Here is a 144,179-nt window from a genome sequence, read left to right on the forward strand (position 1 = left end):
TGCCCTCTTGGCTCACCAGGAGGAGGAAGCTTAATTCTGGTGTGCCCCCAGCCCAGGTAGTACCCAAGGTCCCAGGTTCTTCTTCAGCCTGGGACGCTGGGGATCCCCTGGGATCTCATCTTCCCAGAAAAATCAGGGAATGTGCATTGGATGGCTACTATGTGGACATCTTCACTGTACTGAGACTGGAGGGGCATCCAGGTTTGTCTGGTTTCCATTCAGGAAATAAAAAGGGACAAGTCAGGAGGGTGGACCATATATTCAACAACCGGTCCAGGCTGAACACATGGCACTATCAGCTAAGGGCAGCGTATCTGCTAAGGGCAGCATATCTGCTAAGGGCATGGCATTTAGCAGCACATTGGGCCAATGTACTCATAGCCCATTCGCTGGCTGGGGACTCAGCCGCATTAGATTACGAGGCATTCCGGAAGATTGCATCCCATCATCCTGGGCTGCAGTGGGATTTAATACATGATCAGCCCTGGATGACTTCAGTTTATCAGCTTACTAGGACCCAAAAGGAAGGTCAGTGCAGGAAAGGAGTCTCATAGCAAGAACCCTCAGGTTCCCAGGCTGGGGCTTCAATCAAGGGTCCTGCAAGCGGTAAAAATGTAAATTTGAACGTGTGTGCTCGAGATGCCATGGCTCTCACACCAAAATACAGTGTCCACAGGGTCCTGCTTGGCAATCCTTTTGGCCTGGCCAGAACCCGACAGCACTCCGATTTCTGGCTCTCACCCTGGTGCATTTGGGTCCTCTCTGCCAGCTACTGGCTAGGTATCCTCAGAGGCAGGAGGCTGATTACCTTCAGGAGGGCTTTGAATAGAACAGATATACTAGACTGCAAATAGGAAGCAGGACTAGTGTATTCAGTCCTGTTCTGCCCAATGTACATTGACTTGTACAGCAATGTATCGCATGTACTGAGCTGCAAAGGAACTGTATTAAGGTTCTGTGCTGGGACCAGTGCAGTTTAAGCTTTCAGTGTTCAGTCTGGAAATGAGAAGCAATGATTAGCTAAGTTTGTGAATGGAAGCCAATTAGCAAGGTGACAACTGAAGCGAAATGTTAAAATGCTCAAAAAAGGAGCACCTCCAAACTGGGTTAATGGGCAACAAAATAGCAAATGAATTCAATCTATATTATTTTCAGTATGTTATGTGCTTTATGTACATAGCACAACTACTTGGGGCATCCTTATGTTAATGTTGTATATAACTCGCACATAAACTGGTTATGAATTCTGATTTATTGTTATGAACTGAACAGCTATCATGTGCTGGTAGAATTATCCCATAAACTAGAATATAGACCTATAAAAGCTAATGATTTTTTATTTGACATGAGTGACAATTAATAAGAGCCTGTATTGATTCTTCAAAGTGTTCAAGAAGTACAGTTATTTCCTATGTGACATGGCTATATGCTTTCATTCTATGGAGATAAACTCAATTATTCATACACCATAGAGCTATTGCGGTAGGGTCCTCTGCACTTGTTGCTGATAATCAACTTTACAAACTCATTAATATAATGTTGCCACCTGGTCTAAGCAGAACAAAAGAGCTCAACCTATATCTTTAATGGTGGTTTAATCTATGGAAGTCAACAAGTGTCACTTTTAGTGGCATTGAGCTAAGCATGATTATCCACTAAAATCTGTAGATCAAATGCTGTTAAATGTACAGGATCAGCAATCCTAGGCAATCTTATGTAAAAACATCCTAAACCTGTACACCTACAAGTGATTACTTCTGAACTCTATGAGATGACAACACAGTCTTCTGCATATTGTATCTGTAGGGATGTAATTTGAAGCCATGTAGGGGGAAGAGGCACATTTAATTCCTTCTCACTGAAAATTAGCCCTCTTCACATGTTACAGTAATTGAGTGACTACTCTGTCTATATCCATATATATCTGTTTGTAAGGAATAGTCAATGAGCATTCACTTTTCAAATGAAACAGGGACCAGTGCCTCATAAATGTGGAATTTCAATCACATGTTCAGCTATTCATGTATTGATTGTAGCATGAGAATTACTCAGTCCACCTACAAAGAACAATTAAGTATACACTGTACACAGGCTGTAGGTGTGCTCATTCTAGTCTGGGAACCTGGATATTGTCATCCTCAATTGTGGAGCTTTAACTGTGAGCAGTTGTACTCCTCCTCCGATTAAGGGGCTTCATGGACACCAAAACTCGCACCAGAGCAGGGCACTGCTTCCACAAAATGGATGCTTTTGTTGTGTTCAAACCAGGGCAGGAAGAAGGTTGTCAGCTGACCTTTTCCCCTTGCCTTAAGGCATGCCTGGCTTAATAATGGAGCTAAACTCCATTGTGTCGTTGTAGTGTGATTTAATCAATCCTCTGAGCAGACCATAAATCACCTTATTTGCACTTCCTAATCAATCAGTACTCAAAGGAAGAGCCCAGGCATCATCTTGGGATCCAACAACCCATTAAAACTCTCCTACCTTTTTGTTGGAACATTGAAAAAGCAGTCAATTCTTTGTTCTCTGACTTTTCTGTCAAAATACTTCATAGCACCTCAAGACCCATTCAAGACTGGTAACTATCACACTTTCTAAATGCTATCCATCCTCCTCCATTTTTCCAAATTAGCTCTTGTATGCCTTATGTGTGCATGTTTGTTACTTGAAATACATTTCTTATTTTATTCTTCTCTAATAAAATCTGTTTCAGTTATAACTTCTCCCTGCTCATTTAAGAGTTCTCAAACAAAATAATCCTGGAATACATAGGTTATTGATCCTCATTATCCTCTCTTTACTCGGTCACCAGTAGGTTTGGTAAATACCCTAAAATTCAGTAAAATTCGGATTCGGATTTATTTGGGCATAAAATTATCTGTATGTCTGAATAAGACAAATAACATATCTGGATATACCCAAAAATTTGGGTATATCTGAAAATTTCAGATCTGTTTGCATTTTTTTGTATTTTTTGAGTGCTTTTTTGCATTTTGGCCTGCAGGGAGCACATTTTTAAAGGTAGCAACACCAACATTTCAGGGTGTCCCCTGGAGCTGTCCTGATGATACCACCCAAGTTTGCTGAAGTTTGGTTCAGGAGGGCCAACGTTATGGACCACCAAAGGGGTGCCCCATCCCCCATTGTTTCCAATGGGAGCTAACAGGAGATGGGGGCTACCCATTTGAGGATCCATAACTTTGACCCCCCCCCCCCGAATCTAACTTCACCAAACTCGGCTGGTATCATAAGAACAGTCTCTGGATGATACCATGAAATGTTGGTACCACTAGCTTTAAAAATACTCCCCTGACAGGCACACACACCCCAAATTGCCCAAGATACTCTGTTCTGAAGATACTTGGCTCCATTGTAGCCAATGGGGAATTTCTGAGTGTGTAAGCAGGCTGCACATTTTTGAAGATAGAAGCACCAGACTTTCAAGGTAGCTCCAGGAGACCCTCCTGGTAAAAGCATCCAGGTTTGGTCAACTTTGCTTCTTGGGGTTCAATTTTATGGACCCCCAAAAGGCTTATTTTGTTTCCCCACTCCTGCACATGAAGCCTGCTGGCTGAGTTCTCTCAGAACTCTCTCAACTTGCACCCCCCATCAACCCCCAGAAGCAAAGCTCACCTAGCTTGGATGCTATTACCAGAAGGCCTCTTGGAGCCACCTTGAAAGACTGGCCCCTCTATCTTCAAAAATGTGCAGCCAGTGCTTACACACTTAGAAATTCCCCAATCTGCCAGGCTCTTCAGCAAGTTCTATGGTGGGAAAAAGTAACTTTCCCCACCACAGACTTCAATGGGGCTTTCTGTTATGTCCAGCTGACTCTGTGGTAGAGGTTTCAATGGGAGGCACTCTGGTGGGTGTCTTGCTCTGGGTAGGGGTATTTCCTGCAGGGCTGATGGTGTGAGTCTCCTGAAAGGAACTAGCCAAGTTTGCTAAAGTTTGTGTGGGAGAGGAAAATGCTGTGGGCACCCAGTTGAAGGTGAACCGGATGCCCACAGCATTTGCCCCTCCCAAGCAAACTTTAGCAAAGTTGGCTGGTTTCTAAAATAGGCATAAAATGGGTGCTATCCCTTCAACATGCCTTTTACTGGCAGAGCCATGCCTGGAATCTGTGGCTGACTAACAACGGCCACTGAGAAAATCCATTGCTTAAAGCTACAGACACTCCTCTTATCATTTAGGTTTAAAAAAAAAAAAAACTAATGGGGCTTTTCAGGTTTTGGAAAGAGATGACTTGCCTGTTCAAAGTTCTAGTCACCAGATTTAAGTATCTTCAGATTTGGCCAACTTGACTATTTGTATATAGATTGTTATCAGACATGTATACACAGACACATACTCACAGCCTGACAATGCACATAGCTGGGTAACAGGAGCAATCAAAAGAAGTGAGAAACTGAAAAATAAAAATTCAGTTATCATAGGGAAGATTGCAAATTAGGTTAGATCTGACAGCAAGCTGTGACCTATAATGGTAAATCTATTTTGTTAGATACTTTCAAAAAAGGCCAGTCCCTTAGCATCAATACTGGCAAAGTGGAAGTGGCAGTACATGTATGAGAACATTCAAGAAGCCATTCTAGATCAAATTAGTGGTATAGTCTACTAGTATAGTCCCTAGAAGACTTACATGCAGGGCACTGAGGTCAAATCTTCCTTTTGTTATTGCTACCCAGCACTGGTATTCACAGGGGGTTTTTTGCTTCTGAATGTGGAGATTCCATATAGTCATTGTGGACCTGCCCTCCATGAAGTTGTCTTTTAATCTAATTAAACTAATAGCTATTACAACAGCAAATTCCACCAGTGAATAGCTATTTAAATGAAGAAATACTATAGACTGCTATAGATTACATTTTCCATTTAATATAAATCATGAGTGAGGTTGTAAATGGCTTAGATTGTTCCATTTAACATTTTCATATATTGCAGTTTTCATGATGGATGGGGCTAGGCTGCTGCATAGGTCAATAAAGAGTCTCTCCCATGGCCATGATCACCTTCTTGGTAGATAAATTCCTAAGATGCAATTTTATAAGGGAAAATAAAAATGAAGGAGCTCATAGAATTGCTACCCCTGCAAATTCTCCTTTCCCAGATTTGCCTTTGCATTTTGCATGCAGTAGTGGATGGTCTTCTTTCCCATCCAGAATACATAGTAACCTTTTGTTTTCCTCCTCTGGTAAAGTTGCTTTTTCATGTTAAGAACTATTGTATCGTCTGAGCTAGGAACTTTGAGAAGATGAAATGAAAAATTTAAGGGAAATCTTTGAATGTAGGGGGGGATTTGTCTTTGCATTTTTCCCTTGGGCTTGTTGGAACTGTAACCATAGACACTGTGCAGAAGGCATGTTCTTAAATTGAGCAGCTTGTATGATCACACTGATCATTCTTTCCCAATACAGAACAAGCAGCACATTCCAATATGGAATAGGTAAAATCCAGCATGGTAGCAAGCCAGTTGTGATCACTGTTTATTTATTGGCTTAGATTCTATATGATGAACATAGTGAACGGGATGTGCATTGTATGCGTAAGTACCCTTTGAGTGCATGTACTACTTTTTCACACACGGAGGTGATGCTGCTTGTCGGTGGCACTTATCATTTGGGGGACATTTTTGTAACTTCTTGGACTGTGCTGCAAATCTCATGTAGTAACTAGGTAGTAACTAGGTATTTAGAAGTAACTAGGTATTTAAGTATCTGATTTAGAAACTCAGCATTGGGAGTCAGACTGGCAAATGGGCAAGGCTACAATACAGCCCAGACTAGCCCCATCTCATCAGAGCTTAGAAGCTAAGAAGGGTTGGTTCTTGGATGGGAATCCACAATGGAAGACTGAGGCTGCTATGCAGAGATGAAGGCAATAGCAAAACACCTCTGTTCATCTCTTGCCTTGAAACTCCACAAGGTGGAACTTCATGTGGTTTCCATGACTAGAAAGACATATCTTGTTAATATTTTTCCCTTTCAAATTTAGCAGGCAGGAGAAGGGGATAGGGAAAACATGCACAAAATTCTTGCAATACAAGGGCAGGGATAGAGTGGGTTGCTTATTTAGCACCCTGAACCATCAGGCATGATGGAGGGAGTGTTCTCCACAGACCATCATTTGCTTGACGGTGGAATGGGGCATGTGAAGGAGTGCCTTTGGTGATCAGAAACATCTTTCCAAAGCTGGTAGTGGCTTCATGGTGCATCAGGGAAGGGGGATAGGGCTGGACACCTCTTCACACAGTATGTGCAGGCAATGACAAACAAGGCCAGCATTAGGCACTGGCCAAGTTTGGAACCAGGGTGGATTTGCCAAAACAAAAGGCAGCCATGACTAGCTTGTCAAGCACAGTCCACCCTCAATTAAATATGAGATGTTATGGCCAGCTGTTTCAAATAAACTAGTTAAACTCATGTTATAATCTTGTGTTTTTATTGGGTATTGGGGCAAAATGTTTATTATTCCAAAGAGCTGCTCACCATTTGTAAAAAAAATTGCTTTTTGATCAGAGGCATGTTCACTTATCAGAGGCTGAAGGCTTTAAAGGCAGAATAATCACTGTGTTTCTGTACTGGAATTTTCTCAAGGGAGGGAGACACATGCGCTGATCAAAGGTATACTGATGGTGTAGGGGAAAGTGTAAGTTTGGTAACCAGAACTTTAGAGAAAGAACTTTAGAGAATGGGATGATTTGGTGAGAAGAGACATCAGAACCACTCTCTTTTCAAGACTCTTCAATGTCTGCCTGCTGGAGGATGGAAAGTAAATCTACATATTCACTTCCCCCACATGTGTTCGTTTCACTCTACATAACATCTTGGCTGAGTTATTCCTTTGCTCATTTCCATTTACCAACACTACCTGCATCTTGTTTACAACATAAATCTTTGTCAGGTGATGATGACACTTGCAGAAGATCAATCTGATAAACAGTTCTTTAGTTCAAAATGAAGATCTTTAAAGGGATCTGAATTCAGGTGCACAACACACTGCCTGTATTTTTAAAGAAGCCAGGCACATAGACATTTAAGACTGAGTGCAGCAATTTTATTGAAAAAATCTATGAGTGTGTGCATTTCCTCTGTTAAAATACATTACACAAGAAGCAATCAATGATCAGGAATTAGTTATACCTTTCTATACATGTTTATTTCCAAAACTATACAGACATTGGAAAACTGTCCTTACTTCTCTGTATTGGCTATCATTAATTCTGCAATGATAATATGCATATAGGTATTTTCAGCTGCAAACCTATTTGACATGAACTGATGTTTTCAGTTTGGGACAATAAAAAGTCAGTAATATTTACATGTGCTTAGGTTGCATAACTGAGCATTTTACAGGTGTTTTAAAACTAGTAGCTAAATAGGTTTCAGTGGAGCTTGATGTTTGTAACACGCAAACTACACAGGTATGGTTAGCAAAGACATTCTCTGTTCCCTTTTTAAAAACTGTGTTTTTCTATGTTGCCTCTAGCTAAAGAGAGAGTCTATATACTAATCAAAGAGTACAGAACGGGGGGGAAAGCACTGATATTGCATGGATGTATGGTGAACAGCAGATCTGTGTATTGGCACAACTTAAAATACCTAACACCATCCCAGAAAAAAAATGCTTGCTGTATTTGTTAAAAGCAAAAGCTATATTCAGCCTCAGTTTCATTCAGACAGGTAGTGCACATCAGCAAAAGCATTCTAAGCGCAAATGATGATCTATGATCAGAGTGGAGAAAGTCTGATTGCTGCAAACAAATGCTTCCAAAGACTGTAGCCAGTCTTGCAAGGGATCCCATTTGCAGTTTTAATTGTTTCAGAAGTGGGAAATAAAACAGCAGCAACACTCCTGGAACCAATTTATAGCCTAAGGTATTATTTATTGCCCTGTTTTGTTCTACAGATGCTGTTTTGCGCAATTTCTTAAGGCATGTCTTACAGTAGGTGCTGTCATCCATGCATGAGTCAGAGTTCTGCCAGAAAAAAAACTGGATAGTTTTTAATCCACATTTTTTTCTGTTACAACAACAAATCCAGGTGTTACAAAATAAAAGACAATACTGTATATGGTACGTTTGCTTCATTTATCCCCCCCTCTGCAATCTTCGTGCACTAGACCCAAATACGACAAGGTAGTGAAATATTTACAAGCATTTGTACATGTGCTCTTCAAGGGAGGGCACCCAAAAGGTTTATTTTTCGCTTGGTGTGGAGAAAAGCTACTTTTTCTAGGCTAGATACATTGCTCTTAAGGGAGACTGACTCTTCCAAAAAGAAAAGCCCATAGAAGACAAATTTATCACATATTTAAAATTAATACTAACAAATAACATAATATTTTAGCAGCCATCATTCACAGTTGAAATGATAATACCCAAATCTTTGTGGGTCCTCTCCTTGTCATATATCTCTGTTTCACTGGTAATTTTCTACATTATACTGATTTTCTTTCATCTGCTTTAAATATAAAATGGTAGCATTCAAATCACAATAATTTTACAATAGTCTTGTACAAATGATATGATGGTTGATATTTAGTGGGTTATGGCACTGAAGAATCCAGACCGTGTTGATGTGTGTTGTAAAGACCAAAGTTCCATAAAGCTCTGATCCTCAAGGAAGCTTAGATAAGCAAGAGTTGGCCCACTACCCCCACATTTGAGGGAATGCTCTGTGTGCATAATGGTACCTATGCAGAACATTACCTAACACTGAATAGAATGGGAGGGAGGATCTTGTTTTCAGGAACTGCATGTGCATGTTGGGGCTTCCTCATGGGCACTCCAGCCACTGGATCACAGAGTTTGAGTGGATATACAGGAAACCATCTTTCTAATAAATTCCAAAAATAAGGCTCATATCACCTATTTCTGTTCTGTCTGCTTAAAGATAAAGATATGACACCCAGTAGACCAAGTTGAACAAACAAAAGGCTGTTGGAAAGAATATGCGCGCATATGAGTCCATTTTGGCAACGCGGATATGTATTCTTCCATGCCGCCATGCTCCTGTTCGGCAATCCTCAAAGCAGCAGAAAAAACTTGCACAGTCCTTGCCATCAAGACATTCATATCCATATTCTTCATCCCTTTCTTGAAGGTGCGTAGCATTGTTCATTTGAATAGTAGCAGATCTTGGGCGAATATCAATTGTAGGCGCCTAGGACAAATGAGTGGCAAGAAGGAGAAGAAGAAAAAATAAATAGTTTGCTGTCTGTAAAAACTTTCATTTCAGCTAACATTTGGTTTATGGAAATCTGTGGGTCAGTGATTCCCCCATCATTAAATGGAGGAATCCCTAAAGTCTTGAAGTATAATCCTAAATTAATGTAGTAATACACTTATTCAAAGCAACGAATCAACATTTTCACTTACACTTTATATTTAGAGGTAAGTACAACTACCATGTTTTATTTAATAGCACAAGCTGAATAGGATTTAATTCCAGACAGTTCATTCAGGTATGCAAACTAATGGGTACTTTAATTGATTTATCTTTGTTAGTTGTTAAATGAGTGCTTGATAAATTAAGACAATCATATTTTTTCTTCAAATCATTATAAGTGAAAATGGAATTATAAATGTGGTATTGAAAAGGGTTAGCTTATACTTTTTTGGGGGTGACACCTAACATTTTTAAGGATAAAAGGATATAGGATGAATTACTTAAATGTAGGTTTGGTAGAGTTTTACAATGATCTCAAATATTAGCCTTTCATGGCAACATGCAGTTCTGGACTTACAATGATTTGCTATCTAAAGGCTTTGTAATGTCAACACTGTACACAGTAGTTGTACATGTATAATCATTTGAAATGTTTTTACCAAAGAACTATTTTGACCCTTTGGTGAATACACTGCTTTTGATAGCAGCCGGAACACTGAAGGAAGTGGATTCAAGATTCAGTCTGGAAATAGAAAACTGTTTTAAAATTAATTAAAATAATCATTTTAATTAATTGTTGTAGACATTTTTCCCACCCAGAATTGTTTTCTAGAATGAGAAATATGGAAGGGTTCTATACAGCTACCTGTATTTTACCATTTTGGATAACAAGTATCAGAGAGATAGTGATAACATTAAAATGTAAGCGCATACCCTTTCAAAACTCGGATAGTTTGTGTAACAACAAATATTTAGATCATTCCAATGGCACCTAACTGTTTAGTACAGATTTTTGTCAGATTTGCAGTTTGTTATTTTTTTCAAATGAGAACACCTAGAAGATCAGAACTGAGTTCTAAAAGGGTTCATTGTGGGCTCTTGGTGTAGCTAGTGGCACTGAACTGGATCCCATGGATAAATGAATGAAGAGAGCAACACAGATGTTGTAGGGATACTACTAAGCTCTCTTCATGCATGCGATCCAAGCACGTTACTACCATTTGAACTTATGGTAAGTTCAAAACAGTTGTGAATTGGTGTTTGGGCTGCTGAATCAATTTTGCAAGTTAATTTCTAATTCTTAACCATTCTACGTCACAAGACTTGAAGCTCTAATTGTTCAATTCAGCAGTCACATGCAGTGGATTTCCATACCAAAAATATTATACCTTGAATGAAAACATCCGAAGAAGCTTTTGTTTTGTAGACAGAGAAAAAGAATCAAAGATTTTTTTTAATTAAAGAAAGGAAGAAAAGGGAAGGAGACAAAAGTAGCATGAATTAAAGATACTTTTCCAAACGATATCAAGTAAGAAAATCAAATAGGAAAAAGAGCAGAGAATTTAAATGAGAACTTTAAAAGAGATTAGCAAGTAGAGAAAGATCATGAGTAGATATCGCACTAGAATTTCAGAGGTTGGAATGTACATAAAGCTCTTCTACTAATTTATCTTCTTTGGAAGTTCCTAGAGCAAGTAGTACATGTTTATGCAGATAGAAAAATCTGTTATTAACTCATTAATAAATATGAACTGTAATGCAGTTGCATTGTGTCAATGCAAACTTATAAATGAAAACAGAAAAAAGGAGATTGTATTCAGAAAATACAGGAGAAAGGAATTACAGGTAAAAAAGGCACTCAAGAGCATATATTTCATATTAAATAAAGGCTACAATCTTGTGTTTTCTCATGTTCTGCCATTCCTGAATTGTTAATCCTGTTCTTCTAGGCTTCCAAAGGTTTGTAGCCATTGCAAAGGGGTCTCAGTGTGACTGGGTGCTCCAGATTATAGGTAGCCACTGAAGTTGTCTCCCTACTTCTCTCTTTTAGATAGATGTGTGAGGAAAACCCCTGAAGGACTTTTGCTCACTACCTCATGTGAAAGATCCATCTTGTGTAAAACAAGAGTTCTAACAGAGCAGAACCTGGGGAGAATGTGGGAGGAAGGAGTCAGTGATAGCATGATTTAGCTGCTAATTCCAAATGTTGTCCCCTTCCACATTTACATATTACTTAAAGTAGAGCTGGCAGTGTAATGAACACACACCAGTGCTCTTGACTGAACCCATTTAGTCCAACCAACTAGAAATAATATCTTTGTTTGGGAGCAGTATCACATCTGTCACACAGTTTAAGTGCTGATCATGTCAGCTAGTTGTAACAAATGGGTTTGGGGAGACTATAAATCCAGTTTTAAATATTCCCTAGTTAATTGCTACAGGATTAAACACAGTAGTAGTAATTAAACACAGTAGAACATTCTACATGAACAGGATATGGACCACAGGAAAACTGACTATTTTCTTGTTAGTAATAACACATCATTTTGTTTAAAAAATTTAAATTTGTGGGGCTTGTTTAGAGAATGGAGACAGATGCTTTGTTCAGATGGAAAAGCCTATGCAATTCAACTAAATTACTATTGGTAGCATTTCATGTCACTATTGCTATATGATAACATTTATTATGGCTGGCATCCAAAGAGGAACTTGCTCATACTTAAGGCACTTCCACATGCACTTATGGGTCAATTTTCTCTGTTTTATGCTCCACTGAAGTTCTGGCAACTTGAGGAGTGGCTGGACATAGTGCTGAAAAGCCACAGCATGTACACTGGAACATCATGCAAAGTTGAATCCTGCTGTACTAATGTATCCATAATTATACAGATGCAACATAAATTTGCTGTACTGCAATGGTGGTGCATAATCAGAATAGTGAACTCTACATGAATCACGTTATGAAGTTCCCTTAACTAACTCTATGATAAAAAGGCAATAGAACTTTTTAATTCACCAGGAATATAAGGACAGAAAAGATACCCGCACTTCTCCCTCTCAGAGCCCAATGATGGATGAGGGAAAAACACATTTCTCTAAACATTTCCTCACCCTTGGCAGCTGTGAGCACATAGGAAATGATAAGCATTTCTGTTCCCTTACATGTTCACCACGCAAACTTCCCACAGTTTCAATCTACTGCACAGCTAAGAGACACACAAACACACATACAAAGTTTCCTTCAGAACAGCATGATTCAATGAGGGTTTCAACTTGCATAGTAACGAAATACATACAGGGTTTTTCTTCTTTTTGTCTTTATCCTTGCTTGGCTTTCTGTTACTGACAAAATAATGAAGAGTCCCATACTCCACTAGGGCCGAAAAAACAAAAATGAAGCAAACTGATACAAAGAGATCCATTGCAGTCACATAAGAGACCTTGGGAAGAGACTTGCGTGCAATTGTACTGAGAGTGGTCATTGTCAAGACAGTTGTAATGCCTAGGAAGGAGACAGAAATTTAAAGAAAATATTACTTGTTTAATGTGAACATTCTCATTCTACCCTTTGAGGGGTCAACTTCTTATCTGATTTAGATCTAAGCAGGGCCTATGAGTATAAATATAAATATATATGTTTCAACAGCATGTATTTTTTCTTAATAAATTCACATATGTACATTTTATCCATGTCATCATGCAGCCCAATCCTATGCAACAGGGAATATAGTCATTTGGGATCAGTGAGAATTACTTCTATGTAAATGTTCCCCTAATTGAAGTGCCCAAAGATTAATTACCATAATAATATTGCTGGAAGATTTAACTCCTTTTGCAATAGGTGACTGTCCTCTGCAAATTGGAATAGGTGACTGTCCTCTGCAAATGGTCCCCCAAACTGTCCTAATACATTCTACTGCTTAATCAGTTTTTTTTAATGAAAGTATGCTGGGATGTTGGGTCAGGGCAAAAATATTTAGAATGGTTCAAAGACTTTACAGGGAAAAATGAGTAAGTGGGGAAACACCACACTGGAAATGCGCCCATCTTTTCCCTAATCATAGAATTGAAATGGGTCATAGAAGCCAGTCTAACCCCTGCTCAGTACTGCCTAGAGCAGCAGTTCTCAACATGTGTATCATGACCCCTTTGGGGGTCGAACGATCCTTTCACAGGGGTCGTCTAAGACCATCAGAAAACACATATTTCCGATGGTCTTAGGAACCGAGACACAAATAATTTTATGGTTGGGGGTCACCCCAACATGAGGAACTGTATCAAAGGGTTGTGGCATTAGGAAGGTTGAGAACCACTGGCCTAGAATATCCCTGACTAGCATTCATCTAACCATTGATGGCAGACTTCCAGAAAGGGGGAGCTGTCCACCTCCCTAGGCAGCCAATTCCACTGCTGAACTATTCTTACTGTGATCCCCCCCCCACAAACACACACACATTTCATCTTAACATTCTTTTTTATTTACCAATTGGCAAATATGAACATACAATAATTATTCAAGACACACATGTACAGCAATACAAAATCAGTTACCAAGTTGTAATGCATAAGAACTAATGGCATTATTTCAATGGAATGTGCTTGAGAAGTGTGGGAGTCAAAATGAAGAATAATACAGTCAAGCTAACTAAAGCTGGCAGAGGTGCCCTTATATAAACCATGATATATCTATGAAATTCCTGTAAGAATCACACACATGGGTCTCAGTGCTTATGAAGAAGGTAAAGCAATGTATCTTAATAATGCCCTTGGGTATTTCAGAGAGCTACCTCTTTTCCCTTGCTCCTAGCCTCTCCAAAGCATTTACAATTATTGATTAACTGAGCTTCTAAATAGGTCTCTTTCAGTTAAGATCTATGTGTGACCACTGGCCCATGTAAACATCTCACTCAAGTTAGATTCAATGTATAAGGAATGTCACAATATTGTAAATGGTGATGTTGATATACACAAGGTAACATTTACACCCTGTGATGTCTGGAGTAAAAGAGCCAATTATTCCATTCCAGCTAAAAATAAACTTGTAGTATATAATCCTCCATTGTTCCATTGCCATGCCAAGTGTTGCCTCCTCCCCTCCCCCTTCATGCCACAGAATTAATGTACCAGCAGGCAAAGAGACATAGTTTAATGAGTAAGTAAATCTAGGCAAAAAGATGTTAAGGGATATTCCAAAGCTCATTTAAATTCTATTGAAACATCATGATAATGTCAAGGACTACAAGTGGGCTACCACTATTCTGTAACAGGGACTCCTGAAAATTTACATGCAAAAGTAGGTGCTAACCAGTGTTTTAAAAGACTTTCCCAGATTCTGAGGGGTGGTGGTGATTTTCCTTACACACAGATCATGGCCACAGTTTAATGCAAACTTAAGCACACTGCACATGGGAACTTCTGACATTATAACAAAAAGAAGCACAAACGCTCTGGCAAGCACAGAGATTACCTGTAGCTTTGGTTCTGAGTATCATCAATATGCACATGACACCCGGTTCTATAATTCATTATCCAAGCCTCCAGATTCAGCTATCTTGGCTCCAAGCCACTGATGTGAGGCTTTGGCAAAGGCGAACTAAACTGAATCTGAATCCAGATACGATACAGATGTTGCTAGTTTGACAGGCTGATGTTTTACAGAAACTGGATCCACTTGGAGTACTCCATGGATCGAGTATAGCTGGCTTTCTCAGAGCAGACTAAAAAATTGGGGATGCTCATTAACCCAGCCGTTCTATTTCAAAAACATGTTGGTATAGTGGTTAAGAGTGCCTTCTATGAGCTGCATATAGCTTTCTCTCCATGAGACAGCTAATCTCACAGCTGGATAATGAAACAAACTCTGCACTTGGCTGCCCTTGAAGACAATATGAAAACCATGGGTGGTTCAGAATTTGGCTTCCTGATTATTGTCAGGATCTAGCTGATGGGAACATACCTTGTTCATCTTGTAACAGCTACACTAGCTGCAATTTGTTTCTAACTCAAGTTCAGTATCCTGGTTGTAATTTTTAAAGCCATATATCTAAAGGACCATCTCCTTCCATATATCCACCTGCACCCCACATGCACCAATTACAATTTTCAGGCTACTACCTACTGGCTGTTTTTTCCACTTAAGGTAACCCAGTTGGCATCAAATAGAATCTATTCCTTTTTCTCTAAAGCTGCCACTCTGTGAAACAGTCTTACTGAGGTGAGGGGAATGCTGTTGTTAGATATCTTCAGGAAGTGATGCAAGGACATTTTGTTCTTCAAGGCTGTTGATGAGATGTAAGGGGTGTCTTGCAGGTGTTTTGCAAGGAGAGTCTAGCTGTGATAAAATTATATTGGTTTCAAATTGTCATATTTTAACTGTGGAGTATAAACCACCTGGAGCTACAAGGAAGACAGGATAGAAATATATTAATAAAATAAATTAACCTACCCAAAGATGTCCTAGCTGGAACAGCATCCTTATTAATCCAGAATGAGACCCAGGACAGCACTACAATGAGTGTGCAAGGGATATAAGTCTGAATTGTGAAGTAGCCCATTCTTCTACTCAGCTGGAAGTAGACTGCCATGACCACATAATCTCCTGAAAAACATATTTTATAAAAGGTAACATAATAATACAAGGCAACATGATAATCCTGTGTGCTCACCATTTATTATTGTAATTGCAAGAATTAAAGATTGTGGATTTGAGAAACGTTAACCTTTTTGGTCAGAAGAAATTTTGTTTCCTTTCATCCTGTTTCACTAGAGCTTCGCTAGCTAATTTCATCCCCCATAAGTGATATGCATAAATACAAGTGTTTTGGCCCATTAACTGTAATAATCCAAGTTAGTTTGTATACAATTAACCTTTTCTCTACCACAGGCTACAAAGGAACAACAGTGAATTTGATTGACTCTGATTGAATTTTATCACCATCTGCAGCCTCATTTTGTTTTTAGGTTTATTAATGTTATTAGGTTTATTATTATTAATCCCCTTTGGGGATGAGGCGGCCTATAAGTTTAATAAATAAATAAATAAATAGTTTGTTGTGATTTTAATGTTTGATTATCCTGTACACCACGCAGAGTCCTTTGGGGGTAGTTGGTATAATAAATAAATAAATAGATTAGATAGATAGATTAGATAGATAGATAGATAGATAGATAGATAGATAGATAGATAGATAGATAGATAGATAGATAGATAGATAGATAGATAGATAGATAGATAGATAGATAGATAGATAGATAGATAGATAGAAGAGATAGATAGAAGAGATAGATAGAAGAGATAGAGAGATACTATAGCTGCCCAGTTCCTGCTATTTTTCCCTGACAGGCACACTACTCTTCAATGTCAGATTAGCGGTCTAACTAGGCCTAATTTGGTATGGCAGATCTTATTTTCTTACGGTACTGCCAGAAGGCTCAGATGAACTGCAGTTTGTCACATCTTGCTTATAGTTTGATGCCTGGTGCATCAAAGAAGGTGTTTACATCAGTAATTTTAGATGAAAGATAAGTAAAAAAGTCACCCACTGGATATTCTCTTAGGCTGTGTTGGAAACCACTGCCTAATATAGTGACTATAACCTAACAGATGAATCTCACAAGTAAGTCAGCTGGACAAATTATGGAACAATTAGTATTTGCATTATGATATAGGAGATCACTTGCTGGATCTTGCAATGTATTGTGGTTAAAACCATCCATGTCATAATTTCACAAGACTTTTTTTAATGTAAAATTATTTTGTTAGATATCACAGCTGCCAGTTCTTTAGCTGGTTGTTGGCCTTTCATTACAATTTGAGTCTCACCCAAAGGACTAGGTCAGAGGTGTAGCTAGGGAAAATGGAGCCCAGGGCAAAATCTGAGTTTTGTCCCTCCCCCCCCCACCCGTATGGACGGCCTCCTCATGACCAAAGGCTGCCCTCCCCCACTACGACCAAAGAACAATTTTTTTGCACCATGTCATCTCAAAGTCACAATCACATTATAGAACATGCCCCAACTCACAAATCTGAACACATGCCGCCCCAACTCACACATCTGGGTTCCCTAGTTGAAACAACATTGAAAGTGATGTTGTTTGAGGGGGTGGGGGAATCCACCCTGAAACAGCATCAATTTCAATGTTGTTTAAACTAAGCCTAGATTCTTCTTTTAAATCCACCTCAAAGGGAAAATCTGGGCTCTCTAGTTTAAACAAAATTGAAAATGATGCTGTTTCAGGGTAGATCCCCCTCCCAAAAAAACTGCATCACTTTCAATGTTGGTTGTTGTGTGTTTTCCAGGCTGCGTGACTGATCATGGTTCAGATCTTGTTCCTAGATTGATGAGCAGCATTTGTGGGAGTTGGCATCTTCAGAGGTGTATCACAGAGAGAAGTCTGTTATACACTGTGTCCAGACTTCTCTTATTACAGACTTATCTCTGAGATACACCTCTGAAGATGCCAGCCACAGATGCAGGCGAAACATTAGGAACAAGATCTACCAGACCATGGCCACATGGCTGGAAAACCCACAACAACCAGTTGAATCCATCTGTAAAAGCCTTTGACAATCCTTTCAATGTTTTTTTTAATCTAGGGAGCCCAGATTCTCCCTTTAAATCCACTCAGAAGGGACCAGAAGGGACCAGAATTTGAGGGTGCCAGTTAGGGGAGCAATATTTAAGTTAGAAGTATCAAAATTTCAGACTACTTTCAGGATACTATCCTGATGATACCACCCAGGTTGAGTGAAGTTTGGTTCAGGGGGTCCAAAGTTATGGACCCTCAAAGGGAAGCCCCATCTACTATTAGCTCCCATTGGAAACAATGGGGGATGGGGAACCCCCTTTGGAGGTCCATAACTTTGGACCCCCTAAAACCAAACTTCACCAAACCTGGCTAGTATCAGCAAGAGACTATCCTGGTGATACCACCCAGGTTTAGTGAAGTTTGGTTCAGGGGGTCCAAAGTTATGGATCCGCAAGGGGAAGCCACATCTACTATTAGCTCCGACTGGAAACAATGGGGGATGGGGGAACCCCCTTTGGGGGTTCATAACTTTGGACCCCCTAAACTAAGCCTCACCAAACCTGGATGATATCATCAGGAGTGTCACCTGATGATAAACTGAAATTTTGGTCCTGCTAGTCTAAAAAGTGTGCCTCCTGCCAGCCGACAAAGTAAAAACAGTACAATATTTTTAAAAAAACATTTTTGAGTTTTGGCGCCCCCTGCAGGCATGCGCCCAGTGCAACGCGCACCCCCTCCCCCAGTGGCTATGCCTCTGGCCTAAGTCGGATGCTGTAATGTATCGGCATAGTATTTATGTGGATCCCAGGAAGGCTGCCTTCTGAATCTGACAGATGTTGATTTTGTCAAGATGTTTCAAGTGCTGCCCTAGTGATTTTGGAATGACACTCAGGGTGCTGGTTACTACTGGTACAACCTCAGCTGGTTTGTGCCACAGTTGCTGAATTTCGATTTTCAAATCGTGGTATTTAGTGACCTTCTCATGTTCTTTTTCAATGACCCTGCTTTGACCAGGAATTGCTATGTTGAAGACAGTCACTTTCTTCCCCTCAATCACTGTGATATCCAGCGTATTATGTGCCAACATTTGTCTATTTGGAGTTGAAAGTCCCACAAGATTTTGACTTTCTTATTTTCTGTTACTATTCTTGGACAATGTTTCCACCAGCTTTTAGCTGTTCTAATGTTGTAGTTCTTGCATTAGTTTCAGTGGATCATCTTGGCCACTGAGTTGTGCCTCTGTCTGGATGATCTTTTTTCAGCAGCAGAGTACATGATCTACAGTTTCATTGGCTTCCTTGTTATTATTATTGTAGATTTCACAGCTGCCAGATCTTTAGCTGGTTGTTGGCCTTCATTACAATTCAAGCCTCACCCAGACGCCTAGGAAGTTGTAATGTATCAGCATAGTATTCGTGCAGATCCCAGCAGGGCTGCCTTCTGAATTTGACAGATGTTAATTTTGTCAATTCGAAGATGTTTTAAGTGCTGCCCTAGTGTTTTCAGAATGGCGCCCAGCGTGCGATTACCACTGGGAAGACCTCAGCTAGTTTGTGACATAGACGCTGAAGCTCAATTTTCAAATTGTGGTATCTAGTGACCTTCTCGTGTTCTTTTTCAATGACCCTGCTGTCACCGGGGACTGCTATGTCGATGATGCTCACTTTCTCGTCCTTGATCACGGTGATGTCTGGTGTATTGTGTTTCAACACTTTGTCCATTTGGATTCGAAAGTCCCACAGGATCTTGACCTTCTCATTTTCCATTACTTTCTCTGGACAATGTTCCCACCAGTTCTTAGCTGTTCTTATGTTGTAATTCTTGCATGAATTTCAATGGCTATTATTATTATTATTATTATTATTATTATTATTATTATTATTATTATTATTATTATTATTATTATTATTATTATTATTATTATTATTATTATTATTATTATTATTATTACTGCTACTGCTACTGCTACTGCTACTTCTATTCTGCTTTTCCTAACCAAAGTCAGGCTCAAGACGACTAACAACCAATAAAGTACAATTTAAATAAATACATTAAACAGCATAAAACAAATTTAAAATAATTTTCAATAGTACATTAAAAATTCTAAGCAGTTGCCCTTGCTAATAATGGGACAACAACAAATGAACAAGAGGAGGAAGAAACAGGAACAAGAAAGGGAGGGTGCACAGGGAAAGGGAACGAGAGAAAGGTCAGCACAGGGCAGGGAGGCCAGCTAGAGTGGAATCATAGCTGTCCTCAACCATAGGCCTAGCAGAACATCTCAGCCTTGCAGGTTTTGTGAAACTGAATTAGGACCCACAGGGCCTTGGTCTAATTTGATAGAGTTTCACCAGGCCTGAGCAAGAGCCAAAAAGACTTTGGCCTTGATTAAGGACAGATAGTTTGAAGGGCTCCTGAAATTATTATATTGATAGAGAAACAGCCCTGGAGAAGGGATTCTAGCACTTCCATAAACCACCAGATCCTGAATAGAGATGAGATGGCAGCAAGAGGGGCAGAGCAGGATGGCAGCAGATACTGTCAAGCTCCAAAATTGCTGCCCCAGGCCACTGCCTTGCCTACTTATAGATCCAATGCCACAAGGGAGGGAATATCATCTACTTTGGAAATTTAATCCTGGCCCATAGGGGACAAGCCCCAATTTCTTACCTACTTTAGTATCACAAGGAACAGGCCAAAGGGAAGGAAATTTGTAGATACTTCAAACCAGCCAGTACTTCTCCTTGGTATACTGGGGGATTACTCCACAGAACTTCACATGTTCTAAAGAATTTGTCAACTGAGTTAGACATGTAAAACCTTCTTACAAAACTGCCCCAGGATCGAAATAATCCTGCACCTTCAGACACTGCTTTTCAAAAAGCGTGTTTTGAACAAAGCGTTTTTGTGCCTTGGGGGTGATCACAGTGCTGCTGTGCTGCAGCAGCTGTGTGAACAGCACCCCAGGGACAGTGTTTTTACCATCCCTTGGGTGCTGTTTTGGGGCCGTGCAGAAGCAGCCTTAGATTCCACATAGGGATGATTCTTCTTTGTGCTCTACATCTGCAGAAGCAACATCGTCACCAAGTTTGGGTGTGGGATTCTCCATGTTCTCTCTCGACAAGAATGCTACAGTTGTTACATGACAGGCATTTGCCACAAGTGAATTGAATGAAATTTATGTGTGGCAAATTCTCAGATGAGTATATGGGGGGGGGATTTTACTGCTGTTGTATTGAACATATAAAAGGAGAGGAAACTGAAAAGATCTTGAAAATCACACTGGTTTAACAGAAAATCGCAATGTCCCAGTACAAAGCTTAAAAAACACTGCCTCCTAGACCTGATGGAAAGAGCTCCTTTTTGTTTAATTTGCTTTTCTGCAACTGGATTTGGAACTAGCAGCGCTTGCAAATATCTCGTTCTTGTCAACATATTCACTGGGATCACATGCTGATCCAACCAGCTTGGATTTTATGTCCTTTTTACAAACATCTTTGTAGTTTCCTGTGCTCAAAGCCCTTTTTTGAGAACAAAGAAAGACTTGTTCGAAGTTTATCACCAAAGCAGCATAATTTCACATCTATCACATCCAGACCTGTGAGCATCTTTAGTTCAACAGCTGCCAAAATGTATAATACAATACAGAGAGAAAGAAAAAGACCAAATAGAACAAACAGCTCTGGAAACTAAAATCTGACATTAGTAGGAGTTTCTTTAGTATTTTAATGGTGTGGTGGATGGGAAATTGTACTATTCTAAAGGCATGAATCCTGTTCTAAAATGGTTGCCCAAGTGGGTCTTCCCACTAAAGCACCCAGTATTCTAACTACTGCCCTAGCAAGCAGAAATCAGCAAGTAATAACTGAAGTCTCCTGACTCATGCAACTATTAGATCACATAAGCAGTGGTGGGATTCAAAAATTTTAACAACAGGTTCCGATGGTGGTGGGATTCAAACAGTCGCGTAGTGCCAACGGAGCAGGGTGGGGCACAACATGGCAGGGGCATGGTCTGGGCATTCTGGGTGAAGGGATTTCCAGAGCAGGGTGGGCGGTACTGCAGCAGGGGCACTGGGCAAAATCTCCCCACTCCGCCCCAATGCCACCTGGGCAGACAGTTTTGCAAAACGGAGCCAAGCACTGAGCAAAATCTCCCCTCCCCATCCCTATGCCACCAGGGTAGAAAGATTTGCCAACAGAAACCAGGCATTGGCCAAACTCTGCCCTCCCCAACGCCTTGGCACCAGGGGAGAAAGATTTGCCAGCAGAAACCAGGCACTGGCCAAACTCTGCCCTCCCATCCCCAGGGCACCAGGGGAGAAAGAGTTGCCAGCAGAAACCAGGCACTGGCCAAACTCTGCCCTCCCGTCCCCAGGGCACCAGGGGAGAAAGAGTTGCCAGCAGAAACCAGGCACTGGCCAAACTCTGCCCTCCCGTCCCCAGGGCACCAGGGGAGAAAGAGTTGCCAGCAGAAACCAGGCACTGGCCAAACTCTGCTCTCCCATCCCCAGGGAACCAGGGGAGAACGTTTAACAAAACGCAGTTCCTTACTTTAATAGCCAGGAGGAACAAGCTCAATTATCTCCTCCTGTTCCTGCCGGTGACCCACTCCTTTCCTACTGAGGCTTTGTATGCCCCTCCTCCAAGGGATTTCATTGGATACTTTTTAAAACAGAGCCTCACACCACTAACTCCCATGGAGGGGAGGGAAATTAATCATTAACAGACTTGCTGGGTCAGTTGAAGTTGAAGTTAATCATTAACCAGCAGTTTGCAGAACTGAGGAAGATTTATCAAAGGAGTTCAAGTTAATCTTTAACAACCGGTTTGCCGAACTGAAGAAAATTTAACAAGCGGTTCCATCTAACCGGTGCGAACCGGCTGCATCCCACCTCTGCACATAAGTCCTATAATCCTAGGAACAAACTTTTCCAGGACTAGAAAGAACTACTGGAGGTGAGAGGAATGAAAGAAACATATGCTGTATGTTTGTGGCAATTGCAGTAATTTATTGGCCACATTTCCATTAGTATCGTCTGTAAAAGATAATGGGTTTACCCACAAATTTGGACAAAGAAGGATATAGGAAATGGGAGAAAGACAGACAGAAAATCTAAAAATAGCAGTCATTACTTGCTTGAAAATTATTAGCTTTGTAGCTTGGCACCTGAGAAATAATAAACCAAGGAGAGATGTTAAACACTGGACCTTAAGATATAGTATTCTAAAGTGTATCATTTATTGATTTAGAATATAAATGTGTATTATTTTAGTGGGAAATGGCAGAACTTCTGCAACATGAGTTGTCCACAGGTTTGCAGAAAAAAAATTTGGGGAGAAATTAGAGAGGGTCAACAGGATAAAACGATGTATTGTCGAAGGCTTTCATGACTGGAATCACTGGAATGTTGTGGGGTTTCTGGGCTGTATGACCCAGGGACGGAGTGAGGGAAAACTGCACCCGGGACGTGCGTGCGCCCTGCAGCCCTGCCACGCCCATCCACCCCACCCTACCCCTGCTCCACCCCTGCCATTCTTCTGCACGGGCACATGCCCAGGGCATCGCACCCCCCCGGCCCCGTTTGTGCTATGCCATGTTCCAGTAGCATTTTCTCCTAAATGAAACTAATTAGCCACTCCAAGTTAGAAGACAGAAACAGGTCTCTTTATATTGTCTTACAATCAGTGGCCATTATCACAATTCAGACATTAAGTGCCTTCTGATAACCTAGAACCTCCAATTCAAATATTCCCATTGTATCCAAAGTTCCTGCCAATATATAAAACAGTGTCATTTTTCCATTGTTGTCATTCCGAATCATAGTTCAATCCAAAACTTCCCTTCCTGCTGCCTTTTCTTTGTGCCATTTAGTCACTTCTATCATTTTCTCCTAAGTTGCCCACTTCCAAAATATGCCTTTATCCTTGGTTGCAATCTTTTGTTTCCTGAAAAGAGCTAATTCTATCCTAAGGCTAGGAACAAGCATAACTGGCTTGGCTTTAGGAAGTAACTCGAATCTGATCCAAACTACGGTGGGTTCCGCATGGGTCAAAAACAGTGGTGTGGAAATGGTTTGAAAATGGTGTACACCATTTTCATACCACTGTTTTTGGCCCATGCGGAATCTGCCTACAACATGGACATATTCACATATGCTACATCCAGTCCACAGGCTCTCAACCAGAGGCGTAGTTGGGCCAGAGTGCGCCTGGTGCACACTCTGGTTTTTTCATGCCCCCCCTGCGGCGCCCCCCCTTAGTTTAACAAACTGAGCAGGCTGGAGAAGAGACCTGTCTGTTCCCTTCCAGGCTGCAAACAACCTGGTGGGAACTACACAGCCAAAATCTTATGGGGGGAAAAAACCAGAAACAGAACACACTAAATACAGACAGACAGACAGACAGACAGACAGACAGACAGACAGACAGACAGACAGACAGACAGACAGACAGAGAATGGAGCACAGCCTCCAAGCAGCACCTTGCTCAACCAAAACAGTCAAGATACTAGTGGACTGTTAATTAGTCTGAGATGATATGGGTAAGACAGAGACTTTGGTCCAAATTCAGAGAAAGTTCATCACACTCAACATTCAGTAAATTAATCTGCAGTGAATGACCCTTTGGACACAGTATGATCAACCAACACAGTTTAACCTTTGTTTAACATGACGGCTTTTTGTTGAACTTAATCATGCCCTATGGACATAGAGCAGCTATGAGGGGAAAACAACAAAGGACTGCACTCAAGTTCCTTTGACTGAGGTCACGCTGCCAACATATACCACACAATAGATTTGTGGAGAAAGTATTCCTCTTCCATTCCTTTTCCATTTTTTTGTGAGGAAAGTATTCCTCTTCCATTTTTCCTCTTCCACTGAGGATGATAACAACCGTATACAAAGACCTGTAGTAGCCTTCTGTTTATCAGGGCACCCTGTGTGCTGAGGACAAGGTGATTTTGTTAGACTTAGTGTAAATCACCACAGTTATGGTTCATAGCATTTATGTTGGTGACAGAAATGTATTTTATGCTTATTTGCACAGGGATATATTACAGAGAGTGACTTTCAACCTATGTGTCTATGCAACAATACACCATGTGTTCATAACCGGTGACAGCAAGTACCAGTAACTCATATATACTCCTTTGGAAGAGTTACTACACCAATGGAATAAGATAAAGTTTATGCATTCTTTCACTAATATATATACATGATGAAACAGATCTTCTTGTATCATGTAAACACCCTCTCTATTTTGTTCAGCAAGGAGATAGGGACACTGCTACACCTAAAACTAATTAGACAGGAGTATTCTTTCTGGACTGGAAGAAGTTAACTCCATTTCTTTGGTTAAGAAGACTGAAGAGGATTCACTACATATGTGACAGCTCTTTCATCTCTCTCTTCCACCTCTTCTGAACTGAGGTGAATCACTTGGGATGATTCTAAATGTTGTGAGGTGCTTCTTCTCAAGTATAGCAGTAGTGGACATTTTATGGCTGATTTTGTCCATAGCTATGTAAATTCCCCCTCCCAGATGCCCCTGTGCTGCATGCTATATCATCTTCAGCACACTTGATATAACATCTATTTAGCACTGTCTGTCCCCTCCCAGCCTTGGGACCGAGCACAAACATTATTGCACTATTGTTGCATTGTATGTATAATGCTGCTATGTTTTTATGCTTTTATAGAGTCTTTAGTATATTTTAAATTATTTATTGTGTATCGCTAATGATTTATGGGTTGATGATGTACACCGCCCAGAGCCATTCGGGAGTGGGCGATTCCTAAATAATAAATGAATGAATGAATGAATGAATGAATGAATGAATGAATGAATGAATGAATGAATGAATGAATGGTGCTTTGTTTATGTGGGTCTTTTAACACCCCAATCTGAAGGAGGGGGGCAAATCCACCCATGGAGATGGTGCAGGGCCATGCCAGCGGATTTGCACTCCTTAGGGCACTTACTTTGGCAGAGGAGCAAATCCATTGACAGGCAACCACAGCAGCACTCCATGGTGACAGAATGTGGCACAAAGGGTAGTGGGGGTTCCAGAAGTGTGGCCAGGGCTGGGGTTAACATTAGTTGGCTTTCACCTGGCCTTTGCCTGACAGAACGCCAGTGCCAGGGCCTTGGGATTGAAAAGCCCTCCATAGAGGGGGTCCATGGAGGACTTTTCAGCGGTGAGGATGCTTTTTATTTTTTTGCCACCCTGCACTGCTGAGAAGCCCTCTTGGAGGAGACAGAGCAGCACCAAAGCAGCATTGCGTTCCGCTGCCAGAGGCTTCAGATTGGGTTGTAATTTAGACTAAAGCCAATACAAGATAAAATGTACCTTGGTAATTGCTTTCTATGCAAAGGTGTGATAATTTACTGTAAATTGTAATTTACTGTAAACTTTACTGTGACTCAGTGGATCATAGAGCTGCAGTAAACCAAGATTACTAGCTACTTACTGAAACAGCCTCCTGACCCTCTCAGTATAATCGTGAGTCAAATCTTATGCTTCCACAAACCCATACACGTTGTCTTGGACTTCATTTTACTGTGTACTACTCTGCATGACACATTTTTTTCTAAAATTGTGGTAGTCATTTTTTATGATATATCAAGCTGGCAATGTGGAATTATCATATCATGATCATAGTGAACATCTAGAATATTCCATATACCGTAACTAAAGAAAAGAGGACTCGCAGCTTTCTCAGTGGGTCCCGAAGCTGATCTCAGCATTCAGGAAGGAGCAACTGCAAGGAACTGGCCACTATTCAAGGAAGCTGACACTTTTTGAGAGAGGGTACTTTGAAGGATGATCATGGGAAAATAGGATGGGTGGATATTTTGCTAATTATTACACAGCAGTGCTAGACTACCTCTAGAATATATTGAGGGAGAAGAGGGGAGATGCATTTTATTGGGCATAAATTAGTTTTTTTTATAATCTCCACTGTTAAATAAAAACAACAAATTACAGTTAACCAGTATTTGTATGCATAGATCTGAAGCTAATCAAATTAAAGAGGCTTCACTAAAGACACCAGTCAATTGTAAAACACAAAGTGTTTTGCTATACTTTTCAAGAGTTTCACTTGATAGTTTCAGTAATGAATTATGCCAGAACACCAGATGGATGGAGACAGTAATGAAGACAAGTCTATGATGCACGAACAATATAGGCTCAAAGTTCTTTTCCATGTGGGTTATCAACTGTTCTTTAAGGACTGATGAAATAGTTAACAGCTGGAGTAAACATGGGTCATTGTTACCATCTGATAACTACTAGGCACAATTCTGCTGGCACAGTTGATAATGACCACATGGTATGTAGAAACCCAAATATATACCAGCTGTCCTAACAAATAGCCCTTAGTTTTTAACTTTTCTTATTTAAGCAGCAAGCAGGGAGGAAAAGGATGGGACAAAGAAGAGTGATACAGGCATAGTATTAAATTCAAGTTCAGTTGAATTAAGTCTATGAATATTTTCATGATTTTCTATCTTTTCCAGAAGCTATAGACCTTTATTTGCAAGAGGATTTTCCATTTGGTGTCCTTGCCAGGATAAAAACTGTTCAATTTTGGCAAAGTTCCCTAGGTTTCTTAGAGACTTCGTGAGCCCTGGAAGAAACATTTATTAATTGATCATAATGGTACAAACAAAACAGTAAAAACTGGAGATGATGGCCTTGGTCCAGAGCTGTGCCAGTGTAAACCTAAATAGAGTTAGTATAATTCCAGTTGCACAAGATGTTGTGCAATATTTAGGGCTTTCCTCTCCACACATTATATTACCCAGAAATTAGATGCTCAAAATCTTACTGAAACAGAACCAAGTGTGATACAATAAGGGTGCAGCAGCTATCGTGGGTTTTTTCCTTGTATTTCTGCCTGTGCAAAAGCTCTAGTACAAGCAGAAATGTTATGTTGGATCCAGACTGCTGTTTATAAACCATGTGAATCTGAGAAAGGTTCTGCTCAGCCCCAGTTTAAATGAATAATTGTGCTGCTCAGTACTGTAGGGGGAACTGGCACCCGGGGAAAATGGTTCCTGTGTCCCACCCCCTCACGCCTCATGGCATGTCCCCCATGCTCTCCCCACTTACCTTAGAAAAGACAGGGCCTGGCTGGTGGGGCTGCGTGTTGGTCTGCGGGTGGGAACTACACTTCCCAGGAGATCTTGCGAGCCCCAACTCCTGCAGAGGTCATCCTGGGATGGGTGGGAAGGTTTGCAAGGTCTCCTGGGATGTGCAGTTCCCACCCACAGACCAATGTGCAGTCCCACCAGCCAGGCCCTACTTTTTCAGCCTCTTTTCAGCTGGCTGCTCTTTGCAGCTAGCTGAACCAAGGTAAGTGAGGAAGGTCAGCATGGAGGGGGGCGAGGCAGGAGCATGGGGGCAGGGGTCATGGGGAAATGAGGAGGGGTATGGGGAATGATTTTCCACCCCCCCTCCTAATGGCACGTGCCTGGGACGCAGTGCCCCCCACCCACCCCGTTGTAGGTCTGCCTATGCTGCTGCCTGTGTAACAAGCAATAAGAAAGATCTACTCTCCCTCTGCCCCATTACAAACTTAAATTAGTTCCAAAATAACACCTAATTCTGAACTTGGCCAAAGAATTTGGATCAAAAAATCCACAGAATGGAGATGGAAACAGAGGGGATTTCTCTATAAGCCTGTAGAAAGTCCAAGATTTGCAGGGAAAAAAATGAATTCTTAAAAAAATCAAAGGACTAAAATTGAAAATATTGTAAAACAATGCCTGTAGCTTTAAGGAAAAAAACACACCTACTGAGCTGTCAGCCATTTTGTGGTTTACTAGGCAATCACAATATTGCTGAGATTTCCAACTTATGATTTCTGTAACACAGCATTGGGGTGGGGTAGCAATAGCCCAAAACAGTCCTGAAAAAGCTCCTGCTCTACTTCTCTGACTTGTTTTCTAATAGAGGAGAATTAACTTAGGCTAGGCCCAGCCCTGACTCACATTCCACAAATTTGCTCAGGTCCAGCAGTCAGCATGTAACCTGGGCTTGATGCTTAGTTGGTGCACAATTTTTGCAACTTGGTCAGATATTTCCTGGAGAGAAACTTCCAGAAGGAGGGAGGAGAGTAGATAAGCTGAAAGATTGGGGGAGCAGCTAAAATAGGTTAACTAATAAGTTGAAAGGAGAAATGAAACTACATAAAAAGGAGAGGTTATATAAACTGCCAGGGGACAGGAAAAAGAAATGGGGGGTCAAGGGAAAATGAGATGTCTCCTGAAAATCTATGCAGATCCCTTGAACCTCTGGTTAATTTTACTAGGAAACTTAATTTAAGTATTTTCCATAATCGGACAAGAATAAATTTTGACCCATCTATAGGTCTGTCAGCACAGCCCTGGCCACTGGCAGGAGATTATGGGGCAGGAACATGCAAATAAGTGATGTTCTAACACTGTAACAGAACTTCTGGTGCAAACAAGAAGTGATGCTATCACATTGGTGGGACATTTTGGAACTCCACCAAAACATTATGGGTTTACCCCATTCTGTGCAATAGTGATAAAAAGTAAGCTAGTACAAGCAAAGTATTCATTGACAGCATTTCATAACAGGTATATACAAGCAGTTTTGCTGCCTTTCCGTGGGGGAATTTTGTTCCTCTGCTTCTATTTCACACACATGCACACACGCACGCACGCACACACACACACGCACAAACGCACACACGCAAGCACACACACACACCTCGCCAAGTCTGAAGAGTCCTGCTGTTCTGTCAGTAGTTACAAGCAAAGTTTTGCCCCTGCCTAGCAGGTGTAGTCCCAGATAATGCAATTGCTCACGCAGACAAGACTAATGAATAAAAAATTTTCCCTGAGAAAGTGCATTGATTTGAGAAAAATGGAACAATTGTGAACAGAAATGCCAACTGTGATAATCCTGTTCAGTGGGAACATCTGCATGTCAAGCATATATCCATTGTTATTATTTTCCTTGACTGTCCCTGTTGCTGCAACCAGACAGCAAGGTGCTAGTCAACTCAAAATGTTTCTTAGTCATTACAAAATATTAAAAGATTGTTACTGTTAGATACTATTGTAGCCAAACCAAGATACACAAGAACACTGTAGATCGTTGGCATCCTGAAAAGTTTCTTCATTCACTTCAGAGAAACAGCAAGGTCCTGACAGCTTTCTTGCCCAAAAACAATTCCTCCAAAAATGATCCTCCCCCCCCCCTGCATTTTTCACATAAAACTACTAATTGTTGGATTTCTGCAAGTGTTGAGAACCTTGAAACAGACTAGGGCAAACCCTTTGTGACTGAATCTAGTTTTGAACTCACTAGAAGTATACATAATCAATTCAGATTTACTGAAGACCTCAAAAGAAAAAGCTGGCTGATACTCTTGCTTACACAGGTTAGGAAAACACATTGCTGGCAACCCACCACACAAGCCACAAGCCCTATGTTTAGGGCAGCAGAATTCAGAATTAATGCCACCAATGAGTAAGGAAACTCACAACATCACTGGTGTCCAGTCACAAACTGCCCAAGGAAGTTAATGCTTAGAATTTTTCTTTGTCATCTCTCTTCCAATTCTCTCTAGATTGCCTAAGGTCAGATTAAAAAAAAAACTAGCTGAATGCTCCTTCCACTCCTAGACAGCAGAGAATCACAACACCTTTGATGTTTAAATTTCCAGTTACGTTCAAAGTCAAGGAACATGATTATATAATAAAACCGGAGATTTCCCTTCTAGTTGAAGGAGCTGCTCCACAGAGAGGCTATAGATCTTAACATATTCATCATGCTTGAACTCAGAAGAAATACTTATACAAGGAAGTGCCATTAGAAAGCACAGCAGCATCAAGCTAGTCAGATGGTTTCATAAGCTGAAAGCCAGAGGGATTCTGGGATGCAGACCAGATGAAAAGCTGTTTTATCGCTCAAATTCCTGTAATCTTTTTTCACAATCACAATCCCATGTATTTTTTACTTCCACTTGTTTAAATATTTCAGAGGACTGCATCACCATTTCTTCTGGAACATTTTATTTTGAATCCCTCTGGGAAAACAATCTAAGCAAGTAAGCAATAAAAGGAGGAAAAACTTCCACTCAATACAAGATTCTTGTGAGCAAGACAAAAACAGGGCAGATCAAAACCATCTTTCTTGGAAGCTCAGTATGTTCAGTCAGGCAAGTGTCAAGCATTTCAAGGCAGTTTAGCCTGAAAAAGAGCTGAACTGCAGATCAGCTATGTGAACTGAACATTCAGAAAAAAGGAGAGGGGAATTTGTGGATTTTTGGGAAAGGAGGAGGACTTTCTACACTGTGCAATTCTAGTATTTTAAGTCCTAAAGTCAATGGCCTTACTGTTACATGATTTTGTTAAGGATTGCCTTATGATTGCACTGATAATCACCTTAAGGACCCATTATAAGGAGGAGATTCCTTTAGTTTTTAGTGCTTCAGAAGAACCACAGCTTTATTAATTACCTAGTGCCTCAGAAGAACTCAGAAGAACCACAGCTATATTAATTACCATTGCTTACATCAAGAAGCATTAACAGGCAAAGGGAGCAGTCAGCAAAGAGAACCCAGCCCCGTGGAAATCCCTGTGGATCAGGGGCATAACGAGGCAGCCCTGGGCAAACTGTAGCCCTGGGCAAAACCTGAGTTGGATGCCCCCCCCCATGAGTAGCCACTCCACCACGACCAATTTTTTTTGCACCAGTACATTGGTGCCTGCAGGGGGTGCATTTTTAGACATATCAGCACCTAAATTTCAGTATATCATCAGGAGACTGTCCCCCCAAGTTTGGGGAGGTTTGGTTCAAGGAGTCCAAAGTTATGGACTCCCAAAGGGGGTGCCCCTATCCCCCATTGTTTCCAATGGGAGCTAATAGGAGATGGGGGCTACAGTTTTGAGGGTCCATAACTTTGGCCCCCCTGAACCAAACTGCACCAAACCTGGGGGGTATCATCAGGGCAGTCTCCTGATGAGACCCTGAAAGTTTTGAGACTGTGCCTTCAGAAATGTGCCCCCCCCAGCCTGCAAACCCCATGGACAGCAATACAGAAAACTCAATGCAGAACAAAGATTCTTGGGCAAATTTCTGGGATGTTCCTGCAGGGGGCGCATTTTTGGTTGTATCAGCACCAAAATTTTAGGGTGTCATCTGGAAACTGTCCTTATGGTACCCCCACTGTTTGGTGCAGTTTGGTTTAGGGAGTCCAAAGTTATGGACCCTCAAAGGGGGTGCCCCATCCCCCATTCTTTGCTAAGGAGATGGGGCTACCCTTTGAGGGTCCATAACTTTGGCCCCCCTGAACCAAACTGAATCAAACTTGGGGGGTGCTATCATCTCCAGATGATACCCTGAAATTTTGGTGCCGATACATCCAAAAATGCACCCCCTGCAGGAACATCCCAGAAATTTGCCCAAGAATCTTTGTTCTGCATTGAATTTTCTGCATTGCTGTCAATGGGGGGTTGCAGGCTGTGGGGGGCACATTTCTGAAGGCACAGTCTCAAAACTTTCAGAGTCTCATCGGGAGACTGCCCTAATGATACCCCCTAAGTTTGGTGCAGTTTGGTTCAGGGGGGCCAAAGTTATGGACCCTCAAAACTGTAGCCCCCATCTCCTATTTGCTCCCATTGGAAACAATGGGGGATAGGGGCACCCCCTTTGGGAGTCCATAACTTTGGACTCCCTGAACCAAACCTTACCAAACCTGGGGGGGAGCATAAGGACACTCCCCTGATGATACGCTGAAATTTTGGTGCCGCTAGCCTAAAAACTGCGCCCCCTGCAGGCCAAAAATGGAAAACCACTAAAATACCCAAAAACGAACGCAGCATTTTGATGCCCCCCACAAGGTGATGCCCTGGGCAGCTGCCCACCTTGCCCAATGGCCATTTCGCCAGTGCTGTGGATCGCTGACTGGTTTAAAAATAAGCTCAAGAACCACTGCTACCAGTGACCTGGGACACAACTCATGGAAGTACCTCTCTGTGGGTGGATAAGTCCTATGACCTTTGCTCCCCGGCTCTGAAAATAGGTGCCCTTAAGAGGCATATGAAGAGCCTATCTTCACCCACTCTTGATTATTGTCTCTTCCTTGTTCCAAAGGGATTTCAGAAAGAAAACAGGAGGATATGATATGTCTTGTTTAATTGGTATTAATACGAATTGATAAAAACTATTTGCTATTAGGAAGGTCAGCACTCTACTTATGGCAGCCACTAATGTGCAGATAAAGTTGCCTCCTAGTCCTACAGCAAAAGGAACTAAAGCAAGTACAGAAGAATGTAAAGATTCAACAAAGTGGAAGGCAGGGCACAAAATCCATGAAGGTAAAAGGAACTGGTCCTTTTATGGAGTGCCAGAAAAGACCAAAGTAGGGTTACCAACTCTGGGTTGAGACATTCCTGGAGAGTTGGAATGGAGCCTGGGTAGGGTGTTTTTGGGGGAGGGGACCTCAGCCAGGTATGCCATACAGTCTACCCTCCAAAGCAGTCATTTTCTTCAAGGAACTGGTCTCTGTAGTCTGGAGATCAGTTATAATTCTAGAAGATCCCCAGGCTTATGAATTATTTCATAAGATGGGAGGTCCAGATACATGGTTTTGGTTTTTTAAGTCATACTTACTATTATTTCAGGTAGCCTTTGGTAACTTTTATTATCTTCTACAGAACAATGAGGGTCTGGGTAACACCCATATCTCCAGTTAAGCTGACCCAGAATGTTTTAAATAACGCTGCCAACACTCATGTTACAGGTTGTGTGTGTGTATATGTACAAGACTGTACATTTCATTTCAGAAGCAATTTTTTAAACATATTCTCATTATTGAGAATACAAGCATATTTGTGTTATGGAAGTTTTGACACCTCTTAGAAATGTGCTCAATGGCTGGAATATATATGAAGTCCACCATTTCAAAGATATTTTGGATTCAAATGGACTGTGAATGGAGATCTACTCATGGAATAAGACCTTCCTGTTTCATACTATTTCCTATAGCCTTCCATGCTCCCTGAAATGTTGTCCCTACAAATCACTTCTTGTCCAGAAAGTGCACTGGATACAATGTAGAGAAGGGATAAACAATAAAAATTCCCTTCTGCTCTGATGGCAGCAATGCCCTTCTGCCAATAAACAGTGATAATTGGATTCAACTTTTTTTTTTAGAAATCAGATGAGGCTTTAGTTAAAAACAACCACCACAACAAAAGAACCTTCCATAGGCCTTTATAATTGAGGAGAAGATTGGAAAAGGTTATTTGTGTGTCCGTGTACTCCAGATATACAACTAGTTACATGATTTTTCCATTGTAGTACTTTTTGAGTGTAAGAGACAACCCTAGCTAGTACTTCTATTGCAATGCTGAATACTACATGAAATAAGGCTATATGAATGTCATGGGTCAACATGACAGGGTATCGGGAAACAGAAAAATATATTTCTAATCAACAAAATATTCTCTAAATCTGCCAGAGAAATTCAAACTTCCAGAAAGATGACCAGATCCCCCGAATGTTTGTTATTCTAAAAATTAATTTATGGAATAAGCAAATAAAAGAGCATGCTTAGCCAAATGGTAGCTGAGGGTTTGAGGTTACACTCCCTAAATCTAATCCAAACGTTTCCATTAATCTGTATAATAATAGTTTGCACATATTAACTTACTAATATAGGGCAAATCCCATAGTGATTTGCAGGAATTTATACAGGTTGATTGCTATTTATATCTCATAAGACCTAGATGAAATTGAACACTCCAGTTTATTCCAAAAGGAAAAAAACACCAATTTTCATGCTGTAAATTGTTAATGTTGTCTGTGGTCTTCAGTTTAAAAATCATAGTTAATATTTATATCACTTTTTATTTGGAAAAATACTGAATGGCATTATCTATTATTAATTAGTGCATTTTTAAAACCTTCCATCAGGCTTCACAGGGCAACATACATGGTTCTCCCTTCTTTATTCTCACAACCACCTTGAGAGGTAAGTTAGGTTGAAAGGCCATGGCTGCTGTTTAGTCATCCAGTAAGCTTCATGTCAGACTGGGGATTCGGGGCAAGGTCTCCCAGAGCCTATTTAAACACTTGAGAATGCAATCATGAGCAGAACGACACCCCTCTTAATCCATTTACTATACTGGACTTAGACGGTTGCAATGTTGCTTGGACTGTACTGTTACTCTCTAGTATCAATTTTATTTTATTTTTGTTTTTATTGAAGATAAAACTGCATAAACATTTTTGTTTACCTATTCAACCTCTGTCTTTCTATGCCAAACATCCTCGGGGCAACTTACAACATGAATTAAAATATAAAGGTCAATCAAAAGGCTAAATTTTACATAACTCTAGTAAATCAGGATAAACCTTGAGGAGACTTTAACTTTTTGGATGAGTTAACATCAAAGGTGTCCCAACATAATCAAAATTCTAGATGATGACCCTAGTACAATCCATGAGTATGTGGTTATGAATCGTTAATATGTTTAACTTATATAAATTGTTCTTACAATCCTTCATGAGAGCCTACACTCATGCAGGATGTGCTAGTAGTTCAATAGTACATCTGGAGGATGCAGGAGCATCCAGAGAACCTAACTTCTATGACAGTATATCTCAAAGTGTCTGGGGGGCACTGGCATAGCACCCACGGGGAGGGGGGGCGCAACACCCCAGGCATGCCCCAGGGTGGGGGTGTGGCCGGGACATTCCAGGGGAGTTCCAGGGCTGGGTGGGCTGTGCCACGGAAGGGCGCAAGGTGTGCATGCTCCCCAGGTGCAGTTTCCCCTCGCTCTGTCCCTGCTGGGGGCTTCCAAGGAACCTAGCTTCTATGCCAGTATATCTCAAAGTGTCTGTGGGCTATACCACAGATTCTGCTGCTGTAACTTTCTGCAAGTTCCAGAGGAGACCCCCACACAGGTAAGGAGCTGCCAGAGCCAACAATGGCAGATCAGAATTCCTGGGGCATCTCCAAGTGGGAATGGGTCCAAGAACATTTATGAATGGTGATGTGGGTGCCCTTGTGTTTGTCATATGTAATGCCAGTCCATATTTTTGCATCTGAAGGGATGGCTTCTCAATCTATTGTCAACTGTTTGTGCAAATGCTCGCAATGTATTCTGTTCAGCTTTTGAGGAAATGCAGTCAAAATTTCACTAAAAAGCTGATTAGCATCAGCAGATATTACAAGATATATTCACTTGTAATAGGCATCTGATTAAAGCAATTTCAACTGCAGGGGACAGAGACAAATGCTTTGTTTGCACATTCAGGCAGTCAGACAGGACAGATGGAAGCAACAGAGCCACAGAATGATATGGTTTCCCTTCTATGTTAAATAGTCTTCTCTTTCTTTTCCCATGATTATTTATTTATATATTTATTAGTCTTGCAGTAGGCCCTTCCCATCTGCCCTTTAGACAGACTGGAAAGAGTCAGAGGCTAGTACTTCTTCTCCATCTCTGCTGCAATATACACCACCACAGGCAAGATCAAAAGTGAGGGAAGGTGACTGAACTGTCTCTCAGTATGAGCAAGTAGTACGATTTCAGAACCTGCTTTCTCTCTAGGGTTGTAATGTCATCTAAATCATTTAGTAGCTGCAAATAAAAAGTAGCTACCTCCAATTGATATTAGCCTTGCTGGTGGGTGAGGGTAATCCACCTGCTAATTCTGATCTCCACATGCTTGCTTTGTCATTGTAATTGCCAATAAAAGAGGAAAAGTTTCTCCTATTTGCTTGGTATTTGAGAAAATGTCCCTCTGGTTACAGATGAGATTCCTGAAAATTTCATCCTAGTTGGTGGGGAAAGCTATAGTCGGTCATGTTCCCACATGCACACACACACAGTAAAAGGGTAGGAATGATTTAAGGAATGATTACCTAATATAACTAGCTTTAATTCCAATATTAAAGAGTCTAATATAATCTAATTCTGTTTTTGTACATCCCTATTTACTGTTCCCAAGCTTCTATTTTGTTCCTACTTTTAGCTTATAGAGTGCCAAATATAAGATCTATAACAACACATTTAAGTGTGAAATTAGCTGTTCGACAGTTCCCTGGAACCTCAGAAACTCTATGGGATATACATGGTGAGCAATACTTGAAGTCCATGGCATAGATTCAGCCATTTTATGCCCAGAGAGAGTTTTCCTGCTTTTTTTGTTCTGGCAGCCCTGTTTCATCCCCAGAACGACTTTTTTTCTGCATGATTTGGGCATCTGGAATGAGGAAGGACAAGATTGAAACTATTCTTCTTTCATTCCTTCAAACATGGATGTACTGAGGAAAGGGAAGGATTTCACCCCTTGTTCACTAACCCACATGGTTATTCCTCTGCATGGATCCCAGAAGCGTAGTGCCGATAGGGCAGGGAGGGATGTAATGTCCTGGGCAGAGCTGCAGTGGAGGCAGAGACAGACCGCGGAGGGGGTGTGGTAGGGGCGGGTAGCACTGCGGCAGGGGCGCAGCGTGAACATGTGCCCTTGCTCCGCTTCTGATGGATCCTGTGGGGTTCTGCCTCCCCAGAGAATCGCTGGGGCTTAAATCCGTTCCTCCTGTCCCTTCCCGAGCGATGGGTTCCTCTGGTCTTAGGGGTGCATTGTTACTCGGCCAGCCTCCTGAGTCACAAGATTACAACTGGATCTCTGTCCCTGTTTTCCCATCCCTCCTTGCCCCATCTTCTGAGCACTCCCCCCCCACAAGATGTTCCTACCCTGCTCCTCCATAGGACCGCCCCCCAAGGCACCATAGCAAGCCCTGAGCCTCGTTCCCTCCAGCCCAAACACTCCATTATTTCCACCACCTCCCTTCCAGCTGCTCCTCTTTCTACCAGCCTTCCAACCTCCGCCTTCTCTCTCCCCTTCTGTTTTCCTCCCTGTTATCCCCTTCCTGCCTGTCCATCACCCCCCCCCCCCCCCCCCCCCCCCCCCCCCCCCCTTCTTTTCCCCCCCCCCCTTCCCCCCTCCCCCCCCCCCCCCCCCCCTACCAATCCCCAAGTGAGCCTCTCTGTCTTCCCCTGAGGTTCGGCTTTTCAAGCCTCACCCCGCCTCCTGAGCGCGGTCTGGGGGTCAGACACTTCGTGAGGTAGATGGAGACTGAGAGAGTTCTGACAGAAGTGTGAATAGCCCAAGGGGGTTTCATGTGTTGGAGTGCAGAAACAAACCTTAGAGTCCACCACCCTTAACCATTTGACTCCAGTCACTAAGAACATTACTTGGAATTTCAGGATATTCATTTAATGGGTCACTTCTTATGAAATGGTTTTTAACATCTAAAAATCAAGAAAGGATTATTTTTTTATAAACAGAGAAGGGAAATTCCTACATCCAATACATAATCTAATTATCCAAAGTAAGACACTGAAAGTTAAAGAATTTTTTTTTAAAATATAAAGAGAGAACACAACATACAAGTGAAGGAAGTGTCTCTTGCATGACCTGGAGATAAAAATGTTACAAAAGCAAAGCAAGCCATTACGGGGAATTTTACAGCTATCTTGGTTAAACAGAAGGTCACAGCATGGGCAATGCATTCCTACCGGGAAGGTAAACTGTTAAGAATATAGTGGAGTGCACATAATGTACCCATTTCTGATTAAATTAGAACTTCTATTTTCCTTTAAAAATACAATACATCCAGGCCCACTTAGGCTTTAGTAATTTGGAGCATTTGGCACTCTGGGTCCTTCAAAATCTTACATCCACTTGTCTACAGATTTTCACAGCATGTTGTTTCATTTGTTCACATACATTAGTACTGGTTGTGGTCATGTTGTGTTCATAACAGCTGGATCCACAACCCACTTAAGTCGAGGTATTTAATAGCATTCAAGTCAATATAATTCCATTTGTGCTGTGTGTGTGTAGGCTTCAGTTTTTAGTAGGACCTTCATATTTGTGTATATGAGCATCCTATTTTAATGCACTCAGTTCAGCAGAACTGTAAGTTAAATTTTCTCTGTGACAGTGGTTTTTAAAAAACATATCAACTAAGTAGGTTATCAGTATGCTATATAACAACATGAAGCTGAGAAGCTAGCAAGTGAAGTTATAATGTGAAGCGATTTAATTGGGCAAGAACAGCCTTGGAGACATCTGCATTTATTAATGAGGACATACATTTGCCGGAAGCCAATCCTTTTTAAAAATTTGTGCAGTGTTTTTCCACTCCATCCCCATTTATGTCACACTGAACACACATACATCTTACATGTACATGCACACACCTGTATGTAAAAAAGAGCCAATATGAATTTACTTTACAAACAAAACCAGACACTAGGATCTGGATAAAGGTGTAATATCAGTCACACATCCTTCTGTACATATGTTGAATGTAACCATGAAAATTATTCAATGCATGTGTAAAGAAAAATCAAGTGTATATTTTAGATGGATTGTACATGCATTTATTATAACTTGTGAATAAGGCTACTGACATGTCTGTAAATATTCCTGCTGATTTTCCATTACAATGTATTTCTCTGTTACTCGTACTGTAGATGAAGGGAAATCAGTCTTTAGATTTAGCGTTGTGATTGAAAGACAAACATTCAACTGTGAGAAAATGTAATTTACAGAATGTGTCAAAAATGTCATTAGTTCTTAGTGCAACACATTTACAGTTGAAGTAAGAGAACTGAGATTTCACATCCTTTAAATTGCCAGCATGGGGGGAGATTATTCTTAATATACACTCAGGTTGCAATTTTTGTTGTTAAAAAAACCATGAAAGAAAGCAGTCTAGACTGAACAGCTTTTATTGCTGTATATTAGTCTAACTCAAATTTCCTGTGGTTGTGGGACCAAATGATATTTCAGTCCTTGACACCACATTGTCATTTTTTTCCTCATTCAGAAAGTCAGTATTCATGCATAGAGAAAATTATGCTAGCAGGTACAATTATTTTTTAGCTGCAATTTTCAGTATGCTTTCATTAGGAAGAATAGAGATGTTTACATAATATAACAGACACCTCATTATGAATGATGTTTGCTCATCTATTATATAGTTGTTTTACAAAAACATTTTAAAACTGTGGCTATCAAAGTATCCTGAACTGCTCTGAGACCACTTTGTATACAAACACAAACACACATACATGGGGGTCTCATAAGGACCTAGAAACACAGAAACATAAAGCTGGAATGGATATCAAGGGTCATCTAATCCAATCCCCTGCACAAGACAGGAAATTTACCTTATCCTCCTCCCATTCTCCAGTGATCCTTGTTCTATGCCCAGGGGGTAGCAAAGAACCTCCAGGATCCCTGCTCAATCTGGCCTGGAAGAAAATTCTGTCCTGACACCAAAGCAGCAATCATTACCCTGGGTATATAAGAATGGGACATGAGAACCATACACTGACTCATCCCTCCCTCTCATGAGTTCACAGAATCAGAATTGCTGTCTGATGGCCACCTAGCTTCTGCTTAAAAACCTCTGAGGAAGAAGAGGCAGCCACTTCCTGAGGAAGCCTGTTCAACTGAGGAACCACTGTAACAGTCAAAAACAGTGGTTCTCAACCTGTGGGTCGGGACCCTTTTGGGGATCAAGCGACCCTTTCACAGGGGTCGCCTAAGACTCTGCATCAGTGTTCTCCATCTGTAAAATGGATAAATGTTAGGGTTGGGGGTCACCACAACATGAGGAACTGTATTAAAGGGTCATGGCATTAGGAAGATTGAGAACCACTGGTCAAAAAGGAAAGGAAAATTTGCCTTTAAAGTTCCCTCACTTTTGTACTTTTGTAATCCTGTAATTCAAGGATGAGAAAAAACTGCATCTGCTTGCTAAGATTTCCTGGAATCTGCCAGGGCCAGATTCTGGGAGATTTTTTTAAAGTCCCTCAGTTAAAATTTTGCAATTCAGGTGTCCCAGAAAAGTCAAACCCAAGTATCCACTAAAGTTGTTCAGGGTCTAGGTATCATGGTTCAGTGCTGAAGCACTTTCTTTGCATGCAGAAGGTTCAATAACAGCAGCACCAGTTGAAAGGACCAGATAGTAGGTCATGTGAAAAACATTTATCTGATACCCTGGAAAGCTTCTGCTAGTCTGAGTAGACAATACAGACATGGATGGACTGATGTTCCAATTTAGTATATGGCAGCTTCATGTACATGTATTTGGTTAAAGGAGAAAAAAAGTAATCTGTGAAGTTTCATTTCAGGGATAATTGTGAAGACCTTCAGTAAAGTTCACTAATGTGAAATATGTGGATTTTAACTTGAGATATATTGTTTATTTTTATATTTAATTTCCTGCCCAGATTATCTTATGTGACATTAAAACAATCAAATTAAAGTATCAATCTATTTCACCTGATGAAAAGCCAAATGTTTGAACTCCTTGGCATGGTTTCTAATTTTTTACCTGACAGGCAAACTTAACAAGTATTTTCTCCTTAGACCATGCATGGTAGTCCCTGAAGAACTTTAGCAAGCCCTGAATCATGGAAATGTGCACCTAAAAAAAAGTACCCAGTGCCCAAGTACTGTACAGGCACTCTACAGGGAAAAGAACTGAGAACCCTCAAAGAAGGATCCATGGAATTTCAGCAGGCTGGGCTCTGCTCCAAATTGTCTATTGATGGATGGTAATAGTTAAGTCTTCTATGAAATCTTTTCTAAAAGGCTTCTGCAATATTTGTGGAGGGGACACAATTAGGAACAAAAGGCTTGTGGAGCAGGAACACAGTAAGGTCACAGGCAATCTAAGAACATAAGAACATAAGAACAAGCCAGCTGGATCAGACCAAAGTCCATCTAGTCCAGCTCTCTGCTACTCGCAGTGGCCCACCAGGTGCCTTTGGGAGCTCACATGTAGGATGTGAACGCAATGGCTCCTTCAAGGCCGTTGCTCCCGGATCACCTGGTCTGTTAAGGCATTTGGCAAAATTCCCAGATCAAAGAGGATCAAGGATTGGTAGCCATAAATCGACTTCTCCTCCCATAAATCAAGGTTGTTCCAAGCCCCTTTTAAAGCTATGCGTAAAGGTTAGTAAGGCCATCACCACCTCCTGTGGCAGCATATTCCAAACACCAATCACACGTTGCGTGAAGAAGTGTTTCCTTTTATTAGTCCTAATTCTTCCCCCCAGCATTTTCAATGAATGTCCCCTGGTTCTAGTATTGTGGGAAAGAGAGAAAAATGTCTCTCTGTCAACATTTTCTACCCCATGCATAATTCTTTTTTTTTGTAGGATCTCAATCATATCCCCTCAGCCTCTCCAAACTAAAAGAGTCCCAAACGCTTCGCAGCCTCTCCTCATAGGAAGGTGCTCCAGTCCCTCAATCATCCTTTTGTTGCTGCTAGTTCTCTTGCACTTCTTTTTCTGATCTTCCTCAATATCCTTTTGAGATGCTGCCACTCAGAACTGGACACAGTACTCCAAACAATCTCTCCCAACAAGCATGAAAAGTTCCTATAGGCAATTCCGCACATGAGTAAAATAGGTTCGACCCAGTTCCCTGAGAAGTGTACTAACCTAGGTCAAAGCCATTAAGTTGTTCCTCTCATCGCACCAGTGCTTGATCCCAGCTCAGAGGGCGGAATCATCCTGTGCCTTCGCTGTCTGGGTTCATTGGCTATTACTGTTCTATGGCCATGTTCCGCCTATCCCCAATATCACATTATTAAAAAAAACTGCCACAGGAATGGAGGGATAATCTAAGGTATGTTTTTTGATTGGCCAGCTGCACTTAAGATGCCAGAAACACTCAGCTGTGACTGGCTGAATGGGGGACTCCTGGTACCAGAGATTCCGCACATTACTGGAATCAAGCTGAGTTCGAGCGTGGTTCCCTGAAAATGTAGGTGAAGTTCCCAACTGAGCTCCTGAAATTTGACCATTATACGTAGTGAAGCTATACAAAACCACACGCCGCATCCTGGTAGTGGTGGTTGTATGGAACACTTAGGTCGAACGAGTTTGGAACTTAGGTCGAAAACCCGCGCGCGAATCGACTCCATGTGAGTCACTCATCAGTTTGAACTGACCTTTTACTGGTGTAAGTAAACACCACAGAAAAATGGTGCGCATTCCCAAGTTTAAAAGTCCTCAAGAAGCCAACTAGAGTCCGCTCCACCCCCAGGAATGCCCCCATTGGAGCTGTCATCATGGATGCTTTGATGCCTGGGCATTGTGGCTCCCTGGACCAGGGGAAAGTGTCCCTGCACTGGAATAGGTGCCACTTACACCAGTGTGAGGTGTCATCTATGCTGGTGCAGGGATCATGCTATTTCCAGAGCTCTTTCCCCTTCCGCACTCAGAATTACTGTAAATTGAGATTTGTTAGCTGATTTGAGCTACAGAGAAAGACATCTGTATAAATAATTTAATAAAGGAAAAATAAAGAATTCCTGATGTGTACCTGTGTTATTCCATGAGGGGGAAAAATTTGAATTAAATCTCAGAAATTTGACATTTAATTGCCAGGGAAAATACTAGGCAAGGAAAGGTGTTGTTGTCATTGGGGCATTATTTGTGGCATCACAGCAACCCCCTTCTGTGTGATTTTTTTAAAAAACCCTCAAAAATGTCAATATATATCGATATAAGCTACAGTAGGAAAATTCTTTTGAATCTCAGATTTCATTTTTTTTAAAAAGAAAGTTCCTATCCCCTTGACCTATGAAGCTATACATAACAGGCATATTTCTGAGAGAAGAGACTATAGACTTACTTTTTTAAAAAATGAAAGCTGGAAATTCAGAGAACCTGCTTAAGCTACTGCTAGTGGGGAGTGGGGGTGGTTTAACAATGATGACAGTCCATTCATAAAAAAGTGGGTGGGACAAATAAAGCATAGAAACTTAATGACCCAGGTGCTTCACTCAAAATTGGTTTGAAAAAAAAACATCAAAAGTAAAAGTGGTCTCAAAAAAGTGCCAGAAAAAAACAAATGGAGGAGAGAAAAAAAAAAAACCGAACAGAAGTGAAACCAATAGAACAAAAATCTCGTGAAATCAGGGGATAAACCAAAGCAGAATAAGGCCAGAACCAAACCAGAAAAAACCATTTGGAAAGCCCCCTACTGATCTAAAAAATATTCTCCAGTACCTATGATCTCTATGGATAACAAGGAGACAGTTCAATTGACCAATATTTCTTATTGTTCAGAGAATAAAATGTACCACCAGTGGACATGTCTGAATTTGGCAGAAGCCAAGGCAGAGTCCTTTAAAACACAGTCATTTACTCTTTGTAATAAATTTAAATAAAATATATTTGGTAGTTTAAGAACTTTAAGAAAATACAAACAAAATAATCCATGTTAGACTAAAAAGAGCAAGAATGCATTCAATATGACAGACTGGTACATGAAAAGTGGAAGTTCAGATACTTTCCAGTGGATCTATGTAACTCTAGCTAACAAGTTCCTTTGGGCCTCAGATTCCCTCCTCTATGACAAATGAAGATAATAATAGTTCTCCTACCATACTCTGACTCTGTGAAGTTAAATATATTAAGAACATTTATACAGTCACCTTCTTTAGCATGTCAGCAAAATATTAAAAGACAATGACTCATCCTCTGAAATAAGCACAGTGTTCTGCAATGGATCTTTAATTGGGCTCTTCCATAATTCAGGAAAGACTGTCCTACACTTCAGTATTTGTCTGTAGTTGATCCCATAACATTTGGTGGAAATTTGGAGACAAGCCTTCACATTTAGTTTTATTACAATATTCACTACATTCTCATCTTTTTCCTCCTTACTATTTATTTTAATTAATTGAAAATCAAGAAGGATCCTTTGGACTGACTTGACCCAAGTATGACTTGAACAAAGCCTAAATGCTATAAATGAGTCACTCAGCTGCCACCACTTTGTTGAAAGAAATTTAGTTAGGGTCTCTGCGGATAGGGAACTACAATTCCCATCAGCCCCTACCAGCATGGCCAATTGGCCATACTGACAGAGGCTGATGGGAATTGTAGTTCCTGAACATCTGGAGAGCCGCAGGTTCCCTACCCCTGCTCTAGTTAGATGCCAAAACAAAGCATGGAATAGCTCTTTTCATTTTTATAAAGGGTGCATGTTTCAAAACCATGGTAAGCGTGCATCACATTCAGCAAACATTTCAAGAGGAAGAAAATTAATATGTACTACAGGAAATAAATGTATCACCCTTCTCATAATATGCATTTGTTGACACATTTTGTGGAATGCACTGTAAATGACAAAAGCTAAGTTCATTTCATAATACCAAGGTATGACTAGTTAACCAAAACAAAGGGGTGGATTCTCAGTTCTCTGTCTAGTTGACAGCACTTCGCTGATAATCTTAATGAAGGCCCTTTCTTATCCTCCATGCATTGATCCAATTTTCTGCACGCAGTCTTACTTGTGTATAAGCTTACATGTAAGAATGTAATACTTCGTAAGTACAATCCAGAATCTTCCAAATGCAGAGCCACAAAACATGCTGGGAAAGCTACGCAGGTACAAATTATAAAAGAAGTAAAAAATGCAAAATGGATACTTTGCTTTTATACCTATTTTCAAAGGTAAGTGTCATTTCCTTATTTGCAAACTTTTCTATGCTCCATTTTAAGCCATTTTAAGCCATTTTAAGCCATTTAAGCTAGCTGAGGACCGTTTCATGCCTTTTTTGTTTGTTTTTTAAATCATCCCTCTTTTGATACTGAAAATTCTGATAAATAGTTCTGGAGGATTCAAAGGCTTATTCATTGCATTTTGGCATTTGGGTTGGTATTAAAAGATATTATATTGCTGTTCTTTTCAGGATTTTTTCTTAACCAAACGATGTGACTACCAGTAATCCTTAGTGGTAGCATATGATGAACCTGCAGCATTTTCAAGGCAAGAGGCATTGGGGGTGGTTTACCATTGTTTGCCTCTGTGTAGTAACCCTGTACTTCCCTTCCAAGTATTAACGGAGGTCAACCCTACTTAACGTCTGAGATCTGATAAGATTGGACTAGCCAGGTCAAGGGCACCACTGATCTTTGCCTATTCTAATATATTAACCTTCTTGTTATACTTTGAATTCCATTCTCATGCAACTTTAAGAGCCTACATTTGCACTCAAGCTGAGACCTTGATACTGCTTGCTTCAGTCTGACTCTTACGCCACCCTTTACAAATGCTTTTACTACCCCCCCCGAAAGCTGATCCACAAGCTCACTTTTCCAAATGAGCAACCACAGTTTGCTTATAGAGCAGTGGTGGCGAACCTTTGGCACTCCAGATGTTATGGACTACAATTCCCATCAGCCCCTGCAATTGGCCATGCTGGCAGGGGCTGATGGGAATTGTAGTCCATAACATCTGGAGTGCCAAAGGTTCGCCACCACGGTTATAGGGGGAATAAATTGCTTGCATAAGTTGTTCCCACTTATCCCTTCAGCTTACTGATGAAAAGCAAGGAAGTTTAGATCTTAAAAGGGAAAAAAGTACTGATCCACCATTCCAGATTCAAGAAATAGCAAAGCAATTGAGTGATAACTACAGTTTATCATGTGGAAAATAGTGCGTACCATCATGCATACTTATCATGGAACTATGCACCACTAAATGGGGTGCAAGAACAAAGCTGGAGAGAAAGTGTTTGAGAAAAGAAACACGTACAGATTTGGCTATGTTTGACATTTGGCTATGTTTGAAAATAGAAGCTGAAATAGACTGAAATGATTTCAAGGGGATTGAGTTTGAATTTGTTTATCATTCTGTTGTGACTCATGCTTCGGGGATACTGCTTTTCCTATCTGTGCTGCAGTTGTATATCCCTTTCCCCCCTCCAAATAAACTTGCTTATAGTTTTCAATGGAAAAGTATGAGACTATCATACCAAATAATCCTGCATTTATTTTTGGCATCTTTGTTTTCATGTTATTTATAATCTGGATGATATAAAATCTAACTTCTTCCATAAACCCCTTTCTGTGTTTCCCTCTGATCACGTGGGGGGTATGGTTGCCAAATCTGTGTTGGAAAATTCCTGGAGATTTAGTGAGGCTTGGGAAGAGGGTGGTTTGGGGAGTGAAGGGATCTCAGTGTGATATAATGCTGTGTAGGCTTGGTCAATACCCTAGAAATTTGGTAAATTTTGGATTTTGGATTTATTCAGGCATAAAATTATCTGCATGCCTGAACAAGACAAATAACATATTAGGATACCCTAATACCTGAAAAATTCAAATCCGTCTGATTTTTTAATTAGTATTAGTATTTTGCATTTCAGCTTGCAAGGGGCGCATTTTTAAAGCTAGCGGCACCATAATTTCAGGATATAATCAGGAGACTACCCTGATGATACCAAGTGAGTTTGGTGAAGTTTGGTTTGGGGGACCAAAGTTATGGACTTCCAAAGTGGGTGCCCCATCCCCATTGTTTCCAATGGGAGCTAACAGGAGATGGAAGCTGCTACCCCTTTGGCAGTCAACAACTTTGCCCCCCCCCCTTGAACCAAACTTCACCAAACATGGGCCTTATCATCAAGACAGTCTCTGGATGAGATCCTGAAATTTTGGTGCCACTAGCTTTAAAAATGTGCCCCTGACAGGCACACCAAGAAATTGCCCAAGATTATCTGCTCTGCAGTTCCTTGGCACCATTGTACCCAATGGGGAATTTCTGTGCAAGCTGCACATTTTTGAAGATAAGAGACACCAGACTTTCAAGAGAGTCTCCAGGAGACTCTCCTGGTAATAGCATCCAATTCCCATTGGTGAACTTTGCTTCTGGAGGTTCAATTGTATGGGTCCCCAAAAGGTTTATTTTATTTCCTCGCTCCTACACATGAAGCCTGCTGGCTTAGTTCTCTCAGAACTCTCTCAACCCACCCACCCCCCACCGCCCCCAGAAGCAAAGTTCACCAAGCCTGGTTGCTATTACCAGGAGGACCTCCTGGAGCCACCTTGAAAGTCTGGTGCCCCGACAAAAATGTGCAGCCTGCTGTTATGCTCAGCTGGCTCTCTGCTGGAGATTTGGGGAAGGGCTGTTGGGGGGTTGTCTATTCATTCATTCATTCATTCATTCATTCATTCATTCATTCATTCATTCATTCATTCATTTATTTATTATTAAACTTATATACCGCCCTCCGGAGGGCTCAGGGCGGTTCACAACATATAATAAATAACAAACCATGTAAATTAGTGGTATACATTAAACTCAGCGTTCGGTCATTAAAACATTTCAAAACAACAGCGACAGATGGCGTCCAGCAGTTAAAATTCCTTTAAAAGAGGAACAGCAAACCCCAGTTGTTAAAAAAGGAGGGGGGGGCATCAGCGGCTGGCTTCCCGAAAGCCCGGCGGAAAAGCTGAGTCTTACAGGACCTGCAAAAATCATTAAGGTCTCACAGAGCCCAGACAGCTGGAGGGAAAGCATTCCACCAGGCAGGGGCCAGGGCTGTAAAAGCCCTGGGTAGGGTGGAAGCCAGCCGCATCATGGAGGGGCCAGGAACCACCAGAAAATTGGCCTCTGCCGAATGCAGAGGCCGAGATGGGACATATAGGGCCAGACGTTCCTGCAGGTATGAAAGTCCCAGACCACGTAAGGCCTTAAATGTTAAAACCAATACCTTGAAAACGATTCGGAACTCAACCGGGAGCCAGTGCAGACAGTGCAGTACAGGTAAGATGTGATCTCTGATGGCACCACCTGTAAGCAGGTGAGCCGCCGCATGCTGGACCAGTTTCAATTTCCGAATCAGATGCAAGGGAAGGCCCGTGTAGAGCGAGTTGCAATAGTCTAATCTGGAGGTGACCATTGCATGGATCACAGTGGCCAGATCCGCCTGGGAGAGGAAGGGGGTCAGTCGCCGGGCCTGACGAAGGTGGAAAAACACAACCCGGGTTACATGGGCCACCTGGGTCTCCATTGAAAGAGACGAATCCAGGTTGACCTCCAGGCTGCGGACGGAAGGGGTCGGTGCCAATGAGACCCCCGCCCACACCGGCGGCTGAAAATCCCCCCCCACACACACTCAGCCCAGCCAGAGGACCTCTGTCTTTGCTGGATTCAGCTTTAACCTGCTCTGCTTCAACCAACCAGCGACCGCCTCCAAACAATGCTGGAGAGCTGCAGGGGCGGCGGCTGCTCCCCCCTCCATTGACAGAATGAGCTGAGTGTCATCAGCATATTGTTCTGGGTAGGGGCATCTGATTTTCTGCAGTGTTGCTGGTGTGAGTCTTCTTAAAGGAACCAGCCAACTTTGCTAAAGTTTGGATGGCTGGGCAGTCGTTCTGTGGGCATCTGGTTCACCTTCAACTGGGTGCCCACAACATTTGCCCCTCCCAAGCAAATTTTAGTTAAGTTGGCTGGTTCCTTTCAGGAGACTCACACCAGCAGCCCTGCAGGAAATTAGATGCCCTAGAGGGCCTTTTGGGGGCCCATAAAATTGAACCCCCAGAAGCAAAGTTCACCAAGCCTGGATGCTATTACCAGGAGGGCCTCCAGGAGCCACCTTGGAAGTCTGGTGCCTCTATCTTCAAAAATGTGCAGCCTGCTTACACACTCAGAAATTCCCCATTGGCTACAATGCAGCCATGGCACTGCAGAGCAAAGAATCTGGGCAAATTTCTTGGGGTGCCTGTCAGGGATGTCTCCAGCCTCATAGTATATATACAAGCAATCAGTGATTCCAGATCACACTGGGAAAAGTCTATTGATCTTGACGTTTGGGTTTACAGTACATTAGGGGACAGATGATCGTGAACCTGGGAAGCAAAAGGCATTTCATGTTGTCCTTTTGCAGTTTAGCAATTTGCACACTGTCATCACTCCCCACCCACACTTCCTACCATAAAAAGTATTATTTATAACCATCTGTTGTTATTTATTGGGCACTGGGATTTTTTTTTTACTATTCTTACTATTTGTATTACTATTTTAATGGTTTTATTGATTATATATTTTTATGTTGTGACCCGCCCTGAGGGGATAGGGTGGGATATAAATTTAATAAAAAAATAAAAAAAAATAAAAAAGCAATCAGTTTTCTGGCAAAGTGTACAGGTGCTGTATTCAAGATTTTTCTTTAATAGGTCACCTTTTTATGTTGATATATCAATCTGTTTACAGCTTGATATATCAAACTATTGATAAGATTAAAGATAAAAATTAAATATTAGATTAAAAATTAAAGTATGCATGCATGATAGAGAAACCACAAAACTTTGTTCCCCTTGGACACAAGCAAAAAGTCAGCTGATGGATAATGCCTGCCCTGCTGCAAACATGGTGGTGGGTATCAGCCATAAATTGAACCAACACCCAGACTGAACACTTGCATAGAGTTTGCTGCTCCTATATTTATTGTAAATTCACTTGTTATCCAATAAAGTTCTACAAAACATCTCACCCGAATCTCTGAACTATTATTTACTCGGCTAATTCATTGCAATACAACAATCTCCCTCAAGAGAGAATTACACAATTTTGGTGCCACAACTTAGAAGACTTTGGGTTGGTGCCCATCTAACTTCAGATAACAGGGCATGTTTAGAAAACCAAGAGTTCAGTTTGTAAGATTTCACCAAGTAAAAAAAAAATCTAGGGAATATTATTTTCCTTATTATTATACTATTTGAAATGGTATTGGATATGGCCATAAAACAAGCAATTGTACAGGCATTATGCATACATAATATTGGTTTCTAGAATAAAGTGTGATAAACTTAATAAATCACTAAGGAATTTATTTTAGGATATGCTTGATTTATTTTAGGCTACGGCTTGCCTATGAAATCACTGCTTGCAGTGGTACCCCAGGGTCGGACACGACTGAAGGGGAAACTTTACCTTTTACTTTACCTTTTACTTTATGCTTGACTCAAATCCAAATCAATTATGAGAGTATCTTTTCTATGTATACTTCTGTAACTGGTGAGATCCTGTTACCTCATTTAGTTCTAGTAAAGCATAGGAATGCTTCTGGTATTTGAAATGACTCAATTCTTTGATCCAGACCAGTGTTTGAGACAGTCATGGTATAATTATATGCTAATACACTCCAGAATTTACAGACTAGAAATACAAAAAAGGATTTTATTGAAGTAAATTTAGTTGTTTGTGTAACTCTGTGTAGAGATGGAGCCTACTTATTAAAATCCACATATGTTTAAAACTCTGATCCCTCTTTATTTTCATGTCTGCTCTTTTGGATATAACATCGCCTGTGAAAACCTTTAGTGAAGAATCAGCCAACTGATAGCTATAAGTGCCCGTATCAATAAAACAATATACCAAGATAATCAAATTGCCTCACTGACTCAATTACTCATCCATTCAGTGAGCATTTGTGCCTTTGAAGAGACGACACAAATGGTTCAGGTACCATTTTCATTAAGCTGTTATTTACAACATGGTACCTCATAATCTTTCAGCAAATTATTCATTATAGCCTACACAGATGACAAAAAGACCACATCAGTCACTCATAACTGCATGTATATTTTATAGAATAAAATGGTACAGGAAAATATATTTATCACTTTAGTTCTCAAAATATTATTTGACAGTAAGAATAGCAAAATATAAATGTTTTAATAAATATAATAGATAAAAAGAAATCATTTCATTGTTTACACATAAATTGAAAAGTGTATGAGCCAGTTAACAACCCTTTGTTATAGTCAAAGAGAACAGTATAAACATAATAAATGTATCTAATAAAGTTCCAGAACTATCATTGTATCCTTTTATGCTAAGTTCTAATGCTGATACAAAATCTTGCAATTCTAATGTTTGACATAATCTTATAAACTAATAGCTCCATTCAAGTGGCCAGGCAGCAGGCCTCCCTCAGGGGGAGGGCGGTATATAAAACTAATAATAAATAAAAATAATTTGAAAAAATAACACCATAACTGCTCCACACCACAGGTCCAATAGAGGCTTCCCAATGGTGTGGAAATGCTTGCAAAACAAAAAAACCCTCCCCGCTTCAAGAAGCCCCCGTAGGGCTCAGCAGACTTATGCCTCCTTTTGGCAGTGAATAATAAGCTGGCTCCCTGCGATAAGCTCCTCTCCCAGCTATCCCCCAACCCACCCTACTACGCTGGTGGTAGTAGGTGTCAGGGGGTCCATGGGGACATGGGGGGGCAGGGAGCCAGTCATGTCCTGGGTGTCATTTAGGTCCAGTACACTCTGGTAGGTGTGCTGGGATGGTGGCATCACAACTTGTGCTGCGTCCCAGCACTAAAGAGGTTTGTTGTGGTTGCATGCTGTCAGATTCACCTCTCCACTAGGGCATGTGCCCCAGAGAAGGGGAGAGCAAATATGCCAATGCAGCAATGTGCTGCTCCCATGGGTGGATTCCCCCCCCCCTTTGGATGGGGCTGTAATAGTCCTTCTGCTTTTCAAAAAATTGTGTTTTTCTAATTGAGACTTAGAGCTCAATCCAGAAAGGGGTGTGGGCTCACCTCTGGAGCCAGTGCAGCTTTACACTGGTGTGGGTGCCAACCTGACTTCTGCAAGACACAAATGCACCAGTGGAGAGACCATATATGGGTGATGTAAGCCCACTCAGCCCAAAGGAGAACTTTTTGGCAGATGGGAGGTTTTTTTCTGTTTTCCCTCCCTGTGCTGCTGAAAAGCCCTCTGGAGGTGGCGGCACAGTGCCTCTGCGGCACTGACCCTGGAAGCCCCAGGCTCTGGATTGGGCAGAAAAAGTATATTTGTTTGTGTGTATTTGTGTATGTAAAATTTTGATGTATAATTATCAGGATGACTTATGTGCCTTTTCTTATAAATAGGTACTATTACACTCTTCTCCTAGATTTTGTGGGATTTATATAAGAAAATAACTTTGCCAATACTGCTGTTCACAGGTTACAAAGAAACAATTTTGATTTTTTTTAATTGTGCTTCTGAGCTTTGAATAATCTTTACACATCCAAAAAGTTTACCACCTGACAAGGGTCATTTTTTTTCAATTAAAAAATAGTGTGTGTTTAAGTTACTAAAAATGTTCAGTTATGAGTCAAAAAAGTAGCCTAAGATTTTAGCTGTTTATATTTCTGTGACACTGGTCCATTCTGCACAGCACAAAAAAGACATCTGTGGGATGTCTTAAAAAGAAGCAACTGCTTCTTTTCACTCCCACATCCAAAATAAGACACACAGAGTATGTCTTAAAGAGAGGCGGCTTCTGGTGTGTGTTCCATACAGCAAAGAGATCAAAGGGGAGAGCAGAGGGGAAGACAGAGAAAAACAAAGTTGGTCCATAGAACCAGATCTATCCAATGCTTCTCAATGGGAGGTAGACCTGTCTTCTGAGTGACGAAGATTCTTGTACTTGTGCCTGCATAGTTATGGAGATAACTCATTAAACGATTTTTTGAAGAAAACTATATGTTGCCAGGATAGGCAGGAAAAGCTGAGTACAACTATGTACTTTTGGGCTGAAAAGGATCGTAGCTTGCAGAGCAAATGTCCTAATGCAATCTTTAGCAAATGGCAGCAGAAAGAATCCCTTCAGCTGCACACAAAATGTCAGGCACAAACTGTGAGTGAAACTGACCAGAGAGCAAAATGGTTGGGTGGGGAAAATAAGACACCTCCTGAACTCTGCATTCCTCCCAGCCAGGCAATCTTGCAGGTGCCTTAGAGGAAAAGATCCCCATTAAAGCATTTTCCAAAAAGGATGACTTAAGCAGAAATAAGGCATTCTGGGGGCATCTTGGGGAATAAGCTGTGCAGAATGCATTCCCAAGATGCTTTTTTGGGGTCCTCAGAACATCTAATTTGTACTGTGTGGGATGGACCACTAACAATCAACATTTTGTGGAATACTTTCCTATTCAGTCTACTCTAGGTCCTGCCAAAGATGTTTAAGATGAAGCATTTTTATCTTCCACAGCTTATAACTGCAATTAGTATGTACATATATACATAAAAAGGAGTGATATGGTCACATTGATTACAGTTATAAATTGAGGCTGGGATATAAATTGAGTTGACTCAGATCCAAAGTTTCTTCCCATCTGGGTGCATTCACAACAGTGTGACTGTGACTAATAAAATAATGAAAGGTAACATCCAAATGGATTCCAAGGAGACCCATGAAGAAGAAGAAAAAATGTCAGCCATGTCCCTCCTCTGTCTCCCTCCATGTAAATGATCTTGGAATGATTTGTCCTGGGAATGACTGCTGTCAGAAGGACTAGGACATTTTCACTTGTACGTCCCTTGCCAGGAAGGTCTGCCAGGATCTCTCAGTACTAACTTTCAGATACATGGTATTTTTTAAAGTAAGCTTATTTTTATCTGCTCATTTTGAATTCACTTGCACAATTTTGAATGGCCTCAGAGATGCTATGTACTTTTTTTCATGTTTATATTGAGAACTGCTTGGAAACAGCTTAAGGCTGAATAGCCTAGACTTCAGAATAGGATTGCTGACCCCCAGATGGTAGCTGAAGATTTCCTGCTATTACAACTGATCTCTAGGAGATCGAGATCAGTTCACCTGGAGAAAATGGGAAATTTAGAAAGCAGACTCTATGGCATTAAACTCCATTGAACTCCTTCCCCTCCCAAATCACGCCCTCCTCAGGTTACATCCACTAACTCTCCAGGTAGATGGCAGCCCTGCTTCAGAGATTGGAAGCTAAGCAGGGCTGGCCATGGTTGGTATCTAGATGGGAAATGATTAGGGAAGACTTGAGTTCTAATGCAGAAGAAGGCAAGGGCAAATCACTTCTACTTTGGGGTTGCCATAAGTCTGCTGCCATTTGACAGCACTTAATTATTAAACTGCTTGGAAGTTCATACCCTGAAGGGATGGGTATTAATTTAGTGAAGTAAAATAAAATAACCTAACACTCTACCTACTCCTGCCTATTAATCTTTCCTGAAAAGTCCATATGGACTTACATTCCACTGTGATATTTTTTCCCATATATTCTCACAAGCCATTCCTTTGTGGAAGAAAACTGTTATATTGCAATCATCCAGCAAACCGTATTCCCTGGCCAATAGGCTACTACTTTGTTTAACCAAGTCTGAATTGTTCTTCCAAAGTAAGAGGCTCTTCCATGGCAGGAAGAACCTTTTTTCCATTGGAGGAAGGTTCTGGGGGCCAGAGGAAGGTTTTTAAATGGCTGAATGAACTGGAAGGATACAAGACATTGTTTGAACAAATTACTTCACACCCTGACCAATACAAACAACATCTTTTCCAGGTTAGAACATCAGGATATTTTCCAAAGTGAAGATAGTCAGCTAAAACCACAGGGAAAATACTCATGCTTCAACCAAATGATGTTTTCTTGAGACTCAAATGCTGAAATGCAGGTTGCCACACTGCAATGGGATCATTTCAGCAATTCATTAACTGTTTGACAGCACCAACTATCTCACATATACAATGATGGTGGAATAAATAAGTGATATCAAAAATAAAATGCAGAATCAAATCTATCGTGTTAGGTGAACGGAACAGAAAATATATTTTCCCTATTTCTTTTATTTTGTCCTGGCCACCTGAGCTCACAGGGAGTAGGATTACAGCTGTGATTTGCTAAATTTGCTAAAATGTGTGTGGAAGAGGAAAATGCTGTGGGCACCAAGTTGAAAGTGAACAAAGTTGGCTGGTTCCTTTCAGGAGACTCACACCAGCAGCCCTGCAGGAAATAAGTGCCCCCACCCAGAGCAAGACCACTACCACATTGCCTCCTGTTGAAACCTCTACCACAGTGCCAGCTGGGCATTACAGAAAGCCCCATTGAAGTCTATGCTGGGAAAAATAATGTTTCCCACCACAGAACCTGCTGAAGAGCCTGGCAGATTCTGGGGAATTTCTGAGTGTGTAAGCACTGGCTGCACATTTTTGAAGATAGAGGCACCAGACTTTCAAGGTGGCTCCAAGAGGTCTTGGGCAATAGCATCCAAGTTTGGTGAGCTTTGCTTCTGGAGTGGGTGGGGGGCGAGTTGAGAGAGTTCTGAGAGAACTCAGCCCGCAGGCTTTCATGTGCAGGAGCAGGGAAACAAAATAAGCCTTTTGGGGGCCCATAAAATCGAACCCCCAGAAGCAAAGGTCTCCAAACCTGGATGCTATTACCAGGAGGGTTTCCTGGAGCCACCTTGAAAGTCTGGTGCCTCTATCTTCAAAAATGTGCAGACTGCCTACACACTCGGAAATTCCCCATTGGCTACAATGGAGCAAAGTCACTGCAAAACAAAGAATCTTGGGCAAATTTCTTGGGGTGCCTGGAATGGGTGTATTTTTAAAGCTAGTGACACCAAAATTTCAGGGTATCATCTGGTAACTATTCCTATGATGCCACCCAAGTTTGGTGAAGTTAGGTTCAGGGGGACCAAAGTTATGGTCCCTCAAATGGGTAGCCCCCATCTCCTGTTAGCTCCCATTGAAAACAATGGGGATGGGGCACCCCCTTTGGGGGTCCATAACTTTGCTCCCCCTGAACCAAACATCACCAAACTTGGGTGGTATCATCAGGGCAGTCTCTTGATGATGCCCTGAAATTTTGGTGCCGCTAGCTTTAAAAATGCCCTTCCTGCAGGCCAAAAAACACCAAAAAATACCCTCCCCCAAAGCCCAAATACCTTGCATTCACATTTGTTCATATTTGGGCAGGACATAATCGGACACTTTTTGTCCAAATGTGCCCAAATTTGCCCAGATTCTGGCTGAATCTGGTATTTGTTTCATCTGAATCGCCAACCCTCAAAAGTGATGCTGTTTCAGGGTGGGGGAGAATCCACCCCCAAACAGCATCACTTTCAATTTTGTTTTAACCGGGGACCCCAGATTCTCCCTTTAGGGTGGATTTAAAAGAAGAATCTGAGCTCCCACATTGAAAGTGATGGTGTTTGGGGGTGGATTCCACTGGAGGTGTTTTGTGAGAGATGATGCTGACATTTGTTTGGTAAATGTTTTGCTGGGGGTGATTTGTGAGAGATTTACATGCTTAATACCCACTTACACTGGCTTGGAGTTGTTTCTCAGGCTAACAACCTACCTCATAGGGTTGTTGTGATTAGGAAATTAGGAAAAGAGTTGGTGGGGAGAGAGCCATGCATGTTTTGATGGGAGTGGGAGGTGTTTTGTGAGCTGGTGCAAAAATCATTGTTTGTTCATGGTGGGGGAGGGTGGCCGCCCATTTGCCGGGGGGGGGGCGCCAAACTCAGGTTTTGTCCCTGGGCTCCAGTTTGCCTAGGAACACCCCTGCTTCCAAGAGTCCATAACAAAGCAGCTGTGGGGGGACGGGGGATGAACAAATCATAAGTTTGTATCCTAATCAGCATAAGTGGAGTGATTCTAGAAGGAGACCATTTTTCTCACTGCAGCCTTCTGTGCCTCCTGAGAGTACTCCTGTATTCAGGCACATCTAAAGTGACTGCATGGAAGGAAAACTGTGAACTAGCAGAAGGGATCTACAAAACTTTCCCTACACAGCGAAGCCAATCTGTCCATGGAATCACTGTTGTACCAAATGACTGACCACAGTCTTAATCCTTCCTTCACAAAGCCTGCCTTATCTAGCTTTCAGCACACAGAAGTAAAGCCATTCTTAGAAATATGTCCTCCAACCCAGATAACCAAGACCCATACTTATATATGATTATTTAGCACTCATAAAGGGAGCAATGATTGATAGAAGGGGAAAAAATGAATATAAAAGCAACATTCAGAATTATCCTGCTTAATGGAAACCCTTTTGTCTGGGCAAAGTCTGGATTAGACAAATGTCTACCAATGCTGAGTCACTGTTCCTCCTCACTTCTTTAGTCCTTCCTAGATTCCCATGGTTGCCTGAGAAACCGATACCAGACAGCAAGACGCAATAATAACTTAGTTGGCATCAGGTGCCTCCTTGATATAAAAAAATTTTTTGTCTGTATTTGGAACATTCATAAATTGTACGTGGTTCAGATCAGATAATGATTACCAAATTTCCAACCGTGCCTTCCAATTGTATTACCCAGCTTACTACTCATATGGTAGCCTTCTCCCATGTCCTAAGCATTACAAAGGTGAAAAATCATCTAATTTTGATGATAGAAAGTGTTAAGTACAAGGACAGGAGGAGGTTTGAAGAAAATTAATAGTACATACAGAGTGAAAGACTAGAACTGGAAAAGCTCCTTTCATCATCCAGGCTCAGTCTGCTATACTTCTGATATACTAACTTCAGTTCTTGTTATAAAAATACACTAAGTGGAACCCTCAACAACATTGGAATCCAACTTTCCAAATTACTTTTACTGGGGATTTTGCAACCTCTAGTCATTTCTCAACAACTTCTTTCCACAATCTCTTTCCACCAAATCCAGTATAGTTTCAGAATAAAAATCAGTCTCTCATATATAATTGGCTACATTCTTGTTTCTGCACTGAGTGGCCAATAAATTCTGGAAAGAAAAATTAGTTACCCTATCACCACCTTGATCTATGTAGACCATTGCATTTTGTGGATAGGATAAAAGTATGAATGAATGTAATGTGAATGGCACCTTTTCTCTACAGCATCACTGGTATTTTCTTTTATTCTTATCTTTTCTCTCCCTTCTTTTAAATTCTAGGGCTCTAATAATCAGAACAGACTGATAAGATATTAGAAACATATAATGAATTCACAACCAATAGAAATCTCAAGATAGCACAAATAGTTTGCTAGGGCAGAAAAGGATGAGAACAGGAGAAAAAGAGGGGAAATGAAGCTGGTTTGAAAGAATACTGTTTTTACCAAGGTTGTTTATATTGAGATACAGATTTATACTGCACATGCTTCTCCCACGCCACAGAATCATAGTGGTGAACAAAAGTGATAATCTTGTCAAACAGTGACCCACGCACAACACTCATCAACTCAAATCAGCAGAGCAGAATGTGCTGTTGTTAGAATACTATTCACCACATAACCGTATTAAGTAAAGCAAATCTTTCAGATGCCAGCAACTGACCTAAGCTACAACTGATACAAGATAAGGACAACAATAACAATAAATGTGGTCATTGGTTGGAGAAAGGGGCATAAAACTAATGTACTTACTTCTCTTTCTGGGAGTCATAGTGGTCAATAATTTATTCCATCGTTTAAAAGAGTTCTTCATTATACATGTTGATTATGTGTGCGTGTGTGTGTTTGTGTATATATAAATCAGCATATATAATCAAAAACATGTGTGTGTGTGTGTGTGTGTGTGTGTGTGTGTGTGTGTGTGTGTGTGTGTGTGTGTGTGTGTGTGTATGTACCCTGTTTCCCCGAAAATAAGACAGTGTCTTATATTAATTTTTGCTCCCAAAGATGCAATATGTCTTATTTTCGGGGAAACAGGGTATGTATATGTATATAAATGGAGAAAAAAAGGTGTGAAGGTGTGTGTGTGTGTGTGTGTGTGTGTGTGTGTGTGTGTGTGTGTGTGTGTGTGTGTGTGTGTGTGTATATAAACATGGAGGAAAAAAGGTAGATCCGGAACTGCCCAGATGCAGGCAACCATATTGTACAGCCTTTTAGGAAACCTGCACTAAGGTGTATGTGAATTTAGTAACTGCACATTTCAGCCTTAAATACACAAACCCTAGCTGAACCCATTTTATTGTCTTTGACATCATTATTCTGGGCTGTGTGGGCAAGATGATAGCTAAGATTATGAACACAGAGAAATTGCATGTGGATGAACAAATTCTCTCCAGTTAGCTGTTCAATAAAACAGCAGATGGTATCTGGGGGAGACACAGATTGCCTGTCTAGTTCACAAATCGGTGAAGCTGGAGTGTTTGCATTTAAGTCTGTTTAAGTTTGCAGAGCTACCACTTTTAGAACACAGTGGCCCACTGAAATGAATAGATCCAAATGGTATTAATTCCAAAAACTCCTAGCACACACACTTGTATATCTTGCTACCAGCAGCCAGTTTCAACATAACAACACTTGACTCTCTGGTTCTGGGTTGAAGAAAGGGTGGCAGAGGTTCCCTACTGCTCTCAATGAGGTCTGTTTACTTCTTTTCCCAGTTCACATTTATAAATAGTAGAAAAAAACAAGAGAAGAAAAGATGCTTGCAAGGGAGAAACGATGACTGTACTTCAGAGGTTAACAGAGTATCCCCAGCAGGAGCAATTCAACAGGGCTGAATCATCTTTGGAAAGCATCTTTTATTACTGATTAAAATATTGGCAAAAAATGAGCTTTCACTGTATACAAATGCACAATTAATATTGATCACGTTTTTGTTTAAGTAAGTGGCCAGGACCAGTTTGCATAAGTGCATTAATGGCAAATATTTCAATTACATTGGCACTGTGGTTTCTGAAATGAAATTAATGGTCCCTTAGAAAGGCTGTGCTTACTTAATGTGAATGGATCATTTCTTTCAATGATCACTGTCCTTAATTGTTGCACAGAACCTTATAAAATTGATTCACAAACCCCACCATCCAAAAATAGAAGAAGCTTTGGATACAAAACCTGCACATTTTCAAAATTTACTGATTTTTGCAGTTTTAAATGATGAAATAAAAGGGGAACAAGAGGTGACTGAAGTCTGTAAATATTTAAAAAATACAAATGTTATAAAATGGCATAGAGTTTTCATTAATGCCACTGCAATACTTTCTATGAACTTCTCTTGAATGGATGCTGAACCAAGCAATTTTGTGTGCAAGGCTTTTTTGTTGTACCTTATTGGACCAAGCTGGGAAAATAGACTGATGGATTTTATGTTTTTTAATCCTTTGCTTTATTTGCAATTGTAGTGATAAGTGCAAGAGAAACAAAGTTGTCTTCTCCGGCTGTGTAATTGAATAATTAGCACTCATTTTTAAATTTCACTTTTTTCCTCCTTTTTTCTCCCAGCTCACCCAGTGTCTGTTTATCTAAAGAAGAAAAGCTGATACAGTTGTCACCAATGAAGTGCTGGGGGATGAGCTGGGCATTATTTTTAAAGGACCAGTTGACAAACTCACTGCTTCCCTTTGCTCTGCAACCTTTACAATGAAAGAAGATGCAGAAAACAAGCAAGCAAGTAAGTAAGAGATATGGGTATTTAATGAAGGAGACTCCATGAGGAATTTAAAGAGAATCTTTATTAAAATAAGAAATGGCTTGGGGGTGGGGGAATGCTAAGAGAACATGAACATAGGGACATTGTAAAATGCATGCATTGTAAACTATAATGCTGTGCAGGTCAGCTGAGGAGGGTTAAGTGACAGCACCCAAAGAGGGAAGGACACCAGCCAAACAAAGCTTAAAATGTAATGCATTGAAATGCTGTATTCCCTAATAGCCCTAACATTTCCGAAGATTTTTCCATACTGTGTAAGATGATACCTCTTACAAGCAGCAATGGGTGCCTATGTAAACTCATGAAATATATGCAGAACATTGCGGCTCCTGAGATTTATAGGAATTGCCATAGCCCCCATCTCTGGATTGAGACTGAAGACAGGAATGCTACCTTGATATGCAGTTGGCATTTATAACAGTTATTGAAAAGACAGACAATTGTCTGTGGTCAGAGTAAGGGAAGCAGGGCATGGGGATTTCACTCCTTCACAGACAAAGAAGCATCATTCTTCATTAATCAGTTAAATGGTTTAGAGCAGTTTAACTCACTTTTCTATGAAATTAGACTCCTTTAAGGCAGATTATATTTATATGAAAAACAATATACTAAAATTAATAAACATCTTGCTGTCATATTAACTAATTAGGTGGCAATGCTGAAAGCACTGTTGAATAACTCTGCCTTACATAACCTCTGGAAAGTAGAAACCTTTATAACTGCTTCAAAAAGACTGTTCTGAAGAGCTCTAGATTTAGCAGTGGCTTACCTACCCTACAACATTTCAGAAGTGAATGGGAACTGATTAGAAGAATAGAGCTGCCCCAGAGGTTGATATTGGGAAAGACAATCTTGCAACTCAAGAGCTGTAACTGTAACAACCATCACATTTAACTGAACTGCTACTGCAGTAGAGAATGTGAATCTTGATCAAACAGTGTACCACCCTGAGCCATCTGGAGAAGATCTGTAAGAAGGGATCCATTCTTTGGCTGATTAACAAAAGTGTTTTTACACTGTGATATGTCTCCAAGGAGAGGCATTCCATCAATAAAAACTAAGAGGGATGGGTATGTGATCAGTATTAAGATTGAAGACTGACTTGTTAGTCTGGTGCAAAGGAGGTAGGTGTCGTATCCCATGTATATGTATATGGTATTTCATTTGATTGGAGGACATATATGGTAGGGTGCCACAGGGTCTGATACTTTTCAATATTTTATCAATTATCTAGGTGAAGGGTGGAGGGACTACTCATTAAACTGAGCAAAGGGCTGGATGGCAGCCTGTATGGCCTTCCACCTTTATGATTCTGTGATTCTTGTCGGGTACAGTGGGACCCAAAGCAGCTTATGAATTCATTCTCTCCTCTTCCACTTTATCCTTACAACAACAACTCAGTGAGGTAGGTTAGGCTGAGACAGTGACTAGCCCAAGGTTACTCAGTGAACATCCAAGGCAGAATGGGGATCTGAACCTGGATGTCCCAGATTCTAGTTTGACTAATCTACACAACCCTGGCCCTCTCACTTTGACACTTATTGGGAAATTGAGGTAGAAGGCACTTGAAGCTAAGTTTAGTCTCTAGGTATGATATCAAAGTCCAGGACAGTATTCTAAGAAATGTTACATGTATCATGTGTAAGGTCACCTAAATGGACAAAGCTGAGGGACCTGGCTGAGACAGTAGTGTCAGGAGGAAGAGGAGGTTCAGATTCAATAAGGACCGAGCAACATTTTAGGACAAATTAATGCCCACTCTACGCGGGCCAATAAACACAGATTTAGAATAGGGGGGAAACGTTTGGGGGTGGGCACTTTGTACAGCTTCCACCCCTAAAGCGAGTCTGCCCTGTATTATTTCCCCCATACTTTTTTTTTTTAAGAATTGCATTATTCGCAAGTCTTTTGGAAAATCCCGGGTTGCAGCCGCTTGCAAGCGAATGGCCGGGCAGGAGTTCGCCTCCATTTTCCTTTTTTTAAAAAAATTCATGGCTTACATCTGTGTAGCCACACAGGTGCAGATGGTTGTATTGTGGTATCATGAGACGTCAGCATGGCTGTGGGGGTTCATTTGTGCATGCCACCATGTCCAGATGCTGGGCCCCGTCCCCTTCCCTCCCTCCCTTGCATGCCACCCTTCACTCCCTCCCCTTCCCTTGCATGGCAAAAAAACTGAAACTACTGAAAAATACTAAAAATATGAAACGTACCTGATAAAATAACCCTTGAAGTTTGAATAATAAATAAATAAAATAGATGCATCCCCATGTGAAGGTAAATAAAAAAATAGATGCATCCCCATGTGAAGGTGCGACAGCAACCTGCATTGTTTCTGGGGGTTGCAATTGCTGTCTGTACAGATGAACACAAATGTGAAAACAGGAAAACAGGTTACTTTACCCCGACTGCAACCCGCTATACATTTGCTGTGTGGAGTGGGCTTTTGTCTTTACAGCAGTATATAATTGTTTATAAGCCAATGCTAAAAAAATTCAAACCAAGATGTAGAAACTGTAGTGCTTAATGCTAAAACAAGTTGTATAATGGTCATATCTAAAAGCTGATGGAACAGGAAGCATCAGTTGAATACACTCATCCTTAAATATAAACTACAGGAATGATAGAAAAGGCTTTATGGGGTTTGTATCATCTTGCCCTTTACATGAAAGAGGGCATAATGCATACCCCTCTACAGAATTAGTATGGCATAAATGCAAAGGATTGAAAAGTAACTTGAAATGCTCAGTTGGCCATGATTAAAGTTCTTGTGGTGATGTAAGGGTGGATGAAGAAGTCAAAGAAATTATTAAAAGAGGCAAAAACTAAAGGAGATTTCAACTGTGCTCAAATTGATTGGGTGAATGTCTGCACACATTGTGACAAAGAGAGGACATTCCTAGACATGATTAGTGATTGTGTCTTAGAGGAGAGAAGTAGTGACCCTGAATTTGATCTGAGTGGAAATTGAGATCAGGTGGGTGAGATAAAAGTGAATGAACCAACAGTGTGACCATGGAGCTATCAAATTTCGATATTGTCAGTATGCTTGGATATTATATAAACAAAAACAGCAGAAGCTCAGTTAGAATGTGTACTACTAACTAGAAATGGTAAAAACAATACCAAATATGCAGACATAGTGAGTGAAGCTATAAAATATAAGAAGGCCTTTTTCACAAAGTGGAAGGAATAAGGAATAAATAACTAAGGAAATTTGAGAAAGCACAAACTCTAGTAAAATAAATGGATGATAATAAGGTAACTAACAAATAATGTAAGAGACAATCTGCTAGAGGCATTATGACAAACAGCACAAAAATTGTAATTACTTCAGAAGCAGAAAAGCAGCAAGGGAAGCTGTTAGACCAATGACAAAGGTGTGAGGGAATTACTGAAGGGCATAAAGGGACTGTGGATAAACTGAACAAATTCTTTGTATCTGTGTTCTCTGTGGAAAGTGTTAGGCAGGCACCTGTCTCTGAACAAAATTTCTCAGGGAGGATATGTGAAGAACTGAGTCAAATAGAGGCAGTTCTAGGGCTGACAAATTAAAAATTAACAACTCACTGAGGCTCAACTGTGTACACACAAGGGTTTCTTAAAGAAAATGAGAATGCAAATCTTCTAATAAAAATATTTTTGTTATTGACATCAATTTTTGTGTGGAAGAAAGAATATAGCCTATGCCGTGCCAGTTTTCAAAAGGCAGTCAAGAGGTTTCATAAAGCTGTAGACTGATAAGCTGATCACCTGTCCCAGATAAATTGGTGGAGAGAGTTGCTGAAGACATAATTGTTGAATATGTGGAAATCAAATCTTCCTGGGCAGGAGTGGGCATGACCTCTGTAGAGGAGAGGACTGGTAGAAAGCCAAGTGAGTTGCACTACAAGTCAGCACTGTAGGAGACACAGCTTAACAATGCAAGCAACAGGTATTAGCCCACCCATTGCTTCTTCTGGAAAATTTGCATTAGAGCAGGGAAAGACAGCTGGTGAACTGAAACAATATTGTTGATGAAAGATCTGAACCAAGTGGCCCCTGAAACTCAAAAAGAGTTGCTAGAGCTTGGTTATGCTTGCTTCTGGCCAAGAGTGGCCCTTTAGAGCAGTGGCTCATCAGGCAATGTCCATGTAAGTTAAATGGCCAGCCCACCATTTCATTTTTAGGAAGAATTCATTCAGAGGATCAACTAGTATGTAGATGGGGAGACTATGTCAGATCGACACTGAAAACTTTTACTTCCCCAAAGCATTTCACAAGGTGGCTCACCAAAGGCTTTTGAGTAAACTCAACAATCACAGGAGAAAGAGGACATGTCCTTTCATTTACTGATGACTGGATTAAACAACCAGAAGCAGAAGGTGGAAACAAATGTAGTTTCATGGGGGAGGGAGTTAGAAGCAAGCCTTTATTGGCATAGACAGCAGTACAACAATAATAAAAACAGATTAAAAAGCATATACAGTACAGGATATACATGTTAGGACGAAGGAAATCTACTGGCATTTAGTAATTTCCAGGAGAAAGTCTGCCACTATCATACAGAGAGAAGGATCAGGGTTGTCCAACAAGTAGTGTAATCTAAATACATTGGGGAGATCGGGTAAATGTAAAGGAGTGAGATTCACATACTTGGATCTGATTTCCTTGAATCTGAGACAGTGAAGTAATTGGTGGGCCAGAGATTCAACTGAGCCATCGTTACATGGGCACAATCTTTTAGCCTTTTCTTGCTTATTAAATCTGCCATGTAACAAGGCAGAAGGCATAACATTAAACCTGGTGAGCATTATGGCTCTCCTTTAAACAGGGTTTATTAAGCAATACAAGGGGGGAGGGAGTTAAGGAGTGAACAGTGAGAACAATCAGTGAGAACACTTGGAATTCTGTGTACAGTTCTGCAGGACTTGGCATAGTTCCTCAGAGCTGTAAGACAGAGATGTTCTGCCAGGCCTATGGCTGAAGATAAGCAACAATATTATATATTAGCTCACCTCCCTTCCCTTTCCCTTCCCTTCCCTTCTCCTGTGTCCCAGTCTCCTTTCCTCTGAGACTGCCACATGCCTGGTTGTTTACCATATTTAGCCCACCACTGCCATGTAAGGAGTATAATTAGGCACCAGTATTATGTGCTATATAAGATGGTTTATTGCTGTAAGCTGCCCTAAGCCCCTCTTGCCAGCAAATGGCGAGGTATAAATAAAATTAAATTAAAATAAATAAAACAGATATTAAATAGCTGGAAAATTCCATAGAACAGCAAACAAACTTATTATGGGGTTGAAGGGCTTGCATTATGGGCAAGGCTAAAGCATATGGAGTTTTTATTTGGGTGTGGTGAGCAACTAAGAGGTGACGTGTTAAAAGTCTACAAAAATGGACAGCAATCAACTTTTCTCCTTTTTCCATACTGCAAAGATTTGTGTACACCCTATGAATGATTGTCAGGAGATTCAAGAAAGACTGAAAGAAGTACTACATCATACAACAGATAATTGTAGCAGACTCACTGCCATGAGATGTGATCATAGCCCTAGATTAATATAAGATGTGGTTGTATAGAGGATATATCTGTTGTTGGCCATGAGCCATGGCAACTGAATAGGGCCACCATTTTAGAGGTTTAATGGCTCTGATAGTCACATGTTTGGCCCGTGAGGACTATTGCCTGTTGTTCCTGCTTGTGCTCTTCCTTGTGGCATCTGATTGGCCATTGTAAACAGGACACTGGACTGGAGGGAACATTGGTCTGATCCAGTGCAGCTGCCCTTTATTATATAGTACACCTTCTGAAATTCAAATTCTATGCAGATTTACTCAGATGTGAGTCCCATCAAATTTTAGTGGGACTTACTCACAGATTAAAGCATATGTCACTCATTGCCAGTCAGCCAATCCTTTCTTAAATCTAAATTTGCGTGTATGTTGCCAAGCTAAGTAATCTGATAATACACTGCTCTGAGTCACTGTCTTTTTGTCATTGCAATTTCTATGTCTGTACACTGAGGGTGATACAAACAGACAGAAGAAAAAAGATAAGACATATAGTCCCATCCAGCAAAGAGAAACTATTCCTAATTTAGTATTAGATTGCTTGATTTACCGCTGACCCTGAGGAAAGGGCAGAATGAAGTATTGCTTCTCTAGAAGTATATCACATAAGACACTGAGATAATGCCACAAAAACTTCCCTCTGAATACCTCTTTATCCTGCAGCACATCTGATGACATTGCAGACACAGCCAAGAATCCATTAATCCTGTTCACCCAAGCTCTAAATCAGAGCCTGATTTAAGAGTCTATCCTCTCCACATTGAATGTGTTTGATTTAACCCAGATTGAAACCCTGGAGACATTATGAGAATCCAGGAGTCAAGTTACAGAAGTCTTAAGCACAGTTATACCCTTCAAAGCCCATTGACTGCTCTGGACTTAGAAGGGTTTAACTCTGCTTATAATTGAACTGAGAATTAGTAACTTCATGAAATGTATTTCTGGACTAAACTATTTCAGATTGTAGATGAGATATCAAACATCTGAGTGCATACATCTAGAAATGCTATCCACATGTGCAAATGCCAAATGTCAGGGATATATTAAGCTAGAGCATTCTCTCAATCATTCTACTTTTATTTTGCAGTCATTTTTATATGAGGGAACATCTAAGTTCCCTCCACACTTAATGTCTGAAGTGGTACAGTCCAACTACAATAACATAGCATTAAGCTCTCCAAAGTGCATTTCAACTGCACAGCCAGAGCTCTATTGTTGTTCTCCCAGTTATACATTTTGCAGAAGCCTTCACAAAATAGTTAATTGATTCATTAAAGTACTTCACTTACCTGAAGTTGTTCCTACCACATTAGTTGCATTTCTGAGCCCCACAAATGAAAACTGATATAACCTCCAGGATCTGGTGTCTCCCACTTCTACAGAACTACGCTTCCACTGGTAAATAATTTCTTCCTTTGGATAACCATCTTCAAAACAAAAAAAATCACAAATCCATCAATATTTTTTTCTGAATTCACTGGTATTTTCCTATAGCTGTATAACTAATTCCACCTGGTATACAGCTTGTATGTTTATGAATGCACACAGGATAAGTACATTCAGTGGCCAAAGTGTACAAGACTTTTAAACAAGTTGGGTTCAGGTTTCATAGATCCCACTCATTTTTTCCACACAGAAACTATAGGGAACATCCATTTCAACTCTTTGGGGGCTCAGCATATTTATTTATTTAAACTTTTCTATCCCACTTCCCTCTTGGTCCAAGGTAACTTACAATGATAGTTAAAACATCTCCAGATAAAACCAAAGAAGACCAAATCCTTCCCTCCTTAAAAGATGACTGCCATTCAAATCTCTGCAAAAGCCCTGATGAACAAGTAGGTCTTCTAGAAGCTTCTGAAAATTTCCAGAACCCCCATCCAATCTCTTCAGGACCCCATTCCACAAAGCTGGAGCCACAATGGAAAATCTTTGGGCTGTGGTCAATGCCAGATGGGCCACCCAAAGTTGTGGGACAGCCAACAGATGACTGTCATAGTTGCTGAACAGGAATATATGAAATCAGACAATCCTTCAAATATCTGAGTACTGAGGCATGACAAGTTTTAAATATCATAACCAGCACCTTGAACTGAACTCAGAAACAGACTGGCAACCAATGGAGCTGTTTCAAAGTCAATATGTCCTCAGAATCTAGTCCCAGACTGCAGTCAGGCTGCTGCATTCTGGACCAATTGTAGTTTCTGGGTTGTCTTCAAGGGCAGCTCCACTCAGAAATTGCTGTAGTAATCTAACCATAATGTTACAGAAGCATGGATCAGCATGGGCAGATCAGTTGAGTCCAAGTAACAAGAAAGTTGGTGAATTAGATGCAACTGATAGATAGTACTCCTGGCCACCAAGACAACCTGCTTTTCAAATGGCAAGACAGGGTCCATGTGCACTACCAAGCTCTTAACCTGTTTAGAAAAAGTCAACATCACTCCATCTAGAACAAGTAGATTCAGTTCCTACAGGATATCAGCAGAGGTGGGATCCAACCAGTTCTCACCACTTCTCTAGAAGTGGTTACTAATTTTTTTCTGAGTGCCAAGAAGGGGTTATTAAAGCAACCTCCCTGCCCAATAGGGACTAGAGGTGTGTGTGTGCGGTGGCGCCACTGTGGATCCCACCACTGCCCCTGTCCAACTTTTTTTAAAAAATCACAAAGGAAAAAGCAATGTGGGTGGAGGAGGGTTTTTTGCCTTCCTCCATATCATTTTCCTGAACAAAAATAGCCCAGGTGGAGTTATTCCCCACTCGTTTTTGGCAGCTGCAAATGCACAGAATACTATACATTGGGTTCTGAACAGGGAAAAAATTGCCCCTTCCCAGGGCCATTCTGGTATGAGAAAATGGCATGAGGGTAGATAGGAGCCCCTCCTCCTCCCGGGCTGTGGTCCCAAGCTGATATCATTGCACTTTTAAATGGCTATTCTCTACAGCTGCTTTTTGGCTCTGAGGAGGATGCATTTAAAAAGTGTTGCATAGTTTGGCCCTAAAAGATGAAAGAAAAGGAATGTCAGAAGAACTGTAATGAACTATACAACAAAAAAGAATTCATACAATTGCTAGTTTGCACTATAGCTGATTATTTAGTTACCCTGCAGTGAATTATAAATGGAAGATATCTTCTGAAAGGAATCTTGCTGCTCTATGATGCCATGTAAAAGTTCTTATATAAGGGTGCCTTAAATTTAACAAAGGCTGCCTTCTTATTTACAAAGAAGAAACAGTTCTGACTCCAAACATGGTCTGCTCAGTTTCTCATCAAGTTTGATGCTATGTCATCTTGCTTCATTCTTTCAACCAATAAATAAAAAAGAATGAAGCAAGGTGACATAGTATCAAACTTGATGAGAAACTGAGCAGACCATGGCCCTTTCCACATGGGCCACGCAAGCAGGGATGCACTGGCATAGTCTATGTCGGTGCAACCCTCGGGGCCATTTGCATGAATGGTCCCGCTGGCTCAGCAGTTGGTGGTGTGCCCTCTGCATGGGCTGCACTGTTCCCAGTGCCTTTTTACCTCCTGCCCGCTCCAGTCACTCTGTGGAGGTCAGGGGACATGCCCCCATGGCCATAGCGACACCTCTGCGGTTGGAGGCCAGGAAGCGTGTTCCTGCCTGGCCTCCACAAAGCAACTGGATCAGGTAGGAGGTAAAAGGGCACCGGGAGCAGTGCTGGGAAAATTCTGGCTTCCACGTGATGCCGTTCACTTGGCACTGGATGGAAGCCAGCATTTTCAAAACGAAAACGCTGTTGTGGGGAAAAAATACTGCCGCTGCTGTGCGATCTTCTCCCCCCCAATGGTGTTTTACTGGCCCCATGCCAGTCTAAATGGCCCATGTGGAACAGGCCCATGCTTGGAGTTCAGAACTGTTTCTTCTTTGTAAATAACAAAATATGGCCGTTTCCGCACGGCCCATTAATGGCGCCCTGGGGATGGGATAAACGCCGTCCCCAGGGAGCCATTCGCACAGGCGGCGCTGCTGCAACGCAGCAGCGCCGACCTGACTCCGCTCCCTCTCCCCCAGGGCGGCATCAAGCCGCCCTGAAAAACAACCCTTTAAAGGGTTGTTTTTCCTTCAACAGCGTGTTCCCGGTGGCGCGGTGCAAACAGCACCGCCGGAACCGCATGTTTCGATCCCACTCACCGTGTCCCCGTCGTCGGCCTGCTGGCCGTCAAACCCCCACCCACGCTGTCCTCCGACCCCTGGAGGTCAGAGGGCAGCGTGGGCGGGGCTGCGACGGCCAGCAGGCCGACGACGGGGACATGGTGAGTGGGACGGGGAAGGGGGAAGAGGCGGCTCCGTGCGGAGCCGCCTGCTGTCTGCCGGCCTGTCTGGAGGCTGCCCGCATGCTTCCATGCGAACGGCCTCCGCCTCCACGCCGGCGAGAATTCTGCCGGCGTGGAGGTGCCTCCAAGGCCGTGCGGAAATGGCCTATGTCATGTGTGTGTAAAATGTCAACCACGGCTAACATATGGCAACCCAGTAGGTTTTACAAGACAAGAGACTAACAAAGATATTTTCCCTGACTTCCTCTGAATAGTGATCCTGGTGTTCCTTGGTAGTCTCCCATCCAAGTACTAGCCAGGACCAGCCCTGCTTAGCTTCTGAGATCTGATTAGATCAGGTTAGCCTGGGCCATCCAGGTCAGGGCAAACATTCCATAGATGGAAGAACAGGTTAACTCTTTCTGTTTTGACCTTAACTAGCACCACAGAGATTGTATTTGGCATTCTGGAACAACAATACAGGCAAGACACAGAGATGCCTGCATCTTTTCTCCTAAGGGCAAACAGCAGCTCTGTGGAGGTACATCAGGTCAAGAAAGTGGCACAAACCACCTAACCTCCTGCTCCATGGAACAAAGTCATAATCTAATTTAGGCTCTCACATGGCTGATATTTTCAAAGAATACACTGCTTGGCATTTTGAATGCAGCATTTCATCTAGTTTTGGCCCATAGCACTGCTGCTGAAGCTCAGAAAATCTTCAGGGAAATCCTAAAAAGCACTACACCCTTGCATTGCAGTTAAAGTATAACTCCACTTACAATTGAACTGTTGATTCTATAGTACCTGAATGGAAGGCAGCCAGAAGGGCATATGTGCTTTACTGGAAATGAACTTGGTATAAATGGCCATAATAAACACTACTGCTGGTGCTGGTGGTGGTGGTAGCAGTGGTGGTGGTGGTAGTAGTTGTGGCAACAGCATTAGGAAACTAAAATGAGGATTGGATTCTTTCATAAGATGAAGTTCCATATTTTCAATTTTCCACAGAAAAAAAAGAAACAGAATAAAACCTAGGCTACCTCCATTGGCTTTCAGTTCCCAGTGAAAATAGTTCTCAGGTAAAGGGGTTTAAGAACTGTTGGAAAAGGGAACAGAAGAAAGCACACAAAAGATGACCTTTCTAATGTAGATTATGATGCTGAGAAATCTGTGGATATTTGGATATATGATATTCAGTATCTGCATTTTACATCTGACAATTATGCAGTTGTGTTTAGCATTTCAGTCTCTGCAGTAGCAGTCATTATCTGAAAGCATATGAAAGCATCTTCTTTACAGCAGTCTACATTTAGCGTTATATAATGACTGATATGGAGATGCTGCCAGCACCTGATAATAATCATATATTATTCATCATTATAGAAGATTATTGGTTGTTCAAAACGTAAAGCTATGAGTGACTCTATCTTGAAATGAATGTTATCAAGAAAGGGTAAACTTAGGCTGATTCTGCACAGACAAACAAACACCAGTGTAGGATGCTATAACCCGATTTGGGGCGGGGGACTTCACACAGGTCCTGGCCCCCAAATGTGGACTCTCAAAGGTCTGCCCCATTTTATTTTCCCCAACCCGTTTTTTTAATTGCTAAACTCACAATTCTTTTGAAAAATCACTCAGGAGCTGCTCCTGAGTGAATGGCCAGGCAGGAGGTGCTTTATTTGCCTCCCTTCCACTGTGCCCCCCATGGTTAGGGAGAAGCCACCTGTCATTGTCCAGTTGTTCTAGGGAGGCCCCTTTTCCTCTTTTAATTTTTTTTGAAGGTTGTATATGCATAGCTACACAGATGCAGCTGGTCACAAAAACGTAGGTAAGGGGGGAGTTCTTGGGTTCAACCCCCTATTGCAGGTCCGAAGCTCTGCCCTCTGTTTGTGGTTTTTTGAATTTTTAAGTGTTTTTTCAGTTTTTGGCCCGCAGGGGGTGCAGTTTTTAGGCTAGTAGCACCAAAATTTCAGGGATTTTTTTGGGAGACTCTCCTGATGATACCACTCAGGTTTGGTGAGGATTGGGGGTCCAAAGTTATGGACTCCCAAAGGAGGTGCCCCATCTCCCATTGTTTCCAATGGGAGCTAACAGGAGATGGGGGCTACACCTTTGAGAGTCCATAACTTTGGACCCCCTGAACCAAACTTCACCAACCTGGGTGGTATCATCATAAGAGTCTCCTAAATATACCCTGAAAGTTTAGTGCTGCTAGCTTAACAATTGCACCCGTGACAGCAGGCACTCCCCAAATTTCCCCAGATTCTCCTTTTAAATCCACCCCCTTTGGCATGGATTTCAAAGGGAGAATCTGAGGTCCCCAGAACTCCCCCCCCCCATTAAAAATCTATACCTATGTCACTGGCTGGTCGTATTGTGGAATGATCAGAATGATTGGGGGGGCGGTTCATCTCTGCATGCCTGCATAGTTACGCATGTGTAGACAGATTTTTTTTAAAAAAAAGAGAAGCCAGAAGCAACCTGGATTGTTTCTGTGGCCTCCAATCATTGCCTGCATGGCATGCATATGAATGGTAAACAGGAAAACAGGTTCCTTTACCATGACTGCAACCTGTTATACATATACTGTGCCAAATCAGCCTTAGTTTGCAGAGGGCTACATAATTATTGATTTATTTTGTTTACTTAAACCATACATTTCCCCCCTTCAAAGCAGCTTAAACTATCATTCTGATTCTGCTCCATTTTATCCTCAGCAACAATCCTGTGAGGTAAGTTAGACTAAGGGAGAGTAATTGACCCAAGGTCACTCAGCAAGTTTCCATGGCATAGTCAGAATTTAAAACTGGTCTTCCAGATCCTAGTTCAGTGATTTTACCACATGGACTTACATTACACATTGCTGCTTTATTTTAATAAAATTTTAATTTACTACTTACAGCTTGAAAACTCCAGCGGACAAGAATGTTCATCCATTGGGAAATTGTGTAGCTGAAGCTGACATTCAGCATCTATCGTCAGTCTAAGAAGAAACAAAATATTATGTCCATTATTCATCACAATTTTCATTGCTCAAAGTTCTGCTCAGAAAACTTCCAAAGTCCACAAAGTATCTCTTCTCTCTCAGGCTTTGTTTCAATGTGGATTTTGATTAGACCACAAGGCAGAATCCAACTTACCAGCTTATACCTTCTTGAAGATAAAAATGAACACACCTGTAACCATTTACAGAGTCTTTCCCATTGAGTATCTAAAACATTCCATTATCCTTTCCCCTACATTGATGTGCCCTCTCCTGGGCCCACAAGTGAGGACAGCTGCAACAGTAAGGCCCCTTCTGCACACGCAAAATAATGCATTTTCAAACCACTTTCACAACTGTTTGCAAGTGGATTTTGCTATTCCGCACAGCTTCAAACAGCACTGAAAGCAGTTTGAAAGTGCATTATTCTGCATGTGCGGAATGAGCCTAAGATTCATTTTCCCTTCATATAAGTAATAAACTGCCTTGATTTTCTACGGAGATCATTCTGGGGAATGAATTATCAGAGGGACTTTCATAAAACAATTAAATCTCTTGAAAAATGACAATTCCCTTATAGAAAGCTACAACAGTTAAACTGGTTTAACATTATGTAATGCACAGACTTGCTGGGTTACGCAGTAAGGCAGAAAGCTACACTTTGACCCCCAGTTCCCTCATCTGCTGCAAGTTCCAACTATATCTAGATTGAGAGATGACATGGACTAGCAACAAAGGCCAACACTGCTGACTATTGGAATTATTTTTCCCAAAGAATTTTCAGTAAATAATTTTTACATAGCATCTGGTCTATGAGCACTCAGTAGTTCATGCAGGTTCTGCTTTCTGTGTTTTCATGGACTTTGCATGGAATGATCTTCCCTCCTTTGCCATTCTGCAGTAAATATGTTTGCCTTTACTATGGTTGAAGTGAATCAACATTTTCTTTTTATGCATTGGGAATACTGTGTAAGAAAAACTTGAGAGAAGATCTGATTCCTGCCAAGTGTGTATACATATATACTTCATAATTATAGTAAACGTGACAAATATCTTTTCTGATTCATATTGGACTTACATGCATTTGTACAGGACAAATTCTGAACTATTTAAGTACCTCAATGTGTATAGTACTCTGCCATCATTCCAGATCCGAAGCATCCGATTGGGAGTTGTTATCCAGTGAGCATCAGCTTTTTTGGAGTTTCGGAAAAATGTATCAGGTATCCAGATCTTCCCAACCATATTGCTGTTCAACCTCAGTACTTTTATAGTGCTGTTGAATCTTAATCGTCTGTCATACCAGGTTTGGGCAAAAAATATATCTATTGTATATTCCTGCAGTGTTAATGAAATATATTAAAGAAAACTATGTACTTTCTAAACCAGATCTCACTTCAAAAGTCTGTATAGTTGTGATTGACAAGTCTTTCAAAATACTTTCATAGACAAAGACAAAGTCACATCAGTAGCCTCTCCACAATACTATTGGGCACCCGATTTCCCACAATACTGCTGTCACTTTCTTGCAATGCTGACATAAGGCCAAATCTAATGACAGCTTTTAGCATGCCCTTCCATAAAACATTGTGTTTTAATGCAGCGAATATTGGTCTACAGGGCACAATATTTTACTTTTACTGGATTTCAGACTAAGTTACCTATGCAGTGATTCCATAACTCTAACCAACAGCTATTGAATATGGGTGAAGATGTACAATGTATATGCTTGCTTAAAAGAATGAGGGCACATCTTAAGTAGCAAACTAGGAATTAAGATTTTGATATTCATTTATATTTATAATCCATCTTTCTCATTGGGTCTCAAACCAGATTACAGAGTAAATCAAGATAATCAACAGAATGGAACAATGCAATAGGGTTTGTGTGGTAGAAATTTGCAACCAACCAGAAAACAGCTGAGAGCTGAAAACAGAATCAATGCAAAGCATAAGCATTAATATGAAATGTTGAACAATAGAAGAATTACTGTGTAGGATCCTATTTACAGCAGCAAGCAGTACAAGCTATACACAGTAGTATAGACTGCAGTCCCTAGATCTTCACCCATGTAACTCTCTAACCATTCTGTACAGTATATATCTATTACCTGTGTAGAAAAGCCCTCTTGAATAATTCATTTTTCCATAGTTTGCAGAAAGCCCAGAAGAGCAAGAACTTTCCTGACCTCATCAGGAAGGCCATTCCATCAGGTCCGGACCACAATGAAGAAAGCAACTGGAGACAGTTGTTGATTTTGCCCATTTGCAGGGTGACACATGCAGAAGGCCCTGCTAAGATGAGCTAACAATGCTAACCGGCAAACATTCAGGTTTGCTACAGAAATTAAGCTACGTAAGTACTGGCCAGATTATTCTTGCATGCACAATTCCCTTCTCAGCTAAATCATATAAATTTGGGGCCCTTGTGTTGCAGAGTGCACAGGAAAGAATACAACTTTAATGTCTTGTGTGAATGGAAATTTCATCTGTGCAATAATAATAAGTATCTTCAGTGCATTGCCTTGCCTTCATTTTCTAATAAAACTAAGCCTGATTACAGCATTAAATACCGGTAATTTTCAAAATGATAGTATGACCAAAAAGGATATATATGTTATATTCTAAAACATCTTGTCGTTCAGCAAGGAGATAACATCATGTGATACAATACTGTAACATGTATAAATGAATATTACTTACCATATTAATAGCATTCACTGGACCAATGCTATTGACATACATATCAGTGCGAATAACCGTTGGTTGCACTGAAACAAAAACAATGAGAGCTACTAATATCACTGCAGGAAAAAAATAATCTGAATGTAATACACTAAGAATGCACAGTGCCCAAACACGGAAGCTGCTACACATGCCCCTCCGCCGCAGGAGCCCACATTGGCATGGCTGGGGATGTTCTGGGGCTATTCCCAGGGGGCAGAACCAGTTTCCAGTACCCTTTCAGGTGCAGACTTGTGCCACCAAAAAGGGTGGCATAAGCCATTGCCCTCAACGGGGCTATTCACCAACAGGTTTTCCTTTCCTTTTCTCAGTGGCTATGCTGCGGAATGTCTCCTTGGAGGTAGCATGGTGGTGCTGTGCCCGGCTGTTGTGGATCTACCTTACCCTTTTGAATTGGGCTGTCTACAGCTTTTTAAAAAAGGACACTTATGTTTTGTTTTCCATTTGACATGTGTGATACTTCTAAATGCAAAGGGGCATTTACATCTGTAAATGTAGAAAATTATTTTTTTAACTGTTGATAAGATATGGATATGAGCATGAGAAAGAGTTGCTGCCATAGTTCAAAATAAGGGGCTGCAACCACACATTTTGCTGTTTCATCTACCAAATTAATTATCAATCAGGCAAATATTTATATTCATTTAAAGCATGCCTTATTTGTTTCAAAGGCACTGTGTTTCTAAAGTCACTTATGATACATCACAGCAGATATTTCTCATTTAAAGGACAAATGCAAATAGACTGACATAGGCCAAAGAGAGAACTGAAGATATAATAATACAAGGACCTCACAAGAGCAACGTTTAGAAAACAGCAATGTCATTTTTAATTTAATCAGTTTTACATTGGTCCAGTATGTAACACAAAATGACACATGTTTGATAATAAAGCAAGATATTCTTAAAACAGCCATTCTTTGAACAATCTCCCAATCCAGTCCTTCATGCCCTACCCCCTGCTCCCATTTCCTAGGTTTCGCCTACCTCATTGCTGCCCCCGTCTCCTCAATAACAACCTTTGGTAACTACTATTTGAATGGGACTGTTGAACTCTGGTTGCTTGCTGGTTACATATTATGTTGTTCCTGGTGACATCTCTATTGATGGTTTCAGTGGAAGGGTTCAGCTTGTTGTGAATATACTTGGTTGCTGGCAAGGCCTATTGAAATTGCTAGGACTTTTATTAAACTTACTACACAATACTTGGAAGGTGTTCAAGTCAAGTACAATTGTCCATACCAGTCAACCTCCAACAACACATTTCATTTTATTTAGGTTTATTTTCTTTGTTCCTTGCTATTATATATTGTTTTAATATCTGTGTAATCATGTGTAACAAACTGAGACCATCTCAATAAAATCTTCTTAGAAACAGAAAGCTCTTTATTAAAAATGGCAAGCTTCATCAGAGTCCTTGCGAGAACTGAGATGAAAAGTACAGACAGATATCAAGAGAACTTTGGCCCATCCTACACAGCTTAGTTCACTCACTAGACAGCCAGTCTGGGAAAAACGCCAAGCTCAGATAAGAAAAAATAACAGGTGCTAAAGCTAACTGCCAGCATTCCAAACCCCTCTTTACATCATGCTGTTAAATTCTGTTGATGACACAGGTCATCTTTCACAAAGACACCCAACCCATAATCTAGTTAATCAACAGTACTGAGGGAGTCACTGTGCAATCCTATCCAAAGTTTCCTCCACTCTAAGCTCAGTCTAATATTATATTGGAGTAGCACAGTACAGTTACAAAATGGACCCTTTGCTGTTGACTTTACTTCCACTTTACTCATAGATCCCTGAACATGTGGTCACACAGGACTGGATTCAAAGATGTGCAAGCAAAAGACAATTCTTCTGACAGAAGGGAGAGAGATCCCTGATCTTCTTGAAATCTTCCATCAAGCTACAGCCCTCTATTCTGCATCCAGTGCTGTTCCCAAGAGTCTCTTGATCCTTAAGAGCATCTTTTGATTAGCAAAGAAGGTGGGAAAGATCAATTTTATGAACAGAGCTTCAGACTTTTTTTAGATCAAAACCATAGACAGTGATACAGTTCATAAAGTTCTTATGTTATTTTTTTAAAATCATGAGTTGTGACAATTAAAAATAAGAAGCCTAAAATTTATCCACTTGTTTCAGAAAACTGTAAGGTTGTAGTGAGCGTATGCATTCCGACCTTGAGAGGTTCCCGCCCGAGGCTCCTGGCTCTCTGCCTGGGAAGGGGAATTTTACTATTTTAGGTTATCTCTCACTTGCTTGCTAGTCTGTGTGAATTTCTGCTTTGTTTATCCTATCTTGGCAAGAGCCTGTTTGTTACTCTGTAAAAGCTGTTGATCGAGATCTGGGGCTCCAGATCTAGCATCGCCTGTTCTTGACCCAGAATGCCAGCTCAATAAAGAACTCATAACGGTTGATTTGCCTGAATGTTACTGGTTCGTACAAAAGTCTTTAAAAGTCTTGAATATAAATACTGATATCTGTAAGGTACATATTGAGATTTGTTTATATTCATTTTTGTGTACATTGTCCATGAAATAAAATAACTTTTAGTTTCTTTCCCCATTCCATGTCATCACCATTAAAAAAATGAAGGAAAATACCACTCACCTCCTATATCTGGCCTTAGCTTGTTGTCATATCCCTCCAGTAGGCCATTTAAAATGAGTGTAACATCACTCTCATGGACTTTAGAAGACAAAACCCAGGTTTTGTTGGTTGGGTAATCTTCATAGTCATCATCACTTTTTTGGCTAGAACTGTTTGAAAAAAAAAGGGAGAGAACACTGGAGACACATAACAAGCGACTGTGCCAATTACTTCATTGACAGCTCCATTAGACACCACAATGAATGGATAACTCCCTTTTAAATAATGATACTCCTCTACAACACAATGAAATGGTTTTAGTGAAAGGAATGATACAGAGGCTATCATCTATTGACTGATGTTTACAGCTCAATTTTAAATAATTTCAAAGGTACCAGAACTGACATATTTTCTCTTCTGTCCTATGAGTTACTGAGTCTTTTCAATATAGCTATTTCTTCTGCTAGTCCAGATTAAAGATTTTTTTGGGGGGGGGCGGGGATAGTGCATCATCAGTGCAACACCAGTACATCAATGTGTGTCAACAGGATTATACGTAGCATAGCCCCTGCTTTAGAAAGAATTAATTTAGTATACAGTCAAATAATCCCTATATTTACACACAAATGTCCTATTATAGAAAACCAAAGGAAGTTAAACTATAGCTTATTGTGCAATATGGGGCTAGATTTATTCTAGATGGGGCTGTATAAAATATGGGGCTAGATTTATTCTAAATTTTCTTTCAGTAGAATGGAACATTCCTAACTCCCCTCACCCTCAACACATACAACACAACAGTACACTGATCTTCACAGATTCCCCTCCTGGAAGGAGGAAAAATATGAAGGAGTCTTCAACATGAAGGATGAAATTGCTGCAGTTTAGTCCGGACCCAACCCATAATTTCTATGTCCTTTTCTGACATGTTTGTAGTTTTCATGGCATTGCCTGCACACAAGTGTCTTTGCGTTCCTATTCTTTACATTCTGTCTTACATGGTACATGTTTTTGTTTCTTATGTAAGGGATGATTCATACAAACATTTCCCCTCCCATGTGAAAATAACAGGATAAGATCACCAAAATATAGACTTGACTATTTTAAATAATTTACAATCTCGACCTTACTCATACCACCTCCAAAGTAAATGAGTATAATGTGTGACAAAGAAAACACAAAAAAAGAGGGTGATTTGAAGAATGCTTTATTGATGTGGAAAGAAACTATCATCTATACATCTGCTTGTGTTGGGATCACACAAGCCGCAGTTTGTACAACTCCATAGAGAAACAGGACTATACATCTAGCTAGTGGAAATGAAATGGTCCATTAAGCTATGCCTGACATCCTCAGAGAAAAATATAATATGTTTCACAATTTTTTTCAACCCAGTGTACCCTGGGTTAAGCTACATCTAAGGAGAGGAAAAAGAGGCTGCTTAATCACACTTTCCAGGCTATTTTTCACCCATGAATGAAAGGGAAAGGATAGATTTGGGTATCTCTTTCTTCACAGGTGAAAAAACAGCTTTGAGAGTGTGATTCTGAACTGAAAAAATGACAGCACAGGAAAAGGCTAAGCAATCTCTTTTCACTCTCCTTTCTCCGATTCAGACAGTTTGCCCCAGGCTTGAGGTTAAAATAACACATGGAAGAAAATCATGAAAATCTACACAAGATGTAGATGGAGTCCCAAACAAGGTCACCCGGAATTCAATTAGTTCTTGGGATGTTTAAAGGAATGCTGCATGGGCTGGTATAATAAGGTCATTGCCCTGCTACCTGACATAGTACGGGGCACTAAAAAGCTGGTATTCTAAGGCTCATTCCGCACATGCAGAATAATGCACTTTCAAACTGCTTTCAGTGCTCTTTGAAGCTGTGCGGAATGGCAAAATCCACTTGCAAACAGTTGTGAAAGTGGTTTGAAAACACATTATTTTGCGTGTGCGGAAGGGGCCCAAGTTAAAAATGTTGTCATTAAAAATTGCTTAGCAAGTTTCATACACTTAGCCTTATCTGTGACATGTCTCTTCATTTTCCCAGCCCTTTTGACATTTAACTATCATGTTTTCCTCAGTTACCATTGCTCAGGACATTAAGCCTCCCTTCTTTTATTGGCTATCAAAAACAAAGGTTTTTAATTGGTACTGTGTTACATAGTATAGGCAGTCCCCTATGCAAGCACCAAGTCATTGCTGACCCATGGGGTGATATCACATCACAACATTTACCAGACAGACTATGTTTACAGTGTGGTTTGTATTGACTTCCACAGTCATCTACATATTACCCCCAGCAAGCTGAGTACTCATTTTTACCCATCTCAGAAGAATGGAAGGCTGAGTCTACCTTGAGCTGGCTACCTGAAAATAACTTCTGGTGAGACTGAACTCAGGTCATGAGCAGAGTTTGGACTGCAATACTGCAGCTTACCACTCTGTGACATGGTGCCCCCAGTATGCTGCTAAGTCCAGACTAAAGAAGGAACAGATAAATAAACAGTGAGATAAAGCAGGTTTATGAAGCTATCCACTATTTCAACAAACTAACTGCATTTCAAAACGACAAATTTTACACAGTCTCTGAAGCACCAGTTTTCCTATCTGCTACCAAATCTTCTTGGAACATAGGTGGACAGTATTTTATACTTGCACTCAGTAAGAAATATTCAGAAAATTACTTTAATTTGTCAGTTGCAAAAAGTTTTCCCAGAAATTATTTATTAACCTCTTTCTGACAGAAATTACCAGACATAGGCAACCTAAAACCAAGGTTTCAATGGAAATAAGAGGGGGAAAGCATTGAAGCAGAAAAGCACGCAATAATTATATGAATAATTATATAAAATAAAAATATTTGTATTCATAAAATTGTGTTATAACATGAATATCACAATGGGCTTTTCTGCACAGCACAAATATAATATCTTCAGGACATTATAAAAAGCATTTTGGGAAAGATCTCTGCACAGCTCTCTCCCCAAAAATATGTTCATGTAGTTTTCTTTTTCTCAATCCAGGTTTTTCAAAAATCACTCATGTGATTTTTCTGGCCTTAATTTGAAGCATCCTGCCCCTGCTTCCCCTCTGCTACTTACATTTTTAGGCTAACTCTCTGCCTGCCCACCCACCACGAAGTTGTGAAGTTCACCAATCACGTTCTCTCCCCTGGCAGAGATGCTATCTGCCAATCCTCTCATCAAAGTACACTGTAACAATCATTACAGTATGCCAGTTCAGTTCAGTTTTATTATTATGGCCATTAGGCCAGCAAAAAAGAGTAGAGAAGAACAAGAAAAAGGAGGAACAATAAACAAAAGAAAAATCGAATTTGTACAGAAATCCACGATACAGAAATCCACACATTACAGTATGTCTGTTTCATGAAAGTGACCTTTTCCCTTTTTTATTTTGTCTATTGAAAATGCAAAGCTATGAAGTTGCACACAAGGGTAGCTACAACAGGATGATTATGAAGAAGATTATCTCATTTATCATCATATTTTTATTGATTATATCATTAACTAGCAGACCCGGCCACGCTTCACTGTGGCTTACTGTGTGGAGCAACGCACGGAAGGGAGAAGGAGGGGGAGAGGCGTACTGGCTTGTTCCCACGGCGTGGCTTGGAACGCTCCTCCTTCCTGTCCCTGTGTGTTGCAGGTGCTTCTAGCAGCAGGCGGGTTTGTGTGGCATGATCGTGCACACCGTGGCGATGGCGTGCAAGCCACGCCCCCTCCCCGGTACGGTGGCCCCTCATTGGTCCGCTGTGGGTTTGGGGAAACATATGTTTTACTGGGCTCTGGTGTGACCTGCGAGCTCAGTGAAGGTTGCAAAACTTGCCCCAATGGGAAGCCACATCGTGTCAAAATTTGGGAGCAATCGGTCCAGCCATTTCAGCGTTAGAGCGTGAAGAACACACGGTTACATTTTTATATATAGATTTTAAGAAGGATGGGGGTGGGGAATTCTTCCCATTGTTAAAGTGCTGTACTGTACTGGAGAAAAAGGAGGGGAGGTATTGGTTGGGCCACTTAGGTCTGCTATAGGAAGTCACCACCAATCGGAAGTCTTCTCTCATCTGAGGGTGGGAATGGGTACAAGCAAAAAAGGCAGGGAGCAACAGATACATCCAATCAGAGCACGGGCAACAAATAAAAGCCAATCAGATTTCTGGAAAATTGGCATGGCTGCAAAGATTCCTGTCTTTGAGATTTCAAAGCTACGCATGCATGGTGAAAAAATAATTTTAAAAAATAATTGTTTTCTGTGCTTAGGAACCAAAACATCATGAATTGTTTTCAGAAGCTTAACACACTTGCAGACGGTTATGAAAGGGTCCAAGTAAACAAAACAAAAAATGAAAACAGGTCTTTTTATGATGTCTTGACTATCCAATATAATTACAAAACTATCCAATATAATTACAAAAACACTAGAATATAACAATGAATGAGAAAATACTGGAATACAAACAATGCTAGAACATAAACAGTAAATGAGAAAGAAGCATAAATATCAACATCTATAAATAGAAATTATCAGCAGAAGGTAACAAAAGGAGAAGGAATATAAACATTTATACAAAAAGAGACAAGGTCCCGGGTACAGCTTGTTATGATACCAACTGTAATATCTTCTTCAATATATGTAACAAAATGACTTTATTCCACCAAAATGTGAGAAGAAAAGAGATTATAATAACCACAGTTGAAGCTGTTTCCTGTGTTTCCTGTTATAGTTTTTATAGCAGTAGAGGTCAAAAATCAGTTATTAAGTTATTATGACAGATTCACTGCAATTGTGACTTTGTGACTCCTTCCAATTATAATACGAGATCTGCTGTATTGCAACCACTTTGAGAAAAGCATTTCTCCTAACTTTTCAGTGTTAAGCAAGAGCCTACTGACAGGAAGAGTTTCTAGATTATTTATAACCAGAATGTAGAAGAAGCTAAAAATAAACAATATTTTAACTCACATATTTTTTTAATTAAATTAAATTGAAGTCTGGCATTTTGTAAGTGTTGAAATCAATAAGCAAACATTATGCCCAATAGGACCATATAGGTTTAAATGAACATATTCATACTTGGGCATTTTGTAGAAACTGTTCTCAAACTGTTCTCAAACATTTCAATACACAGAAGACCTGATACTTGCAATATAAAACAAAATAAAACAAAAAGCCTCCAGGGAAGTGGTTTGAGAATGAACAATGCATGTATTTGATTATATAATTGCACTGTTACTCTGTAGAAATTATGGTGACAGTAGAATTTTTTTAGTATCATCTCTAGATCATGTAGAGTTTAAGTAAAATTCATAGCATAATCCACACCACAAACAATAAAGCAAAATGACCAAGAATGTAATCATATGAATCAATTTTGCATATTTCCAAGTAAATTTAGAATGCTCAAATTAGACCAAAGGCCAACAGAGTTAGTCAAAACTAGAGACCATTCTGTTTCAAACAGCTGCCTTTAATATACCATGAGGTCTTCTCCTTGCCTGAGGATGGTCCTCCTAGGTTTGCCAGCTTTGGGTTGGGAAGTACCTGGAAATTTGGAGAGTTTGGGAAGAGGAAGGACTTCAATTAGATATAAATGGCAGAGAGACACCTTCTCAAACAGCCATTTTTAACAGATAAACTGATTTCTGTCACTTGGAGTCGTCACCTATCTCCCTCACTTGCTTTTCTTCAGGAGCTGGTACTCTGTACACTCTTTCAGCATGGCAATTTCATTTAGCTGTTGTGGCTTATAGCCTCTCTTCAGTGATGTTGTCCTATGTTTTTAAGCAAACAGAAAGAGTGCGGCAGCTTTATGCCACAAAGAAACAAAGTCCCAAAGGTGCTTGTAAACAAATCTTTAATTTATTTGCAAGCATCCAATATGTTCCAGGCTTTTCCATGGGGAATTCTAAAGGAGTTTGAAGGAGCTTTCCAGTCATAGTTCTCCCACAATAATAGGAGAACTTGATCCAGGAAGAAATTGCTGGCTGGCCCAGAATGGTATACTAGAGGGAGAAACTGGCTCAATCCAACATAATTTATCTCGGCAGCTTATCAGTGAAATAACAGAAGAAAATAAGTATTGCTCTTGGACTCATTTTCCATTTTATCTTCAGCAGTGCTTCATTAGCTGCTTATGAAAAGCTCATGCCTTTGTGTTGCATCACCCAGGTATCAGCCCTGGAATCTTTAGACTTTAACTGATCACATATACAGTATGCAGTTTTATCTTTCCCATTAGATACCCTATTGTGCAACTAGATTTTTAAAATATCTGGCACCTTAATTATTTTTTGACTGGGAAGTCTTTGTCCCTTCAGCCAAGGACAGAATTTAACTAAGATTATTTCACTGACATTATTTTCATCATATCCAAAGGCAACTCTGCTAACTTGCTGCCTACGTATTTCAAAGCTGCATTGCATTCACATGCAGTAAGTAAAATAATAAAGATTTCAGTTCCATTGATGGAAGCATCTTATCACATGTTTCTGTGTATCAGTTAACAATGCCTCCAAAATTTAAAAACTTTTGTTGAAATTGTTATTCTATATGCAGTGTAAAGTCACACATTTCAAGCTTATGTGTGGCCTGCAAGCAGCAATTGTGCTTCTAGTAACCAGGTGCAGCTAATTGGTTCATTGATGGTTCGTCCAGGGTAATAAATGGGCTTCGTAAGAGTGGGTTTGCAATAATAGAAGAAGGGGGACAACAGATAGAGTCAGGAGGACTCCCTCCCTCCTTTTCTGCCCAGACTGCTGAACTATATGCCTTAAAGCGTGCCTTGGAATTGGCTAAGGGCAGGAAAATAAACATTTATACGGATTCGAAGTATGTATGTGGGGTCGTTCATGTTTTTGGAAAAATTTGGAATGAAAGGGGACTTTTGAATGCTAGAGGGAAAACAGTAGCACATGTTAGACTAGTGTCGGAGGTCCTAGATGCTCTCCAGGGTCCCGCCCAGATTGCGGTGATCCACGTGAAAGGACACCAAAGGGGGGTAACCTTGGAAGCTATAGGAAATCGATATGCAGACGAAGCTGCTAAACAAGCTGCCTTAGAAAAAGAACCACCTGAAATTCTTTTAGCCACCATGATCCCAGTAGGGAAAGACACTAATATCCCATTGACATATACTGACAAAGAGGAAGAATGTGCAGAGCGACAGGGGGCCAAATGGGATCAGAAGCGGTTGGTATTACCAGACGGTAGGGTGTGGCTACCGGAGGGAATGGCTCGAGAGGTACTAAAGGCCCTTCATGATGGGAGCCATTGGGGAACTCAGGCTTTGGTAGAAGTGTTTTTGCAGAAGTATGTCAGCAAACGGGTGTGGACTCTGTCAAAATGGATCACATCTAGCTGCCATATTTGCGCAAGGATAAACAAAAAGGGAGCGGCACCAAAGCCCTCTGGAGGTCGGCCACTGGCTGTTCATCCCTTCCAGGATGTTCAATTGGACTTCATTGATATGCCACCGGTGGGAAAGCTAAAACACTGTTTGGTTTTTACTGACAGATTGACGGGTTGGGTAGAAGCTTTCCCCACTGCCCGAGCAACAGCAGGGGTGGTCTGTAAATTAATTTTGGAACACATACTGTGTAGGTTCGGTTTAATTGGGTGTTTAAACAGTGATAGGGGCCCTCATTTCAATGAAAAGGTACTCCAGGGGGTTATGGAACAACTTGGGATTCAGTGGGATTTGCATACCCCATGGCACCCCCAAAGCTCGGGTCAGACAGAGAAAATGAATGGTACTTTGAAAACCATGATAAAAAAATTGATGTTACAAAGCCGCCTACCTTGGACCAAGGTCCTGCCGCTAGCACTATTTAATATTAGGACCAAGCCAAGGACCGGGCTAGGCCTGTCCCCTTTTGAAATGCTATACGGATTTTCTATATGGGATGTGGCTCCTGAAAAGCCTGCAGGAGCCGTTCATGAGATTAAAGATGCCTTTTTGCGGAAATATGTGCTGGCACTTTTCTCAATTCTGTCTGCTAACAGGAAACAGGGACTGATCCATCAAACTCCACCCCTGGAGGTGGCTGTGCATTCGTTCCAACCGGGTGACTGGGTCTTCATTCGTCGGTGGAGGGCTGAGCCATTGCGACCGCAGTGGGAAGGACCTTTCCTTGTCCTTTTGACTACGGAAACAGCGGTCCGGACGGGAGAAAAAGGCTGGACTCATCATACCCGGGTTAAGCCTGCGCCCCTTCAACCGGCCTCCTGAACTGTTGTATGACTCCCCCACTTTCACATACACTTCGAATTCGCTGCTTACAAAAGGACAACCCAGCTTGGTCGCCGGAGCATCGGTTTGAACAATTTGCCAGTGTATTTGAGAATACTGTTTGTTTTCCCTTTGGGCCTGTGTTAGTGGAAGACGGGAAGTGTCACCACGGAGATTGGATCTGGCAAAGGTGGGAGTATAGGGAGGAGGATCACTTTTGGGGACGAATTCAGGCCGTGGTCAAGCCAGATTCACGAAGGAAAGCATACTTAAAGGGAAAAATATTCGTTTTAGCTTATTATCAAGGGCTAGCTACTAAAACCCGGGTAAGACGGTGGAGAACTTTGTTGCCCGGACAATTAGTATTCAATAAGTTTTACAGTTGGAGACGATTATTCACATACTCCTCTTGGGAACATTTAGTCCCTTGTGCGTGCTATGGTAGTGCATATACCCAACATAAAGAACGAATTAGAAGAGCAATAGAGAGGGCCACCAACTCCCATGCAAACTTACCTTAGCGACGATAATATCGAGTGGTCTTGCGTCGAGAGGTTTCAAAACATAGCAAGGCAGTTTGAGGACCCAAAGTTCTTTGGTAGAGGCCCTGAACTACATGCAACTGGTCCTTTGTGTGTTTATTGGGAATGGCAGAGATTTGAATTCAGAACTGCTGAACACAGGTGGGGTAAAATACTAGTAGCAAGACGAAAACCAGACGTATATATTGCTAATTTACCTGCATCCGTAATAGCTTACTATCAACAGAGGCCTGGAAAGCCGCTAGTAAGAGCGTGGTGGTACCGGAAGCCATCTCGATTGTGTTTCAATTGGGTCTGTACCCATTACCAGTCCCTTAGTCAAGATTTTTGGCACCGCCAATATTGTGGGTGTCACATTATCGGTAGGCCATACCGTCCTCTAGAAAGGGAAGGAGAGGAAAGGTATCCCTTTCAACTAATATAATTCAAGAAAGCCAACATGCAGAGAATGATAATGTGGGTCGGGATATTCTTGCTCAGCTGCTTGCAGAGACACCAGTCCCAGGCCGGGTGGCATCGCAACCAGTTCCACCTCTTAGCCCGGAACACCAGTAGGGCCCTGAATGTGTCTGAATGCTGGTTGTGTAGCCATGGTCCATCTACGGGATCCGGAGGGTGGCCTCTACTACCCTCCTCAGCCCTCACATTGGACGCCTGGAACGATACATTCTGTGCAGGAGCCACCAATCCTGAAGTGATTGAAAAATCTCACATAGGAATGAGTGACCCAACCCGCATTTCTTTAACACGACCCTGGAGTTGGCCGGAAGCTCCTCTCTGCCTGCAGTGGCACAGGAATGAGGAGGTTGGAACACTGGCCTCCAAATGGATAGATATAGAAAAAGACAACGAGGAAAAACCCACACCAAAAGCAAAATTTAAAGTAAGGTCTCAATATAAAACCCCCATGCAACCCAACACGGGAGATATTAGGATCCAAACCCAGGATGGGAATTTTATACATCTTATAAGAATCACTCCCAAACCCACTAAGCAACCGTTACCACCTACTGCAGCACCAGAACCAATAGAAGACCTGGGAAGCTACCCCTCATGCAAGAGGACCCTACTTATGTCCCAGGCAGGATCGATTTGTAGCGACAACCCCTGGCTTGATACAGACCCCTCCTTTAATTGTTCAGCAGAACTTGAGCCATATCCAGGAGCCCTTTCCTTATATAACAATGTAGTAAACCCTTTTAATATGGTACATCTTCAGATAATATACGATATTAATTTGTATATATATTCACTCCCTCCTGGAATTTATTGGCTTTGTGGTAATTTGGCACTGAAAATACTTCCACCAAGGTGGAAGGGAATTTGTACTCTGGGGACCATTGCACCAGGGGGAATGATTTATTACCCAAAGGATCAGCCCAGAGAAGCTTGGGGAAGAAAGATGCAGTGGAGAGCAAAAAGGGAAATAGACCCCACTCTGGGATATGACCCCCTGAACACTTACCTCACAGAAGGAGAACGGTTTGTAGCTATTGCATGGCCAACGTTAGGAGTAGCATGGAATATCAAACAATTAAGAATATTGTCTGCACAATTAGAGGCCCTAGCCAATGACACAGCAGACAGCGTGGCAAAGCTAGAAATAGGAATTGAATCCTTGGCTAGAGTATCTTTTCAACATGAAATTGCCCTGGACTTTCTTTTAAGTGCACAGGGAGGCTTATGTTTTTGGTTAAATACAACCTGTTGTCACTATATCAACGAATCAGGTCAAATTGAAACCAATATAAAGAAACTACACAATATAGCTAAAGCAGTACATGCTACCTTTGAGGAAAATACAAAGACAGGATGGTGGAACTGGCTCACCAGTTGGCTTCCAGACTGGGGTTGGATGAAAGATTTTATACTTGGAGCAATAGGTTTGGTAGCCATAGGAGTTGTAATTTGCTGTTGTATCCAATGTTTACCTTTGACTGGCCATTGCATCCCTGCTCGAACTCAGGTTTCCACTGATTTAGCCATGGTTGTTAGGATGGAAAAACCCCCAGAAGAAGTGTACAGTGAGGATTCATATACCTCCTTACTATCAGATACTTCAACTGTGTATGAGATACTAGTAAATGACCACGAAGATTCATATGAAAATATGAAGGGTGATTTCTCACAAAAGTCATTTTAAAGAGAAAACGGGGGATTGTTATGAGGAAAAATTGGAGTTGTGAGAAATCCATAAGTAATTATTAGAAGGTAATATTATAAGGTAGCAAACAGAAAAAGGGAACTTGCTTTAAAAACATGTTTGCAGGAGTGTTTGTAATAAGCTTGCTGAAAGCTACTAACTGTAACAGGAAAACCCGCTTAACCGCAAAGAAAGGAGAAGTTAGGACAGGAGGCCTTCTGGGACCAGGGGGACTTTACAGGAAAGTGTAAGACATTGTTTTGCTGAAATTGCTAGAATAACATATTATTCAAAGAAAGCAGAAGTTACTTACGAGAAATAACTGCCGAAAACAAGCTTGGGGCTTTCCAGGGTGGGGGCTATGTGCGCAAAAGATTTGTAATACCGTGACCTTAAATATGAGCTGAGTTGCATCTCAGACCTCAGATTGACTGGGCTTTCGGGTCCTGTTGATCTCCTTCTGCAGAAGTGACCAATAAATGCTACCTGCTGTTACTTGATCGTATGTGAGTATTATTGAAAGGGAATACTTGAATTGTTCTCATAACACTAGTACTGAAATGGAGTACTGAAAAAAAATCAACAAAAAGGTGATAAATCTAATAGACTAAGCACAGATGATATAGAAACCATTTTTTGTTCTCAAGAGCAGTGTTTCAACTATCTTCCAATGAACTATCAATATTTTCAGACATTCAATTAATCCTAGATTGCAAAAGGAAGCAGTTGTGCGTATCTTCACAATGCTCAATGACCCAAAGACTTGCAATTATATTTTCTAACCAGATGTTTTACAAGAGTTGTTTACAGTGTTTATCATATTTCCATCTGCAAATGTACAGATGAATGGTATTATCTATGTGAAAATGTCATTTAAGCCAAAGGAAGTTATGCAACTGTAGCCCACACACATCATTCATCATGACTTAATAAGGCCCAGCAACAAGCTGCCCTATCTTCAACATCCTTTTCAGGTTATGAAACAAATTCAGCAAAATCCTTAGAAACCAAATAGACAGCTTGTAGATCTATGTTTTGTACTGGTAATGTTTTGAAGGGAAAGTTTTACAAAAAATTTAAAATATACAAGTGAAATCCCTCTTTTTCATCATTTATTGGACTGTACATCCAATGACCTGCTAATGCAATTTTTCGGTTTTGTATCTAGGTATGGATGCTCAGCCCTATTGACTTCAGTGTTACAAAACGTATTTTTAGTGCAGGATATCTCATTGACCCCTAAAATTGTTCTCTAGGACTTAGCATTTGAATCATCCTTCCCTGACTGGTTGTCCTAGGCTTCAGTGGAGCACTTCACCTTCCATGTACTCTTTTAAACACATGAGCAGATACGATTTACAGTGGCACACTGGCTTGTTCCTCCATATAATGATCCATTAGCATATGTGTGTGTGTTAAGTGCCATCAAGATGTTTCTGATTTATGACAACCTCCACAATATCCTGTTGTTAATAACCTTGCTCGGGTCTTGCTAACTGAGGTTCATTATTTCCTTGATGGAGTCATTCCATCTCATTGTGGACCTTTCTTCTTTTACTACTGTCTTCAGCATTTCCTAGCATTATTGTCTTTTCCAGTGACTAAAGTACAACAGCTTCAGTTTAGACATTTTAGTTTCTAGCAGCATAATTACCAGTGGAAGCTTTTGTTGGGCTACATTTTATCAGGCTGTAAAAGTCAATCTATCTCGTGTTGGGTTTTCCTCTTTTTCTGCTGCCTTAAATTTTGCCTGGCATTAGTGTCTTTTTCAGTGAGTCTTATCTTCTCATAATGAGACTAAAGCAGCCTCTGTTTGGTCATTTTATCTGCTAACGAGGATTCAGACTTGATCTGATCCAGAATTCATTTATTTGTTTTTTTGGCAGTCCATGGTATATATAAAACACTCTTCGGAAACTACATTTCCAAGGAATCAACTTTCTGTTACCTTTTCTTCATTACCTAACTTTCACACCCATACATAGTTATGGGAAGTACTAAGGTATGAGTTATCTTGATCTTGAACACCAGCAACGATCCTTACACTTAACAATCTTTTCTAGTTCTTTTATTGCAACCCTTTGCAATCTCCTTCTAATTTCTTGGTTGCAGTCTCTCTTTTCAGTTATGAATAGAATAGAATAGGAAATCTTTAACAACTTCAGTTCTTTCATTGTCAACCATAAAGGCAAACATATAACCAGGGGGATGGGGGCACAAGCCCCAGGCTCTCCTAGGTGCTATCTTTCCAAAAGACAAGGATGTAGGTAAGGGGGGGGGGTGTTCTCAGGTTCAACCCCGCATTACATGTCTGAAGCTCCGCCCCCTGTTTGTGGGTTTTTTGGTAATTTTTTTGTGTTTTTTCAGTTTTTGGCCTGCAGGAGGTGCAGTTGTTAGGCTAGCAGCACCACAATTTCAGGGATTTTGGGGGCGACTCTCCTGATGATACTACCAAGGTTTGGTGAGGTTTGCTTCAGGGGATACAAAGTTATGGATTCCCAAAGGGGGTGCCCAATCCCCCATTGTTTCCAATGGGAGCTAATAGATGGGGGCTACACCTTTGAGGGTCCATAACTTTGGACCCCCTGAACCAAACTTCACCAAACCTGGGTGGTATCATTAGGAGAGTCTCCTAAAGATACCCTGAAAGTTAGGTGCTGCTAGCTTAACAATTCCAGCCCTCCCCCAAATTTCCCCAGATTCTCCTATTAAATCCACCACATTTGGCATGGATTTAAAAGGAGAATCTGAGGTCCCCAGTTTACACATTGAAAGTGATGCTGTTTCAGGGTGGGGGATAATCCACCCTCAAACAGCATCACTTTCAATGTTTTTTAACTGGGGACCCCAGACTCCCCCTTTAAGGTAGATTTTCCCTAGCTACTCCTCTGCCCAGAGGAGAGGGCAGAAAGGGCTGCTGGCTGCCAGCTGGGAGCCCAGCTGGTGGGGGGGCGGGGGATGGTAGGGCAGAAAAGTCTGCCCTCGCTGGCCTTGGAGAGCAGCTTTTATAAGCACTGAGGATGGGGGCAGGGCTTGGGGAGGCATGGCCATGCCCCAGGGGCAGGTAAAAAAAATCTATACCTATGTCCCCATAAAAAATCTATACCTATGTCCCCGCTAGGCCACCTGGGCGCCTGCCCGCTGTGGCCTTCTTTCTGCTGGAGTGTCAGGCTCAACTTGCAGAGGTCTCCACAGTATGCACCATGAGCCCGCCCTGCTCCACCCCACCCCACCCCAAGTCTCTTATGGAGGCTCCCAACCATGGGGTGGACCAGCACACAAGCTTGGCCTCCCCCTAAAAATGCGCACCTCTGCCCAAACTGCCAAGGCTGCCACAAATGGGCAGCACCAAAAACCTTGCCCAATTAGGGAGGGAGAGTGGGTCAGTTTGCTCGAGGCATTAAAGAAGACTGGAGCAACCGTGTGCTGCCTAATATATAGGGAGCATGCTCCCCCCAACACTCGTGCGCATCACACGATCAGGCTGGGTGTGGCTCAGCTGCCCAGCCAGCCCATGGCACGCATGCTTACTGCTTCGGAGCTCACCATGTGCCCTGCCCACTGTCGCAATTATGGCCCAGTTGATTCTGGGGCTGTTATTTATGGCCTATGGTAAATGTGTGTGCCTGTGTAATCTACAGTTTACATAATTAAAGATGTAGTTACAACTTGTACCCTTGCATAACAGAGCAGAATGTGCATTGGTGGATACAGAAGATTGGGTTATCCCCCCCCCCCTTTGTTTCAAGGTTTATCTAACACTACAAAAATGATTTATGGCACATTATATGACATTGTGTCTTTTCAGTGAGAAATATAGTTTACAAATGTGGGCAAGATCTTATATGGTATTTACTAGCTTACTATAATACAGTCACTTGCATTTCTGCTGGTACTGGAAGCTTATAGAATTCATTAGAAAAGGTGGTAGTTCAATTTAAACATGTCCCTTTTACTATCTCAAAGGAATTTTGCACCAGTGGAACTGGTAAAAGCTAAATTTCTAAGATGAGTCCTTCAAGTTCCAAAATGTGTTTCTAAAGCTGCTTTGTGACTAGAGACAAGTCTCATGAGAGTGGAAGCTAGAGTATGGCCATACTTAACTTGGCTTTGCTTCATTAATTATAAGTGATGATTTTCAATCTACATGGAAACAGGGAGCAATATCTAAAATCTCATCTCTGGATTTTTCTCCACAACTTTTATCAACATGGCTTATGAGCAGGCCAAAGTAGGGAAAAAAGAAAGATAGAAAAGGGTGAAGAAGAAAAAAGAAAGGAAAAAAGAAAACAGCGATAGAAGCCAGTGACCTAAAAAACTAAGAAACTAAGATAAAAGAGAAAGTTAAAAAATAACTTAGCTTTGAGACCATACATATAGAACTATATATCTAATTACAAATTTCTTTTATCTAACATTGCAGATATAAAAACAATTTCTTACATTCTTCTTTTCGTTGTAAGTATTTAACTATTGGTTGCCATAGATCTAAGAATTTTCCATCAGATTATGTTTCAATAAATTTGACTGTTTATCGTAAGTAGCAAATTCAGTTAGTTGTGTCAACCAGTCTTCTATGGAGGAAGTTGAGGACGTTTTCCAATTTTTGGCTAATTGTATCTTCGCCGCCACTATCATGTATAAAAGTAAAATTCTGACATTCTTTTCTAACTTAAATTCAATTACATTCAATAGAAATGTTTCAGGTTTAAACATTAATTCTATGTTTAAAATTTCTTTTATAATGTCTTATACATTAATCCAAAAATTTTGGCTAATTTTGCACTGCCACCACAGATGGATAAAGGAACCAGTCTGAATTTGGCATTTCCAACATTTATCTGAGTTATTTTTGTATATTTTGGATATTTTGCACAGGTATAAATACCACCTGTGGAGCATTTTATAGTAGTTTTCTTTTATTCTAATCGAATGAGAGAATTTCAATTTCTTTGTTCAGATTTCTTCCCATATGTCAAGACCAATTCCTCTGTTCAGGTCCTGTGCCCATCTGATCATGCAGTGTTTTATTTGCTCATCTACCATTTCGTTTTGAAGGATATTTTTATGTAGTTTACTAATCATTCCTCATTTAGTCACCTTTAATGTTTTTATCAAAAATGATTCCTCTAAGTCAAAACCCTTATTTTTATCAATCTTGAATTTTTCCATCAGTTGATGGTATTGGAACCTCTGACATTCTTGACTATTTATCAAAATTTCATGTCTTTCTTTTAAAGTTCATCCCCTCTTCTTATAACCAAGTCATTATACCTGATCCAATTGTTGTTCTCTTCTATTCTCATTTTAATAGATTCTTGCAGAGAGAGCTACCCTGGAGTTGAATTAATGTTTTTCCTTTTGTATTCCTCCCAGAATTTAAATATGGGTTTTCTTATCACATGATCCATAAAAGTCTTAAATTCCTTACCCTATGCATACCAGATATAAAAGTGCCACCCAAAAAATAAGTCAAACCCTCATAAATTCAACAATTCCTTATCTTCTAACATTATCCATTCCCTACACCAAAGTAAATCTGCCACCTTGTGATATAATTCTAGGTCTGGTAAACCTAGTACCCCTCTCCTAGTATTATCACATAATACCCCTAAAACTAATCTTTGGTTTCCCCTTTCCCCAAATAAATTTGATTAAATCTTTTTCTACAGTCACTGAATTTTTATTTATAAATTATAATTGGTAAGGTTTGGAATAGAAAATTCATTTTTGCTAGTACTGTCATTTTGATTAACACCATTTTGCCCATTAATGATAGATTTAATTTAGACCATTTGTATAAATTGCCTTTTATCTTCTTCCATTCTGTGTCACAATTGTTTTCAAATAGTAAAATACTGAAATTTGTTAAAGTTATCCCTAAATATCTTATTTTATTTACTATGTTAAATTTTAGAGTTTCTTCTATTTTCTTTCTTTTATTATGGTTCACGTTAAAAACTAATATCTTGGTCAAACAATGTCTAAATCTTAATGAATTTTTCAAAATTATAGTACAAGAACAAAAATTAAGCCTTGTGCCAACGTATAACACATTACCATAGGATGTTAGTTCAGAACTTTTTTGTTTCATTTTGTTTTACTGTTTTATTTTATCCAAGTACATTTTCAGCAGAAATTTATTTTGCACCTTGAATAGCTATGCTGGTACTTGGCAGTACCAAAACTGACTTTGAATGATCACTGGCCTGACAGAACCAAAAACTACAGTAGGCTGCTACAGGAAGGGGTTGAGAAACACTATGATGTATTGCAAGAACAAAATATTAAAAGAGAATATGTGTAAGAAAATAAGGAATAATGACACTCCCAATGCTTGAGTGATTATTCTGCTGTACTATTTTGACTACAGAGGAGCAGCCACAGCAGCAGCAACAATATATATTTAAAGGACATCAAGGACAGCAACAACAAAATAATATGTAAATATTTAAAGGACATCACCAAAACCAAAAAAATCATCTAGATGATATTTACAGCTTTACACATTGCAAGCAAGTAAAGGCAATCAAAAACTGAAGATCTAAAATGAAACATAACGTACAATGCATAAAAGGTATGGACTAACCTCATAGCCAATGACAAAAATCAGTCTTAATTATCATTTTTGAACAATTTTTGATCTGAAAAGTGCTTTACAATATTTAATTTTATCAAACTAACATCAATAGCCAGACTGTGAGGTAGCTAATGTTTTATTTCAGGTGAGGAACAAAAAAGCTAAGAGGCATAGCAAGCTTGCATTAACTACTGGCCTTCATGGGACAGGAACCCAGTCTCTTACATTCCGTATTAGTCACACCCTGTACACCTCAGCTACCCCTGACAAGCATCACTCTTCCCGGTTTTTCCGTCTCCCAAGTAGCCATTTCTGACTCCGAAAACATTATTCCTGGGATGACAAAACCCATCTGCAGTAATAACCCTGCAGGTTGGAAGGGTCCAGGGGGAAAGGAGGGGGGATGAGGGCAAAAGTGCTCTTCTTTCATTGAAGCTTCACTCACAGAAGAGGCAGGAGGGAAAGAAGGTCAATGGGAAATTCAGGATGGTCTGGTCTTGCACAGACTTCATATAGTTCTTATTAGGATTGACAGGCGGAACCTAGCAACCAGCAGGAGAGTTGAGGGAGGGAACATGGTGAAGGGTGATGTTGCTGGTGCAACAACATCACCCCTGGGGACAACTTGGAATGCCAGAGGGTAGCTCTAGGAATCAGCAAAAAACACAGTGTTTCCAGGAGGTCAGATGCCCTACTCTTCTGTAATATGCACTAAAGTGCTGCCCTACAGACAAATGTGGTTGGTTATGTAATAGTCTGTGGTGGTGCTCCTAGGACTGCCAACTCTGACTTTGAAAATTCCTGGAGATTTCGTGACAGCAAGTGACAAGGAACATCTACTTTTGCTAGACTCCACAGAAGTTACCCTCTGAAGCTACTATTAGTCTGAGAAACTGACTTCTGTTATCTGGACATCAGCTGTAATTCTGAGGTTGGAAATCTTAGTTCCTCCACAGACACATTTCAATTGATAAAGGATTGATGTTAGTCCTTTCCTTGCCTGTATTGATGCAGCATTTTATTATCAGTTATTGGGGTTTTGCTTTACAGAATGGGATGGTTGCATGCATTGTTAAAACAAGCCCCTATCATGTATAAGGTAAATTACCCACATGTATTGCATATGTACATTCATTATTTGAGTGGATTTTGCTTTATGCCTAAACAAAATAGTTTCTCAACTGTTAAAAAGAAGTGAACACATTGATATGAAAATGAAAATTAAACATACAAAAAACTTACAAAACCCAAAAATACTGCATCCAACAGCCCAATCTGGTGTGTGTGTGGGGGGTCAATTTTCAGATGTAGTGCAAGACCACCACCCCTCCCGATGCGCTTGTCCCCTCTGCCAACATAAGGGGCACCCCCAACAGCAGAGAGGGCGAAAACACTGATGTCTGGCTGACCCACAACTCTACAGCAGTGAAACCCAAAAGTGGGTGCTGCCATGGAGCTATGCTGGCATCTGAGTCGACACTGGCACAGAGAGGGCAGAGGCACAGGCCAGAACATACCTGGGGGTGGAGTCAGTTGGCTTCCACACAGGCTTGGGAATGCTGTGGCCAAAAGGACCCCTATGGAGGGCTTTTCAGGCAGCCGGATTTTCTTTTTCTTTTTTGCTCTACCCCTGCCCCACCTGAAAGCCCTCTGGAGGCAGCAAAGTGGCAGAACAATCCCTAGCTGCAGCAGCCTCTGAATTGAGCTGCCCATCTTTCAAGATATAAATATCAGCTGATGATGTTAAAACACCCCTGAAATTATAGAGAAAAGATCATTCACAATGGAGAGGTGTAGGGAGTGGATCCGTTTTGGGACCAGTGCTCTTTAACTTATTCATAAATGACCTGGATGTAGGGGTGGGTAGTGTGGTGGCCAAGTTTGCAGATGATACCAAATTATGTAGGGTGGTGAGAACCACAAAGGATTGCGAAGAGCTCCAAGCAGACCTTGATAAATTAGGTGATTGGGCTAAGAAATGACAAATGCAGTTCAATGTAGCAAAATGCAAAGTGATGCACATAGGGGCAAAAAATCCAAACTTCACATACACACTACAGGGGTCAGTGCTATCAGTCACAGACCAGGAAAGGGATTTGGGTGTCTTAGTTGATAGTTCCATGGAAATGTCAACTCAATGCATGGCAGCTGTGAAAAAGGCAAACTCTATGCTGGGGATAATTAGGAAAGGAACTGAGAATAAAACTGCAAAGATTGTCATGCCCTTATATAAAGCAGTGGTGCGACCGCACTTGGAGTACTGTGTCCAGTTCTGGTCGCCGCATCTCAAAAAGGATATTGAGGAGGTAGAAAAAGTGCAGAGAAGGGCAACAAGGATGATTGAGGGACTGGAGCACCTTCCCTATGAGGAGAGGTTGCAGCGTTTGGGACTCTTTAGTTTGGAGAAGAGACGGCTGAGGGGGGATATGATTGAAGTCTATAACATTATGCATGGGGTAGAAAATGTTGACAGAGAGACATTTTTCTCTCTTTCTCACAATACTAGAACCAGGGAGCATTCATTGAAAATGCTGGGGGGAAGAATTAGGACTACTAAAAGGAAACACTTCTTCACACAACATGTGATTGGTGTTTGGAATATGCTGCCACAGGAGGTGGTGATGGCCACTAACCTGGATAGCTTTAAAAAGGGCTTGGACAGATTTATGGAGAAGTCGATCTATCTATGGCTATCAATCTTGGCTATCAATCTTGATCCTCCTTGATCTCAGATTGCAAATGCCTTAGCAGATCAGGTGCTCAGGAGCAGCAGCAGCAGCAGTCCATTGCTTTCACATCCTGCACGTGAGCTCCCAAAGGCACCTGGTGGGCCACTGCGAGTAGCAGAGTGCTGGACTAGATGGACTCTGGTCTGATCCAGCAGGCTAGTTCTTATGTTCTTGAAGGAAAAAAATCTCTTAATGATATAAACTTCTGTCTTTGCTGATTAAGTAATTACAATATGGACTCCATGTACATAGTTTGATGTGAATCTGGCTGGCCAGCAGCACATAGAGAAACTAGAAACATTAAAGATGAATAAGATCTGGCTTCAGCAGTTATTCCTCCCTGTCTATGAGTAATTTAAACTCTTGGCATAGCCAGAAGCAAGAGTCTTTGACACAAGCTAAAGAGTTCTTGGCTTCTTAGTTTATCATCTGTAGCTCACAGCAGTGTTTCTGTATGTATCATGGTGGCAGAGCTAGCACCAGTTTGGGATAACCTTCTAACTTATCATCTGCTTCAAGGGAGCATTTAAGATAAGTACCCAGAGAAAGAGAAAACTTAGGAAATATATTAGAAAGAAAGAAAGAAAGAAAGAAAGAAAGAAAGAAAGAAAGAAAGAAAGAAAGAAAGAAAGAAAGAAAGAAAGAAAGAAAGAAAGAAAGAAAGAAAGAAAGAAAGAAAGAAAGAAAGAAAGAAAGAAAGAAATCAAATCAAATCCAGCATTTTAGGGGAATGCCTTTTCCACTCAACATCATCAGCATTGACTTTTTAGCAAATACAAAGTCTAATCATGCAGGAAACGTGGGGAAGCTATGCCACTCTATCTTTTACTACACATATGGATTAATGGCAGAAACTAATTATACAACAGTTATTGTAATATAGGCAACCATGTAGTGGAAAGCAGACAGGGAATTCTCCTTTGAGTATAATTCCATTCCTAACTGCCTCAGGAATTCTTCTTCCATCTCCCAGAAGATATATTCCCCTCACCTTTATTTATGGTCACTGTGGAAAGTCTCTCTCTACTATGACACTCTACCTTGACCAATAAATAAACTTCCAGCTCTTTTGTCTGTGTATTTCTGCTCTCAATATATATTTCAGATCAGATACTCTCTCCAAATAAAATACTCTCAGGGTAGATTTTCACATACAGCTAAGGGACTTGATGTTAACACACAAATACAAAATATGTTCAATCTTTTCCCTCTCAGAGAGGTACCTCCTCCCTCTGTTAGTCAACCAATCCACCAATGACAGCACAAGTCAGCTTACCCAATCAGAGTGCTGTTCAGTTTCTATTAAATTTCCCCCCTTGTACTCTGTTTGTGATGACACTTTGTTTTTGGCTGCACTTCCAACCTGATTTATCTATGCAGTTTCTCACACAATGTCATCACATGTGAACATGTGCAGCTTGCTTTTCTCGTGGCACTAGGATTTCAAATTAGGGCCTGAAATTCTTACAGAATTACAATTGAAAACATGAACACATGGAGCTGCCTTATACTGAATAGTTCAATGATCCATCAAGGCCAATATTTGTCTGCTCAGACTGGCAGTGGATCCCAGAGTCTTAGGCTGAGGTCTTTCACATGACCTCCTACCTGGCTGTTTCAACTGGAGATGCCAGATGCCAGGAGCTTCCTGCCTGCTCTGTTTCTGTTTCACAGCAAATTAATAACTCTGCCTCAAACATTTCCTCATTTCTTTCCTCATCCCTTCAAATTCTAAGATGCTCCTGGACTCCAATCTAAGCCTTCAGACATTTCTGTTCTCAGAGGTTGCCTCCTATCCACATCTTCCTTTCTCTTTCCTTTTCCTTTGGCCTGAAGCAAGGCAAGAGATTTGTTGCTAGCCTCTCTTCACTCTCTGCTAATAAAGAAAGTGATACATTTATCTTTACTGCTTTAGGTGCAAGAGGGAGGAGGTTGCTGCAGTGAAAGACTCTGAATATGAAAACAGCTATTTGGACTTGTTCTAGACCAGGAAGGAATAGATCCCCTAGAACTGTGTTCACCAGACTACTGACATCTCCAGAGCCATCTGCAGCCAACTTCCCCCTCTCTCAACAGTTCTGCTCTCTTGATGCCATTAGGTATATTAACTCAAATTTGCTTTGATGTCTCAATGGACTCAAGCAGCTGAACAGGTCCACCATAATGTCACTTGATATTTTATCAAGGAACTATTTGGCTTTGGCCAAACAGTTGAATGTGGTGGATACGACTGGAAGATATGAATAATGTGTGCGTCAGAAGTATTTTGGTTTTCAAATGAGACAAGGACAGAAAACATGCATGTGTTATTTCACATATTCTCACTCCATTGTGATTTCATACACAGTCAAACAAGGTCATTCTGAAGGAGGAGAGGTTCCTGAGTTGGAATATGTCATTCTCATAAATTCACCTACCAGCCACTTTTATATTTAGCAAGACTTGACATTATGCTAAAAGACTGGGGAACTGGAAATGCAATTCATTCATTAATCCTCAATCTGCCAGAGAGAACAGACTTTTTGCTTATATCTGAAGATAGCCTCATGCAGCTTAGCAAAAGCCTCATATGATCAGAATATACTATTTATATGGCAAAACTACAGTATGGCATACTTGTGTAGACATATCCAAAACAACCACTTCATGTCTTTTTGCCTCTTATGTTCTCTGAAAATTCACAGCTACTGTGTTCAATTCCCTCTCTGAATCATTTGGAAAAGAGAAAAGAAGGGAAGGCCCTGGTGTATACAAGAGGATTTCTTAATCAAGAAGATCCTTTCCTCCGGGAATGCTTTTTAATTTCCATGTATCTTCTCTGTGCTGAGGAAAGTTTAAGAAACACTTAACAAATCTTTTCACTTTTTCTTCTCTTCAAGCCACTGAGGAAGGAGTGAGAGAAAGTAGATATTATTTGTGTTCTAATTCAGCACTAGGGAAGGGAGAAGAGGAAGAATGAGAATCGTGGATTCCACACAGCATAAATATAACATCTTTAGGACATTATAAAAACTGTTTTGGGGAAGAAGTTTGCACAACTCTCTTCCTCAAAACTACTTCAGCTCGTTTTATTTCTCTCAACCCAGGTTTTCCAAAAATTGCTAAACTTTTCCCCTCCTCCAAGGTTGAAGATGTTTCCTGCCTGCTGAGTGAACACAATCAGGCAGGAAACATTTTATTTCTCCCACTCAAACCTCTTACATTCATTTTTACCACTCACACCTGTGATTTTATGTGCTGCAACAAATTCTCCATTAAAATTCCCCACGGAGGTTTCCTCTGCTTGCAGCTCATCTGTGCATGATTTTGCTGCAAAAAATAGATGAATAAAGGTTGTTGTGCCTAACGATCCCGTGCACATGTTGTTTTTCCATTTTTTGTGTTTTAGCAAAGCTACAACGACATTATTAGAGAAGCTGCTACGCACATATTTGTATCACTATAGCTTCACAGACATCCCCCTCAAAACAAAAAAGAAAGAAAAACATGTATGAGGAATCATTAGGTACAACTAACTTTATTCATCTACTTTTTACAGCAAAATTGTGTGCAGATGAGCTGCAAGCAGAGGAAACCTCCATGGGAAATCTTAATAAAGAATCTGCAGCAGCACACAAAATGGTGGAGGCAGCTGTGAAACTGACAAGAGCTCCATGCAGCAGGAAGGGGAAAAGATCCATTTTGGCTGGCAATGCTTGTGTTCTCCTGCTGTGAGAACACAAAAAACCAAGATGCATATTTTTAAAACATCCTAAAGGCATTATATTTATGCTATGTGGAATCCACCAATGAGAGAAACTTAAAGTAATGTATTTTCATTCTATCCTTTCCCAAGAAGCATTGGAAGCCTATGGCCCCTTCTGCATGGGCCAATAAACCCAGGCTGGGACAGGGAAAAACATGTTCCAGGGGGGAAACTTCACATGGCTCCTGCCCCTAAAGTGAGGCTGCCCAGTGTTCAGTCCCTGAAATGAGTTATTTGAGAATTGCATGATCCGCATGCCACCACACCTCCTCCCTCTCCCTCCACTAGGGTGGGCGAGCCATGTCCAGATGTTGGGTCCCCTCCCTCTCCTTCCCTCCCCTCCCTCTGCTGGGAAGGGCAAATAGGTGGAAAGGGCAAAAAGGGAGGTGGGCGGGCGCCACAGAGCTCCATGGCAGCTGACCCAGAAGAGGGCCCCAGCCCCAGAGCTGCATCAGCCTCAACCTGACTGCTGGTTTAGCGGGGGGCTGGCTAGGGGTGTGGCTAGGGTTTTGGACACACACTGGGGGAGATTGGTAGTAGGCAAGCAGCTTTTCCTCCAGGAGCGCACCAGGCCATGAACCATTCCTGTGGTACTCAGGAGAAGGAAAGTAGGAGATACAGGCTAGGCCTCACAGTTAAAAAGGAAGGTAGGGGCCCTGATCCTCTCCGGTGGGAAATTCCTACAAAGGTCAGGAAGTGGCAGCAGTTATCCTAGGTCAATTTTTCTCAGTGAAATTGCACCAGGGTGAGCACAGGGAATAAACCTGTACATTCCTCACAGCTCCCAGAGCTGCAGTGTGCCTGCCCTGGTGTAGTCACGGCTTTCAGAACGTCACGAATTTCAGAAATTGCTGGCAAAGTGGTACTTTTTAAATACCCCGGTATGACCCCGGTGCCGTGAAAAAACCGCAGGAGCAGATCCGGGGCAAAACTTTTGTATTTTTCCCACCTCATGGTTCTGGCCCGCCCAACACTTTCCATGATGGTGTGAGCCGGAAATGCAAATCGAAAAGATGGTGGGGTGGAGGGTTAGGGAGTCTTTCACTGCAGCCGTTGCAGGAGGGCTGCTGCCCCCCCCCACACACACTTTCCTCCTGTCCTGACTGGGATAGGCAGGCTGATCCTTGTTCCCCCTTCCCCCCACCCCCGGTTTCTCTTTCTAAATCCATGGTTTCTCCCTCCGTGAAAGTGAATGGGAGAATGGGGGAGAATGACGCCATTTGAGGGACACAACCAGTGACCAATCAAAATACAGGAAACAGAGGTTGTCTGCACATTCACGGAATAGATCGTGGGGCAAATGAAAAAAGCCCTGTGCCCGTGCAGAAGCAGCTGGAGCAGCGTAGGGGCAGAAGTGGGGATCTGTGCAGTATCACAGACTGGGGCAAAATTGACCCCGTACTTGAGATCCCGCATCCACCCAGGTGCAATTTCACCATGAAAAAACAGCCCGAGAGAGAGAAAGCAAGCCCCATCCAGGAGACATTGGGAACTCCTGGTAGAGAGTTGGGTGGAATAGGGCCCGCAGGTCAAAATACGCCTGTTCTACCACAACCAATATAGTGATGTTCACTCATTTTATCCAGACATATCTGGAAGGATGGTATTGCAAAGACAGAGTAATTTATCTCGAGCCATCCTGAGGTAGGACAGCTAAGCAACCCAGTCAAATTTTGTCAATTCTTGTAACATTTTCAATGATGACTGACAGAGACTCTAAAGAGCACAAAAAGAGTCTTGTGGGAGGAAATAAAAAAAGAAAAGAGTCAGGAGCATGCTGTTTAGAACTCATTCATGCATTGAAATGCACATCAGCATGTGTATCTGAATGTGGCTGTTGCTGTCAGTGTGCTGTCTTCTCTAATGCATATTCTATTGTGCCTAGAGGTGGACTGGGATTTTACAGTGAAAGCACTGTTACTTCATTCACTGCTATCACCTTAACTGATTAGCTCCATTGTTCCATGATGTTATCACATTCATGATGTGATCCCTGATTGGCTTTGGATCATGTACTGAATGAGGCAGAAGTCCTGTTGAAGTATTTAACAAAAGAAGATGCAGCAGCTGATTGAAAAGCAATCTCCTAAGAATTGGGGGAAGGGGGGTTGTGAAAAGTAAACAATAGAATCCTATTGTTTGGTACTGTTCACTTTCCTAAGAAACACACTTTGCCCCTTTAAATATAGAAGGTAAAAATCTGGTGAAACTATATTTTGAATGTGAGCTTCCTCGAACTTATCTCAGCTATCTGGTAAACTTTTATTCTATCCTATCTCTAAGGATTTCAGCACAGTATACATGGCTCTTTATTCCCTGCTTTATTCCCGCAATAGCTCTTTATGGGAGACTAGGTTGAAAGAGAAGGGAACCAAGATCATCCGGCAACATTTATGGCAAAGTGGGGAACTGAACCCTGATTTCTCAGAGTATACCCTAACATACCAACCACTAGGCCACATTTGTGCCTATGTAACCCCCATGCCCAGAATGGGTTGGCCCAGAATGGGTTGACCCAGTAAGGGGGTGGAGACTCGGAGCAGCAGAGAGGCTGCAAGAGCTCTTTTGCAGAAGAAGCAAGGCTACCAGACTCGGACCTTGATTTCTGTAAGCCCTTAACACCTTGTTAAGGTAATTTCAATATTGTTGGGAACTACTGGGAAGGTAGTTGTTGTTTTGCTGTGTTGTAAATGTTGGAGTTTATTGTTTCAGGGTTTTCTTTTGTGGTTGTAATGGGTGAGAGTTCTCCTGGAGACCTTCATCATGTTGCAACCTGTTCATCAAGCCCTTGGAGTCTTCAGGAGCCAGCCAACTTGCAAAGAAGATTTGGACTTGGCAATATCAGTAGACTGTAAATAGAAGGACTTGAAATGCAACCTGAACAGGACCTTGAATTGTAACGTTAAATGTTGATGTTTTAAAAGTGTAAATTGTAAAGAAAAGTAAACCATTTTGTTGTTTAAAAATTGTTGTTGCAACTCATTCCAAGTACTGCCCCACAGAACCCACAGCTAGAGGGTACACCTACACTATACTATCGGCAGAGGATATGAAGACTGAATAGTAAGGGCAATAAATACTCTGACCTGGATAGCCCAGGCTAACCTGATCTTGTTAGATCTTAACTTGTTAGTCAAGCAAGGTTAATTCTGATCATACTTGAATGGAAAAGTTCCAAGGGGGTCTCTACCCAGAGACAGACAATGGCAAACCACCTCTGAATATCTTTTGCCTTATAAAACCCTATGGGGTCACCATAAATTGGCTGTGGCTTGATGAGGAAAAAGTAATAAATTACTTACTTCCGATATCAGTGAGCTAGTTATCATGTAAATAGTCTGATGTTTTGGTGCGCTGTTAATTTAAATTCTTTATTGTTTTAGAGTTCAATGTTATGCTTTAGGTTTTCAATACAATCTTATTCTGAATCTAGGATGTTATGGGAAAGATTCAGGGCCACCAAGACCTCCAGGGAATACCAGGGTCACGATATGAAGAGAGGCAATGGCAAACCACCCCTGAATGTATCTTGCCTTGAATAACCTTAACAGCAAAAAAACCAAACAAACAGTTGGGTGGAGACCTGTATACCTGATCTACCTTTATTCCTAAACCTGTGTTACAGAGGTTGTAATGGGTGGTACTTCATGGGGTAATTGTGAAGATAAAATGGGAGAGAAGAGATGGATGTACCACATGCCCTGAGCTCCATGAATGAAGGACAGGACAAAAATAAAATGAATGTGTCAGAGGACAGGCTATGTCTATATTAACTACAGACAATGTTTGAGAGCAAGTTCAAATTTCTAGGTGCCTGGACTTGAGGCCAGACCAAGTAAAAGCAGCACACATCTTTACCATTAACACATAATCTTCCTCAAAGGTTATCTACACAAACCTGAAAACTGTACACCAAATGTATTTTCTTTCGCATGATCTCCCTTCAAGTCACAATACTATATTTTAGCATTCCTACAGAAACAGAAGATATGAAGGAGAATGACTTTGTGTGGAGCCTTGTCTATTTAATTTGAAGACAGGAACGAAATAGCTTTGTTTTTGACATGCAGTGGAACTGTCTGTAGCAAGAAAGGTGGAAAATGCACAGGAAAGCCTTAACAACTCGTTTAAAAATTAAAGAGGGGACAAATCAGTGGATTTGCAAGAACATTGGTTCAGGGGGTGGGAGACAGTTTTGTTGGAGTCCAGGATTTTCCAGGTTGTTTGAATGATTTCAGTGTATTTGAATGATACAGTAAACTGAACCATGGCTCAGGATTTTTCTCTGGGTGAGGCTGCCTCATGGGACAAGCTATTGCACCAGGTAGGGTAGAACACCTACTGCCACTTCCCTGCTACTGCCATGTTTAAATTAAAACTTTAAACATAGTGAAAAATGCAAATTAAAAAAATATTAAGTAGTTATGGGCTTCAGGAGAGAGGTAATGTTACTCATAATTAGTGATGTCACAACCACGGTCAGTCACCACCCATGGTAGTCATGCAATACTCGGCATTGCATGGAAACTCTACAGGATGGAATTCACCTAGAAAAAAATCATATATTCTGACTGTTAGGAAAATGCAATTTCCTCACAACTGAAATACTACCTAGCAACAATGTATATTTTGTGCTCTGCGCTTAATTAGAAAATGCATGTACATTTAAGTAGATTACAAGATACAATAATAAAATTAATAGCAGCATAAAACACACATATGTGTCTTGACAGGCCCTCAGGAACCAAGAATAAGTCTTAGCAGGTTCAGATGTTTAATATGCACAGATTAAGGAATCCAGATAAGAACAGAAACAGTAACCTGCAACTAAACCACAATGTTGCTGCCACAAGCTAGCTGAGCTGCAGCCTCTCTTTTATAACCAGCCTCCCATTCCCTTGTGCAATAATCGCTTGCAGCTTGGTTACTCTAGTCTGGCTCCTGAAAAGACTCTGCATCTACTTTAGCTCCCTCCATAGCTGCTAACCTGTTGCTGCATCTCCTTTGCTGTAAGCTAGCATGTAGTTTCCTCCTGCATTGCTCTTGGGGCTCTGGAGTCAGGGTCCCCTCTGGCTCTGCATCAAGGGGCCGAAGGAGCTAAACTCTTGCTGGGGAATCTCAGAGCTTGGACCTGGCTGTGGATCCCAGCCTGAATGCTCTGCCTGAGCCTGAGGACCTGGTCCTGCAGGAACTTCTGGCTGCTCAGTCTCTGCATCTACTGACAGTGCCTGAGAATCTTGAACCAGCACTGTCCCCTCTTCTCTGTCTGAGTCTTCCCATTCAGACCAGGCTGAGCCCTAACATTATGACAGCAATTAGATCAGAAATACTGAAGTCAAAGCTCGGAAAAATAAGGACATTTAAATACATCAACCAAAAAGGAAAATCAAGTGATAACAATATGAGCATTTTAATGGCTTAATCACAACAAAAATATCACCACAGAAAGACCCTGTCCTTGGTTGCCAAAAGCCTGACATCAGAAGAAGGAATTACCCATGTTGTGCCTGTAAGACCAGCAAAGACCTCACAGCCAAAGGAAGTTAATTGGGCAGCAAGCTCATTATATGCTTCCCTCCCCAAAAAACTGTGTAATAACTGCATTACATACAGGAAAATAATGATGTCATCCTAAGCAGAATTACACCCTTCAAAGTCCATTGAAGTCAATGGGGTTTGAAGGGTGTAACTCTGGTTAAAATAGCACTATATATCTATTAATTGGGTGGGGCCATACGGACAGCAATTGGAAAAAATCTTTTCTTTAAACTCAGTTCTATTCACATTTTCTTTTTAATCAATATACTTATGATCAGATTGTAGTCCAATGTACTGATGACACAGTCCTAAGAGCTGCTTTATTTCTATTGGGTTAAACTGAAGGATTCACACACATACCAGAACCTAATCCTGGTTCTTATGCTAATATAATCTCAGAATTTTATTTTATTGTGTCAGCAATTCCTCCCTTCTCTTGATACACCACTGTCAGGGACTTTAATAAGTAAGGGCAAATTATGTTCACTGTTGAGAATAGGGAAAAGAATGACTTCCCATTGTGCATTTGCCATATACAACCTTTTGGAGGAATTTTGTTTATTTAGTTAGATACAGATATTCAGCTTTTCTTCCCAACAGGAATCCAAAATGGCTTATATTATCCTCACCTCCTATATTTTATTCACATAAAACATTCTTGTGAGGTAAATTAAGCTAGGAGACAGTGACTGGCTAAAAGTCACCTAGGGGCTTTCCCCACTACAGAAGGGAGCTAAGGTCGACTCAGTTCCTTTCAGTGGAGGGTGATTCCAGGCTGTCCCCACAGCAACTGAGTTGGCCCCCTGGAACCGAGCTAAGTGGGCGGGATCACCTTGGTGCCTGTTTCGCTCCTCGATCGTGACTGGCGCTTGTGTTATGGCGGGAAACAGGAGTGTTCTTTTTTTTACAGTTTTTACAGTTTACAGTTTACAGTTACATGCACTTTCTGCCCGCCACGACTCTCTCATTCTGCGCATGCCACAAAAGCGGCTCGTGATTGGTTGAATGGATGAGGTGTCATTTCGATGCTTCCCCGCTTCGAAGCTTCGAAGCGGTATCGACCTTGTTCCGGCAGAAAAGTGTAGTTCATAACTGCGACAAGGATGTTCGGGGGGGGGGGGACTGAGACAAAACAATGTTGAGCTTGGTGGCAGTGGGAATTACTGAGGCAAACCTAGGTAGAAACGAGTTCAACTCTGTCAGTGGGGAAAGCCCCCTGGTGAGCTTTCATGGCAGAGATTCAAACCAGTTTCCCAGACCATGTTCTAGCATGCTAACATGACACCATGTTGGCACTTCGAGACTTTCAAGTGAACAGAGTACTACAGAGTACTACAGCCTCACCTGTGATTAAATGCTGATGGGAGAAATCATGTAGCTGAGAGGTCCCAATTAAAAAGGCCTAAAAGAATACTGGCAGCAGTTTAGGGAAATCTGAGATTTTTCAGCTGTGAAGTGGTTTTTAAGTAACTGCATAAACAAGGGAGAAGACAGATGAGGAGTTATGTTCCTTACACTGGGGTTTTGTTGTCAATGGGATTTGACAGTTCTTAACTTTGGAGGGATCAGATCTGGCATTTTGTGCTCTGAGTAGCCACAGCGTCCCAATGCATTGTGACAAATAATCATGATGGAACCAAGGTTATATTCTTTATAGCATATGTCCACATGTCTTGCTTAGAAAATCAATAGAGCATTAAGTGCTTAATTGATGAACAAGAAAATACAAATCAGGAATAACAATGTAATATAATTAAAGGTTTATGCTGATTTCCTTCATTCTTAAAAATGCTAGCACAATGTTTTGAAATTTACAAACACTGGTTTGACGAAAACTCAGTAAAGTTTGAGGATGACCATCTATTGGTTCTTTATTTTCTCAAATCCAGTGAGGTAAATAAGGGCATAGGAGCACAGGAAATAATTTCCAAATATTACGTTGTATACAATGCTAAGAAAAGTGTAATTAGATCTTCCTTTCTAGATGTGAAGTGAATAGCTACAATTGCTAAAGAAAAAAGAAGTGAGACCCTTCAGCAAGTTTTCCATGAAGCTAAATTGATGGTGATCGCAACTCATGGCCTACAGCTCTTAGGACAGCCAGTATTAGAAGATTTATTATCAAGAGTAATGGAATGGGTTCAAAATGGCTACAGACACAAGCCAGCAGACATTCTCTTAATTTTCACACATCTTTCTTTTAAGCTGGAACATTTGTGTGCAAAACCTTCCTTCTAGTGATGGATGGGAAGAGCTATAATAGAAGTAGTAAGTCAAAAATTAACTCTAACAGAGGCATCAAAAGGCAGGCCCATATGTTTGTTTAAGACACATGGAAATTCTGCTGGAAATGTAGCTAGAAATATTTGATCCCTCGGGAAACCAAATAGACCTCAAATACTCCTCAGACCCAAAGACATGAATTCCCCAATTATCTCCATTTCTTTTTTTATTTATCATTAAGCAGTCCTTCCTTTCTATGTCAGAGCATCCCACTTTAGGGACAGTGTGTATATGAGAACAACAACTCATGTAAAGCACTTTGTGCACAGAAGTCAAACAGACATGAAAATAATAATACTTGCATGACTGGGATGAGAAAACAAATTGGTATTCAGATTACTCCCCCCCCCCCCTTCCATTGTGCTAGGAAGTCATGAGAATGCTATATTCAAAGCCTGGAACAGCATGCTGTGCTTTTCATTTCTCAAACAACTATGGGAGTTCATCGATATGGCAGGTAAAAAAAGAAGTGAAGAAGGAGGCAAATGCTAAAACATCACATCGGCTTTACCTACGTTACCAGATATTCTAGCCAAAGGAAGGACAGTACTTCCTGCTGTTTTGCATCTAGAGAATGAAAGCTATGGAGAAGGAAGACGGGACATGAATTGTTGTTTGGCAAAGGCTTTGCTACTTTTGACCCCAAGCTTAACAAATACACAGTCCACAATTCTGTATACCTAGTTCAGTAGCCGATGCTGCTTGGCACTGCAGTGATAAGCACTTGCAATGCCACCCCCACCCTTGCTCCACAATTTCTGCTTTCTTATTTGCCCTGGGGCTGTGTACATTTGTCTGTTTTTACACACAGAGACAGAGAGCAAAGCCTGTATGAAAGCAATACACCCATTGCAACGTGAGTGTAAACATTTGCCTAATGGGGCGATATAGAAAGGTGAGGGGGGGGGGGGGGGCTAACGTCAGGAGAGATGCCGGTGCTTCCTCCAGAGGCCCACATGCCATCACTCCACGCTCAGGGCCGGGGCTCTGGCCCGGGAAAGCATCCCTGTTCTTCGCTGGGTTCTGCGGGGCGCCCTTGGCCCAGCTGAATCCAGAGCGCACAGCAGAAAAAGCCAACCGCGGGCTGCTATGGCTGCTGCTCAGGCAGCACATTCTGTCCTCCGAGCGAGGCTCCACTGTAATTCCTCCCATAGGAAATTGCGGAGGGGGGGGGGGGAGAGCCTTCCCTGGGAAAACACCTTCCCCCACCCCATCCCGGCGACCACCCTATGCCAGGCTACCCTTTCTTTCACGCATCACTATGAGGACATCACCAACATCACGTTTGCAGTATTACTATGAGCAGCACATACAGTTAAAAAAAAGGACTCCTCTGCAGCCCTCCATTCTCCTGCTTGCAGCTCAGCGCCTTTATAATCGGCACCTTCCCCACCCGCTGCCTTCACCCCCCCGCCCCTGCCCCAACCCTCCGTAGCAAACAGAAACCTCCGCTTACCCCTGAATGAGAGAGAGGAGCAGCAGCGCCCGCAGCATCATTTTGCGAAGAGATGCCGCATCCAGGAGTGGAAGGCTCCCTCGGCGGGGTGGATTTGGAGGACTCATCTCTCTCTCTCTCTCTCTCTCTCTCTCTCCCGCCCTCTCTCTTCTCCCCACACACTTTCCCGCCCCTTTCTCTTTTTAGCTGCAGACGGAGCCTCCCCCCCTCTCCGCTTTATTTGGCAATTTGTAGTGGTGATGGTGGGGTCCCCCCTCCCCTCGCCTGCTACCAGGTCCCCCCAGCGGGATGATACATTGCTCTGCCTTGTGGCTGCCGAATTGGGGGGCGGGGGTGTAAAAAAAAAACCAGCCCTAGACAAAACCCTTAGCAAACACCAATGCTGCCTTTGCTAATAAAAGCATCTGCTCAGACAGCACCTTCCAAATTTAGGGGAATAACATAACTGGGGGCGGGGGGGGGGAGCACAGAGGATTCATACGAAGGCACTACCTAAGCAGGGAAAAGGACCCCATGAGATCCGTCGCAGTTAAGGGGAGGAAAGGGCTGGGGTGCTGAGAGAGACAGAGAGTAAAGCAGACAAGCGTTTGCCTCACTGCAGATTTAAGTAGGAGGTCAAAGTGGAACTGATGCACACGGGTCTGCAGCCGCCCAGCTCAACACATGCGTGGTTTCAGCTAGTACTTATTTTTATTACACATGTGCGAGGCTGGGTTTGGGAAGTGAGCTGGTTTCAGCGGCGCTTCCAAAACGGGGGCGGAGAGAAAAATCTATCGCCTTCACAGGCACCTTGCAATCCCAACCCGATTTGGCAACCCAGGGTATACACCCCACTCGTCTAAGCGGGGTTTTTTTGTGGGGGGGGAGAGGGAAATGGTGATAGTTGCTTAGCAACTGGCGTAACTGAGAGAAGAGTTCTGCATCTCAGAATAGGGGGATTTGGGGGTATAGGAGCAAGACAGGCTTAAAAAGGGACTTTCTCTTACCAGTCATGATAAGAGATTGGTACCCCAAAGGGTGAAGGGAGTTTCATGAGCACATACACATCAATGGTCAATATTGGCTTCTCATACTAGCAGTAGCTCTCCATTGTCTTATGCAGAGGTATTTCATATCACCTTCACCTAATCCTGCTGGCATTTGAAGCAGGAAACTTCTGCAAAGTACATGCTATCTACCACCCCTATATTTTCAAATGTCATTTGTTTGTGTGCGTGCGTGCGTGCGTTCGTGTGTGTGTGTGTGTGTGTGTGTGTTTGGCTGAGCTTGACTTTGTTGGACTTTGTTGAACGTGGCTTTGGAAATGAGAGCCAGTAGTTGGCTTATAGGACTGGTGGATCCAGTCTCAAATCTTGACCCAGACACTTTCTGCACAAATCTCCTAAAACATTTGTAAAACATTGTAAAACATTTTCAACCCCCCCCCCCCTTTTGTCCACACTTATCCTCTGGAAACAATTCCTGATCAACATTTTGTGACACATACACCTTTTTTTTCATTTTGGCATTGAATTGATGTTTCAATGCTTCACAGCCTTGTGCTGCATTCTATACTCAATGCTTCAAAGATTGCCCCCCCCCCGCCAAAACTAGAAGAACAAACAGAGAAATGCTGCAAACAATCAGGCGAGAGGGAACTAACTGAGCTCATCAAATGGCACCAAGGAGGAAATTCAGGGAAGCAGAGAAACATGGGAAATGACAATAGATTGCACATAACTGAAAACATTTTCATTTAAAACGTCTTGAGGCTGGAAATGAAACGTTTGGAGCTAAAGCATTGTGGAACTCCATGGCGGAAATGTTTCATTTCCTGCCTCAAAATGCTTTAAATGAATTGTATGGAAAAAGCCTCAGCTATGCAGCTCACTGAGTGACCTTGGGATAACCATCCTTTCTCCCCCAACCCCACAGAATTGTTGGGAGGATAAAGAAGGGGTCATACATAAACACAGATGCATGATTAAAAGCAGTTGAAAAAATTCTCAAACAAGCCATTTATATAACTAGAAACAGGCAATAAAGTAGTTACCCTTGGCACAACTTGTTGTACAGAATGGGAATCATGATCATGTAATATATTACCATTATATTACCATTATTTTAATAACTGGATTGTTTTACTTAATCACAGCTTATAGACACTTCAAATCTATTGCAAGGGCAATGGTAGGCCCTTTTACAAAAAATCTTGAATACATTAGCACAAAAGAAATACATGCATTTTTTTTAAAAAGTATCTGCATAGTTGGCCATTTGCCCTGGGACCATAAGAGGTCACCAATACATAAAGATCCAATTGTTTCTTTTTCTTTTGTATTTTAATTATTGGAACATTGTTTTGTCTAAAAGCCTATGGGCTATATAGATTTCTTTGAATAAGTGGCTGAAAGAAAAATCTTGTCTAGGTACTAGCCGGGCTCTTCTTGTTTTATCTAGGAATTTAGAGTAGAACAGCCCTTCTGTTTGTTTCCATCGAAACAGATAGAAACATAGCAATCAAAAGCCTTGAGAGAGGAGTTAAGGTAAAGATACTGAAGAAATATGAAATAGCAGTGAAAGAAGTCTACAGGGTTTTTCTCCTGCATGCACATGTAGACATGACCAAAATAAGGAACGATGACACCATTTTGCACAGTGCTTCTCACCATGGCAAAAGTGTCGTTTGTACCTAGAAATCAGAGCAGGAATCCCTGGTGTCTGTATCTTCACAGGACTTCACTGAGCATGATACTGCCAGTGGGAAAAACACAAATACACAAAAGTATAAACTGTACAGAACAACAGCAACATTCTCAGCGGAATCACACTTTCAGGGAAGGTAAGCCAAGTGAATGCAGGCTGAGGGAGTGGAGAATGCCTGATTTCCTAAGAAAAGAATATGAATGGAATCTGCTTAAAATCTTATTACACAAAGATGGCAATTAGCAGATGAAAGACAGCAGATGACCCTCAAAGCAGTAAAAAAAAAGCCACTATAAATAAGCATGGCAATAGGTATGTGCAGGAAAATTCTTTCTTTCCTTAGAGAGAGCATATATTGCAGTGCTAAATGAAGCACAGCCAATGTCAAGCATTTATTTAAGTTACAATCTAATACACAGTGATGTCTACAACAATCATGTATGTCTTTATAGTTATTCAGTCCACTTTCCTATTATCTGGATTCAATTGCAAGCTAAATTCCTAATAGCCTAGATGTTCTCACAGGTCATTATGCGGTTAATTGGCAAGATTGTGGTACTGGCACATGAGCAGAAGCATGCCAAATAAAGAGTACTGATTATATAACATTTGGCTATAATGGTCTGGATGTGAGAAAGCTGGAACAAACTGCAGGCAAACCAGAGCAGGGTAAGGCAGCCTTTTTGCATACTCTGAAAAAGACATATCATTTGAAGTCATTCAGAGTAACGTCAGTCAGCCTCACACTGCTAACTTGAGTGAGTCAAATGGGGCAGCTTCATTCTGCCACATTCCATATCAGTTCCACTCTTGAACAACATAATATTAATGGTTGACAGTCCTTTATATTGCTGGGCTGTAGAAAGACACAAACATGGAAGGTGAAGTGCAAATTTCAACAGGGTGGCTGTTACAGTTGGATAGCATGCTGGGCGAATGCTGAGGCAGTTTGTTACAAGTTGGGGTGAGCAGCTAGATAAGAGGCCAACTCAGAGCCAGAAGCATCAGGAGAACAAATGCAAAGGTCAGGAAAGCAGAGATTTCAGTCCAAATATGGCATTTAAGATCAGGAAGACTCAAGAAAGAGACTCAGGGACAAAGGTCAAGAGCCAAACAGCCTTGCAAATAGCTGGAGATGGAAAACTTGGGATAAGGGTGCACTGGTTGGGTAGCACACAGCAAGAAACTGAACTCAAGACCCACTAGAAAGTAGAAAAGCAATAGTATCAAGCTTGACATGATAGGATTGTTCATATCTACTAAATCAGAGAGAAGCAACTGGATGCATGTGATGGCAATATTGCCTTTGTTTACTGTATACTCATAGGCAGAGTTATATCTTTCTATTATCATTGATTTAGGATTGCATTGTAAATTACTCACAACAATTGCTTAATAGTAACACAGGATTTTGTGCCGTGATAATTGTCAGAACTGGCAATATATATGGAGTACAGAATCATAAAATCATGGAGTTGGAAGGAGCCATACAGGGGCCCTAGCACTAGGAATTGCCAGATTTCCAACATTTCTTAGAGCTACCTTTGTTCACATCCAGTAAGACCAGTACATGAGGCTGCATTTTGGGGAGGCCTTCAAGGTTGAGCCCTCCTCAACCCTCCTGCTAGTTGCCTGTAATTACCAGCAAGGCAGCAACCCCAGTAGCACACCATGATCAGGAAGCACCCCCTTCCAAACCAGACCATTTGAACAACAAATCATCCATGGCAAACCTCAGATGGACTCACTCTGTATTTCTGGTTGGTTCATGATTGCTGCAAGACAAGGGATGACATCATGTTGGTTACATGTAGTTTGAAACCCGCTTTATCTAAGAGAGTGGGCTGCAGGGCCTTAAGGCAGAAAAATGGGGCGGGGGGGGGGAGGCTCTGTTCAGAAAAACAAGAAAATTTGGTCAAGGCTGAATTTTTTAAACTTCATCATGCTTTAATTAATTTCCCAGTGCTGAAATCACTAAGTACAAAAAGGCACCTGACACTTATTTTAATTTTTTTTAATTACTGCATGCAATATACTAAGGTCACCACCATAAAGTCACTTACATTGTACTGTTACATGCCATCTTTTTAGCCAGTCATCTAAAAGAAGGCTAGGAAGAACCACAGAAGAGACCATGCTATTGTTGAAAATTACCCAGGCTTTCATACAGTGACTTATCTCATACTTTGGAAATCACTATTATCAAAGAAAACAATTTATACGTATGTCCAATGATGGGCAAATTCTCCTCTGCTTCATTTAGAATTGGCTGTATATTCCCAAGCTTTCTCAGTGAGCCATGATAAAATGTTTCTCAGTTTCCCAACAATTTTCTTACAGCTAAACATCACAGACTACACAAATGCATATGGTGATTGCAATTAGAACAAAAAAAAATGCTGATTGTATATTCCACATTTATTTTCTACTTAGTTTCCCTCTTGTCCACATCTTTTGCCTACCTCACTCACTCATTCTCAATTCTTCCTGGGTCTTGTCCATCCCCCAGTTTCTGCACCCAATGCACTTGGTCATCCTTTTGCCTATCTGCCTGCCACTCACTTTGGAAAATGAGGTGGGGAGGCTAACAAGCAACAGCTTCCCTTCCTCGCCTGCTCCAGGTGAGCAATTGTCATAGCATTTACATATTGTTAGTGTGCCCCAAAATAGTGTTCAGACTCCAAAGGTTATTTCTTCTGCCTTTCCTCCTCCACCACCACTTGCTCCTCCTTCATCAGGGTTTTTTTTAACATCACTATTTCATTTGTTTTTTTAAAAAAAACAGTTTTTTTCCTGCAGATTTGAAGGCAGACCAAAACATTACTGCTTACTCAGGCCTTCCATTAAGAGGTTGATCTTTTAAAAATTGTTACAACTCCACAGATCAAAAGCACAGTGAAATCTGCCCAAACACTTTACCCTCTAGCAAATGCTCCCTAATATAAAACCAGCCTATACACCTTCTTGAATGCCACAGGTAAAGGTACCCTCCAAACGCATTTTGGTAAGTCATTCTAGAGCACTGAACCAACCTCAGAAAAAGCTTGATACCTAATGGTTGTTGTATAGTTAAACTTAAGAGAGTGCACTACAACTGTTTGAAGAATATAGCTGGTGTGTGGGAATACTCTGGCAGATGCAGTTTCACAAGTATGAGGGCCACTGGCCCAGATCCATATAAGCTACTAGTGCAATTGACTACTTTATGGGGTCCCTATCTGGATTCAAGCCGTGAACCATGTTTTGAACGTCCCTCAATCAACATTTTTTCATCAAATAATGGGAGTTCCAAACTGTGTTCCTTACGTAGCCTTGTGCTTGGAATTGGGGCAAAATACCCTAGAACTCAAAGCATGGCTCAGAGCCTTTAAATTTTGGCTCCACCTTTACTATCTTCCATCCAAACACTCTCTTGTCTCCCTGATACTCCAGGACACACAGGCTAACCCCTGGTTTTCTTTGATAGAGAGGAACATAATATCTATCTGTGTGCCCCTTGAATCTCTCTATTTAATGTCCTCCTCAGAAGTGTTCAATACGCTTAAAGACCGGTTTCTAGATCAGGAATTTGCAGATTTACATCTAGCAGCCAAACGAACTTGCTCCCCTACACAATTTTTAATTCCATTCTAGCAGAGTCATTTGGCCTATTATCTTTATGTTCTAACAAATCCCCACTCAAGGAGAGCTCTCACTATTGCGCAGTTCAACATTATGCCCTCTGCCCTACTAAATGGTAGGTTTAGCAACCTAGAAAAATCTGCAAGGTTATGCAGCTGCAAATCCACCGTGGTTGAAACATTGGCCCACCAACCTCTGCGCTGCCGCAGATTTGTTAAAATCAGATCCAAATATACTAATTTATACCCACTTTTTCAATCTGAGTTACCAGATCTGATTAGATAATCCCTACTTTTGAACAACTCTGACTCTGGTTTTTGTGAAGAGGTTGCTAATGTTATGGAGATAGTATGTAATAGTATGTATGTATTAAAATTCTAGTGCAGTTGATTCATCACTGGTGTTACATGCTCTGAGAGACTAGCTGCAGATAGTCTTGCTCCAATTGAGGATTCAAGATACCTCCAAAGGCAGCCTCAATATACAGTGTATTACAATAGTCAGTAGGGAAGCTACAGGAGCATGGATCAGCATGGCTAGGTCAGCAGTGTCTAAATAAGTACCCAAGCCTGCAACTGAAAGAAGACAACAGCATTGATCTGTGTCTATCAACAAGACTGCTGCAAGAGCATTTTCAAGTGCTTAACCTCATCTCCCATACCCATACTTTATAGTGATTAGAATGTGATGGATATAGGTAGTTACTATTGCTATTCAGTGACATCTACTGTAGCTTCATCCTAATTCTCTCTGCAACTGGAAGATTCAAGATAATCCCATCGCTCTTCCTTGAAGATGGTAGATGGGTAGCCTCAGTGCAGCAGTGTAGTTTTTGACTCAAATGCCATGCAAAACAGCTTTGCACCTGCACAGCAGGCATTTGTGCTCCAAGGTAATAGTCTGCTGTGCTTTGGTAAGTCTGTTATATTTAGAACTTTCCTGTTGCCACTTGTGGCTCATTTGGTGTGCTCCACTAATTATGTCTTGGTCATCAGATAAGTACCCTTACACTCAGGGTCATAGGCCAGGTCACTGGTGACCTGCCTGTTGTTCACTGTGTTAATATCAGGTTGCCTCCTTTTTGTGCCCAAACACTTTACTGCCTGTGCAGTCAGGGGATCTATCATATTAGTACGCTTGCAGAACTGATTGTAAATTAATGAACCAGAATTCAGCTGTCAACTGAATTTCACCTAGATTCATAAACAGGTCATGCTGTACTGTTAAGCAACCAATGAATCAGTTCAAAACAAACAAACAAACCAATAGCTGCAATTCCCATCTTAAAAGAATGACGAAGAGGGAGGTGAAGTGGATCTGGACAGCTTAGAAACCATGGATGAACACCAAACAATGCCAACATAAGACACACAGGTGGATTCTGCATGGACCAAAAACAGTGGTGTGAAAACAATGTAAAATGTTTTCACACTGCTGTTTTTGGCCCATGCGGAATCTGCCACAGAGAGGCAGAAAGAGGCTCATATGAAAATGTCAGATGTCACATTTACTTAAAACAGTGTGTCCCTCTACAATTGGAAGTGGCAGTCAGGAGAAAGGAATATAGAGAGAATCAGAAATAATCATGCATGCACATTCTTTTTTTCTGTAAACAGACACGTTTGAATTGTTTTAACATAGTTGAGCAACATTTTGATTCTAGTGATCATTACCTGCAAAGTGAGTGAAAGCACCTGGTAACCAAGCATCACAGTTGACAAATATTTCAATATTTTATTTTTTAAAAAATAATATAAATCACATAGAATATTAACTAAATTTGTTCATCGTTATATTTAAAAAGGCATTATGTTTAAAAAGCAAGAAACAGAAGAATTAATGTAACACGTATCAGGAGATTCTTTTTCCAACTTTCATGGGAGATGCTGCTATATCTGACCTTTGTAAAACAGATCCTGGATTATGCCGTATTTGTTAGTACTACGACATCTGGTCACCAACAGTAATGATGTCACATGTTAAATTAATTCTTCAGGATGGGCAGCAGTAGTTTCTTCCCACACATATTTAATTCCACAAGACCTGGAATTAATCATGCTTTATCATTCATATGGAGGCTATGATTGTCTTAAATTTAATGTTATTAGGACAACTGTTATCCTAGCGCTTTAAATTCCAAAATTAGTTCTGACTGATTTTAGCACCTTTACAAGAGTCTATCAGAAATTCTTTTGTAGGCAGAGCACAATGGACAGCTACCGGTGCTGAATACAAAACTGATAAAAAAATTTTCACAGGCATTAGTGACTAATGCTGCTGTTGTCTGCTTCTTGTATCTTTACAGTTCTTACTCTGGCCTCATTAAAGAGTTTTTGAAGTCTCTGATGCTTTTTTTGAATTTTTGCTTTCATTTTCTTTCTCCGATTGCACTACACAACCATGTAACTCATGGTATCTTGTTACAGGATCCTTCCAACCAGTCAATGCACTGATGTTTCTAAGTAGAAGCTATGCTTTTCTGAACCATTTTCACTTTGCAACTCTGTAGTACATAGTCATGGTTTCTGTGCAGTCCCACGTGGGACTGCTTTTGCAGGCCAGTCGCAGAAAATGGTGCCCCCTGCAGACAGAAGGTTTAAAGCTGGCCAGTTTCCAAATGACTGTGGCCACTCACATTTCTTATGGCTCCGCCAGGTTGGTTGCCTCCAACATTGTTTTTGGACAGTTATGCATGGCTGCTGCAATGCATAAAGTCACAAATGGAGGACCTGCCTTTTAATAAGAAGCAGCTATTTCATTAGAACTCAGACAATGTGCTGCATGGTCTCTATAAGGTCAGACTTACAGAAAACTCCTTTAAAAATTCCCAACCTCTCAGGCTTCTAGCTCCTTGTCTTGCTGAGTTGTGACTCTGCCCCCAAATACTACCCAAGCAGGCAATATAACTATGGGTCTTACATTAAGTATGGCCTCCAGAAGCAGCAGGGGACCTGATACAGATTGAGGCCATCCCAGTATTCCAAGCCCAAGTATCAGCCTAGGGGCAAGGGTAAAAAGGGGAACGGCTCTCTGGAGCAATCTGCTTCTGCTCTGTCTCACTAAAAGAAAAAACAAAACTGTAACTTCGTTTGCCACATGCTGGACCATCTTTTCTTTAGAATTCTCCATTTGGGTCATAGATCCTATCTAATTCTGTTTAGGCAAAACCTTCAATCTGACTAGAGGGTTTTGCTGATTTCTGTACCATGTTACAGTTTAATACTCATTTGGCCCGGATCTGAATAACTGGTTACTGTTCTCCTCTGCTCAGAAGATCATAGAATCATAGAATTGGAAGATGCCACAAAGGCCATCAAGTTCATCCCCCTGCCATGCAGGAATATTGGGAGTTAACTGTTATTAAAGTTGGCTTCTCTCTGGAGTTCCTCTGTGTGTGTCCTTTGTCCTCAAAGATCCACCTGGTCTCCCCTTATTCTGATGCCCTGGCATCAAGGGGACCACACTGTTGAGCAAAGATTCCATGTGGCAGGTACCCCATACTTCCCTTGGGCTGTTTCCTTATTTTGAACTCGGGCTGTTTCCTTATTTAGAAGAACGATGGCTGGCAGCCTGTATAAGTTTATTGCCCCCAAGATGTTCAGCATGCTGTCCATGCCTGACATTATCCCCTACTGGTTAGGGGGATTGGTTTGCAATAATAGAGCTGAATAGTGTGTACTTTCATGTAGCCAGCCATGAAACTTGCCACAAATACCTCAGGTACACAGTGGGCAACCTAATCTATGAGTTTTGCTTCCTGCCTTTCAGTCAGCCATCTGCCAAGGGTCTTCACTTAAGTAAAGGCAGTAGTAGTCAAATCCCTGCCCTTGCAAGGCTGCACCATTTTTTCCCTGCTTGGAAGACTGGATCTTTGTCTCCCTCTTGGCAGATGGACTCTATAGTCAGTTGGTAACTGCTGTACATACTTTCCAGGCCCTGGGGTTGGTTCCTTATAATGCCAAGTCCAAACTGCTGCCCACTCATAAGTTCAAAGACTCAGAGGCTGGCCATGCAATCCTTCCTACTAAAAGGGCTCGAGTCATTCAGAACCTGGTGGCTGGGCTCCACCAACACTGTTTTTTTTTAAAAAAAGTGGTCACCATCTAGAGGTGATTAGGCTTGCTGGCCTTGTCAATGTCCCCTGTAAAATTTGCCAGATTTGGAGTGCAGCCCTTACAGAACTGGTTCCTCAGGGCATCCAGGATCAATATGGATCTGCAGTGGCACAGATTATCTATTTCCAGATATGTTTTGAAATTCCTGCAAATGATGACAGGTAGATAGCAATCTCTCAAAAGGCATGCCTTTGGGGGCACTGCTTCTTCAATATTGGTGACTGCAGGTGCCTCTCCAGCAGGCTTGGGGACACACTGCCACAGTTTTGCTGTCCAAGGACCCTGGTCCCAACATGAAACTTCACTACACGTTAATCTGCTTGAACTGAGATCCACAGATACAAACTGGTTTCTTTGCAGGTCTACTTCAGATCTGAAATGTCCTGATTGCCACCGACAACATGGTAGCCAAGCATTATATCAGCAAACAGTGTGCAAAGAGGCATGCAAGAGCTGGGAGTGGGTCATCTAGCATGACTCTCACCTCTCACTGATCCATATAACCAGCAAATCCAGCACCTGGATGGGCAAGATGAGTAGGACCTGCAAGACCCAACACGAAGGGGAAATAGTTGGGAAGTAGCTCCAGCCACTGTTTGACACCAGTGTGGTGGGGGTGGGGGAGAGAATCTAGCTGTAGATTTGTTTCCTATGATGATTAGTGCCCAGTGTCCACCAAGGGAAGGGCAGGTCCACTCTCATGGCAGGATGCCTTTCAAATCAGTTTGTCAGGGTCACTGATGTGTGTCTTTCCACCTTTACCATTGATACTCATGGTGACTGCTAAATGTCAAGTCAGACAAAGTTTATCTCAGCCTGGTTATCCCCAAGGTTTGGGTCTCTCTGGAACTTGCCCAAGGGAAGGCTGTGAAAGAAGAGAAGTTTATCCTAAGCTGGGTGCTTTTCCAGTAATGGACCAAACTCAGGTTCTTTATCCAGATACTCTCAAACAGCTGAGATTTTAAAATTTTAATAAAAAGAAATAAAAGGAAATAATGCTATCCATTCTCTCTCAGCTCTAAACAGCTCCAAGTATATAAACAATACAATATAAGGCTATTCAGCCTATGGCAGATTAATCCAAATGAATGAATGAATGAATGAATGAATGAATCTCTGTAGAATGTATCTCTCTAGCATCATGTCAGGGGTCTTACAGCATTTGTTCAGCTAGTCCACTTGATCAGTAACTAACCAATGGGGTGTCTAATAGAGTCAATGAGGGAGATGACTACCACCTGAACATTATTGGCAATTAAGACCTATCTGTCCTGTTGCATATGTGGCATTGTAAAAAACCAATTCTGTTATCTAAACACAAACACAGTTTACAACTTTAACGAGGGTCAGGGGGTCTTGTTGTTTATGACCTAGCTAGACTAAATTGTTGCCTCATTAAAAACCCTAACTTACAAGATAAATGATATCTAAGTATGTTTAAAGGAATATATATACTTTCTTCACAAAAATACATACATTACCCCTAAAAGTCAACCTCCTGAGCATTGAACAAGTTCTTCATCACAGTATAGCTTTCCTACTCCTCACAGCATGACTCCTTCACTCCTTGACAGTTTGGCCAGATGAGGTTGTGGCAGGGTGCGGCTTCTAGGTCACCTTCTACTGCATATTTTTATTCAGCCAAAGGGGCTAGGTTTGTCACTGGGCAGAATCTCAAGGCCTAAATTCATACTCCTGTCCTTTACTTCACATACACGCTACAAAGGTCAGTGCTATCAGTCACAGACCAGGAAAGGGATTTGGGTGTCTTAGTTGATAGTTCCATGGGAATGTCAACTCAATGCATGGCAGCTGTGAAAAAGGCAAACTTTATGCTGGGGATAATTAGGAAAGGAATTGATCATAAAACTTCAAAGATTGTCATGTCCTTATATAAAGCAGTGGTGCGACCGCACTTGGAGTACTGTGTTCAGTTCTGGTTGCCACAACTCAAAAAGGATATCGAAGAGATAGAAAAAGTGCAGAGAAGGGCAACGAGGATGATTGAGGGATTGGAGCACCTTCCTTATGAAGAGAGGCTGCAGTGTTTGGGACTCTTTAGTTTGGAAAGGAGACATCTGAGGGGGGATATGATTGAAGTCTATAAAATTATGCATGGGGTAGAAAATGTTGACAGAGAGAATTTTTTTCTCTCATTCTCACAATACTAGAACCAGGGGGCATACATTGAAAATGCTGGGGGGAAGAATAAGGACTAATAAAAGGAAACATTTTTTCACGCAACGTGTGATTGGTGTTTGGAATATGCTGCCACAGGAGGTGGTGATGGCCACTAACCTGGATAGCTTTAAAAAGGGCTTGGATAGATTTATGGAGGAGAAGTCGATCTATGGCTACCAATCTTGATCCTCCTTGATCTGAGATTGCAAATGCCTTAACAGACCATGTGCTAAGGAGCAACAGCCGCAGAAGGCCATTGCTTTCACATCCTGCATGTGAGATCCCAAAGGCACCTGGTGGGCCACTGTGAGTAGCAGAGAGCTGGACTAAATGGACTCTAGTCTGATCCAGCTGGCTTGTTCTTATGTTCTTATGTCCTGTTGACAGGGGTTTACATACCTCCTGTCCCTAAAGGGCACTGGCCTAGCCAATTCTTTCTCTGACAGTATATTCGGCTATAATATCTGCTTTTCATTATGGGGCTGACAATTGCTCACTATTTTTTCTACCTCTCATGAAGTGGTTCTTTATGGGGCTCAATAACCCACCTGCTAACCCCCCTGTGCCTCAGTGGAATCTTATGCTTGTATTAACCCATGCTCCATTTGAACCTGGGGCTTTATGCTGTAAGGTTTTTTTGTTGTACAGAATGACCTTCCTGGTGGCCCTTATCTCTGCACACAGAGTCAGTCATTTAAGGTTCCTAAGCTGTGTCCCTTCACCTACATAGTTTCCCAGACATAGTAGTCCTAAGGCCTAAGCTTGAATTCTTGTCTAGGGGGTGTCCCGGTTTCATCTCTCACAAGATGTGGTTCTGCCAGTGTTTTTTCAGGACCCTCAGTGTTAGAAAGACAAGGCTATGCACTCCCTGGATGTGCACAGAGCTCTCTCTTACTACATTGACAGAGCTAAGTCCTTTAGGACAGACCCTAAATTGTTTGTGTGTTTCAGGGAACTTCAGAAGGGCTCTGTTGTGTCTGTCACCACTTTATCTCATTGTGTGACATCTTTATCTCATTGTGTGACATTTACAATTAAATTGACTTACCACAAGGCCAAGGTTCCTTGCCCTATTGTCATTGGGGCACATTCTACTAGAGCCCTGGCCACTTATACAGCTTTTCAGAATAAGGTAGACCTTAATGACATATGCAGAGCAGCTACATGACCTACTCTAACTTTTATCAAGCATTATGCTGTGAATATCAATGCTAGGGCTAAGACAAATGGGGGTCTATCTATCTGTATTGCAATCTGTGCTTCGCTGACAGTACACACTCACATCCACAGCTGTATAAGCTTACCATACTCCCATGTGGGACTGTACAGAGGCCACGATGATGAAAAACAGTGTTGCTTACTGTAACTGTTGTTCACCTGGTGGTCCTCTGTGCAGGCACACATCCCCAGTTGCGTAGCAAGGGGGGAAAGCACCTAGTGTACCAGTGCATCTTCCGCCCTGGCCCTGGAATGCCCTGTTTCGCCCCAGAATTTCCCCATCACACCCCCAGAATGCCCCCTCTACACCCCCAGAACGCCCTTGCCACACCCCCACAGGGATGTGTGCCCAGTGCATCACGCACACCCCACTCCCTTGGAGCTACAACTCTGCACATCCCTCCCACCTTTCCTGCTGTGGGCTGTCATATAGATCAAGTGGTGGCTTCCCATCCCAGCAGATCAGGAAGGAAAGAGTACATCCCTCCCACCTGATCACATGATCCTGGGAAGGGACAGCAGCTAACCCAGGCTTGTGACTAGTAGCTAGAAGCTCTTAAAAAGCTAACATGCTTCATGACTGGTCTGCACAAATGCAGTCCCTCACAGGACTGCATAGACCACTAATTGAATAACAGTTACAGTAAGCAACACTGTTTTTTCTCTTTCTGATGTTTTCAGTGCTAATTCTGAGAGTGAATCCATACAACCATTTCTGAAGCATAAAAGTCACATGATAAAGTGATCTTACATTCATAATCGGATATTGATGAACAGTTAGTGTATGAAGTCAAAAAGAAGTTCACTTCAATAATCCCATGCATTTCAGTGTATCAGTTTGTAAAGTGCTTTTGAAATCCTCTGAGAAAGGATACTATATAGCATTACTATAACGTACACTTGCAAGAAAGCTCCAGACCAATCTCTTGGCAACAGGTCAATTATTAATTGAAAAGTGAATATATTCCCAAGTATGTTGAGCTGTCATATCCTGTGCAAGAATGCCTTGCAATGCGGAACTTCTAGTTTAGGGGATAAATATAAGAAATAACAAGATTAGCAATCACAGCTGCAAGCAGTGGTCTTCTAACCCTATTTCCTTATGTTTCTAGATCCATCCAGAAGTTCTTCATCATGTGCCACATTCCTTCTGATGGCAAACTGAAGCTGGGAAGAGAATGTTTTTAATTTTTTTCAATGCTATTTCTTTACCAGTTGTTTTTGTAGGGTTTCGATATCATAAGAACAAGCCTGCTGGATCAGACCAAAGTCCATCTAGTTCAGCACTCTGCTACTCGCAGTGGCCCACCAGGTGTCTTTGGGAGTTCACATGCAGGATGTGAAAGCAATGGCCTTCTTCTGCTGTTCCGGTGATACTGTAATGATATCAGCTTTTCAGGTGACATTGTAATGATCTTCAAAGCTGCCTAGAGATTTTGAAAAGCTGAAGCCTTTTTTTGTGATTACTACTGCAAATATTATCTAATTTTGTCCAATTTAAATTAAGTTGAGAACATGTTTCATTACCTGTAAATAATACAACTGTGAACTATGCAGGGCATTTCTTCCCACATACTTCTATTTCAAAACCCATGTACATAAAGAAAGGGCATCGAACCTATTCTACCTCACCCACACTATGCCAGACTAGATTGTTGGAAAGTACTTAAAATACAATCTAAGAAAGGTTAAAGAATACAGAAATTGTTATTCCATTGTGGGAAAGAAATCTGTAGGCTATCCAAGCTTGATGTATTTGTAGAATAATAGGGAAGGGACTTTGTTTTATCACTCAAAATAGTTTGCACAAAGGAATTATTAAAGGGCCAATGCTAGACGCTCAATTTGTCTATGGACTTGTTCCATCTTGAATAGCATATTCAGTTATTTTTATCACATTACAAACCCAGAAAATTTTGTAGCTGTAACCATAATTATCTGAAAGGAGTAAGATACTAACTGCTGTGATGCCATCATATAACACTATGTTAGCTGGCATGGGAAACATATCACAGCTGACAGCGTAGGAGACCATCTTTTAAATTCTCCATGCATGCAGTTCTTACATTATTTTATTATTTCTTTGTGGGGTTTTTAAAAAATAAAAAAACCATTCCAGCATAATAAGGTTCCTGTGGCAGGAAAAATCAGAACATTAAACATTTCAACATTAAATCAATATTTCAATAAAGAACATACTGGTATCACAAATTAAAAATATTCAACAAAAGAATATAAACACACACACACATAACATAATAAATGATGAGGGGCAATAACAGATACAAGGGATATGCCAAACATTAAAAAAAATCTGAACCTGCTGGCAGAAGACAATGGTATAAAGAGAGAGACAAATCTCTTTGGGGAAGGAATTCCAAAGTTTTGGTGCCACGACCAACAAGGCCCTTTCTTGGGTTTCCATCCTTCTAGCTTCAGATAGTGGGAATACTTGAAGCAGAGTCTCCAATGATGACTAGAGACAACAAGTGGGATCCTATGAAAAAAGTAGTCAAAGTATGTTGGCCCTAAGCTGTATTGTGTGTTTAAGATCAATACCAGCACCTTGAATTGGATACAGAATGAAACTGGAAGTCAGTGGAACAAGACTGGAATGGCATGGTATTTATGACCCTCTCTAGTCAGCAACAACAAGCCTTTATAGGCACAGACAACAATACAACAATAGTAAAAAACTGATTTTAAAAAAAACATAGATATTTAATACAGGAAATAAATGTTAAGTGAAAGGAAATTTGCTGGCAACATTTTGGCCATAGCATTCTGTACCAGTTGCAGCTTCTAAATGGTGTGGGAGCTATTTTACCTCATCTGCAGTGTGTCAGAGAGGATTCTTTGAAAATACTTAAAAAATACATTTTTTGTAATAAAAGGAAGAGAGATTTCACTACCTGGTCCTGCCTGGTAAAAGAAGGGAAGAAGAGTTTAGATTTATATCACACCTTTCTCTCCTGTAAGAAGTCTCAAAGCAGCTTACAAACTCCTTTCCCTTCCTCTCCCCACAACAGAAACCTTATGAGGTAGATGAGGTTGAGAGAATTCTGAAAGAACTGTGACTAGCCCAAGGTCACCCAGTAGGCTTCATGTGCAAAAGTGAGGAAACAAATCCAGTTCACCACATAAGATGCTGCAACTCATGTGAAGGAGTTGGGAATCAAACCTGGTTCTCCCAATTAGACTTCACTGCTCCTAACCTGTAGACTATGCTGGCTCTGATTGTGGTATCTGCACATTCAGTAGAACATCCACAAAGAGCTTTCAGATAGGCTACTTCATGTGTTACTATGAATGTTAAGCATGCTCACCTATACGCATATAGAGATCCTTACAGATCTTCAGCCGAATGATAGATGCTGGGAAAGTCCAATGGGCAAAATCACGTATCCATCCATGTGCATACAGCATATGTGCCTTTTAATGTAGACCCAGATTACTTGTAAAAGATGTATGATATGTAGGGCCAAAATCTTCCAGCTAGAATGTCAGATATCTGAAGGTTGTTGTCTTCCATTGGTGAATGTACCATTCAGATACCTCTGTGCATCCTGAAAGCATTTCTAAGCAGTGGATTACTTACAGTTTGTCAACATCTATGGGAACCTGGAAGAAATTTAATATGCTACCTTAATCCTAGTTGTTGACCTTTCATTCTCCCCTTCCTTTGAGTGTTTCTATTGGATTTTCTTCCCTGATTTGCATTGTTTTGTTAGATTTGGATACTTTCCAATTGAACTTTTGCAAAACATCAAATGAATGACCAGTGAGGTTGTGGAAAAGTACTGCATGAAAAAAGAATGCTGCTCAAGAGAACAATTGCAGCTGAGATGTGGGACAGCATGACATTTATATAAGGTCGGAAAAGCTCTGCTGTTGTTGTCTAAATTTCCTTCTCTTTGAAAAGTCTCTCAGCACAGACTCCTGAGACACTATTCCAGTCAGCAAAACAGAAGGCAAGATGTAATCTAAGAAAGTACTTAGTGTCACACCTTGGGCAAAAATTCTAACTTTACATGGGGTCTAAACTGGATGTATTTTGGGAGTCAGATTTTGGCCATGCAGATAGTTCACTAAAAACATTAATTCAATGTGCAACAATAATGGGGAAAAAAGCTAATTCAGTATCCAAAATTATTAGGGAAGAGACAGAAAATAAAATTACATTATTGTATAGAGCAACTGTATACAGCCACATTTGCAGTACTGTGGACTGCTCCAGGTGCCCAATCTCTAGTTGCCCAATCTCCAATCTCCAAGATGTAGAAAAGAGCAACTAAGGGAATGTAAGTTTCTCTATGAGGAGAATATTTAAGACTATCATTTAACAGAATATTTAAGACTGTGGGGAAGGGGTAAAAGGTTTATGAAATTATAATTGTAGAAAGAGGAATTTCTCACTCATCGACTGAATTGAGTGAAGATGATACTTCACTGAAGGCTATTAAAAGTACTTCACATGTAAATAGGCTGATGGTTATATTAGCAATTTGCATGTGACTCACCAGGAAGATTCCAGCTCCAATTACTCAAGAACACTGAAGGGTAAGAGGTGTGTGGTTCTTTACCAGTCAGCGTGGTGTAGTGGTTAAGAGCAGGTGAATTATAATCTGGAAAACTGAGTTTGATTCCCTACTCCTCCACCTGAGTGGCAGAGGTTTACCTGGTGAACCAGATGTGTTTCTGCACTCCTATATTCCTGCTGGGTGACCTAGGGCTAGTCACAGTTCTTTGGAACTCTCTCAGCCCCACATATCTCACAAGGTGTCTGTTATGGGGAGAGGAAGGGAAAGGAGCTTGTAAACCACTTTGAGTCTCCTTACAGGAGAGAAAGGTGGGATATAAATCCAACTTTTCTTCTTATTCGTGAGAACATAAGAAAGGAGTGAGGGAGAAACACAGCTACTGAATAGAATTTGGTTGTACACAGAGGTGATTCACTTACAAAACTATGTTCTGCTAACCATTCACTAGCTATGTGTCTGTATGGTACTTTAACTATGGAGTCAATAACTCCACGGTTCCTTTCTGATACCCTCTACAACAGTGATACAACAGTGCCTAGGGCAAACAGATTAATGCTGGACATGCCAGGCCGAACCCAGCATTGAACTGTGGGCTACACCTACAAAGTCCACATGGGCTTTGAAGTAAGAGCCCACAGTTTAAACCTAGACCCATCTGTGGTGGAGCAGGGCTCTTGGTTGGAGGGGGGTGGGGAGATTGGGCTTATCACAGGGATGGGGTTGGGCCCAGTGCAAAATTTCTGCTTCTTCTAGAGCTCTTGCACAAGCAGAAATACACATATAGTAGCTACTTATATTGTCACTCTTATGTCCCCTAAATTCACATATATGCAAATTGATCCTAAACTAGGTGTGAATTCTGGAAACAAGTTGAGCTTGTAATAACAATTTATTGAAATCAACTGCTCCATATGTAGGGGCCATCTCGAGAAGTACAGGATGGAATATTTTCTTTGTGAAGATTAGTAACACAAGTAACAATTGTCCTTTCCACACAGCACAAATAAGACAACCTTAGGACCTTAAAAAAAGATGTCTTGGGAAGGAATTCCACACAACTTTTTCCCAGGACATTGTCAGGATGCCTTATTTCTGCTCAAGATATCTTTTTTGGAGAATATTTTAAAAGTGCACCTTTTTTCTTAAGCAGACTGCAAGACTTCTCCTGCCTGGCAGTGCAGAATGCAGAGCTCAGGAGCAGAGGTGTTCTGGGGGAAAACAGCATCCAGGAGCAACACCTTGTCAAGAGCTCCCCTACCCCTGTGCCCCACTTACAGCGGAGGCTCTGGTGGTGTGGGTGCTGTGGGAGCAGGCCAGCTCCTGCCTTCCCCATAAGCAGGGAGGCTGGGGAGGGCAGGAGCCCAGAGCCTCCCCTTTGCAGGGGGGTTCTCAGACACAAGGTGGGGCCCAGCCTCAGTGCTAGTCAGGCACTGGGCACCACTGGCACAACCAGACAATGCCAGCATGACCCCACAGCAGGAGAAAGGCCTCCCAGCCATGCAACTCAGCCTGGCCTTGGGCACCGGCGAGTGGCGCCCCAGCACAGGGGGAGCTGCTGGGAGCTGGCCAGGTCACCGCACTGCAGGAGATGCTGGGCACAGGGACGCAGCCAGTGCCCAGCATCCCCCCCCCATGTTACCAAAAGGCATGCACCTGGGGACATGGGTTACCCCTGTCCCTATAGGCAGTACCCCACTGCTCAGGAGGCATCTTGTTTTCCCCATCTTATTGCTGTCTGGTCAGTTTCACCCTCTGCTTGCACTTGACATTTTGTGTGCAGCTGAAGGGATTCTCTCTGCCACCATTTGCTGCAAGTTGCCCTAGGACGTTTGCCCTGCAGACTCCAATCCTGGGCACTTTTTCAGCCCCAAAAAGTGCATAATGCATAATGCATAGTTGTACTCAGCTCTTCTTACTGATTCTGGCAATATGTAGTTTTCCTATTTGTTTTATTTTCAGTGAGCTATCTCCATAGCTGCACAGACAGGAATCAGTGCATTTCAGCTGTTCGGAAGATGAGTTTACCTCCCACTGAAAAAGCATGCGGTAGACCTGCCCTCTGCAGACCGACTTCTTTCTTGCTGCACAGAAAAACTTTTCTCTTTCTTTTCAACTACATTCCAGTCCCAAAAAGGACTAATGTACTGTAATGATCAGTATATTACAGAGTCCTGGGTGCTGACCAGCAGGAGGTGATGTTCATGAGACTTGGCATAGATTTGCTGTGTAGGCATGACAGAGAAATGATGAAGTACTGAGCTTGGAACTAAAGTAGGTTCTTTCCTTCCAGACACTGGTATCACCACAGGCCCAATAATAAGGGAACCTGCATATAAGAAGAACAGGTACAGTTTGTTAATCCATTATACCAAAATTGCACAGGAGTCTGCCAGCACTATAAAGGTTAACATTTATTTCAGCATGAATTTCCATTAGTCAGAGCTCCCTTAGATGCAACAGATTAGTACCATGTACACTTTTTGTACTTTGGCAGGTGTGAAGCTTCTGCTTGAGCAGAAGTGGCACTGTTTCAAATGCAATGTTTGTGTTCCATGGAGAGAGATGCTTCTCATAAACATTTCCCCCTTTCGTAAAACCTCTTGTCTGTCTCCAGTTCTAATCTATAACAACAGTTGCTCAGCATGTACAGCCGGTGACATTGCCAAAAATAAAAAAAACTCTGAAGAATTGTCAAAAGTCTCCTGAAGCAGATGTGAGTGGATGAGGAGGTGTGTATGTGAGTATGTGGTCAATCTTCCCTGAAAGGTACATTGACAACCAAATATTAGTGTACAATCCTGTCAAGTAAATAAACTTGCAAGACAGTGTACAGAGACCAAGAGGAGGTCAAATGCTTTGCCAATTTCTTTACTGATAAGGGACTCAGCTATTAAGTGATCTAGTGAGCTGAAAAATGGAATAAAAAGCAACTACCCACAACCCATGAGTTCCTCAAATCACTATAGGAAAGCAATTTCTGTGGATGGAAATTACTTCTTTTTCAGCAGGCAGGCTAAGACGATGATGACTGAAGTACAAATGCTATGGATTGGTGCTACAAAAGAAATTAGAGAAGCAAATGGGAATGGATGGAAATGGACTTTAAGAGAGAGCCTCCTGTGTTCTTAAAAGAAAATGCAGTTGTCTTAGGCTGTTTCTGCACAGCCAAGGGAGAGAGCCTGTATCAGCATTAATCATGCCGATGCAGGCTCTGGGGCCATTCACAGAAATGGCTCCATGGGCTGCGCAGCTGTTGGAGCAGGCTCTGCACAGCTGCGCAGCCCCCTTGCCTGGCAGCCGTCACTCTGCTGTCACTCTGAGGAGGCCAGGGGACACGCCCCATGGCCTGAACGACAGCTGCAGTGAAGGAGGCCAGGGGCGTGTCCCCTGAGCTCTTCAGAGTGATGACAGCCAGCAGGAGGTAAGGAGGCATTTGGGGCCAGGGAGGGGAGGGAATACGCTGGCTTCCACCCACTGCCGTTCGCATGGCAGTGAAGCCAGCGTTTGCAGAAAAACTCACTCCCCAAGCAAGTTTTGAAAACACTGTTTTGGCGGGAACAGAGTGTTGCTGCATCGATTTGGCAGCGGCGCCTGTGCGAAGGGTCCCCACCAAAACGGTGTTTTACTGGGCTGAAGGTGTTGCTTTCTGCCCATGCGGAAAGGGCCTTTCACTGGTTCATGCAGGCAAGGTAGTACTACTGACTAACAGCAGTCTTCCAAAATCACAGGGAGAGATTGTGCTTAGTCCTGCTGATCTATTCAGGGGCCTTCTGCATGCAACGTATATGCTCTGCATCTAAGTTTTGGTCCCTCCTGTATCTCATACCTGGAAAAAGTATAATTAGGTTGCTGACAACTCTTGTTAAAAATGTGGTGGATATTAAGGTTTTACTACAACCTCTTCCAAAAGTAAGTGGCAGGTAACACCAGGCAGATGATTTATAATCTGGTCAGCAGGGCCTAAAATGGGAAGGAGTCTTAAAAACTTTTATTATGAACAAAAATATACAGCTACCATTGCTTGGAGGCTTAATGCATTAAAGATATATAAGATTGTACACTTTTTTAAAGTGTCTGGAGGTAGGAATTTAAAACAGTACCTGCTTAAAAAGTGGGGGGGGGGGGACCCAGACACCAATAATTTACTATTTACCTGTTTACTGCTGATTGCCATTTTTTTCTAAGTAGAGTTTCTTTTTAGAGTGATCCCAGCCAATCACGGATCATGTAATCAAGTCAGCCAGCATGACATAGTAGTTAAGAGGAGTGAACTCTAATTTGGAAAGCCTGGTTTGATTCCTTGTTCTTCCTGTACATGAGTAGCAGACTCTAATCTGGAGAACCAGATTTGATTCCCCACTTCCCCACATGAAGCGTACGGAAGTGGCCTTAGGCCTGTCACAATTCTCTCAGAACTCTCTATCAGTCCCACCTACCTCAACAAGTCTGCTGTGGGGAGAAGGAAAATTGTGAAACTCCTCATGGTAGAGAAAAATGAAGTATAAAAACAACTTTTCTTCAATGTAGATGAAGTGATGATGTAGATGAAATATGAGAGGGAAGACATAGTTTGATCTTATCAGATTTCTGAAGCTCAGTAGCATTAATATCTGGAAGGAAAACCATCAAGGAAGGCTCTGCAGAGCAAGGCAATGTCAAACCACCTCAGCTTTTAACTTGCCTTGAAAGGCCCTTGATGGGATCATCATGGTTGGTTGTGTCTTGATATCACCTACATATATAATGATGAAATATGTGGCTACCTGCTGAAGTCACAGAGCAAATGAAGCAAATGTAAGGATGACAGAGTTGTGAAGAGCAGTCATGGTTCAGTTGTTGCCAGGAACAGAGCATGATCACCTGAGGTTCTGCTCATTCCACTGGTCCATTTTCTGGTTCTGAGGGCTAGCAAGGCCATAAAGCATAGCAAGAAGGGATTTAAACTACCATATTCCTCCTTCTCCTTCTCCTGACACCAACTTTGCAATCTGTAGCAAGTCCAATTCATTCTTACCTGGCATGCAATAATTACCTTCTGTTTATATAGCCACCCTAAACCCTACCTTCTTACAAGTAGCTCAAGTCCTATGAGAATAGAGCCAACATGAGCCATCTCAGCAGATTTTTGGAAGGTCCAATTTTCCTGATGCTGTCAGCAAGTCAGAATCACAGAAGGTCCCACTATAGTTTTAAAGGGACCCATCACTCCTGGACTGGCCTAGTAGTCTGGTGGCAATACATGTGCATGCCCACCAGCCTAGGGAGGCAACAAAGTGAGAGTTAAGGCATAGAAACATGGGGATGTCATCAGGCAATTGTATTACATCACTTCCCAGGAAAACCCAGAGTGTTGTCATTGCCAGAATTGCCAGAAACTCTATGGTAAGATTCCTAGAGAGGAGTGATGCTACTTCTAGTAATTCCCTACAAGTTACATAATGCCATGGCCTGATGGTAATTATTAATTTTTTCTTTCTTTTTTCCATCAGCTGCTAGAGTGCATGTGGGCAATGGGAACAAGCTGTATGAAATCTCTCATGCCAGACAGGCAAATGACAAGACTGTACCCACCAGTGCCTTAACTTAAGCTTCAATAGCCCAGCTGTTTCCCAGGGAGTGAAGGGAGTCTGCTGCATTGCCAGGCATGGCAGTATGTATGTATGTATGTATGTATGTATGTATGTATGTATGTATGTATGTATGTATGTATGTATGTATGTATGTATGTATGTATGTATGTATTTATTTATTTATTTATTTATTTATTTATTGTTTAGTTTTATATACCGCCCTATCCCCGAAGGGCTCTGAGCAGTGTACAACAAAATTAAATCATAATACAACTAAACACAAACAGGACTAAACAATTAAACTTCAATACAAATAAATTACTAATCCCTTTTTAAAAAACAGCGGTTAATACAGATTTAAAATCAAATGCAAAAATTCAAAGTTCAAAATTCTAGTACCCTTTGCTTGACAAATACATTCTAGGATGGTATGCAGGTGATCCTTGATGACCAGTGATGGTATAGTGGACTTTACAGTGTCAGCAATGGCAATCAAAGCATATCCAGGAAGAGGGCAATGTGTCTTTAAAAAGTGTACATTTTCATTGCATATTAGTGTTATTCTGAAACAATTGTTGGGGGTGGGCAGGGGAATGTACTTCAGGAACATTTGTGGAAATTGCCACCCTCTTTCAGGTCAGCTCGAGAAGAAGCATGCTGCTTTTTCAAACCATCATAAAACAAGTAGTAAAGCCCAAAGAGTTAAATCATTATACTTAAAAAAATAGGCTAAGGGTTGAGGCCATTAGTGATAACTTCATCAGATAGGATCGATGAAAAGGTTATACCTTGCTCAAATGATTTCTAAGTGCTCTTTGCCGTGCACACTTGAAGGAACAGGCTCTACTAATTTTATTACTGTAGCTACTGGAATGGTATTTTTCAAAAAGGATTGAATTGATGGTATACCAATTATAAACAACTTTAGGAAGATTTGATTAACCACATTTTAGGCCTTTACATATTCACATAATTAGAGTGGCCTATTTAATTATAAGTTTTCGGAATCAACCCCATGCCAAAAATTGTACTTAACTAAACCAGAAGGAGGGATACACAATATCTATTGCCTCATAGTTATAATACACTTTTAAAAAAACCCTGGAGAAGTAGAAGTGCATTTGGTATATTGCCAGGAGATTTTGTATTTTACTCATAATGCTTCTATAAAGCTTCTGTTTTCACTATGTACTGTAGCTGTTCTCTTTTAGACAAACATTCTGTCTAAAGGTGAAGGCAAAGCTCAAATTGGGAAAGAGGAGACAGAGTGGTCGCGATAAAGCGCGGCCGCCACTGCTGCCCAGAAAAGGACACAGTGAAGAGGCCCTACTGCACCGGCCCTTTAGGAGGGAAGAAGGCTGGTGGCAGCCACACCCAGGAGGGGCATGATGTCATGACCCAGCGCAGCATCACGGCGACATCAAGAGTGGCTGGCTATAAGGCACTGCCCATCCCTGGGCCCCTCCTTTCCAAGTGTGGCGGCAACAAGTTTCCCACTCACCTCTCCCCTGTTAGTCAATGTTAATGCATGTGTTCGCTGTCATAGCCAGGCTGGTGGGTTGCTCATGGGAACCAACTGATTTGATGGTGAGAGGAGCTGGGGAGCTACCCTCTTTTGTGGTACCTCATTAAGAGGTTTGGGGCAGAGCATGCCACGAGGCAGGACACCCAGGTGGGGGCTACTGAGGCTTGCACCCCAGAGCAGTGAAACGGTTCTTCAGCATGGGACCTTCTGCCCAGCTGAGTTCCACAATTTGCTGCACAAAGTTAACTGTTTCCTTCCTGGAGGAAGGCTTCACTGGGGGACAGCACTTGGGCTTCCCAGTGTACAGATGCTGTGCCTCATGCTTCTTTTTATCCTTTGTCAATAAAACAGTTCAGCTTTGACCAAAAAAACTGCCCCCACAGACAAGAGTGTTGTGTCATTATTGTGGGTTGGGGGCTCTGAGCAGTATCAGTCCTGCACTCAGGTGGCAATACAACTTCCTCCATTTGGTATGCTTCAATTAAATGCAAATTGGGCGCAGATTCCCTTGAATTCAGGTCTACCTAGGGCTGCCAGGTTCCCACTGGGGGCAGAAACCTCTGCCCCTGGTTCTCATTTCCACAAGTGTTCCACCAGTGGGTGGGAGGAAAAAATGTTCTAAAAACAACCCTTGGTGGGAATTCAGCCATTCTAAGAATGGCTGAAAACTCTACAATAAAACCATAACATTTCCAGCAGTTCTTAAAGCACTGCATAGATTCCCTAGAAGTTATGTAGTGTTGTCAGCAGATGGCATCTCCTGTGCCCTCCCAAGACCCCTGGCAGGTGACAGCCAATGTCTGGCAATCCTAGGTCTGGCTCACAGAAAGCTCCTGGGTCTGCTGCCCACTCATTCCATCTTGACCACTTTACATTTCCTTGGCAAGTATTGAAAAAGGGGAGGAGGTCAGAAGCAGCTGTGAGAACTTGGAAGACAGAAAGAGAGGAGAGGCAATTTCATCATCACCCACTATTCAAAGGTAAGGTATTTTGTTTTTGAGGAGGAAGCTGAGCATTTGCAGACTTGTGGTAGACTCCTAAGCAGATTTATACCCTTCTAAATCCATTGAAGTCAATAAGCTCTGCTTCAGATATCACTATCAGGATGATAACTACATCATTCATTTTTAAGGGTGTATGAATACTGAAGGTTTTTCCCCCTAGCACTTGCAATGAAATGTCACCAATAGAAATATAAATTGAGGAGGAGGATTTAAAAATCTATTTATCTAATTCCCAAGTGTAGTCTCTTATCCTGGCCCCATGAAAGAAAGAAAGAAAGAAAGAAAGAAAGAAAGAAAGAAAGAAAGAAAGAAAGAAAGAAAGAAAGAAAGAAAGAAAGAATATTCTAAGTGGCAACAAACATCAAATTTCAACCTTTTCATTAAAAAAAACCTATCAGAATGAGTTTTAAAATATGGTAATGCTCATATGCCAGAATAATACATACAACAGCAGTGTGTAGATGAGGGAAGCGGGAAAATAACTCAATGAATTTCAAGATACACACAGCTTGGGAAATAACAGAGCCTTTGACTAGTGTGCAAAATGTAACAACATAGATGCTGGGTGATCTGCTGTTGGGAGGGATTTCCAGAGTCAAAGCATTGTAATCAAAGCTTTAACAGTCCTTCTTTACCATCCACTCAACTTCTAAAAGGGGCACATAGAACAGGACCCGCAGAAGGCAAGTCAGTTTTATGGGACTATATGATCCTTAATAATTTTTATACAAATATGATCAATTTTATTCAATACAAGTTTGTTGAAAATAAAGTTAATTTCATTGAGCAGGTTACATAAAATGGAGGTGTGTAAATGTACACACACACGCGCATGTTTCCATGTCTGGATACAACATTTGTTATGTGCCAAATGAACTGAAAATAATACAAGAATGTAAAATATTCCCGTGGGATCAGACCAAACGCTCGCGTATCCCAGCCTTCTGTTTTTCACAGAAGCCAATCATATGCCTCTTGTAAACTCACAAGCACACCACGAGGTGATATGTGTCTTCTGTCTCAACAATCAATATTCAGAGTGATGTCTCTAAACATGGAATTTTCCTTTGGCTGCCATGGCTAATAGCTACTAATAGACATATGTGCAATGAATTCTCTACCTGAAAGTGGAGGGGCAGCTCATTAAATATTAAATATTAATTTTTAATGATGATGATGATCACTGAGAGTGATAGCATAGAATCGCCTGATGGCCAACCAATCAAGTGCAACCAAAAGGAAGTCTATAAATAGGGCATTTTGTAGTTGGATAACATCAAGCATAGGCAAGTGAAGACTGTGATCAGCAGAGAATATACCCAGAGGGTCAGGAAATTTTTGAAATCCAAATTGAATGGTGGAAATATATTAAGGCCATCAAAACCTGGGCCAGACATGTCATCAGGTACACCACCAGAATCATAAACTAAACACAGGATGATTTGGATGAATTGAATAGAAAAACTCGGAAGCTTATGACAATGCACTATACCTTACACCCATGTAGTGATACTGGTAGACTATATCTTCCTTGGAGATCTGGTGGCAGAGGGTTACTGCAAGTAAAGCGAACAGTGGAGAGGAGAGACATGCACTGGCCGATTATGTGAATGAAAGTCAAGAACAGGCATGATTGAAGTGAAGAACAGACATTTACTGAAAGTCCAGGTAATCAAACAGGAGTACAGAAAAAAAATTGATTAAAACGAGGACTGAAAGCTGACACAACAAAGCATTGCTCAGCCAATTTCTGGAGGAGATCAAGAACCAGGTGAACAATAAAAAGACCTGGCTGTGGTTAACAACTGGAACTCTGAAAAAGGAAACTGAATCACTGACTTTAGCCACTCAATAGCAGGAGATTAGGAAAAATACGATCAAGGACAGAATAAAAAAATTCTCAGATGATACAAAGTGTAGATTGTGTGAAGAAGCCAATGAAACTGCAGATCACGTTCTCAGATGCTGCAAAAAGATTGCCCAGACTGAATACAAACAGAAGCACAACTCAGCGGCCAAAAGGATCCACTTGAATTTATGCAAGAACTGCAACATGAAAACAACTAAGAACTGGTGGGAACACTGTCCAAAGAAAGTAATGGAAAAAGTCAAGTTCTTGCAGGACTTTCAAATCCAAACAGACAAAGTGCTGGCACATAATACACTGGACATCACAGTGATGGAGGACAAGAAAGTGACCATCGTCAACATAGCAATACCTGATGACAGAAAGGTTGATGAAAAATAACATGAGAAGGTTACTAAATATCACAATTTGAAAATCAAGATTCAGCAAATGTGGCACAAACCAGCTGAGGTCATCCCAATGATATTCAGCACTCTGGGTGCCATTCCAAAAACACTAGGGCAGCACTTGAAATATCTTCAAACCAACAAAATCAGCATTTGTCAGATTCAGAAGGGAGCCCTGCTGGGATCCACACAAATGCTATGCCGATACATTACATGGCCCTACACCTCTGGGTAAGGCTCAAATTGTAATGAAAGGCCAACAACCAACTAAAGAACTGGCAGTTGTGATGCTAAACAAAATTAAATAATAATTTTAACCATGATATACAAATTGAGCCTGTCATTGCATAGCAACAGCTACTGTATATAGTCGCATATAAGTCAAGGTTTTCAGCCCTTTTTTTAGGCTGAAAAATGCCCCCTCGACTTATACGTGAGTGAGGGTGAGGTCAGCCCTCCCACTTTTCCCACCCCACTTACCTTCGCGTGTGCAGGAGTTCCCCTCCCAGGAGTCGCCAGTATTTATCTAGGGGCATCCTGGATGCAACCATTCCAGTCATGTGGGGGGTGCCAAATTGCCCCCCCTCACACAGACTGAAGCATTCCAGCCTTCGAGCCTAAACTTTCATCGGCAGCTGGCTTCCTGGTTTGTCTTTTTGACCTCCCTCTCAGTCCCACCTCTGCCCACATTGTGCCGTGGCCCCACCTACACAGTTGCTCTGTTGGCCACTAGCTAGAGAAATAGTGGCAACACAAGCCCCAGGCTGGTAAGTTATGGGAAATGTTTTTGTGGGGGTGAGGGGTGTATTGTGAGAGTTACATGGATAGACTAGTGTGGGAAATGCTTGGAGTGAGCTGGCTTTAGTTCTTCTTGAAGTGAGCTTGGAGTGAGCTGGCTTTCGTTTTCCTTCATTTTCTTCTGCCTCCTTCCCATTCAATCATGTGCAGTCTTACTCCAGAGCAGCCTTACTCCAGAGAAGCCCTGGTGGAATGCATAGGGAATGCATAGGGAAGCCCTGGTGCAGCATTACTCCATGAAAGCCCTGGTGAGATACAGTTCGTCCCTCCCAGTACGGTGTTGCTGCTAATAAGAAGGATGGGAAGCTTTTACACTATTTGTCTGAAGCACTGGAAGGGTTAAAAACAGACGGAGCTGTTTGTTACAGAGGCTTTGCAAGAAGGGAGGGGGTGGGAAATGGTAAAAAAGGGGAGTTTGCTTTGGCTTAGAGCAGTGATGGCGGTTCTTATACTCCAGATTATGAACTAGGATTCTTATCAGCCCCTGCCAGCATGGCTAATTGGCCATGCTGGCAGGGGCTGATGGGAATTGTAGTCCATAACATCTGGAGTGCCAAAGGTTCACCACCATGGGCTTAGAGAAAGGGAGCAAGAAGGGATTCAGATATACAGCCTATGAGCTGATTTTAGTTTTCCTTCATTTTCTTCTGCCTCCTTAATGTTCTTGTAGTTTACTATTTTTCTTTGAAATAAATATAAATATTCAAAAACATTTAACCTAATGATGCCTCAATTAATGTAATTTTATTGGTATCTATTTTTTATTTTTGAAATTTACCAGTACGTGCTGTATTTCCCTCGACTTATACACGAGTCAATAAGTTTTCCCAGTTTTTGTCTCCTTCCGTCATGTTATGGAGGCCAGGGACATGCCCCCCCCCCAGCCAGAGTGACGACCCTGGAGTCAGAGAACAGGAGGCATGTCTCCTGGCCTCCACAACACGACAGAAGAAGACCGGAGGTAAGCAGTGTTTGGGAGGGCCGGGGGAGAAACACCAGCTTCCACCCAGTGCCGTTCTCTTGGCACCGAGTGGAAGCCGGCATTGGCAAAAAACCTCACTCCCCGAACGAGGTTTAAAAACACCATTTTGGCGAGAACCGAGTGCCGCTGCAGCGATTTGGCAGCGGCACCTGAGCGAAGGGTCCCGCCAAAATGGTGTTTTACCGGCCTGACAGCACCGCTTTTGGCCTATGCGGAAAGGGCCCAAGTCTACATGGACTTGGGAACCAGTTACAAGGTTGAGAGAGAGAGCTTCAACTGAATGCTGAAGTCCACATTCAGTTGAGGCTCCCTCCTCCCCACCCCCTGCCCCCACCCCCCTGCCCCACCACTAGTCTTCCCATGTAGACTTGTGAATGTGGGGATGGGGGAGAAATTATCCCCACCACCACTTCTGAAGTTCATGTGAACTTGAGAAGCAGTGATGGGGAGAACTGAAGTTTTTCAGACTTAGGTTTTTAAAACCCGAAAAATTTTGGTAAAAGCCAAGTAAAGCCAGTGGATATCAGATTTATTCAGCTTTACCGAAAATCTCCAGGTTTTATTGCCTGAACCTGAAATTTACCAATCACAATTGTCTGTGCTCAGTCTTAATGGTAAGATGTGTTTCACATCCTGCTGTGACATGCCTCTGAAGATGTCAGCCATAAATGCAAGTGAAACAGGAGGAAAAACTAGCAGACCATAGCCATACAACTTGGAAAACCCACAACTGCCAGTTGATTCCAGCTGGGAAACCCTTCAACAATGCAAACATGATAATTGTTTTTAAACTTATGTTTGGTCACTGGATAGTTTTGTACCAGCCCTCTTTCAGCAATCAGCATAGTCTAATCCATAAGTAACAGCAACATGATGTAGGATATATTGAATTTTGAATTTAGGGCTTAGAAAATATTCATGGTACTAAAATAATTACATATACTCGCACTTATAATTTCTGGGCAGTGTACTACAAATCATCACCATCACAGCCAATACATTATTTCATACCTTCACTAGTGCCACTTGAATCAGCCAGTTTTTACATTTTAATGATTTCAGGAGGGGCAGAGCTCAACTGTGGAAGCAGCTTTGCAAATTTTGCAAACAAAGCAATATTTTTGCTTATTCACCAGTGAAGCAGTTTTACAACTCAAGTCCAACAATTACACTTCTAATCCATATGCGTAAAATGACATTCATAATCTAATTATATAAAATACACATAATACATACTTTGCTTTTGAAAAAGTGGAAACTGCTAAGCATTGGCAGGAACACAGTACTAACAGACCTTCTGTTGTCCCCCCCCTTTTTTTTCTTTTTTTTTTTGGCTGAATAGTTAATACTGGTGAATCAGGGAGCTATCGTTTTATACCATGCATTTACAGAGATGAGGGGCACAACAGATCCCAGTTTAAGATTTATTTCCCCACCTCTTGCCTATTTGACTATTTATTGTGTGCAGCAGCTCTGCATGTCTATGGTTGTTTATGGTTGCTGATAACTCTGG

General features: G+C 41.4%; 1 protein-coding gene across 2 annotated transcripts; it reads right to left on the reverse strand.

Annotated features, from left to right (window-relative positions):
* Positions 1-7,034: 7,034 nt before the first annotated feature.
* GABRG2 (gamma-aminobutyric acid type A receptor subunit gamma2) lies at positions 7,035-112,762 on the reverse strand. 2 transcript variants are annotated; one of them, XM_048488490.1, is made up of 10 exons: positions 112,174-112,762; positions 78,930-79,078; positions 76,276-76,343; positions 74,691-74,911; positions 73,491-73,573; positions 67,595-67,732; positions 15,616-15,768; positions 12,467-12,672; positions 10,559-10,582; positions 7,035-9,164 (listed from the first exon to the last, which is right to left on the reverse strand). In XM_048488490.1, exons 1-10 carry the CDS (start codon positions 112,278-112,280, stop codon positions 8,889-8,891), a joined length of 1,425 nt encoding a protein of 474 aa, XP_048344447.1. In that variant the 5' UTR covers positions 112,281-112,762; the 3' UTR covers positions 7,035-8,888. The 2 variants fall into 2 exon arrangements, with proteins under 2 accessions (XP_048344447.1, XP_048344448.1); XM_048488491.1 differs by lacking the exon at positions 10,559-10,582 and having other exon boundaries at positions 112,174-112,761.
* Positions 112,763-144,179: the final 31,417 nt, after the last annotated feature.

The sequence above is a fragment of the Sphaerodactylus townsendi genome, linkage group LG03 (assembly GCF_021028975.2).
Source record: "Sphaerodactylus townsendi isolate TG3544 linkage group LG03, MPM_Stown_v2.3, whole genome shotgun sequence".
Taxonomy (NCBI): Eukaryota; Metazoa; Chordata; class Lepidosauria; order Squamata; family Sphaerodactylidae; genus Sphaerodactylus; species Sphaerodactylus townsendi.

Excerpts from the sequence above, each read along its gene's own strand:
- GABRG2 (XM_048488490.1), bottom strand. The coding sequence starts at position 112,280 with ATGAGTCCTCCAAATCCACCCCGCCGAGGGAGCCTTCCACTCCTGGAT. Across the intron at positions 74,912-76,275 it reads CAGTGAATGCTATTAATATG|GAATATACAATAGATATATT; the intron begins GTAAGTAATATT and ends TTAACACTGCAG. Across the intron at positions 67,733-73,490 it reads TCCGCTGGAGTTTTCAAGCT|ATGGTTATCCAAAGGAAGAA; the intron begins GTAAGTAGTAAA and ends TTTGTTTTGAAG.